The sequence below is a fragment of the Theropithecus gelada genome, chromosome 5 (genome assembly GCF_003255815.1).
Source record: "Theropithecus gelada isolate Dixy chromosome 5, Tgel_1.0, whole genome shotgun sequence".
Lineage (NCBI taxonomy): Eukaryota > Metazoa > Chordata > Mammalia > Primates > Cercopithecidae > Theropithecus > Theropithecus gelada.
Genome location: NC_037672.1, coordinates 67,229,640 through 67,373,818, shown reverse-complemented (window position 1 = coordinate 67,373,818; position 144,179 = coordinate 67,229,640). Strand labels below are relative to the sequence as shown.

The window sequence follows — 144,179 nt, the reverse complement described above, 5'->3', positions numbered from 1 at the left end:
GATGCCTATTTTAAAATGTCTAAACTCAAGTTGCAGAGTTTTCTGCCATGACCTACAAGATCACAATCGCAGGAGAAGCAGTTGGCAGCTATCTTTATCTGAAGGTGGTATGCTTGATTTAAAAGATTAGCAACTGACACATCAAGAATACAATTAAAGCATTCTATAATAATACCAAATAATTATAAAGATATAAAGTTAAAAGTTAAACATCTCATTCAAATACTATTAAACGTAGCATACAAAAATAGTCCGATCATCCTAATGTGTTAACATCTCTAGATCAGATGTTACCTACAAAGGAAATAACAAAGCTCCTATGAAGTGTTTTGTGAATTCTCTTTGTCAAGTTAAATCTTTCCTCATCCAGAATCATTCAAGCAGTAGGTATTCTTATGCACATATGCTAAATAATAGGGAATTGAATGGCATTGTTTTATGGTAAAAGGAGATTACATTTTTCTTGGGTAAGAAGGTCAATTGACATAAAGAGTGAATAGTTAATAAAAAAGCAATTATTAATACAGTTAGAAACTGCAATATTTGCTCTATAGATTATCAGTGCTAGAATACTGATGACTTCGTAAGATACGTTTTCTTTGAAAAAGAAGATTTTATAGAATGAGTGGAATTTGAATTGGAGAGAGAAACTGGAGAGTAGATTCTAGACAAAGAAAAAGGTCAGAGGAAAGCTTCAGAGGCAGGTGCCGTCATGGTGTATATACGTGCCCAAGGGGCTGTCTAAAGCCAAGGAGACATTTGAGAAGTAGAATCTAATTGCCATGAATTGGTAGGCTGCAATGGGATAATAGATAAATTTGAAAAATAGAAGCCATGCATTTAGTTGGATACTTTAAGGACAAAATTCTTTTTTTTTTTTTTGAGACGGAGTCTCGCTCTGTCGCCCAGGCTGGAGTGCAGTAGCGCGATCTCAGCTCACTGCAAGCTCCGCCTCCCGGGTTCCTGCCATTCTCCTGCCTCAGCCTCCCGAGTAGCTGGGACTACAGGCGCCCGCCACCTCGCCCAGCTAGTTTTTTTTTGTATTTTTTAGTAGAGACGGGGTTTCACCGTGTTAGCCAGGATGGTCTCGATCTCCTGACCTCGTGATCCGCCCGTCTCGGCCTCCCAAAGTGCTGGGATTATTGAATTGGAGAACAACATTCAATGGTTAGTCTAGTAATCTTATGAAAGAAAACTAGAGAATGAAAAAAATCCACAGCCACTGGGGTCAATAGTGACACATTTCTATTTAAATGTGAATGAGTGGCAGGATCTTAGATGTGAAATAAAAAACAGGGACTGATGCCAAAGGCATTTCAAAAGAAAAAAATGAAAAAAAAAATCCCTTGAGAATACTAATTGGATAAAGTTAAGAACATAGAAGGCAAGGGAGAGTTAGAAATGCTTGAGTAGCTATGTAAATAGTGGCTTCAATTAGTGGAGGTGGAAAGAAAAATGGAGTGAGAAGGATGATAACTTTGTTTTTGTTGCTGTTGAGCTTAGGCTAATGAGGTATTTAAGTAGAAATGTTTATTTAGATGGTAAAATAAAAGCCTATAGATCAAGTGAGAGCACAGGTATGGAGTTACAGGTGACACTGTCACATGGGTATTTCTAAGGAAAATTGTAGAACAGTGATTATTTTAACCTTTTTTTTTCCAGCAGAATTTTTACTTCAAACAAACCTAAACCAAATGCCAAGTTGTTACTGCTTTTATAAACATAAAAGAGAAGGACTTTGCAGGGGTCAAGGTCCTAGAGTCTCTTTCTTCACCAAATCCTGAATTCCATGGTAACCTGGGGACTAGGAGACACAAGTAGGGGGCATTCATGGGAAGCAGTTGAACCAGCCCAGGAGAATCCTCTGCAATCAGGCATGGCTGGCGATAATGGAGACAGGGTGGAAACCACCCTGAGTGAGCCGAGCCAGAGCTGAGTGAGCAGTGCAGAGAGTCAGAACAGGAACCCAGGCAAGGGCTGGCCTGTCCCCAAATGGAGCTACGATTCAGAGCTCATGAGCAGTCAGCCTGAGTCACAGAGCACAGGTAGGTCAGACAAGGCAGTGGGTCAGGACCAGGTGGGCAGTTCAGAAACCAGGAGCTCAACCCTGACGAAAGGACAGAGAGGCAGTTTGGAATCAGGAAACCCAGGCTTAGCCAGCTGGGTAGTGTTGGCATTAGGGATTAGCCTCCAGGTCACCAGGGCACTCATTTATTCATTCATGGGAAAAATATATTTTAGCATCCATGATGGGCCAGGCACTCTGTTAGGCCCTAGGATATTATGGTAAGGAAAGAAAAAGACACATTTCCTCTTCATGCTATGTACTATATACAAGGGACTTGTCAGATTCCAACAAATTCTGTTCTTTTATTACTCTCATTTCCCAAATACTTCCCACACCAGTGTCTATTCAGCTTCACTCTTGTGAGTCTACTTCATTTGTTCTTATCATGTTAAGCCATCTTGTTATATTCTAGTTTTATTTTCACTCCTAGGTTTGCTTGCATTCATCAACTGAAAGTCTTTGGATTGCATAAATATTATGGCTTCTAGTAACTTTTAGTATTGGGTTCAGACAGTGAAAAGGGCAACAAAACAGGTTGGAAAGCATTACAGAGGAAGTTTATGAGATTTACGAATATATGGTTTTACTTGATTGTAAAAGTAGGTATTTATCATGGAAAACTTCTATTAAAAATGTATATAATGGAAAAAAGTCATTCTTAATACTATCATCTAGAATTAGCATCTATTACTTATTTGGAGGTATTTCCCTCCTTTTATGCATAGCATCATAGTTAAAAGCACAGAATGTAAACATGAGTGTTGGGTTCAAAATCTAACTCTGCTATAGATCCAAGACAAAGAAAAACATATGTCCACACTAAAACTTACACATAAATATTCAGAGCACCATTACTTATAATAGAAAGAAAGTGAAAACAACACAAATGTCCATTAGCTGATGAATGAACAAAATGACAAAATGTGGTGTGTGTATAAATACATGTATATATATGGATATATATACATACACACATTTAATGTCTGTGTGTCTTACTCTCTTCATCTGTAAAGTGGGAATAATAGTAGCACCTCACTTCCCAGATTGTGTAAGAATTAAATAAATTAATAGATGGAAACTGCTTAGAAGAGTGCCTTGGGAGGCCGAGACTGGCAGATCACGAGGTCAGGAGATCGAGGCCATCCTGGCTAACACGGTGAAACCCCGTTTCCACTAAAAAACACAAAAAACTAGCTGGGCGTGGTGGCGGGCGCCTGTGGTCTCGGCTACTCGGGAGGCTGAGGCAGGAGAATGGCGGGAACCCGGGAGGCGAAGCTTGCAGTGAGCTGAGATCCGGCCACTGCACTCCAGCCTGGGCGACAGAGCGAGACTCCGTCTCAAAAAAAAAAAAAAAAAAAAAAAAAAAAAGAGTGCTTCACATACAGCAAGTGCTAGATACATTTTGGATTCTATTAGAAATATTAGAAAGAGGAGCAGCAGGAGTACCTGTTACTTAGTTGATAAGCAATAAATAACATTGTATTATTAACATTTCCCCAACAACGAAATCTTTGTCAATATTATTTTAAATGATGCATCCACATTTTCTCAATTGTTCCCCTACTGTTAAATACGGTTTTTTAAGTTTGAGACTAAGTTATGCTACAATAAGCATCTTTGTGCACCAACGAGTTTTTTTAATCATTCCCTTAAAATAGATGATCAAAAGTGGAATTACTGTTTCCAAGCACATAATATCTTAGAAACTCTGCATAAGAGCTGCCAAAGTGTTGTTGAAAAGTGTCTTTTAATTTACTCTGTTTAATCTATCTCATGTCACCTGTGTCTGAGACTGCCTGTTTTACTCTACCGTCAGCCACATGGAGTGATAATTCTTTTTATAATCTTTGCTAATTGGTATCTGACTGTTCTTTTAAATGAAACTCAATTGTTACTGAGGTGGAATATTTTTTCAAACATTCTCTTTGGAACATTTTAACCATTTATACATTGAGTCCTTAGAAAAACTAAGAACGGTAAGTTTTTTCTTAGATCTTGAAGAGCTCTTTGTACACTAAGTATATTATATATATATGTATATATAAGTATTTATTATATATTAGTATATTATATATATTTAATGAAATAGCAAGAGATATGTGCATATAAATTAAATAGAAATTGAATGGAAAATAAAACAAATGTTTGGCATAAAAGTGAGTACAGAGAAGTTATCTCTTTCACTCATGACCCAACTAGGTCTTGAGGTGTTTAGATAATTACAAGTAACTTTTTTCCTCAAATTCCAATTTCTACTTTTCTTTGTCACTACTCTTCATTAAAAAGTGGTTCTTGAAAGATCAGAAATTGTTAGTAAGAAATTCTGGCCAGCAAGAAGTAAATTTTGAGATCGTATGTGATTTCTTATTTTAATAAAAAATCTACCTGAGAAATGGAAGGATTGGAATTTTAATCCAATGCCTCCTTGACTATAAAGGGCTTTTTAAAATCTTTCAACAGGCGCCCTGCTTTCTGCTGAAGATGTTCAAGGCAACATTGAAGAACTGCCACGCTCAAAGTCTGTGCCCCCATTTCTCTGACCTCTCTCTTTTATTTTTATAGCTGTGTTCCAAGGATTACCCTAGAATATGAGGTAAATACTCTTATATTTAATCAGTCTTTAGATAAACCTAATCTGGTCTGGCAGCTGTAATTTTTAAGGAGCTTTCATGTTTTAATGACTGCTTTATCACTGCAAAACTGAGACGTGTGAACTGCAAACCCTCTGTGATACAGCGCTGCACCCTTTTTGTTGAAACACTTGCTGAGTTTTATTAACCAAGAAATGTTTGTTTAGCAAATCACGGAGTTTTATGATCTATAATACATAGTTCCATATCATGCAAGATTTCTGTGGATTTCTAAACACAAAATCATCTTCAAAGAAGCAGAGGTCCCCAGGTTTGTTTGAAAAGACCCGTAATTAACTCTTAGTACATGACAGCATTTAACAGGGGACAGGCTTTGGGAACAGGGTGTGTTTTCTGTAAATGACAGCCCTTTTCATAAAAACAAAAACACTATCTCATCGGACAAGTCCTGCTAACAGATTTCTTTTAAAATTCAAAGTTGTGTTTTTGTTTTTTGCATGCTTAGTTTGCCCTCATTGAGGATGTAGGTAGAAGTGAATGGGGATGATGAGGGTTATTGGGGCGACTGGGTGAGGTACATTGTTCTAATGACAAAAAGTAGGATTATTAGAGCAGTTGTACAGACTAAATGAAAATTCAGTGTACTTTTTTTTTACAGATGTCAGAGAGGGTACTTGAACTGAATTTGAAATTACTTAAATGCCAGTCATAGTCCTTGATATGGAGGAATAAATATTTTCATAAAACTTAGCACCTAGTAACGAAACAGTCATACATTTATGTTATGTATTTATTTGAGTTATATATTGTTACTACTACAAACCGAGCACTGCACTGCCTGAGGAGGATTCAAAGACGATAAAGAGATGAAATCCCAGTTCCTGCTTTCACGTTCAAATTGATCGTTTCTTAACTTTCTCCCTCCCTGGCTCTTTTCTTCCTTTCCTTCCTTCCCTCCCCTCTCTTTTCATACCAACAAAGTAGTGATAACAAAGAATGGACAAAGGTCTCAGAGAGGATAGGGAAACTGAAGCCCAGAAAGTCTAAGGTTTTATAGGATGTTCTATACTGTAAGTTTCCCTTACTGTAACACGAAAGTAACAACACACACCACACAGGGGGATCTGAGAAACACACAAATGTCCTCCAAGTGATCCACTCAAACCAAGCACTCAATAATACAAGGTAAAATTTTGTCTCTCATGAAAAAGGGGAGCAAAGGGAAGAAAGGTTTTCTAGACCAAGGGAGTGCCCTGCTTAAAATGTACCAACACAAGAGATTTTGTTCAGAACCATTAAAGTTTCATTAGAATCCTTGCTCAAAAGGAAGATGATATAAGATAAGATAAAGAAATAAGTAGCTTTTAAGAGCTTTGCTTTCCATGCTAAGGAGCTTGGATGTGATCCTGGAGGAGATGGAATTTAAATAGGGAAGCTGTGTGATTTTATGTACTGGAGATGAATGAGATTAAAGCCAGTGTGATCAGTTAGGAGTCTCAGAATAGTGAAAGCAGGTGAGAGACTAATCTACGACAGTATTAGAAGGGATAAAACTTATACATATTTAAGAGAAAAAGATAAATAGGCCTTGCATAAAAGAGATGCTCAGAAAGTCTCTATTTCAAACAAAAAAATTCATGGACCAACAATACAGTGCTGGCTGTCAAATACCCCTGTGACTTCAATTACTTTCAGATTCACCTCATCTTCAGGAGGAGAAAAGAATTGTAAATGTTTATTGGTGTTTTATTAATAGTTGTTTCACTAATCTAGTTAACAAAGGATGGTTCCTACAATTACACTTTTATTACAAACCTCATACACAATAAATCCCCTGTATTTCCTACAGAAGTGTTCTAGCCTTTACTGAGTTCACGAAGCCCATGAGCTAGATATTATTGCTGCCTCTTCACAGATTAGAACGCTGAAGCTCAGAGAGGTTTGGTAACTTGGCCAATGTCACACAGTGACTATGTGACAAAACTACAATTTGCAATCAAATTCGTGTGACCTCAAATGGTAAAACCTTTCCACCACAAGATATTACTGTAGTATAGTCAAAAACGTTGATTCTCAACACCATCTTGATATCAAAATTACTAAGGGATTTTTTTTTTAAGCAGAAATGTCTAAGTCCCATCTCAGATTTCCCAAGTCAGGATTTCCTGGGGAAGAATAGCGGTGATGATGCTTTTCCAAACATCCTTGAAAAGTTCTGATGTGTAGGCTGAGTTGAGGAGCTACTTCGTGGCGGTAAGAACGAAGTTCTGTCGACATCGGGAAGTTAAATGAAATGAAGGAATCCACACTCCTGCTCATCAGTTGGGAGGGTGATGGATCATACTTCCATCCAGTCCTTATATTCATCCTTATAAAAAGAACCTACAGTATTAGAAACAATGAGCTACAGCAGAGTGGACAGAATTAAATCTCATACCTTTCATTCCATATAACTTGAGAAGTAAATATGGTGCATAGTGCTCCAGTATCTCCCAACTCAAATCTGAATTGATAGATGGGAAAAGAAGTCAGAGTTTCAAGGAGAAGTACAGAAAAGAAATAGATTCTTCCTTGGGCCTTTTCAGAAGATGCTACACTAATTTTATTGTAATCCTCTGATTAAATTCCTCCATATCAAGGATCTCAACTAAAAACTATAAATTGATAGTCAAGATTTTTCCCTTCCCTCTACCCAGCTTCCTCTAACTCCTGCTCATCCTCAACAAATCAATTTAAAGGCAGCCTTACCTGACTCTCACACTGTTCTGTAAGTCCTCTCTTATGTTCTCCCACAATGTCCTGTGTCTACCACTATCACAGCCTTAAGTCTCGGTAGTGCAATCATTACATGTATTGTCTGTCTCTGTCTAGACTTTAAGGTCCCCGAGGGCAAAGAGTTTCTTAGTTCACTTTATATCCTTAAAATCTAACACAGAACCTACCACAGAATGTGTGCTCAGTAAATACTTCTGAAATGAATGAATATATGAAGAAAGGAAGAAATGAAAAAAGAAAGAGGTGGTGAGAAGGGAAGGAGAGAAAGGAAGAAGGAAGAAAATTGGCATTGTCCTTTGGAGATTACTGTCAATACAACTTCTCTCTAACCTCAATGGCTGAAAGATAAATAGTGTGATATGAAATAACTATTTCAATGGTAAAAATAGAGAATAAACGGGCATATATGTTATCTCAGATCAAGATGATTGTAACAAATTTGAAATTTCTTACAAGGTTTCTTCTGTTATTGCATATGAATTACCTTCTATTGCACCTAAGTAACCTGTTTACACATGTGGATGGGTAAAAAAGGGCAACGGTGCCCCCCAGAGGCTGAAGGCAGGAGTTTGGAAAGCAGCCATCATTTATTTCCTATTGGCAGAGCGCTCAAGGATATCTATACAGGGGGTGCCTAAAATAAAGGGCAGGTTCCCACATAAAATGGAAATTTGAAGGCTGAGGGCAGAGGGTAAAAAACAAAGTGGTGTACAAGAGGCTATTTTTTTCACATTATTTATATGCTTCCGGGGCACAAAATGCAGTTTAGTAACAAAATATAGTCTCAGTGATTTGTAAGTGAGTAGCACCACCAAAGATATTACAGAAACCTGAATTAAATTAAGTTAAAATATTCCACATCGGTTACATTAACACCTGTAGTATTTAAGCCTAATACTGGAAATCCAGCAGATGTATTGGATAAATCCCAAATCTACATCTACAAAAGTATTTACTCCTTATAGATGAGGACTGGGTTTTCTATTGCTGAATCCTCATTGGCTTCCGAGGACCTGGCACAGAGTAGATGATAAACAAGTGTGTACTGAATGAATGCATGCATATGCCCATATGTTTTAAGATGATTATGTTCACTTGCTTAGCTGACAGTTAAAACACTCCAGCTGACTAATGTGCATCCATGACTTCTTGATTGGGGCGCTATATGCTGAGCCTTCTGTTCTAAGCATCATTGTTTATTGTGCTTTCTTATTAGGAAATTAAAACAGCAAAACAGTATTAACAATAATTAGCCTTGGAAATAAGAGTAAGCCTACGCACAATATAGTGCTTACTAACAGCCCATGATCAAGACAAGACTCATCAAAAATAACTACCCCATTAGGTTGAAAGTATAATTGTCAAAAGAAACACTATCTCTTCATCAGCCAGGCATTACTGAGCCAATGGATTACAGGGGTAACATTCACATTTAGAGGCTATTCCAATGTTTAACTGCCTCAAATCTCCTGACCAAACCTTCACTCCCTTCAGCTCAGCACATGACCTTAACATTTACTGCACTAAAAAAAAGCAGGCCATTGAGAATTTCACCTCCTCACTGTGTCCTAAAAATGCCCTGAGTCTGATTCTTTTCTTTCCCCTTCCTACTATGTCTCAGAAGAAAGTGGGCTCTCCTCACCTTTTGGCGCTCCAGATCTCTGCAGATCTTCTGCAACCTCCTACCAAGAAACAAAAGCTCTCACACAGTTCCACGGCTGTAACTAATTCCAGCTCTTCCTCTGGCTCTATTGGCTTGTTTCCCAACACCACCCATGATTGTTCCATCTTTAAAGTTTCTTCCATGGCCCCTTTTCCTTATCCAGTTCTCTCCTCTCTTTCTAAAACTTTTCAGAAGAGAAGCTAATGCAACAAGTCTCCTCTTCTGCCCTTCCCAGTCACTCCTCAATTCACTATATCTGGGTCTTGTACCCAACATTTTACCAGAACCACTATGATAGCTATTGCCAAGGATTTCCAGATCAGTGGTGGAGTGGTTGTTACGCATTTATCTTTCTGGACACCACCCTTCACATCCACCACCATTCCCTCTCTTCCTCCTAGCAGTACAACACTCAAAAAAGATGCATCACACAATCTCCCTTCATTATTTTACTTGGAGCTCCTGGACAAAGTGACTCGACCTTGTATATTGAACACATTTCTGGTTTTGTACTTTTCAAATTACATTCTAATGAATATGCTTATACTTCTGTCATCCTTTTCAGATTATGAGCTTCTTGCAAGCAGAAAAAAATGTCAGAATCATCTGCCTCACAAGTATCTGGCATAGTGCTTGTCACATAAAGATGGCCCACAAAACTTTAATGACGAAAGAGGGAAAGGAAAGAAGTCTGACAGATATCTAACTATATCCAAGGAAGGCATGAAAATTCATTGATTTATAATATTTGCATATAAAATGCAAAGAAACAAAAGTAATATCCTATATCAGAGATGGCTCTGTGTTTTAGACATCATAAAATTTCTGGCTACCTTAAAGATTATCCTTCCTTAAAGAGAAGAAAGAAAGGAACAGAAAGTTAAAGTTATTCTTTTCAAATCTACACAATTAAAGAATGAAAAATTAAAAAAGCCTAAAATGTACACCCCCAAATCTAATGCTCTTTTTATTATCCTACATATTTACTTCCTCAAACATTAATTTCTCAATTATTTAATTACAAAAAAATGGTTGAATGCTTATTAAGTATGAGGAATGTTCCAGGTGTTCAAGGAACAAAACAATTGTAGTCCCTGTTCATATGGCATAGACAGACAATAAATCAACATAAATAATAAAATGTCAAGTAACTACTAAGAAGAAAAATAAAACAATATAAAAATATGGCTAATGTATGAGAAAGAGTGCATTTTTTAGAATTGCTAGTAACAAAAGATTTATCTGAGGATATGAGATTGGAACAGAAAACTAAATCTTGTTTTGAGTGATTTAAGGAGCACACCGTGAAAGATGTAACAAGGGGAAGTAAGAATGAAGGCCTTGAGATGTGAATGATCTTGGTGTGATCACAGAGTCATGAAGGATAGAATGAGAACATAATGTAAGTGATTCTGGAAAGTGTCAGATCATGGAAAGTGTTGGAGACCACTGTAGAGATTTAGATACTACATGAATATTACAGGTGTTGGAGTAGGAATTAACTCTTTTAAGATCAACCTACATGTTAGCGGATTGGATTGTAAAGGGGCAAGAGAAGGAGTACAGAGGTCTGCTAGGAGGCTATTGCAAGAGTCCATCTTAGAGATCAAAGAATGGGCCAGGATGGAGAGCTGAGTGCTGGAAAGCAGCCAGATGTGTGATGCATTTTGAAGGCTGAGATAATTGACTCTTCTCAGCCTACTTGAATGGAGGGTGTAGGAAAGGAGAGGATAAAGAAGAATTGTTAGGGATTTACCAGAGAAGCCAAATGAAGTGGGTGCCATATGCTGAGATGAGGAAGCCCAAAGGAATAACAGGTTTAGTAGGAATGGAAGGAAATCAGGAATTCTGCTGAGACATGTACAGGTTGAGATGTTTTTTGGACTTTTATGTATAGATCATCGTTCCTCTTATTTCTATTGCTGCTGAGGGTAGTTCAGTTCTGTGGGTGTTTTTAAAACTTCACTTCATGTTATTGGCCAATTGACCAGATAGATCAAAAACTCAGAAGAGACAAAGCTTATTTTCCAGAAACACTCTCTCAACCTGCCAGGTAAACAATACATAGTCCAAGCTGAGCACCAAATCAATGTTTATGAATTAGCTAAACGTCAGATTATGTCAATGTAACTCTACGATAAAAAACACATCTTAATATTTGCCTCTGCTTTCCCTTGAACTGTATTCATAGGGGTATTTCCCTGCCCCTAAATGAAGATTCAGGCAAGTTCATAACTTTTCTGGTTACTCTTAGATAGTATTTCAGACAAATTTTAGTCATACAAACCATCTCTACTTAAAAAATAAAATGTTCAAATCCATGCAATGATCAAAATTCTGAACTCAGCTTGAAATTTCTTAGCTCAGATCTGCTTCTGGCTACTTTTTTGCTCAGCACCAAGGACAAAGCAGAGGAAAGAGGAGGAGCTGTAAGGAAATGAAGAGGTCCTCACGTGACTGGAGGCTATAGACTCTCTAGGTCTGGCAGGAAGCTAAGCTCTCTCTTGCATAAGGAGAGTTTGCATGTGTTCTTCAGAAAATTTCCTCCACTTCCGTTGACCAAGGCAAATGCTTCTCTAGGTGGGCTGGGCACTCTCAACTCCTTATTTAGCTCTTGAGTATCCAGCAGCTAACCTCTTTCTCCCTCTGAACTTCCTGGTGGGTGGGAGGGAGTCAAACTCTGTCCAGAGTCTCTTAGCTTTCTAGGCATCAGTTGGGCACCAGTCCTCTATGGAGGAATCCACTGCAGAGTTCCCTGAGTAGCCTCCTGGAATCAATTACTAGACCAGGGTTTACATGAGTGGGGCTAGGGAAAGAGGATGGGAACTCACAGTTGGTCCATATGTTCTAGAAAGAATTATCTTTGCCAATATCCTAGCTATACCCCTCACCAACATCACCTCCCATCTCTAACTCTTTTTATCACCCTGTTCTAACCAAAGTGGCCAAAGGCTTTGGGCTAGTTTCTCTTTGGGATCATTTTCTTTGTAAATCTATATATAAAGCAGGGGAAGTCAATTTCACATCCAAATGGATATTTGATACCTATTCGTATTGATGCTTTCAAGTCCCTGCATATGTGTAACCTGCTGTAGGAGAAGCAACGCCACAGAAGTAAGAGAGAGATCTCCTGTCTGACTCTTCAGAGACTGAGTCCCAATCAGAACCATTTCCTTCTTGCATAGCTTCCATCTTGCTTCACCTTCCTTGATTTGCTCAGTAATTAACAATTTTCAAAAACTGATTTACAGTCATCAAAAAAACTAACCACAAATATATCCGCCAGAGAAAGCATACGGTTTAAAAAGGTTGTTTATAAAACAGTATCACTTCCACGTATCTCCCTATTCTTGTCTCAAGTTTCTGTACCTGTTCGCTTCTGCCCATGTAATAGCTGAAATCATTGCACCCTCTTGTGGTAAAGTCTAAGACCTGCAGAACTGTAGACCATGATTGTCCAGCTTTGGACCATTTCCCATCCACATTTTACTTCCTAGAGGCTGTACGGGTCTCACTTATTCATCATGGGCTTAAACGTGAGTGATATGAGTATTCTAAATGACTTTATTTAAATCTCTATACTTCAAGTAATTTTCACCAAAAGATTTTGTCTGAAATTAATATGAACGTAACATTTCAATTCCAAAGCCATTACATACATTTGCAATTTATCTCTTGCTGATGACATTGTCCCTATCTCTTGCCTCTACTGTCCCTTAAGCTTTATTCACGGGGATAGTCTTCCCCACCCCTAGATGAAGATTCAGGCAAATCCATAAGAAATAATGATGATGACACTGTAAGACATTAAAAAGTAAGTTATTCTCCATTTTCATTAAGGGATTTGTCTATTTTTTAATTAAGCTTTTTATTTTGACATAATTATAAATTAACATGTAGTTATAAGAAATAATACAGAGATCCTCTGTACCCTTTAGCCAGTTGCTACCAACTGTAATATCTTGAAAAACTATAGTATAATATCAAAACCAAGTTATTGAGATTGATGTGGTAAAGAAACATAAATTTTCCATCACCACAAGGGCCCCTCATTTTTTCCCTTATATTTTTTTCACCCCCACCACTCTCCTATCCTCAACCACTGTTTAATCTTGGGCATTAACTAGCCTTTTCTACATTTCTATAATTTTGTCATTTCAAGAATGTTATTATATAACTGAAACCATACAGTGTGTAACCCTTGGGGATTGCCTTTTCTTCACTCAGCATGATTCTCTGGAAAATCATCCAGGTTGTTGTGCACATCAGTTTGTTCCTTTTTATTGCTGTATAGTATTCCATGGTATGAATGTACCATTTTTTGTTTAATCGTTTGCCCAATAAAGAGCATCTGGTTTGTTTCCAGTTTTGACCTATTAAAAATAAAGCTGCTATAAGCATCTCTATGCAGGTTTTTTTGTGAATACAAGTTTTCATTTTTCTAGGATAAATGCTTAGGGGCACAATTGCTGGGTTGTATAGTACATGTTTACCTTTTTGAGAACTGTTTTCCAGGGTGGTTTTAGCATTTTACCTTCCCACCAGCAATGTGTGAGTGAACTAATTCCTACGCATCCATGCCATCATTTGGTGCTGTCACTATATTTCATTTTAAGTCTTCTGATGGTGGCTAGAAACGTTTCATTGTGGGTTAAATTTACAATTTGTTGATGGGTAATGGTTTGGAACATCTTTTAAAAAGTATTTGATTCTATTTTTTAAATTTTGTGGGTACATGGTAAGCAAGTATATTTATGAGGTACATGAAATCTTTTGATGCAGGCATGCCATATGTTAATAGATGTATGAGGTATATACCATGTCAAACGTTTATTCTTTCTTTGTGTTACCAAAAATCCAATTATGCTTTTAGTTATTTTAAAATGTACTATTAAATTATGTCTTACTATAATCACCCTGTTGTGCTAGCAAATCATGGGCCTTATTTATTCTTTCTCACTATTGTTTTGTACCCATTAACCATCCCCATTTCTCCCCTATGCTTCCCCCTGTCCTCCAACAAGTGTCTACCCTTTCCAACCTCTGGTAATCATCCTTCTGCTTTCTATCTCTGTGAGTTCAACTGTCATAATTTTTAGCACCCACAGAGAAGTGAGAACATGCAATGTTTATTTTTCTGTGCCTCACTTATTTCATTGAACATAATGGCCTCCATTTCCATCCGTGTTGTTGCAAATGACAGGATCTCATTCTTTTCTACAGCTGAATAGTATTTTATCCACTCATGTGTTGATGGACACCTAGGTTGTGGCCAAATCTTGGCTATTGTGAACAAAGCTGCAACAAACATGGGAATGCAACTACTTCTTCAACATACTGATTTCCTTTCTTTTGGGTATAAACCAAGGAATCAGATTTCTGGTTCATATGGTAGCTCTATTTTTAATTTTTTGAGAAACATCCAAACTGTTCTCCATAGTGGTTGTACTAATTTACGTTCCCACCCACAGTGCTCAAGGGCTCCCTTTTCTCTGCATCCTCGCCAGCACTTGTTATTGCCTGGCATTTGGATAAAAGCCATTTTAACTTGGGTGAGATGATATCTTATTGTAGTTTTGATTTGCATTTCTCTGATGATCAATTATGTTAAACACCCCTTCATATACAAGTTTGCCATTATTATGTCTTCTTCAGAGAAATGTCTATTCAGATAATTTGACCATTTTTAATTGGATTATTAGTTTTTTTCTGTAGAGTTGTTTGAGTTCCTTATATATTCTGGTTATTAATCCCTTGTCAGATGGATAGCTTGCAAATATTTTATTTCATTCTGTGGGTTGTCTCTTCACTTTGTTGATTCTTTTCTTTGCTATGCAGAACTTTTTAACTGGTTGAGATTCCATTTGTCCATTTTTGCTTTGAATACCTGTGCTAGTGGGGCATTACTCAAAAAATCTTTGCCAAATCCAATGTCCTGGGGAATTTGTCAAATGTTTTCTCATAGTAGTTTCATAGTTTGAGATCCTATATTTAGCCTTTGATCCATTTTGATTTGATTTTTGTATATGGTAAAAGATGAAGGACTAGTTTCACTCTTCTGCATATAGATATCCAGTTTTCCCAGCACCATTTATTGAACAGACTGTCTTTTCCCCAATATATGTTCCTGGCATCTTTGTAAAAAAATGAGTTCACTATAGATGTGGATTTGTTTCTGGGTTCTCTATTCTGTTCCATCAGTCTATGTTTCTGTTTCTATGCCAGTACCATATGGTTTTGGATACTAAAGGTTTGTAGTACATTTGAAGTCAAGTAATGAGATTTATCCAGTTTTATTGTTTTTGCTTAGAATAGTCTTGGCTATTTTGGGTCTTTTGTGGTTCCATATAAATTTTAGAACTGTTTTTTCCTATTTCTGTGAAGAATGTCATTCATATTTTGTTAGGGATTGCGTTAAATCTGTATATTCTTTTGGGTAATATGGACATTTTAACGCTATTGATTCCTCCAGTCCATGAACATGGAACATATTTTCTTTTTTGTTTTTCTGTGTCCCCTTCAATTTGTTGCATCAGCGTATTATAGTTTTCACTGTAGAGGTCTAGCATTTCTTGGGTTAATTCCTAGGTACTTTATTTTATCTGTAGCTATTATAAATGAGATTGCTTCTTCATTTCTTTTTCAGTTCTAACTGATTTCTGTTGAAATGGTCATATGGTTTTTGTACTTTATGTTGATATGATGTATCACATTGATTGATTTGCAAGTGATTTGCACTGATAATATGTTGAACCATCCTTGCATCCCAGGGATAAATCCCAGTTGGTCCTGATGATTTTTTTTTAATGTGTAGTTGGATTCAGCTTGCCAATATTACTTTGAGGATTTTTGCATCAATGTTCATCAGGGATATTGGCATGGAGTTTTCTTTCTTTGATGTTTCTTTGTCGAGTTTGGTAACAGGGTAATATTGGCTCCATAGAGTGAGTTTGGAAGAATTCTCTCCTCCTCTATTTTCCAGAACAGTTTTGGTAGGATTGGTATTAATTCTTCTTTAAATGTTGGGAAAAATTCAGCAGTGAAGGCATCAGTTCTTGGGCTTTTCTTTGCTGGGAGACATTTTATTACAGCTTCAATCTCATTACTTGTTATTGATCTGTTCAGGTTTTGAATTTCTTCATGGTTTAATCTTGGAAGGTTATATGTTTCTGAAAATTTACTGATTTCCTCTAGGTTTTACAACTTATTGGCATATGGTTTCTCATAGTAGCCACTAATGACCCTTTGAATTTCTGTGGTATTGGTTGTAATATCTCCTTTTTCACCTCTGATTTTATGTATTTGGGTCTTCTGTCTTTTTTTCTTAGTTTGGCTAAAGGTTTGTCAATTTTGTTTATCTTTTCAAAAAAACCAACCTTTTGGTAAGATTTGGTATTTTTCTTCATTTTTATTTCATGTATTTCTGCTCTGATCATTGTTATTTATTTTATTCTACTAAGTTTGGGCTTATTTTGCTCTTGCTTTTCTAGTTCTTTAAGATGCATTGTTATGTTGTTTATTTGAAGTTTTTCTACTTTTTTAATGCAGGCAGTTATTGCTATAGACTTTCCTGTTAGTACTGCTTTCACTGTATCTCACAGATTTTGTAATGCTTTGTTTCCATTAACATTTGTTTCAATAAATTTTTCAATCTCCTTCTTAATTCCTTCATTGATCCACTGGTCATTCAAGAGCCTATTGTTTAATTTTGATACGTTTTTATAGTTTCCAAAGTTTCTCTTGTTATTAATTTCTAGATTTATTTTATTCTTGTCAGAGAAGATACTTAATATGATTTTAATTTTCTGAATGTTTTAAGACTTGCTTCCCCATGTGTTGGGGAAAAGAAAGTGTATTTTGCAGCTGTTGAATGAAATGTTCTGTAAATATCTGTTAAGTCCATTTGGTCTACAGTGCAGACTAAGCGTGATATTTCTTTGTTGGTTTTCTGTCTGGATGATCTGTCCAATGCTGAAAGTGAGGTTTTGGGGTCTCCAGCTATTATTGTATGGGGGTTTATCTCTCTCTTTAGCTCTAATAATATTTGCTTTATATATCTGGGTGCTCCAGTGTTGGGTGCATATATATTTACAATTGTTATATTCTCTTTCTGAATTGATTCCTTTATCATTATATAATGACCTTCTTTGTTTCTTTATAGTTTTTGTTTTTTTGTTTTGAAACCTATTTTGTCTGATATAAGTATAGCTACTTTTGCTCTTTTGGGTTTCCATTTGCATGGAATATCTTTTTCCTTCCCTTTCTTTTTAATCTGTGTCTGCCTTTACAGTTGAAGTGTCTTTCTTGTAAGCAATCAATAGTTGGGTCTTTCTTTATTAAATCTATTCAGCTACTCTATGTCTTTCTTTGGAAACTTTAGTCAATTTATATTCCATGTCATTATTAATAAGAAAAGACTTACTCCTGCCATCTTGTTATTTGTTTTCTGGTTGTTTTGTTTCTTTTCTTTCTTCCTGAATTTCTTTTAGTGAAGGTGATTTTGGAATCTCTGGTAGTATGTTCCAATTTTTTGCTTTTTACATTTTGTGTATCCGTTGCATGATTTTTAATTTGTGGCTACCATTAGGCTTGCAAATAATATTTTATAACCTAGTATTTTAAACTAATGACAATACTGATTGTATAAACAAACTAATAAGCAAAGAGACAACTAAAAAGCTCTGAAATTTAGCTTCATTCCCTAGCTTTTTAACTTTTTGTTGTTTCTACTTATATCTTGTTATATTATGTCTGTCTGTGTCTTGAAAAGTTGTAGTTATTATTTCTGATCAGTTCAATTTAGTCTTTCTACTAAAGATAAGAATTGTTTATACATCACAATCATAATGTTGTAATATTAGTAATGTTTAGTAATTAGTAATATAACTTAGTGTTTTTCTGTGTGTTTAATATTACCAGTGAGTTTTGTACCTTCATATGAGTTCTTATTGCTCATTAATACCCTTTCTTTCAGACTGAAGAACACTCATTAGCATTTCTCATAGGACAGGTCTGGTGTTAATAAAATCCATCAGCTTTTATTTGTCTGGGAAAGTCTTTATTTCTCCTTCAAATCTGAAGGATATTTTCATTGGATACCCTATTCTAGTGCAAGCATTTTTGCCTCAACACTTTAAATATGGCATGTAACTCTCTCCTGGCCTATAAGATTTCAGTGGAGAAGTCTGCTGCCAGACATATTAGAGCTCCCTTGTGTGTTAATTTTTTAATGCTCTCTTGTTGCTTTTAGAATCATTTCTTTATCTTGACCTTTGCGAGTTTTATTATTAAATGCCTTGAGGTAGTCTTATTTGGATTAAATCTGCTTGATGTTCTATAACCCTCTTATACTTGAATATTGATATCTTTCTCTAGGTTTGAGAAGTTCTCTGTCATTATCTCTTTGAATAAACTTTCTACTCCGATCTCTTGTTTAAGATCCTCTTTCAAGGCCAGTACACTACAATTTGCCCTTTTGAGGCTATTTTCTAGATCATGTAGTCATCCTTCATTATTTTCTATTCTATTCTTTTTTGTTTTGTCTCCTCTGAGTCTGAATTTTCAAGTAGCCTGTCTTCAAACTGACTAATTCTTTCTTCTGCTTATCGATTCTGCTATTAAAAGATTCCGATCCATTATTTAGTATGTCAATTGCATTTTTCAGCTCCAGTATTCCTGCTTGATTCTTTTAAATTATTTCTATCTCTTTGCTAAATTTATATGATAGAATGCTGAATTCCTTCTCTGTGTCATATTTAATTTCATTGAGCTTCCTCAAATAACTATTTTGAATTCTCTGTCTGAAAGGTCACATATCTCTGCCTCTCCAGGATTAGTATCTAGTGAGCATCTTAATTCATTTGGTGAGGTCATGTTTTCCTGGATGGTCTTGATGCCTGTGGCCGTCCATTAATGTCTGGATGTTCATAGAGTCAAGTATTTATTGTAGTCTTCACAGTCTGAGCTTGTTTGTACTAATTTTTCCTGCGAAGGCTTTCCAAGTATTTGAAGGGACTTAGGTGTTATAACCTAAGTCTTTGGTCACTGCAGATATATATGCATTAGGGTGCACCCCAAACCCAGTAATGCAGTGGCTCTTGCAGACTTTTAGTCAAACTGCTTTTGCAGTTTTGGATATGATCCTGAAGGATTCCCTGGATTACCAGGCATAGACACTTTTCCTCTTTCCTTACTTTCCCCCAAACAAGTGCTCGCTCTCTCTCTCTCTCTCTCTCTCTCTCTGCTTAGCTGCCTGGAGCTGAAGGAAGAGGCTTAACACAAGCTGCCCTGTGGCCACCGCCACTGGAACTGTACGGTGTCAGTCTCGAAGGCAGCACATCACTGAGTCTCACCCAAGTCCTGCAGTGACAACTGCCTAGCACTGCCTATATTCACCCAAACCCCAAGGGTTCTACAATCAGCAGGTAGTGAATCTAATCAGGTTTGTACCCTTCTCTTCAGGGCAGTGAGTTGCCTCTGGCTCCAAGTGAGGTCTAGAGAAGCCTTCTGGGAGCCAAGGCGTGGAGTCAGGAATCTACTTGGTGCACTATTTTACTGTGGCTGACCTGGCAACCAAGCCACTAGGCCAGGCCCTTTCCACTCTTCCCTCCCCTTTCCTCAAGCAGGACTCTCTCACTGCAGCCACCACAAGTGGGAATGTGCTGGGTCACACCTGAAGTCAGCACAGTTCTGAGTCTTATCGAAGGCCCCTGGCAAGTACTGCCTGACTACCACTGCTGATTATTGAGGGCTGAAGGGCTCGTGAGTCAGCAGACCATGAATCCTACCAGGACTGGGTCCTTTCTGTCAAGGCAGCAGGTTCCCTTCTGGTCCAGAGTGTGTCCAGAAATGTTTTCTGGGAGGTAGGTCATGGAATTGGAGCCTCAGGACTCTTCCTGGTGCCCTATTATACTGTGGCTGAGCTGGTATTCAAGTTGCAAAACAGAGTCCTTCTATTCTCACCCCTCCTCTCCTCAAGGAGAGGGAGGAAGCCTCTTCTGGAGCTGCAGGCTATATTGCCTGGGGTTGAGGGAGGGGTGACACAAGGACTACATGGCCATTCAGGCTTGTATCTGATGCTCACTCCAAGTTCACTGGTTCTGAGCCTAGTACAGCACCAGAACTTGCCAAGAATTGCAGTCTTTGTGACCTAGACTGACTTTCTAGTTTATTAAGAACTCCAGAGCACTTTAGTCCATGATGGTGAGACTTGCCATAACTCACGTTCTGACAACTGGGATGGACAATTTGCCTCTGGCTAGGACTGGTCTAAATGTGCCCCTATGGTTACCAATTGAATTCTGACATGTGCTGTTTTCCACTGTGACAGGGCAACACTGAGTTCCAATGCAAAGTCCCAATATCACTGTGCCTTCCCTCCAGCAAGCACCATATTCTCTCTCTGTGTCTTGCAACTGCTGCCAGGAGGTGGGGGAAAGGTGCTGTAGGTGATTCAAGACTGTTTTTCTTGCCCTCTTCAGTGCCTCTTTCTTTAATATGATGTTAAAACCAGGTACTATGATGCCTTACCTGATTTCTGGTTCTTATGAAGGTGCTTTTTTGTGTGGATAGTTGTTCAGTTTGGTGTTCCTGTGAAGGGGATGATCACTGGAGTGTTTTATTCAGCCCTCTAGCTCTACCTCACTTGAACATGTGATTATTTGTCATCCATATATACCCTTCAGTAAAATGTCTCTTTATGTCTTTGGTTAATTTTCAAATTCAATTGTTTGTTGTTTTTCTTTAACTGTTGAGTTTTGAAAGTTGCTTGGATACTAATCCTTTGTCAGATATATGGTGTGCAAGTATGTTCCACTACTCTGTAGTTTGTCTTTCATCCTCTTAACAGGGTCTTTAACAAAACAAAGTTTTACAGTTTGATGAAATCCACTATGTCAGGTTCTCCTTTGACAGACTATGCTTTTGGTATCAAATCTAACAACTCTTTGCCTGGGGCTAGATCTGAAAAATTTTCTCTTGTTTTTTTCTAAAAGTTTTATTTTTATGTGTTACATTTATGACTGTGATACATTTTTAGTTATTTTTTGTATAAGGTGTGAGACAGGTTGAGATTCACTTTTCTTTTTTTTTCTCTATAAATGTGGAATAGCTCCAGCACCATTTGTTGAAAGGGCTATTCTTTCTCCATTGAATTGCTTTTGCATCTTTGTCAAAAATATGTTGGACAATGACACACCAGCAGAATAAAAAGGAAACCCATGAAATAGTCAAAAACATTTGCAAATCACATATCTGATAAAGGGTTAATATGCAGAATATATAAAGGGCTCCTAAAATTCAGCAACCAAAAGCAAACAACTCAAATTTTAAAAATGGGCAAGGATTTGTAAGACATTTCTCCAAAGAAGATATAAAAATGGCCAGGGAATGCATAAAAAGCTCAGCATCAATAATCATTAGGAAAATGCAAAGCAATGCTATAATGATATACTACTTTACACCTATTAGAATTGTTAGATGTTTTTTAAAAGAAAAGAAAACAAAAATGAGTGTTGGAGAGGATGTGGAAGAATTGGAACCCTCGTGTACTGTTGGTGATAAGGTGAAATAGCTACTTTGGAAAGCAGTATGGCAGCTCCTCAAAAAATTAAAAATAGAATTGCCATATAATTTATTATATTCCACTTCTGGGCATACATCTGAAAGACCTTAAAGCAAGAACTCAAGAACTCAAACGGTTAATAATGCATATTCAAAACAACATTATTTGCAATAGTCAAAAGGTGGGAAAAAATATCCATTAATACATAAATGGATAAACTTAACGTGGTATTTACAGTAGAATATTATTCAGCCTTAAAAATGAATAAAATTCTGACACATGCTATGACATGGATGAACCTTGAGAACATTATGCTAAGTAAAATATTCCAGTCACAAAAGGACAAATACTGTATGATTCTACTTATATGAGGTACCCAGAGTAGTCAAATTTATAGAGACATAAAATAGAATTGTGGTTGCCAGGGGCTGGGGGTAGGGTAAAGCATGGCGTTATTGTTAAATGGATACAGAGTTTCAGTTTTGCAGAATAAGAGGTCTGTGGCTGGATGGTGGCAATGGTTACACATTACGCCACTGAAATGTGCACTTAAAAATGAGTAAGAGGTAAATTTTGTGTTACGTATGTTTTACTCTAATAAAAAGAAGGAAAAAGTTGGACATATTGTGTGGGATTTTTCTGTTTTCTATTTTGCTCTGTTGATCTTTTTGTGTTTTCCTTGCCAATACTCCACAGTTTTGATACTGTAGCTTTGTAATACATATTTAAATAAAGTAGAATGACTTCTTTTATTCCTCCTCTTCTACATAAATTTTAGAGTAATTGTATACACACACACACATTTATGTAAATCTAAATCTTGTGAGATTTCGATGGAAGTTGCACTAAACCTGTACATCAGTTTTGGGAGAATTGACACCTTTACTGACTGAGTCTTCCAATCCATGAATCTGTTGTTTCTCCATTGATTTACATCTTCTCTGACTTATTTTATTAGCATTTTGTAATTTCCAGTATACAAGTTCTGTGAACATCTTTACCAAATTTACACAGAACTATTGCATCCTTTTGAGTGATTATTAAATTGTAGTATATTTTTAATTTTGTGTCCATATTAATGGAACAACTAGACAGAAAACCATTAAGAATATAAAAATTCAACAATGCCATCAAACAACAGGATCTAATAGACATGTGTAGAACATTCACCTGACAACAGTGGAATACATATTTTTTTCAATTCCCATGTAACATATGCCAAAATAGACTCTTCTTTTATAATTTACTTTCTGTTTAGAGTCCCTTCTTTAGCCACCCTTTTCAGGTAGATTTACTGGCAAAACATCCTTAGTTTTCATTACTTAAGAATGTTTTGATCTCTTCTTCATTCCTATGAAAGATATTTTCAATAGATATGGAATTCTGGGTTGATTTTCAGTATTTGAATGTTTTTGTGCCACTTCTTTCTGGTCTCCAGGATTTCTGATGAACAAACTGCTTGTTGTTCAAATTGTTTCTCTCCTATGGGTATGGTGCCATTTCTCTCACTGCTTTCAAGACAAAAACTGCTTTGTCTTTAGTTTTCAGAAATCTGACTATGACGTTTCTTAATGTGGACTTCTTTGGGTTTATCCAGTTTGGGGTTTACTCAGCTTCTTAAATCCGTAGACTTGTCTTTTTCCAGCTTGGGGAATTTTTAACATTATTTCTTCAAATACTTTTTCAGGCTTATCTTTTTTCTCCTCTCCTCCCAGGAATCTGAATTCACGAATGTTGGATCTTGTTTCATACTCTCCCAGGTCCCAAGTAGGAGGCTTTGGCTCTGAATTTTTTTTTTTTTTTTTGAGATAGAGTCTCACTCTGTCTCCCAGGCTGGAGTTCAGTGGTGCAATCTCGGCTCACAGCAACCTCCACCTCCAGGGTTCAAGCAATTCTCCCTGCCTTAGCCTCCCAAGTAGCTGGGATCATAGGCAAATGACACCATGCCCAGCTAATATTTGTATTTTTTAGCAGAGATGGGATTTTGCTATGCTGGCCAGGCTGGTCTTGAACTCCTGATCTCAGGTTATCTACCCACCTCTACCTCCCAAAGTGTTGGGATTACAGGCATGAGTCACCACACCTGGCTGGTTCTGATATTTTTGTTGTTGTTTTGTTTTGGGTTTTTTGTTTTCATCTATTTTCTCACTGCTCAGATTGGGTAATTCTATCATTCTATCTTCTGGTTCACTAATTCTTCCTTCTGCCCCATCCATTCTGATACTGAGCTTATGCATTGAGGTTTTTTATTTTATTTTATTTTATTTTAGTTACATATCTTATAGTTCTAAAATTTCTATTTGGTTTTTCTTTATGTCTTCTGTTTCTTTGCTGGTGGTTTTAGTTTCTTTACTATCTAGTTTTTGCTTACTTCATACATGTTCTTAATGTTTCTTGGAGAATGTTTATGACTGCTGCTTTACAGTACTTGTCAGATAATTCTAACATGCCTGTCATTTTAGTATTGATTGTATTTTTTTTTACTTTGTTTGAGATTTTCCTGGTTCTTGCCATTATGAATGCTTAATACTTGGCCATTTTGGGTATTATATTGTAAGAATCTGGATGTTATTTAAACCTTCTATTTTATCTGGATTTCTTTGATACTATCCAGCAGAGTAAGAGGGACACAGCTTTGTACCTGTCAGGGGAGGAGCCAGATGTTCAGGTTCCCCACTTGGCCTCTATTGGCAGCCAAGGGTCTTCATTACTACTGAGTGGGGGTGAGAATTCCAGGCCCCCTACTAGGCCAATGGCTCCATGGCTGGGAGAAGTAGATCTTCCTTATTGCTTTTGCCTCACATGGTCCCTATTAATACCACAGTGGGATAGTGGCCCCATTACTACTGGGCAATCAGGAAAATCGTCACTCCCACTAGGTCTTCTCTGGCAATGCCTTATCATGGAGAGTACCTCATCCCTGCTAAGTAAGTGTGGAAGTGCAATGAATTCAAACAGACGGTGAATTCTATGAAGTTCTATGAATTCAAACAGATGGTGAATTCACAGAATCAACCAACCCAGATCAAAAATACTCAAAAACAGAACAAAAATTGAAAAATAAAACGGTAAAAATAATGCAAATAAAAACAATACAGTATAACAACTATTTATACAACATTTACATTGTATTTGTCACTGTAAGTAATGTAGAGGGCTGGGCAAGGTGCCTCACACCTGTAATCCCAACATTTTTTGGAGGCCAAGGCAGACAGATCACCTGAGGTCAAGAGTTTGAGACCAGCCTGGTCAACATGATAAAACCCTGTCTCTACTAAAAGTACAAAATTAACCAGGCATGGTGGCGCATGCCTGTAATCCCAGCTACTCAGAAGGCTGAGGCTGAGAATCACTTGGACCCAGGAGGCAGAGGTTGCAGTGAGCTGAGATCGCACCACAGCACTCCAGCCTGGACAATAGAGCAAGGCTCGGTCTCAAAAAAAAAAAAAAACCGTAACGTAGAGATGATTTGAAACATATCAGAGGATGTGCATAGGTTATATGCATATGTCCTGCCATTTTATATAAATGTCTTTAGACTTTGAATTTTGGTATTTGCAAAGGGTCCTAGAACCAATTCTCTGTGGATATCAAGACATAACTGTACAAGATCCACGTACAACCACAAGTATGTGGTTTCCACTGATATTGCAGGGGTGGGACCTCATCACCACTTGGCAGGGAAAGAAGTCCTGATTTCCCTCTTGGCCTTCTCTGACACTAGCATGAAGACTGGTGAGGTTATAAGTCCAGGTTCTCTTGCTGGCATCGACAGGGTTGGGCTGAAGTAGAGTGGCTACTACCTAAAAGTATCATGTCTTCTTGCTAGGCGGCCCCTTTTCTGCTCCTTTGGTTAGGAAGAGCAGGTGCTTGATGGTTTTTTGTTTGTGTCTGTGTTCTGTCTGCACCCACTGGTTCTTCTCAGTTACCAGCTTCTTCAGCTCTGAGTCTGGGATACATGAAGCAAAAATAGAAGCCAGGCAATTCACCACCATGTAATTCCTTAGGTCCCAAAATCTATAGCCAGTGTGTTGCTTTTTGTCCATGTTTCATCTTCTTGTGTTTGTTTTATCTATAACGTACTTTTTAAGATGTACTTATGCGGAGAAATAGGAAAAAGTATGCCAACTTTCTCTTTCCAGAAACAAAATTTCCAAATGCCATGCCTTTGATTCTCTGAACAGAGACCCTAAATAAAGCAAAGTCATTTTAAATTGTTGAGGATTTTCACCAACATCTTTCTTCCCAGTTGTCTGTATTTCCATTTGTTATTAGTTTTTGTTTCTAGCCTTCTAAGGTAAATTCAGTTCACATCACTGCTTTAAAAACAAAAGCAATAAAAGCTTCTGTAACTAATTAGCAAATAATTTCCTGAACTTAATTTTTAGTTAAGGAAAAATAGAGAAGAAAGTATATCTTAGTTTTATGTTTAAATTTTTACTGCCTACGTAGACAGCTTTCAATTGGTCAGGCCAGGGGCTAAAATACTAGGTTTCAAAGTCAAGCCATCTGCATCTAAACCTAACTTCGCCACATACTAGTTAAGTGGTCTTAGGAAAGTAACATAACCTCTCCAACCTCCATTTCTTCCTTTTAAAAATGGAGAAAATATTAGTTCCCACATCTTAAAGCTATTGGGAGAATTAAGTGCCACATCCCAATCACAGACATTTCTCTCCCTTCAAAACTACCACTATTCTGAATTTGATAGTAATCCCTTCTTTATTTTTTAAAAGACTGATATCAACAAACGTGTATACGTAGGCACTATAATTTAAATGTAACCATTTCAGTTTCTTTTTTGAATAAATGGTTTATTTTGAAATAGTTTTTGATATAAGGAAAAGTTGCAAAGATAATAGAGTTCCCATATATCTCACACTCACTTTCCCCTATTGTTAACATCATACATTATTATTGTACATTTGTTGCAACTAAGCAGTGAATATTCCTGCCTTACACTTTACTGGAGTCCATAGTTTATTCAGATTTTTTTCATTTTGTTTGCTTGTTTGTTTTAGAGATGGAGTCTCCCCTCTGTTGCCCAGGCTGGGGTGCAGTGGCACAATCACAGCTCACTGCAGCCTCAACCTCCTGGTCTCAAGTGATCCTCCCGCCTTGGCCTCCCAAATGGCTGGGACTGCAGGCACATGCCACCATGCCCAGCTAATTTATTTCAGCTGTAAATATCAGGGCTTGCTATGTTGACCAGGCTGGCATATTTCCTTAGTTTTAATCTAATGTCCTTTTCTGTTCTAAGGTCGCATACCAGATACATTACATTTTGTCATCTTGTGTCATTAGGCTCCTCTTGACTGTGACAGTTTGTCAGTCTTTTCCTTTTGGTAACTTTGACAGTTTTGAGGAGTACCAGTCAGGAATTCTATAAAACATCCCTCAGTTGGGGCTTGTCTGATGTTTTTTCACTATTAGACTAGAGTTATGTGTTTTAGGGGGGAAGCGCACACAGGTAAAATGCCACTGTAATGACATCACATCTAAAGTATATGCTATCATCATGACTTAGGAAGGTTGATATTCACCTTGGTTACCTGACTGAGGCAATGTTTCGCAGGTTTCTCCCCTGCAAAGTCACTTCTCACTCTGCTTCCTGTGCTGTGCTCTTTGAAAGGAAGTCACTTTATGCAGCTCCTTCTTAATGGATAGGGAGTCATGCTCCACCTGCTTGAGGGTAAATTATCTACATAATTTATTTGGAACTTCTCTCCATGGGATTTTTATCTCATTTCTCTCATTTATTTATTCATTCAATTGTTTATTTGTATGAGCCTGGACTCACGGATATGTATTTTGTACTCTGAGTTATAAGCCAATACTACTTTATTTTGTTGCTCAAATTATCCAGATTTGATCATGGGGAACTCTTTCAGTTGCCTCTTACATCCTTTTGACATAAACTTCTCTGTGTGAGGTTTTTTGTTTTTTGTTTTTTGTTTTTTTTTTTATAGCACTTTTTTAGTTTCTTGGCATTACAAGATGCTCCAGACTCATCTTGTATATTTGTATTTTCTGCTCCAGTCCTAGTATCAGCCATTTCTCCAAGGATCCCTGGTTCATTTTACTGAAGAATGAAGAAACCAAAATCTGGATCCTGAGTATGCTCATTGTTACTGTGATGGTGTTGCTTCAAGGCCCTCTCCGTGCAGACATCAAGGTAATATATGTGTGTATATTAACCCATGTATATTCACATGCCTACAAATATTTCTATATGTATCCACCTGGATCAATATGAATCCAAACAAAAGCTCATACCAACCCCTCCAACTCTAATCCATCACCACATGGATCATTCCAGCCTTCCTCCTGGCGTGTCTATAATCTTTTACTGCAACACTGAAAAATTGCACCTTCTGGGGATTTTTTTCTAATAGATTTAGTAATAATTTTGATTGCCTACTTACATGCCTACTATTGCCTACTATCTGCTCTAGGTAAAAAGGATAGAGAAGTGAAAAAACAGACAAAATTTCTGCCCCTATGGAGCTTATGTTCTATTAGTCAATTCAAGTAAATGCAAATCCTCTCAACAGAAACATCTTAAGACCAGGCCTCATGTTCTGTATTTCTTACTTGCTTTTTAGCTCCGTGATATATTTTAAAAGATTATTTTTTATACGATTCCAGTATTGTTTTCAGCAAGAGAGTTGTTCAGAGTCTCCAGTCTTCTGTATGGCCACAAATGGAAATCAGCAAATTTTTTAAAAGTGAATTCCTTTTGAAGTTCATTTTATGAAATAATCCCTGGATTTTCACATCAACACTGCACATATATTTAAATGTATTTACCACCTAGCCTGATTTATGAACTCTTGTGCTTTTTCTTTTTCTTTTCTCACTTCTATGTGTGTGACCTTTCCACTTATTTGCTGAAGGCGTTCACAGTGCCTAAAATTGCACATTGGAGCAAAAATAATAAGAAGAAAGAGTCTGTGTATGGAGGAAGGGAGGAATGTGTAGGTTTATGCTAAAAGTCTTTTGATAATCAAAAGGGAAGGTCTTTAGGAAACTCAGAGATTATGCTATGACAAAAGAATGGAAAAAAGAATAGGAAAAGAACCAATCCACCTTGCCCTCTCTGTCCTCTTAACCCTGAAGCCCTGTCGCCTTAGCAAGGACAGGAGAGATGCCTGGGTTGTGGGGGAGATGTAAGGGAATCATTTGGAGAGGAGCAGAGGCAGCACCAGGAAGCCTCCCTGCTGGCAGCTCAGGACATGAGATCTGTGGAGACCAAGCACCTGCAGGCTTCTGATTCTTCAGGGAAGAATGAAACCTGTTTACTCCTTGCCCTGTGGTATGAGCCTGCCCTGGTCAGTTGCCTGCATGACGCCTGTGTATCATCCAGCAGAACCCAAGACTTCATTGAAGTTTATCCAAACTACCCTCTATGGATACCATCATCCTGTTTTCAACAGCACATGAAACATGAAGCAAATCAAAGGTTGGGGCCCTTGATACCTAAATAAATAGTAGGAGTGTTAGAATGAAAGCCCAAGCTGGAAACCATCGTTCTGAGCAAACTATCGCAAGAACAGAAAACCAAACACCACATGTTCTCACTCATAGGTGGGAACTGAACAATGAAATCACTTGGACACAGGAAGGGGAGCATCACACATGGGGGCCTATTGTGGGGAGGGTGAAGTGGGGAGGGATAGCATTAGGAGAAATACCTAATGTAAATGATGAGTTAATGGGTGCAACACACCAACAAAGCACATGTATACATATGTAACAAACCTGCACGTTGTGCACATGTACCCTAGAACTTAAAATATAATTAAAAAAAAAAAGAAAAGAAAAGGAATGAAAGCCCAGCATAAGTACCCAAGTGGAACTGGACATATACATATATATGCTACATCTATGCTACATACATGTGTGTGCATACATACACAAGCACAGTCTCATGAACACATACACCTTCTTCTTTATTTAGACATAGAGTAGAGATACATACCATTTGTTCATTGGTATTTATTGGGGATTTGCTGCAGGATACCAAAGGATACCAAAATCTACAGATGTTCAAGTCCTTTATGTAAAATAGTGTAGTATTTGTGTATAACCTACACACATCCTCTCACATACTTTAAATAATCTCTAGATTACCTATAATAACTACTACAATGTAAATGTCACATAAAGAGTTGTTACAGCATATTATTTAGGGAATAATGGCAAGAAAAATTCTGTACATGTTTAGTACAAACTCAACCATCTATATTTGTCAATATTTTCCATCCATGGTTGGTTGAATCCATGCAGAACCCACAGATACGAAGGGATGACTGCATATTCATTGTTTTTCTTTAAGTAAGGAAACTTTAAAACAATATTGCAGCCATTTATTATTTGGATGAGGGTGGGGATGGATCTGGCAGCTGGAAGCTAGTGTTCCTTCTATACCACACTCTGATCCTCAAAAGTCCTGTGGCAGGGACTTCCTAAGATGGACAAAAATCCACATCCTTTAGAAACACATTTAACTAAATTACTTATAATTGTAGTCTTTAAGGCTGAGTCTTACAATAGACTACACACCAAACCTTTTAAGGACTAGGAAGGCTCCTGGCAACAGTGAGGCCCACTGCACCAGATGCCAGGATTCAGGCAGCAAACCCAGCCATGGGGCCAGGAGCAGCTGCTGTAGCAGCCAATTAAAATGGATTCTCCTGAAGAAAAGGACTTTGACGGGAGAGATGGGAACTTCATGTGCAATAAAAGCAAACCCTGCCGCTGTTTCTACTTTTATTAACCATGAGCTAAAAATACCAAATGAACATCAACAAACCCACACACTTCATCCATCTCTGTCCTCAGAGGAATGCCAGCAAATCTGCATCCCTTCCAGGGAAATGTCTGACCAGAGAAGGCAGAACCTCAGAGAGCCAAGAGGAGGAAGAAGAAACTTGGAAATTGATTCTGGACAAAGATTTTCCACAGAGAAAATATTTCACCAAGAATTATTATAAAATGAGTTTTTAGGTATTAATCTACTAATGCTTATGAAATACGAGTATTTGAAAGGAGTCTCTGGAGTACCTCTCCATCAACAATAGGAGAAAATTTGTGAGCAATTTTGGAAGCATTTTATATCCAGATCTTACCATTCACCACGTGAAACAATTACTTTTTTGGGCACTCACAAAATACACATGGTTAGAGATAGCAGGAGCTTCATAAGAATTGGAGTACCTAAGAGACTCCAGAGACGCAGCACGCAAATGGCTAGTCATCCATCCTTAAGATGTTTTTCAGTGTTTACAACATGCAGTGCACTCCTTCAGTAACTATCTGTGTTGTTCTTTCTTGCTCCAAAGGGGAGGACTTAACATAAACAAGAGATGATAATACTAACAAATGAGTCCAGTAACAGACATTTATCCCCAGTGTAACCTAAGAGCAGAAGGTGTAATTCACTCTGCAGGGGGCAGAATTTGGACAGGAGGTGTCAGGTAAAGCTTCCTTTTAAACATTGGTTTCTTTTGCAGAAAAATCCAGGGCCCTTTATTTCTGCCTGATAGGAAATTCTTGATGAATTGTCCTCACCTTTTATATCCAGCTTATGTCTTGCTTTGTTAATTCCCATATGCTCCAGGCTACTTACCTTCCTGATCTAATAGATAAGCACCAAGAATGTTCTCAACCCATCATGGCTCAGTTTATTTAACCATTACCCACTTCCCAGGACTACTGTGATTAAACCAAATGTGAGCATTAGTGAATACTCCTACATTGTATTTAAAGACTTATCCCAAGTGTCAGGCATGCCCATGGCTGCCAAGCACTTCACCCTGTGAGAATTGTCTTTTTTAACATGTAAATAAAGGAAAAAATATCTCCTTATTATGTATAATGGAAAGTCCAGTGTCTCCAAAGATGAGGAGGCAGCTATGCTAAGACCTGCACAAGCAGCTGCCCGAGAGTGACCCATCAGAGCGGAAAGATGCCTTCAGAAGGAAAGATTGCTTTACAGAAATGCAGCTTTCTGTCAGTGTCCTGTGATCCCAGGCTGCAGAGTCTGTGAACACAGCATTATCCCTTCAACTGCTGGTTGTTTGGGTACATACATGGAGAAATCATATCAGGGTGAATAACAGTACCCCAATTATTCTAACCACAAGCTCAAAGAGATTCAGCTAAAGAATAACCCTAGACTTTTAAGTAATATTTTTTAAAGATAACGTGAGTATGCGTGTGTGTATGTGTGTAATATTATTCAAATTTTTATGTGATTACATTTCATAAGAATATTATTTCTGAAATCAGTTATTTTCTATTCCCCTAACTCAACAATTCCACTCCCATTTATGTACTATATTAGGGCAATTATCCTCAAGTATAATTAAGAAGCTAAAAAATGAGCACAGAAAGTCCTTGTGACCACATACAAGCAGACTGCCTTATAATTGAATTGCATGAATCAGGTAAAAAGAAAGAAAGAAGAGAAAAGTTATTCCAACTCTAAAACCTCCAACTGACTATCCTACAGTCATGGATTGTTCACAAACATGGACTCTTAGTTTTATTGTCATTTACTTTGTACATTCACATCAGTAAAGTTTAGTCATTTGATTCATGCTTCAAAATTTTTTAATTGCAAAGTTTTCATGACTTGAAAATGGAAAACTCTTGAATTAGAAAGACTGTTCACATTTATGTGTCTGTCTATTGGTGCTAAAAATGATTTCTACATTTACATTCCAATCTAGGATTGCTCTCAGAGAATTCTGAAATGCTTTCTATATTTGGTAGGACTGCATCAGAAACAAAAATATGCACATTTATTTCTTGAAGGATCACACCATGCTTAACATGTAATTCCAGCTCCCCCTTCCTTTTTTCGTGGGGAAAAAAATGCTTTCAAGGTATGGATGGCACATGCCATTTGGCCTCAGACCAAAAATCATCTGAGGATCTGTGACTTCCTAGAAAGATGGGTGTCAGTCACAGAGGTCCTGGTTCAGAGGATGAGGCACACAAAGCCTCCTTATGTCAGGAGGGTGCTAGAGTCAAGATTCTCATCCTCTCCCTTCCCATCTAATCTCTCTTCTTAAGAAGCACTTAAGGCACACAAAGTAAGTGTTGGGTGAATATTCCAGAATTAGCAAAGTGTGCTGAGACTTCTAATCATTTCACAACATTGTTCTCCCCTTCTTTCTTCATATCTGAGTATTCGTGGAGTGAATGGCTGCTCTTCTCCAGTCCACTTTTCCCAGCTAAGTGAGGTTGTGTGGTTGTGTGATTGAGTGTTGGCCAATGGTGTGTGAGCAGAAGCTATTCCCCAAAGGAAACTGCATCCCCTACGCTGCTCTTTCCCTCACTCCTTGGACTGAACAACACTGACCACCCCAAGATGAAGGCAAATCCCTAGGGAGTGATAAAGCCACAAGATAAAGGATCCAGGTTCTTTGAATGACATCATGAAACAAAGTCACCTACTTTTGAGCTGTTACATGACAGAAAAATATTAATAAACTTCTATTTTGTTTAAACAATGGTGTTTTCAGTTTGTTGATGACAGTTCCATTAGTATCCATACTAGCATCCACAGCAATTAATTGAACATATATTTGATTGTCTCCGTTCTTTGTGCTAGGTACTGTGCTACTCTCAGTGGGAAAAAAATGAGAAGATATACTTCTTGCCCTTAAGGAGGTTGAAAACTAGTAGAAAATGATATGCATAGAAGTAACTACAAAGCAAGGGAGCATGCAAGAATGCACCAGAGAAGGAAGACAGCATAAAATTCTGTCAATCTCATAAATCTGTAACCAACATCATTTCTTGAATGCCCAGTATGTGGAATGACAAGCCAGCCTCCATGAAAATGATAAGGGCAGTGAAGCTTATTTACACCCCTCTTTTTTGCCTATTTCATATTTCTTCCTCCTTTCCCAGGCACCCAGAGCCTTCCATCTTCTATAAACCTCCCTTGCAGTGTCCCAGCAGCTTTGGATGGTACCCTATGCCCATACTCCCATCAATATATGCATGTCAAGTTTCTTTGTTCTCAGGCTCTTACTGCCTCTGGTTCTTACTTAACAGGTGTTAAAGGTGTACTGTGGTGCTGCTTCTTTAGTAATAATAGCTAGCATTTCTTGAACATTTATTATGTACCAGGTACTATTCTAAGCTCTTTCTATGTAACTCATTTAATATTCACTGAAATCCCATGACAAAGCTACTGTTAGTAGGAAAACAGGCTCAGACAGGTTCAGAAATTTGTCCAAACTCACACAGCAAATAAGTGGTTTGTATTTGAACCCAGGCAGCCTGATTCCTGAGCATCCAGAATCTATCCTCTTAACTGCATACAGCACAACTTTTAGCATTTTGTCAGTCATCTTTGGAAAATAAGAGTTTTTAATGCTAAGTGTTGTGCTCACAGGAGTTAAAACTACTTTGGCAGGGCAATAAGAAAAGATAATTTGCATAAAAAGTCCTCACATCAGATCTTGTAGATAAAAATCTACCAAAGACGTGCCAAACGAAGTGCACTGTTTCTCTTCACAAGGTTAAATGAAGACTCTTGAGGAGATAAAAGATTCCCTCATCTCAAGAACTTACTACCCAAATGGCACTTGTAGTCTGTCTATTCCAGCGATGATCTGGTGCTCATTTAAGGAAGGAGTGCGCTCCTATCAATAGGAAGATGATGTGCTTGGGTCCCATTCTATAGGATGGCAATATTTCCCAAATTGGAGTATGTTTTGATTGTCTCTTCTTCACTCCATTGGTGAGGGAGGCATTCCCACACTGGACTTATAGGGATGGCAGAACACACACCACCCAGCACTGGGCAGATTATATCCCAGCAGTTTGTCAGTCACATAGATGCACAAACTGTGGAAGAACACCGCACTCCACTCTGGGCAGTGGGGGAGAGTCGCATTTGGGAACAGAGTGAACAAGCAGGGTTGTGGGAGGCAGGCTTTGTAGAACCAAGAGGGTGAGGTGACCCTTGATTCCTGCAGAATCATGTGCTTGGCTTGTTTTAATAATCTTGCAGGCAGGGAACTAAAGCCTGCTATTGAGGGATAAGCAGACACTGTGCCTGGTTCCTCTGATAAGCAGTGTTGTTTGGCTGGAGGACTTTATCCACAGGAGTAGAATGGAGGAGGGGAGAGCTTGTGATTAGGCCATTAAAAACTCTCCCAGTTTCAGATGGCAAAGAAGCACATAATGCTGAATCTTAATTTCAAGCCTGTTAGCAAAAGTTGGAGGACAGTCATGGGTGATAGCAAGATGTGTTCATGTGCTTCACAACACACACATAGGTATATTGATTATCTAGTGAGAACATTACTCCTTTTGCTAGAATTGAATGAGAATTTCATTAAATCCTCAGATTTTGTCAAGGAGGAAGTTTGGGGTTGATGCCATTGTGCATTTACCAGCTCTCAAAGACTTGCTCATCTCCATTTCAAACAATAACAAGGCAAGTCCAAAACCTTTTCCGTGGGCAGTTAATATTGTCTACCCAGAATTTAAAAATATTGTTTCCTTTTCATTGCATTAATATTTGTTGTTTACCTTCTGCTTATAGAGATGCTGATATTCTAATTACAATAGTGATATAGTTGCCTTTTAAATAAGTAGGAATTTAAAACACAGGAAATAAAAGAATATCAAGTAAATAATACTATAATAAATAGTACAGAGAAAAGTATAGTTATTAAACAAGACCCCAACATTTGGGAAATTCTTCAATATGAGATAAAGGTTTTCCTAGCTCATCCACTACGGGCACAGTGATAATGACTGTTAATATTAACTGAATACATTAAGTTTGGATATGAATGCTATCTGAGGAAGTTCTAATTCAAGACCCTCAAAGACTAAAGATTACAGAAAAAGTTTAGTTGCAAAGATCAACACTTATATAATGAAATCAATTATATATAGTCTATCAAATGTAAATAACCACACACATCTGTAGTTCAAGTAATGGTATTGACTATTGTTTCCCTATCTCAGGGAATGAGTGAAAACTAAATTGGAGTGCTAGAGGTTAAGTCTCTATTCTGATTGTAATCTTTTTGTGATTTAGGCTACAGTTTTAATTTCTTTGTCATGTGCTTTATGCATTTTTTTGAAATGATACAGCATAGTGCACACAAGATAAGTAGGGCTTTATTGCAAGACAGACCTGGGTTCAAATCCTGCCTCTGCCATCCACTTGCTGGGTGACTTTGAAAAAATTATTTAGCCTCTCTGTACCTTGCTTCTTCATCTGTAAGAAGAGATTATACTTCATTTGAAGAAATTGTCTGAGCAGTAGAACTGGTATGTAAAAAGGGCTCTGTATAGTGCCTAGCAGCACAGTAAGCTCCTGAGAGCTGGCACATGCAACAATTTGCTTAAAGTTTGAGGTTTAAAGTTTAATGCTTCTCCTTCTGAGCTGTAGTTAGCATTAAGTATTTCACTCTCTCTGTAATTCTCTTATTTGTTGCCACAGAAATATGAAATCCAAGGACTCTGTAGATAGAAGTCTCCTCCTTTGTCAATGCCTCCTAGCAATTCCCTCTGCAAATTACCTCTTAGAAAAACACCAAAGACATGGAATCAACCTAAATTCCCATCAAGGATAGACTGGAAAAAGAAAATGTGGTACATATACATCATGGAATACTATGAGGCCATAAAAAAAAAAATGGGATCATATCCTTTGAAGGGACATGGATGGAGCTGGAGGCCATTATTCTTAGAAAACTAAAACAGAAATAGAAAACCAAGTAATACATGTTCTCACTTATAAGTAGGAGCTAAATGATGAGAATACATGAACACATAGAGAGAAACAAAACACCCTGGGGACTTTCAGAGGATGGAGGGTCGCAGAAAAGAGAAGATCAGGAAAAATAACTAAGTAATTCATCACCCAAGTACTAGGATTCATACTTGAGTGATGAAATAATCTGTACAACAAACCTCCATGACACCGGTTTACCTATGTGACATACCTGCACTTGTACCCTGAAGTTAAAATAAAAGTTTTTTTTTGTTTTTTTGTTTCTTTTTAAAGAAAACACCTGCTCTAGCTATAGGTGATGTGATTTCTTACAGTCAAATTTGCTTTAAGTAGGGAGAAAGTCTCTGTCATAGCTGTTTATACATTATGAGCAAGGTGCCCAGGATAAAAGCTTCTGAATGGCTCACAGGAAAGTTTGAGACCTGAAAAAATGTATTGGTACTGGCATATGCAAATAAAAATCTTACTAAATCAAAACTGATAAAAGTTTACTTAACTACAAAGCATAACATTATGCTGTAGTGGACTGAATGAGATATCCAGCACTGACCTCCAGAATCCATAAATATTACCTATTTGGAAAAAAAAACAAAAAACAAAACAAAAACCTTTGCAGAAATAAGTTAAGGACGTTTAGATGAGGAGATAATCTTGGATTATCTGAGTCAGCCCTAAGTGCCAACACAAGGGTCCATAGAACAGGGAGACAGAGGAGGAAGTTATCACACAGAGGAGAAGGTGATGTGGAAATTGAGGCAATGAATGAAGTGATACACCTACAAACCAGAAAATGCCAACAGCCTCCAGAACCTGGGACAGTCCAGGAAAACCCTCTGCTGTAGATCCTAGAGCAGGCACAAACCTGTCAACACCTTGATTTTAAGCTGTGAAATTGATTTCTTAAATTTACTATTATACATTTAGTTCTGGAATACATGTGCAGAATGTGCAGGTTTCTTACAAAGGTATACATGTGACATGGTGGTTTTATTCACCCATCAACCTGTCATCTACATTAGGTATTTCTCCTAATGCTATCCCTCCCCTAGCCCCCCACCCCCTGATAGGCCCCAGTGTGTGATGTTCCCCTCCCTGTGTCCATGTGTTCTCATTGTTCAACTCCCAATTATGAGTGAGAAAATGTGGTGTTTGGTTTTCTGTTCTTGTGTTAGTTTGCTGAGAATGATGGTTTCCAGCTTCATCCAAGTCCCTGCAAAGGACATGAACTTACCCTTTTTTATGGCTGCGTAGTATTCCATGGTGTATATGTGCCACATTTTCTTTATCCAGTCTATCACTGACGGGCATTTGGATGGGTTCCAAGTCTTTGCTATTGTGAATAGTGCAGCAATAAACATATGTGTGCATGTGTCTTTATAGTAGAATGATTTACAATCCTTTGGGTATATACCCAGTAATGGGATTGCTGGGTCAAATGGTATTTCTTGTTCTAGATCCTTGAGGAATCACCACACTGTATTCCACAATGGTTGAACTAATTTACACTTCCACCAACAGTGTAAAAGTGTTCCTATTTCTCCCCATCTTTGCTGGCATCTGTTGTTTCCTGACTTTTTAATGATCGCCATTCTAACTGGCATGAGATGGTATCTCATTGTGGTTTTGATTTGCATTTCTCTAATGACCAGTGATGATGAGTTTTTTTTTTTTCATATTTATTGGCTGCATAAATGTCTTCTTTTGAGAAGTGTCTGTCATATCCTTCACCCACTTTTTGATGGGGTTTTTTTTTCTTGTAAATTTGTTTAAGTTCCTCGTAGATTCTGGTATTAGCCCTTTGTCAGATGGATAGATTACAAATATGTTCTCCCATTCTGTAGGTTACCTGTTTGCTCTAATGATAGTTTCTTTTTCTGGGCAGAAGACCTTTAGTTTAATTAGATTCATTTGTCAGTTTTGGTTTTCGTTGCCACTGCTTTGGTGTTTTACTCATGAAGTCTTTGCCCCTGCCTATGTCCTGAATACTACTGCCTAGGTTTTCTTCTAGGGTTTCTATGGTTTTAGATCTTACATTTAAATCTTTAATTCATCTTGAGTTAATCTTTGTATAGGGTGTATGGAAGGGGTCCATTTTCAGTTTTCTGCATATGGCTAGCCGGTTTTCCCAAAACCACTTATTAAATAGGTAATCCTTTCCCTATTGCTTGTTTTTGTCAAGTTTGTCAAAGATCGAATGGTAGTAGATATGTGGTGTTATTTCTGAGGCCTCTGTTCTGTTCCATTCATCTATATATCTGTTTTGGTACCAGTACCATGCTGTTTTTGTTACTGTAGCCCTGTAGTATAGTTTGAAGCTAGGTAGCGTGATGCCTCCAGATTTGTTCTTTTTGCTTAGGATTTCTTGGCTATGCAGGCTCTTCTTTGGTTACACGTGAAATTTAAACTAGTTTTTTCTAATTCTGTGAAGAAAGTCAATGGCAGCTTGACGGGGATAGCATTGAATCTATAAATTACTTTGGCCAGTATGGCCATTTTCACAATATTTATTCTTCCTATCCATGAGCATAAAATGTTTTTCCATTTGTGTCCTCTCTTATTTCGTTGAGCAGTGGTTTGTATTCTCCTTGAAGAGGTCCTTCCTATCCCTTGTAAGCTGGATTCCTAGGTATTTTATTCTCTTTGTAGCAATTATGAATGGGAGTTTTCTCATGATTTGGCTCTGTTTTTCTGTTATTGGTGTATAGGAATGCTTGTGGTTTTTGCACATTGATTTTGTATCCTGAGACTTTGCTGAAGTTGCTTATCAGCTTAAGAAGATTTGGGGCTGAAATGATGGAGTTTTCTAAATATACAATCATGTCATCTGCAAATAGAGACAATTTGACTTCCTCTCTTTGTATTTGAATATCTATTATTTCTTCCTCTTGCCTGATTGCCCTGGCCAGAACTTCCAATACTATGTTGAATAGGAGTGCTGAGAGAGGGTATCCTTGTCTTGTGCTGGTTTTCAAAGGGAATGCTTCTGGCTTTTGCCCATTCAGTATGATATTGGCTGTGGGTTTGTCATAAATAGCTTTTATTATTTTGAGATACGTTCCATCAATACTAGTTTATTTAGAGTTTTTTGCATGAAGGGGCATTGAATTTTGTCAAAGGCCTTTTCTGCATCTATTGAGATAATCATGTGGTTTTTGTCATTGGTTCTGTTTATGTGATGGATTATGTTTACTGATTTGCATATGTTGAACCAGCCTTGCATCCCAGGGATGAATCTGACTTGATGGTGATGGATAAGCTTTTTGATGTGCTACTGGATTCGGTTTGCCATTATTTTATTGCAGATTTTTGCATTGATATTCATCAGGAATATTGGCCTGAAATTTTGTTTTTTGTGTGTGTCTCTGCCGTTTTGGTATCGGGATGATGCTGGCCGCATAAAATGAGTTAGGGAGGAGTCCCTCCGCTTCTATTGTTTGGAATAGTTTCAGAAGGAATTGTACCAGCTCCTCTTTGTACCTCTGGGAGAATTCGGCAGTAACTCCGTATAGTCCTGGGCTTTTTGTGGTTGGTAGGCTATTAATTACTGCCTTAATTTCAGAACTTGTTATTGGTCTATTCAGGGATTTGACTTCTTTCTGGTTTAGTCTTGGGAGGGTGTATGTGTCCAGGAATTTATCCATGTCTTCTATATTTTCTAGTTTATTTGCATAGAGGTTTTTATAGTATTTTCTGATGGTAGTTTGTATTTCTGTGGGATCAGTGGTGATATCCCCTTTATCTTTTTTCATTTTTGTCTATTTGATTCTTCTTTCTTTTCTTCTTATTAATCTGGCTAGTGGTCTATTCTGTTACCATTTTCAAAAAAACAGCTCCTGGATTCCTTGATTTTTTGAAGCATTTTTTTGTGTGTCTATCTCCTTCAGTTCTGCTCTGATCTTAGTTATTTCTTGTCTTCTGCTAGCTTTTGAATTTTATTTGCTCTTGCTTCTCTAGTTATTTTAATTGTGATGTTAGGGTGTCGATTTTAGATCATTTCCCCCTTTCTCATGTGGGCATTTAGTGCTGTAAATTTCCCTCTACACACTGCTTTAGCTGTGTTCCAGAGATTCTGGTATATTGTGCCTTTGTTCTCATTGGTTTCAATGAACTTATTTATTTCTGCCTTCATTTTGTTATGTACCCAGTAGTCCTTCAGGAGCAGGTTGTTCATTTTCCATGTAGTTGTGTGTTTTTGAGTGAGTTTCTTAATCCTTGTTTTAATTTGATTGCACTATGGTCTGAGAGACTGTTAGGATTTCCATTCTTTTGCATTTGCTGAGGAGTGTTTTACTTCCAATTATGTGGTCAATTTTAGAATAACTGTGATGTGGTGCTAAGAAGAATGTATATTCTGTCAATTTGGGGCGAAGAGTTCTTTTATATCTATTAGGTCTGCTTGGTCCAGAGCTGAGTTCAAATCCTGAATATCCTTGTTAATTTTCTGTCTCATTGATCTATCTAATATTGACAGTGGGGTGTTAAAAGTCTCCCACTATTATTATGTGGGAGTCTAAGTCTCTTTGTCGGTCTCTAAGAACTTGCTTTATGAATCTGGGTGCTCCTGTATTGGATGCATATATATTTAGAATAGTTAGCTCTTCTTGTTTCATTGATCCCTTTACCATTGTGTAATGCCCTTGTCTTTTTTGCTCTTTGTTGTTTTAAAGTCTGTGTAATCAGAGACTAGGTTTGCAACCCTGTTCTTTTTTTTTTTTTTTCTTTTCATTTGCTTGGTAAATATTCCACCATTCCTTTATTTTGAACCTATGTGTGTCTTTGCACATGAGATGCGTCTCCTGAATACAGCACACCAATGGCTCTTGACTCTTTATCCAATTTACCAGTCTATGTGTTTTAATTGGGGCATTTAGCCCATTTACATTTAAGGTTAATATTGTTATGTGTGAATTTGATTCTGTCATTATGATGTTTTCTGGTTATTTTGCCTGTTAGTTGATGCGGTTTCTTCATAGTGTCAATGGTCTTTACAATTTGGTATGTTTTTGCAGTGGCTGGTACCAGTTGTTCCTTTCCATATTTAGTGCTTTCTTCAGATCTTGTAAGGCAGTCCTGGTGGTGACAAGATCTCTCGGCATCTGCTTGTCTGTGAAGGATTTTATTTCTCCTTCACTTATGAAGCTTAGTTTGGCTGGATATGAAATTCTGGGTTGAAAATTCTGTTCTTTAAGAATGTTGAATATTGCCCCCTGACTCTTTTCTGGCTTATATACTCTCTGTAAAGAGATCCATTGTTAATCTTATGGGCTTCTCTTTGTGGGTAACCCAACCTTTCTCTCCGTCTGCCCTAAACATTTTTTTTTATTTCAACCTCGGTGAATTTGATGATTATGTGTCTTGGGGTTGCTCCTCTCAAGGGGTATCTTTGTGGTGTTCTCTGTATTTTCTGAATATGAATGTTGGCCTGTCTTGCTATGTTGAGGAATTTCTCCTGGACAGTATCCTGAAGAGTGTTTTCTAACTTGGTTCCATTTGTTCCATCATTTTCACGTACACCAATAAAACGTAGGTTTGGTCTTTTCACATACTCCCATATTTCTTGGAGGATTTTTTTCATTCCTTTTCTTTCATTTTTCTCTAATCTTGTCTTCATACTCTATTTCATTAAATTGATCTTCAATCTCTGATATCCTTTCTTCCCGCTTGATCGATTTGGCTATTGATACCTGTGTATGCTTCATCAGGTTCTCATGCTGTGTTTTTAAGTTCCATCAGATCATTTATGTTCTTTTCTTATTCTAGTTAGCAATTCCTCTAACCTTTTTTCAAGGTTCTTAACTTCCTTGCATTGGGTTAGAACATGCGCCTTTAGCTTGGAGGAGTTTGTTATTACCCACCTTCTGAAGTCTACTTCTGTCAATTCATCAAACTCATTCTCCATCCAGTTTTGTTCCCTTGCTGGTGAGGAGTTGTGATCCTTTAGAGGAGAGGAGGCATTCTGGTTTTTGGAATTTTCAGCCTTTTTGCACTGGTTTTTCCTCATCTTCATGGATTTATCTACCTTTGGTCTTTGATGTTGGTGACCTTTGGATGGGGTTTCTGTGTAGACATCTCTTTTGTTGATGTTGATGGTATTCCCTTCTGTTTGTTAGTTTTCCTTTTAATAGTCAGGCCCCTCTGCTGTAGGTCTGCTGGAGTCTGCTGGAGTTTGCTCCAGACCCCATTTGCCTGAGTATCACCAGTGGAGGCTGCGGAACAGCAAAGATTGCTGCCTGTTCTTTCCTCTGGAAGCTTCATCCCAGAGGGGCACTCACTAGATGGCAGCCGGACTTCTCCTGTATGACATGTCTGTTGACCCCTGCTGGGAGCTGTCTCCCAGTCAGGAAGCACAGGGATCAGGGACCCACTTGAGGAGGCAGTCTGTCCATTAGCAGAGCTCAAGTGCTGTGCTGGGAGATCCACTGCTCTCTGCAGAACTGGCAGGCAGAAACATTTAAGTCTACTGAAGCTGCGCTCACAGCCACCCCTTCCCCCAGGTGCTCTGTCTCAGGGAGATGGGAGTTTTATCTATAAGCCCCTGACTGGCATTGCTGCCTTTCTTTCAGAGATGCCCTGCCCAGAGAGGAGAAGTCTAGAGATACAGTGTGGCTACAGCAGCTTTGTGGCACTGTGGTGGGCTCCGCCCAGTTCGAACTTCTCAGTGGCTTTGTTTACACTGTGAGGGGAAAAATGCCTACTCAAGTTTCAGTAATGGTGGATGCCCCTCCCCCCACCAAGCTGGAGCTTCCCAGTTTGACTTCAGACTACTGTGCTGGCAGCGAGAATTTCAAGCTAGTGGATCTTAGCTTGCTGGGCTCCATGGGGGTGGGATCTGCTGAGCTAGACGACTTGGCTTCCTGGCTTCAGGCCCCTTTCCAGGGGAGTGAAAGGTTCTGTCTCGCTGGCATTCCAGTAGCCACTGGAGTATGAAAAAAACCTCCTGAAGCTAGCTTGGTGACTGCCCAAATGGCTGCCCAGTTTTGTAGTTGAAACCCAGTGCCCTGGTGGCGTAGACACCGGAGGGCATCTCCTGGTCTGCAGGTTGAAAGACCATGGGAAAAATGCACTATCTGAGCCGGAATGCACTGTTACTTATGGCACAGTCCCTCAAGGCTTCCCTTGACTAGGAGAGGGAGTTCCCCAAGCCCTCGCACTTCCTGCATGAGGCGATGCCCACCCTGCTTTGGCTCGCCTTCCATGGGCTGCACCCACTGTCTAACCAGTTCCAGTGAGATGAACCGGGTACCTCAGTTGGAAATGCAGAAATTACCTGCCTTCTGCATTAATCTCGCTGGGAGTTGCAGACTGGAGCTGTTCCTATTCGGCCATCTTGCCAGCCAAAATTGATTTTGGACTTCTGGCCTCCATAATTCCAAGAGAATACGTTCGATTGTATTAAGCCACCCAACTTGTTACAGCACCTACAGGAAACTGACACAGATGCCGAATGGTCTGCATCTCAGCTATCATAGCAATAACATAATGAAGCTCACACCATAAGACTATCAACTCATAACAACTCTCAACTTTATAAAAATTCTTTCATAAATTAAATAGCCAAAAATTATACATAATATGGGAAGTGTGGTTATATTTTAATATGTCTGATACGGTGAAAAGCAAAGCCTCTAAAAATAAAAGATCTTAGGAATATAAATGTCTTAACATGTTCCTGAGTCTGTGGGTCCTGAGGTGCTCTCTAATTACTTGGAAACACTCCCAGTGTCATCTGTAGTTGGATTAATTAACTCCCAGCTTAAGTAATTGGGAGTAACAGCTATTTCATTGTTAAACCACAGACACATTGCCCTCCCTCCCACATACCAGAATAGGGAGATTAAGCACATGGCCAGAGGAAAAAATAAATGTACTTTTGATGAGAATAACTTTTTTTGGCCCAGCTTTACTATTAATTAGTATTTTCACGAGAACTCTAGCCAAGTTATGAAATGTATTTAGGTAATCCCAAGTACAACAAGTAGACAGGTAGAATGTCTAAATCTCAAAAGTAGAATGTCAAAATCTCAGAATGTCAAAATCTGTTTGACATTACAGCTGGCTTGTGGCATTGAACAATTTTTTCCTTGTCTTATACTTTTCTGTGTATCTTGAATTTTTAAACAATAAGCAATAATCCCCTCTCAAATCAGAAAAAATAGAAATAAAGATGAACACCCTAAATTTACTTAGTTTCTATTTATGCTCAAATATGGAACCTTGGACCCCAGTTACTTTGCTTCAGTGCTTACTTGCTATCAAAGAAGCCTCCTTTGTATTGACTGAGCCCCAAACCTGCTCTAAGGTTTGCTGGCCTGGTTCCTTAGACATACTGACTGCCCCACTTTACTCTATCACTTAGAGCAGGAAAGAGCACCATAGAGTATGGCTTATTAAGGTCTCTATCATGGTATAACTGAGCAAGTCAGTGCTGAGACACTTTCTAACACTTTCTAAGAAAACCTACCATTTATACAGCAACTTTTTTTTTTTTTTTTCTTGAGACAGAGTCTTTCTCTGTCACCATATTGGCCAGGCTGGTCTCAAACTCCTGACCTCAAGTGATCCACCTACCTCAGCCTCCCAAAGTGCTGGAATTACAGGTATGAGCCACCATGCCTGGCCTGCAGCAACATCCTTCTAACTGAAACAAATTTGATTCTTGGTCTCCCTTTGACTTATGAGATGGCCCGAGGAACCTTGTTTTAACTCAAAATTAATTCTAAATAACTATAAGTCTTTATTATTCTTATCAAGATCTTACATGTGGTCTTCTATTCAGGTAGAGACTAATCCACAAGGTTGGCAAGTTACACACAGAGAGAGGTAATTTACCTTCCTAACCAGTTTCAGTTTCATAAACACAGCACCATTAGTTTCACCTCTGCATATAATTAAGTGAAGACTCACCCAGCTGTAGCCATACAAACTGGGTGATCATTCAAAATCCGCATAAATAGCTTTGTGTCCTTTCTATTTCTTGCCTCTCATCTGCCTAGGTAGTTGTGAAACACAAACCCCCAAACATCTTCAAAAACTGTCATAGATTATCGCTGAAGCATAAACTACTTTTAAAGCATTTCTGCCATGGAGATAGATTCCTATCATACCTTTCCTTTCAATTAAAGCCTGACTGGAATATTTTTAGCAGGGAACAATGAAGTCTGTTTATGAAAAGTTGTTATTAATTTGTGCAAGCCCATTTCTGTGGCTTTAAAGCAACTATGAATCACACAAATCCATGTGGGCAAGAAAAAAATTTTAATTTGAGTTTCCAGATCATTTTTACAATGTGAGTTATTTCTTTCCAAAACTAATTACTAAAGGAAGCAGGGCAGGGTGAGAAGAGAAACAGCCAAGCTAAGTAAAAGGAAAAAAGAAAAGACTAAGCATTTTTCTCGAGATCAGAGAAATAGCAATCACGTAACAATGTTTTTTACCCTGCTAACACAGAAACCAATTTCACTGACTTGAAACACACTGCAGAAGAGAACTGGGTTTCTCAGTGAATCATGAACTGCCTCTGACCCTCAGTTCCTATCGCTGGAAATCAGAGCCGTGGGCCAGCTGGGCAGTTTCCATGCTGTACTCAGTGGCATTTGAAGGGTTGTAAGCATGTGCTTGAGGGCAGCCCAAGTTCCACACCCTTCAGCTTTTATCTGTTATGTACATTAACTCACATAAGATTTTTGTTTTAGAAAGAAATAAGATGTGGCTTTTTGTTGGTTTGTATAAGACAAATTGAAAAATAAGACTGGTTAATAGTAACTATAAGAAAAAAATATCTTTACATTTTATGGTGCCTGGCCCCATAAATTATATCAACAACCATTTCTCCTAGTCCTCATGTTGCAGGAGAGACAGTTATTACAGAGGAGATTGATGACCTCAAACACATGTAGTTTCTTCTTCTTCTCTTACATCCAGTTAAGAATGTCACGTGTTATAGAAAAGAATTGCAAATAATCCACCTCTATCACCAACACCTCTATTTTCTCATATAGTTTCATTTTTTTCTCAACTCTAAACTTCTCACATATTTTGCTGCTTCTCTCTCTCAACAAACTTAGGATATAATTCCCTAGGACTGGTCCAGAGAACCATTCTTTAGTGAAACTGCCCTCAATAAGTATGAATCAGAGATGCTGAATACACAGATTCTCCTTTTACTCAATATTCATTCATTCCAAAAAGATTTATGTCGCTCCTCCAATATATCAGCGATCAGAACAGGTAAAGACCCATCCTCACGGGATTTCCAATCTGTGCCCCTGCAATACAGTTCCAGTCTTTGTAACATCATATCAATGATGCCTGAATGCTGACTTCCAAGGAAAACAGGATCAATTCCAAAGTATTTCTCAAGACTTCCTCCAGTAAACCCATTGATTTTCCTTGCAAAGAGCTGAAACTTTTGTGACACTTACAGAGCCACTAATTATGTATTTTGGTTACCAAGCAGCATTGCCATTTGTATCATCCATTTTCATGCTGCTGATAAAGACAAACCCAACACTGGGCAATTCACAAAGGAAAGATGTTTAATGGAGAACTCACAGTTCCGCCTACCTGGGGAAGCCTCACAATCATGGCAGAAGACAAGGAGGAGCAAGTCACATCTTATGTGGATGGCGTCAGGCAAAGAGAGAGCTTGTGCAGCAAACTCCTGTGTTTAAAGCCATCAGATGTTGTGAGACTTATTAACTATCAGGAGAACAGCACAGGAAAGACCTCCCCACACCCCCATGATTCAGTTATCTCCCACCAGGCCCCTCCCACAACTCGTGGGAATTATGGGAGCTACAAGATGAGATTTGGGTGGGAACACAGAGCCAAAACGTATCACCACTCAAAACACACTCCAACAGCAAAAAGGAGTTCCAAAGTCATTAGATTTCTCATATTATGAGAAAGGGGTACCTGAGCCAGGATAATATTTCTTAGCACCCCCTTTTTGTTCCAGCCACTTCTCTCACATCCTTTCTACTGTGCTTCTCTTACTCAATCTCCCTGGAAAACCCCTTCACTGCCTCTAGCTAACCCCTTCCTTTTTCTCCTTGTTTCCATGTCCTCTAGACCCTTCATCACAGAAGTCCAAGCTGCCAGCTCAGCAAGAAAGGAACATCTTTGGATTGCAGGAGACGGAAAAACGTTGAGGATGCCAAGCCAAGCCAGAGGGAAGGAAAGGCCAGATACTCCGTGATTTAATCATGTTACAGCCTCACAAAGATGCAAAAGATTCCTGTCTACTTGCCGCAGTATGACTCATTCTAGAAAGAGGAGTTTCAATGAGTTGGTTTTAAATTTTCTTCTTCTGTGATACGTGTGTGTGTGTGTACAGATATATAAAGGATCTGATTTATATATAAAATTATATATCCTTGATATGTAAGTATATATTATATATTTATATTTATTAAAGATTTATATTTATTATGTATATATGCATATAGTTTACTTATATATAATTTATAAATATATTATAAATATTTTATATTTTTACAATATATAAATACATATGTATCTTTTATAAATGTGTGCTCTCAATTTCTACTTAAAGATCCCTCCTTACACACACACGCGTGCACACACGCACACACACACATGCACATACACGCATACACACAGCTCTCTGGCACGTGGCCATGATGTGAGAGACCATCTCTTTTACAGCTTAAAGGTACTGGCCAGCTTTGCTGTCCTGAGCACTTCATTTATGAAATGATCTTCAGTAGATCATAAAACAACAGAAATTCAAAAGGCCTGAAACTCTTTTCCAGTTCTAAAATGTATTCTGAAAGCCAAGGCAAAGTTCTAGAATGGAAAGAAAACTATAATGAAATAAATGAAATCACAATTTTTGTGATATTTGTTAGCAACAGCCTGGAAGTGACCAAAAATCATAATCATGGCACCTTTAAATCTGGTACGATTATTAATTATATTGAAACCAGTCCCCTCAACTTAGATATGAGAAAACCGAGAACAGTTTCCTTATCTGTCCCTGGATGCATAGGAACTTCTGCCTAGGCTCCAAAGAGACTTACTTTATCTTCAAACAGCAAAATTTGAGATCACATATGATTTTTTTATTTTCAGATCATAATGAATAAAAGAAATGGAAAGAGAAAGAAAAGAAAGAACAAAAGAGAGAATGTGTCAAGTTAAAATGTCAAAGAGACACAGATATCAACTGAAAGAACTCTCAATGGCCAAAGCTGAACAATTTGGTGAAATGAATAAATTAGTATTTATAACCCAAAGTATAAAGTAAATATTCATGAATCCATAATGATATAAATAAATTATTAAATAAACAGAGGAAAGTAGACAAATATTCCATTGAGAATAACTTCAAATAATTTATGTAGCTACTTCACCTTCAAGAAGGTGGAACACAGTTCCCCACCCCTTGTGTGTGGGATGCACACAGTAACTTCCTTCCAAACATAGGAAAAAGATGAAAATAAGAATAAATTTACCATGGAGAAATCTGACAAATATTACCACAGGCAGATGATCAAGGTTATCATCAATAATGACAAGTCATGTTGGTAACCTTGATATGAAATGGCTCTTTACCTCTATGGGTCTCCCTAGTAACCTGTGATCTCAATCGAATCATGACAAAAACATCAGACCTATACCAATGGAGGGTCACTCTACAAAAATACCCTATCTCTACTCCTCAAAACTTCTCAGGTCATCAAAAACAAAAAACAAACAAAAAACTTGAGAAATTTTCATGACCAAGAGGAGCCTAAGGAGACACGAGGACAAAATGCAGTGTTATTCTGGACAGATAAAGAACCTAGAACAGATAAAGAACACTAATGAAACATTAAGGAAATCTGTATAAAGCATAGACTTTAGATGATATAACATATCAATATTGGTTTTTCAATTATAACAATTTGTACCATACTAACATAAGAAAATAATAGGAGAAGTTAGGTGTGAGGATATATGAGAATTCTCTACAGTGTTTTCACAGTTTTTCTGTAAATCTAAAACTGTTCTGAAAATAAAGTTTATTCTAAAAAGTGATTTAGATGAATCAGACTCTAAATGCAAAAATATTAAGAATACTTTAATTATTTTTTGCCTATGTCTTCTAAGCACTTCACATAGCAAAAATGTAAGAAATCTGTATTAGAGGGAACAAAAGAAAGTTTATGAATAACTGTAATGCTATTTCAACTTAAAAATGCTATTTCAACTTGCAAAACAAGCAGGTAAAATCTTTGTTTTAGACATTATATTGTAAGTGTGTTTAAAATTAGCAAGGTGTAACATTTATTCTCTGACATGTATCTTCCGAAGAGTCACAGTGGTTGAGAGTCAATTAAGACATAATCCATGTGAAATTTTTATTAGACCAACTTTACTGTGAAATTACTGCCAAGATAATACTTAGGTCTATTTTCTTGAGTTATTTCCTAGTTATTCAGCCTTTTAGTTAGAGATTCAGATTACAGCAAATGCCTTGGAAAGCAATTTTTAAAGTTGTAACTACAATACCCTAGTAGAATCACATATTGTTTCTCTTTGCCCAGATATAGCACCTAGTAAAATGTTTGATGAATGAATAAAATTTCTTTTTATTGCTTCATTTAGTACACTTTCTGTCTCTAAATTATCTCATGGGTGTGATTGAAAGTTGGTTTGGTGCCTCAGCTTTCTTCCAATGCATTATCTCACAATATAATCCTAACTGGAAGGCCTTGATTAACGGCTGATGCAAATCTCTGTACCTTCTGGACTTGTGTAGCTGTCTGTGTGTTAGTTAAATTTGTAAGCTGGAGGGGGAAAAAGTTGCTATTGCACATACATCTCTTTGCATTATCTTAACAAATGTTATTCCATTAATGCTATTTTATTGGAAGATAGAAATGGAACTCCTTAACCTCTCATTTTCTGTCTATCTGTGCAAATCCAACCAATATCAGTTAGCTTTTGCTGCATAACAAAACACCTCAAAATATAGTGGTTTAAAACAACACTATTGTATTTAGCTCATGATCCTCTGAGTTGTCTGAGATTGATGGGGCTTTCTCCACATTGGATCTCATCTTACAGGAAGCTAGTTCCTTCTTTTCAAATGGAGAAGTCCCAGAACAAGAAAGAGTGACTCCAATGCGCAAGAACTTTTCAAACCTCTGCCTGCATCATATTTTCCAATGTGCCACGTGCCAAAGCAAGTCATATAGTTAAATCCACACTTAAGGGGTTGAGAAGTAAATTCCACCTCTTAATGAGAGAAACTGCTAAATATTGTGTCTATTTTGTTTTAATTTACCACAGTCCACTCTCTCGTTTAAAATATTTAAATTATTCACAATGCAAAATACACTGAGCATCTATGACTGCCTCAAAATCTGATCCAACATGACAGCAGTCTCAAAATCTAATATCTTGCAATTTATATCTTCTTCATATGTGGATGAGCGTCCTCACATGTTGCGTGTTGTCCCAGAGACCTCTCAAACTTAAGAAAAGATATCTGCTCTTTACATACCTAACATGCAATACTGAAACAGGGACAAAATAATCATCACAGAGATTCTCATTTGAAAAGAAAAGAAAGGAGAGACATACGGTAGTTGCTGTTTTGTAGTAATTCTGAAGTCCAGCTGGATATATACAGTCAGATTTTCCACATAGAATTACAAGGAATGATCCCTGATTAGAATGCAATTCTGTTGCCAGGGAGTGGTTTCCTCCCCCATTGTCCTTTGTTTCTTGGTTCCACTCCCTACACTTTTGTTTTCACTATCTGAGATGTCCTTCATTTTCTGTAAGAAATGACACATGTTTGAAACTGAGAAGTGTTCTCAGATTGCTTCCTTTCTACTTGTAAAAATTTGGGAACCCAGCAAAAATTTGTTTGAACCATCCCTGTCCATTTTTGTCCAAATTTACAGTGCTTTTGCCCAGCAGTTCTCTTTAAAAACATTGGTAAATTGTGATGATTCTAATTTGAGTCCACTTCATGACTCGCCACAATTCTTTTTTGACATACCTGTCTCTATTTAGGGTGTGTCTGGCTGCTGTGAGAGAATGCCTACATAGTTTTGAATTAACTCTGGGTTTTGGATTTTTTTTCCACTTAAAATGATGAGTCACTTACCTTCATCTTCCTAAAATTACATCCTTTTTCATAGTAGAGTCTTGACTTTCCCTTGAGTTCATCTCATTTCTATTTTTCTTCTCAAGACTCCTATCGTTATTATTTACAGAAATACAGCATGGAAATCTTTTTGTCCAGTTTACGTTCTAGTGTTTATCAGCATCAATCTAAGAAAGTTTAAAGTGCATTAATTTATTAAATATTTGGTGCACACCTAATACATGCTAAATGTTAGAGATACACTGGTAAGCAGAAATAGATGCAATCCCTGTCTCCATGTAACTCTGTACTTGTGGGAGAGGCAGGTATTTACCAAAGAGGGACATAAAGACAACTAAATCAAATTGTAGTGGCTACTACAAAGAAAATACACAGATTACTAAAACTACATATAAAAGGAGGTCTAGCCTAGTGTAGGACTATCAGAGGAGACAAACAAAAGAAGCAAATTTAAATTGAGACGTGAAAAATAATGAGCATTTAGCCAAAGGAGGCGGTGATATTATAAGCAAAAGAAACAATATTATAAGCAAAAGAAACATTTTCCACTTGTGAATTATAGTACCTTGGACAAGTTCCTTCAGCTCAGATTTTGAGCCTATTTCCTTATCTGCACAGCAGGAATGGAAATCATTGTACCTATACTGTGGAATGAATTAGATTTCTTTTATAAAATGCTTAACACAGTACCTGGTAAGTACTTAATAAGTATTTTCTGTTGGTGGTAACAATTTGGAGCTGGGCTTCCTGAATTTGAATTCTGCATTTGCCACTTAACTAGCTGTGTGATCCTGGGCAAGGCATTCACCCAGGTCCTTTAGCTTCCTCGAGATAACATCAGGGTAACCTTAAGTACTTCAACTCTCATAGGATTGCTGGGAGGCTTGCATGAGTTCCCATGGGAAGCATTAAAACAGTTCTTGGCACATAGTAGATGCTCCATGAATGTTAGCTGTTATTAGGAATAAAGAAATTTCACAACAGTTTGATTAGGCATTTAGAAATCATTCTATGGATGGGGCGCAGTGGCTCACGCCTGTAATCCCAGCACTTTGGGAGGCTGAGGTGGGTGGATCACGAGGTCAGGAGATCGAGACCACCCTGGCTAACATGGTGAAACCCCGTCTCTACTAAAAATACAAAAAATTAGCCGGGTGTGGTGGTGGGGGCCTGTAGTCCCAGCTACTTGGGAGGCTAAGGCAGGAGAATGGCGTGAACCCAGGAGGTGGAGCTTGCAGTGAGCAGAGATCGTGCCACTGCACTCCAGCCTGGGCAACAGAGTGAGATACCATCTCCAAAAAAAAAAGGAAATCATTCTATGACTTTTAAGAAAATTGAGACTCAAAAAGTGTAAGTACATGCTCAAGTTTACTTAGCTGACAAATTGCATGATTTGAAACTCAAACACACATTTTCTGATTTGAAGCTCTTTCCATGCGGCCTCCCCAAGCTTCGGTAAAAAATGTCATCTTGGAACTTCAAGAAAGGACCTTTGGATAATTGACATAATAATATTGCCAATGGCAATAGTGTCCCTTGTTCTTTTTCAAATCAGTAAAGACTAACATTCTGAGATAGTCCTGAGCTATGGAGAAATAAATGGGGAAATAAAAGGGGTTATATGTGAATGTGTATTTTGCGTAACTGAATTTCTTGTGTTACAATACTTTACAGCACTAAGAAAATCACGCTTATAACAATAAGTCTCAGATTTGAATATAAACAGTAAGATGAAAAGACAAAAAAAAAAAAAATGCCCTGGACCTCGAAGCCCTCTTCATTTTACAAGGCAATATTAGAGCTTTTTAACTTATAAAATAAATAGTCAAGATGCCCCAGCCACATGTGGTGGCTCACACCTGTAATCCCAGCACTTTGGGAGGCCGATGCAGGCAGATCACCTAAGGTCAAGAGTTCGAGACAAGCCTGGCCAACATAGTCTCTACTAAAAATACAAAAATTAGCCGGGAGTGGTGACAGGCGCCTGTAATCCCAGCTACTTGGGAGGCTGAGGCAGGAGAATCTCTTGAACCCAGGAGGTGGACTTTGCAGTGAGTCGAGATCACGCCATTGCACTCCAGCCTGGGTGACAGAGCGAGACTCCATCTCAAAAAAAAAAAAAAAAAAAAAAAAAAAAAAATTAAATAAATAAATAAAAAGATGCCCCTGTGTAATAAGCTGCCAGTGTCAAATGCTGACAGAAAAATATCACAGCAGAGCTGAGTCAGACCCAAGTCTGTCTAACTCCAAACTCTTGTGCTGTCCACCACAGCACTCCTATCAATTCAGGTGCCACCAGGGGTTATTTACAATGGCTCTGTTACAATCTCCTGGAAGGGAGAAAAAGAGATAGAAGGGCTGGTGAGAAAGCATTAAAATGTGTAGAAACCTGGGGTTAGGAGTGACTTTAGGATTCACCTGGTATATGCCTGAAAGGGGACTGTGGTTCACTTTTTCATAGGCCAAGAAAATTCGAATTTGGGAAAAATAAGTCATTAAGGCCTAAAAATTCCTTAATATTCGTGCTTATCTTTCTCTTCTCTTTTGGTTTGGTTTCCAAGGCAACCTATATTTTCTGAGCAGTTTTATGTGTATTTGCTGAAGGCAAGTTATTGCTTTCCCTCAGCCTGGTGGGGATGCGGGGAAGAAGCAGTCCAGAGAGAGGCCATTTAGAAGAAGGAATCTTGTTTAATGTTATGGGAAATCTTAGGCTAAAGTCTTTAAAAGTGACTGAGTTAAAGCTCTGTTGTATGCATTATCTGAAACATAAATTATTTTGAAGAAGATGAGGAGGAGAGAGAAAAAGAGAGAGAAGATGGAAGGGAATAAACACAAGTGTGTGTGGCGCTCGCCTGAGGCCCCTAAGCTAAATTCTTGCTATTTTCGGTGCTTGCCTTCACGCTCCTACGGCATTTTGTCTGCACTCACTCCTCTCTCCACCCCCTCATCCTTCTGCACTCTGACTTCCGCTTCTGCCACTGCACAGAAGTAGAAGAGGCAAGCTGACCTGTAGGGAAGCCGTATGCCGATAGTACAACAGGGGCCTGGACGTCGGTGCCACAAACCCAGAAACTCCCCTACCCCACCTCACGTTTCTCTACCTTTCTGCCTGAGGGCCTTTTCCAATACAGAGGGGCATTTCTTTACCTGTGAGCAGGAGACCCTGTAGGTGCAGGGGATTGAATGTCACCCCCAAGGGTAACCCTCAGCCATGGAGGAACAGGTGTATGTGAATAAATACTCCATCTTGACACCAGCCTTAGTGGAATATTTCTTAGGGGCAATCTCAATGGTTCCTCAGGTAGACTCAAGTGGGATTAAACTCAGCTGTCGACAGAAGTAATTATCTCATTAACATACCCTCAGTGGCTTCTCCACTTCATTTTCCCCATTTCTGCCTCATGTCATCATGTGTATCATGGAACTAGTTCCCAAATAAACAGTTTCTTCCAAGTACTCATCTCAAAACCTTCTTTTAGGTGAATTCAAACCAAGATACTAGCATATGCCTTTCTTGGCATCAGTGTGTCTGCAATATAATAATAATTAGATTATTAGTAATAATTATTAATTGTTGATTATTAAAGCAAAAGGAAGTCAATATTTTTGAGTGTCGACACTGCTCCAATGCTTCACTCTGGATTCCATCAAGGAAACAGAATCTCCTCAGGTCTCCACGTAGAAGAGTTGTACTGCAGGGCATTAGAGGCTTATGCAGCCTTTGGAAAAGCTAGGGAATCAAAGGTCAGGAAAGCTACAGCTAGAAGCATGTGATTCTCAGGCACACACCTGGGAACCACTGCAAACCATACGGCTGCCATCTGTTCAGACATCAGCTTACAACTGCAGCTGCAGAATGGCACCTTCTCTTCCACCTTCCAAATACTGTGCAGATTAGAAGATTCTAATCTAGAACTATATGAGGAAAAGGATTCTGAAAAATAGGATTCCAGGTTTCTGCCCTGCAGTGCAGAGGGAAATGCAGAAAAGAATGTGATAAATTTATGTGTATAGCAAATAACGCAGATCAACCAGGTAGAATCTCATCAGAAGAGGCCAGAAGCCTGATACATAGACAGTGCTGAAAAAACACTGACAAATTCTTGCTACCCAATGTCTTCTTTTCTAAACTCTACGAGGACCATTATCTATCATACTGTTTGACATGATCATGCAGAGAGGTTCTCGTTTGGCCATCAAAGATGTCTATAACAACAAGGCTGTCCAAAATTACATACCCAGTTCCCTTGACTAGTCAGCTATCCCTACACAGGCTTTGCAGCCAAGCATTTACAAAACATGTTAGTATACGCAAATCTTACATCATTTTCACCACTTCATCCCACTATGGCTGCTATCACTCCTAAATCCTTCTCCTCCTCCCGGAGGAGTTCTCTAAGTTATATCAGTCTAGTAAGCATGTACTTGTTCATACACTTTAAGGCACCTATTGAGAACTGACTCTTTCACACTTTACTCCAAGTGGGACCATCTGCAGACTGATGGAAAACTGAATATTTTCATATTTTCTACAGAACTGATCATTGCTTCTGACTGGTATAAACCTCCAACTTTTTTTCAGTGTCATGTGCTACCACAGATCACCTTGTCCTGCTCATTTCCTTCCTTTTTTGCTTTGATTTTCCTTACATTGAACTTCGTTTGTTCTATTCCCAACTCCAGCCTTTCCTTCTCTTTCATCCCCTCTTTCTTCCTTCCAGGTTTACCTGCACTTTTCTGCCTCTATCTCTATGGAGGTCCTTAACACTTGAAAGCATAACTCTTTGAGAACTGATCACTTCAAGATTCTGAGAAACCTACAGACTTTCAATTCACAGAAAAATTCACATGAGCATGTATTGGAAAGAGGCAGGGAAGGGAGTTAATTCCACATTTTCATCTTCTTCTTTTGCCTCACTGAGCGTACAGCCCTGTGCCAGTCTCCCTTGGTCACAACAGTCAGCTATTGCCAACAAGGAAGCATAGTTACCCTGCATGCCTCAGTTCTTAAGTGGTATGGATGTTAGGTTGAGAGCTAAACACCCTGCCATGTGACCAGCCCTGCCACAAAAAGCCAAATGGCAAAGTGAGCAAACACCACAGAGGCTGTGATAGACAGAGGCTGGATGAAGGATGATCTGACAACCAGTGAGATATGAGAGAAGTCAAGTCAGCAAGGGCAGGATGCACTGCTCCCTAGAATCATATCTTTACCTCAGAGTTCAGCATTCAAGGCCGACAGAACTGCACAGCAGTCAGGTGGGCCAAGGACCATGTCCTTGAATAACAATGGATACCTGCCATAACAATCCGAAGACCCACGTGAGGCCCTTTCCTCATCCCCTCCGTACCACGGTAGTGAAAGAAATAGGAGATGCAGATTCTCTGAGAGCCCATGCTTTGGATTCCTGGCAAGTTAGGAAATTGCTGAAAGGGACTTTTCATATTTCTCAAATAGGCTAAATTTAAACCAGATTGGACATTTAATTGGTTTCATTTTCCCCCTACTAGCAGATGAGCATTCAGGAGAGAAAAACTGATCAGTAATGGACTAAATTAATTTATTGAACTTCCTTTTCCTGCACAACCAATTTAGAACGTGAGCTGCATTTTTTACATCAAAACATACACAAAAATTGGCATTTTTTTCAGGCATTCACACAGCACCTCTGATGGTTAAGGTTCCTATTGTATATTCACACCTTCAAAACACCATTTACTCAACATAGTTACACTCCTTTTCAAAGTCTATATTTTCAACCCAAATGTATAATTTATACTAGCAAGATATCTTAACTTTGACATTTCATAGGCAAGCTGAAACTCAGTGGATGCTCAGTGTAAAGTCAGCTCCATCTTACCTTGTTCTTGTTGTCATGAGTGCGGCTTTTCTATGTCCCAGTTTCTGTTGCCCACAGCTTCAAGGGCACCTATATCTCCTTCTTTTCTGCTTTATTTCCAACCATACCTAATGTCAAATCCTGATGCTTTTTTAATTTTGGCATATATCTAGGTATTACCCCCTATCTCACCATTTTCACATTCACATTACTCTGCACATCAAGACACTGCAAATCCTCTCAGCTTCTCCTCATGACCTCAGTGTCTGGTCCCATTAGTCCATCTCCACTATTTTCAGGTAATTCTTCTTGAAGTTGTGATTTCTTTATTATATCTTTCCCTGCCCAAGATAGTTTTTTTTTTTTCTTTATCAAGACTTTTTCAAGAACTTCGGGGCTACATTGCCAATTGCTTGTTGGATGTCTCTACAGAGATGTCCCCAGTGTACTCAAATCTATTTTTTTTAAAACCAAAGTCATTTTCTTTACTATGGCACCCAAGCGCCCACTCCCAGTCAGCTCCTCCTCCTGTAATCCATATCTCAGATAATCACACCAAGAACTTGCTGGTCACCAGTGTGGAGCTAACAGTCTTCTCAAGGAGTCTTGCCTTCCTCACATCTCCAAATTCAACATATCACAAAATCATGTTGATTCTCTGACCAAAACATCTAGAGCATATTACAGCCTTTCCATTTCTACCTCTCAATTCCAGCTCCTATCATTTCCCCTGCCTTCCATCTCTCAGCTTTTCATTTTACCCTTTATAATGCCTGCAGAATTATTTTTCCTAAACCAGGCATCTTATCACGTCACTAGCCTGCTCAAAACCTTGTCTTTCCCATTCAGTAAAGTGCAAGAAAACTTGCCATGACATATCAGGTGCCAGACAGCCTCATTTTAAGCATATGCCCCTTTGCATCCCATAATCCACTATTCCACGTGAGATTGTCAGATTTAGCAAATAAAAATATAGGATGCCCAGATAAGCAGCAATATTTGGAACATACTTACACTGCAATTTTTTTTATCTGAAATTCAAATTTAACTGGATGTCTTTCTTTTATCTGGCAGCACTATTCCATGTAGCACATTTCAAATGTGCCATACATTTACAAACCCATGTGTTCTTGTTTGTAATGGCTGTTCTCTACAAATGGAAGTCTTCACCCTACTCTCTCACCTATTAATTTCTCATCTGTTTTATAGATTTTTTTTACCAATAGACAAGATCCATCTCCTCTTTCCTCCTGGGATGGACCTTGTCTAAAGCCTTGTAGTGGAATACAATTAAGACTTGACTTTCGCTTTCCTAAGGTGGCCTTTATTAAATATAAAATGATCTATAATATAACTCAAGAGGAGGGGGATGGGAGGCCGGAATGCTTACCTAACATAATAATGCCAAGGTACTGGTTTTCAAAAAATAGACTTAAAAATTCACTAATAAAGAGAATAAATCCCTCTAATGGCAAGATTTGCTTGATCAGATACTTAATAGGGGTATAGTCGAAGGCCTCCGTGTTTGCCTAGGGAGTGGGTAGGGAAAAAACCAGCAGACCCCAGGACAAAGCCATCTCTTTCTGTGAAAACACATAGGCATCCTGACACAGGTATGGCTAAAGCCACTAAGCTTGTGAGACACCAGAAGAACCTAAGGAATTTGAGCTTTGATTAGGAAAGAACCCAGGGAACAGGGAAGGGAGAGGGTACTCACCAGTGTCTCCATTTTCTCCTTCCATTCCATTGTGGTTTCCCTTTACAGAAGGCAAGGACCATAACTAATGCAATGATTTCTTTAAACTCCAGGTTCTCATGTGCTGAGAACAGGGAAAATATTCATAAACATGTGTCCACAAATCAACCACAATACAGCTGGTCCCACTAGGGTTTCCTGAGTGCACAGTGTATCTCAGGCACTCTGCCATGGCCAGGCCTAGCTACATAATTTGGGGGATCCAGTACTAGATGAAAATTCTAGGAATCTTGTTCAAAAATTATTGAGAATTTCAATTACAGTGTCATCCCTATATAGAGCCTGTGGGCTACACAGGTCACAGGCCCATGAAGCTCATAAAAACCCTGGCAACCAACCCATGGGAGGATATTATATCAAGTTACAGATTAAGGAACAGAGGCTGGGTAAATTTATGTTATTTACTAGAACTCATATCACTAGCAAGGACTAGAGTTTACGCTAAAATCCAATCCAAATCTCTAGAGTGTGGGAATCATTGAAACGTTAATTTTTTTAGATTTTAGTGGATATTTTGTTTGTCGTTGTTTGTTTATGGAAAACTGCATATACAGCCTGCTCGTTTTACTCTCCTGTGCTGCTTTTTGTCAACAACCGGGGCTGGAATCAGAGTATGAAGAGTGAGGTACCCACTTGCTCTGGCCCAAAATTTAAGGGTTTAAAAAAACTCAGGAATCAAAGTTAACAATATGCAATGTGATATCTTCTACAAAATCTAAATTATTTTTAAAAATTCACAGTGAACAAAATATCAAACTTGTAGATAAAGGCAGGCAATAGTTATTTATTTTACAATCTTGCATTATTATGAAATGCGAACATATCAGGTGCCAGACAGCCTCATTTTAAGCATATGCCCCTGTGAATCTCAGGGGCTTAAAATCAGCCTGCAGTTCCCTGGCCTGTGGCTATCAGGTCCCCAGAAGCTTGTGAGATACCAAGGTTTATGAGGGTTGACAAAAGTATGCGAACAGGGTGGACAATGAAAGGCTTTATGCATAGTCATGTTTTCTGATTATAGAATGCTTACTAACATTTTTTAGTTGGTTCAAAATATAGGAGAATATTTTGATGTGTATATTTAAGAGGAACATATTTTTTCCTTTTTGCTTCAGGCTCCAATATGGCTTGGCGTGACACTGTTGACAACTAATTGTATTCTTGAGTATCAATTTACATAAGGCCTATGATTCACGGTATGCTCCATATGTTGTGAAATTGATGATACACACCTACTCTGTCCATAGAAGTCCCAAAGAATATTTTGTTCAATAGGCAAAATTCACTGTATGTGGAAACAGACACTCATTTGGATAACAAAATGAGCACTTGTTACATTCATCATTATCTGTATGAACATTGCATCAGGACATTTCTTGGGCTGTCTTAGGCACCTGATTTATACCAGCAGTATTCGCCACTTCTCAATTAATTGAACATTCCTCTGTTCTTTATCCACACTGACCCAGACTTGAACGTCTCCTCACTTGTACTTGCCTATCACATTCCATTTATTCTTTCAGGTCTAGGTATATACCACCTCTTCAGAGAAGTGTTCTCTAATCCCTTCAGTCTCTAATCTATACTAGCAAGTATTGTTTGTTCACATAAAACTCTCATCGTTAATGGAGAACAAAGTACTCGGCAGAATGAACTAAGCCTCATTCATCTTTTTCCCTTTAGCACTTTGCACAATGCATACAATAGATGCTAAATATTCACTGGATGAATGAATGAACCATTTGGCCTTTTATTATAGCTATTTGTGTATATATCTTTCTCCCACTTGGAAAAAAAAAATGCACTGTCTCTTAATCTCCTTTAACTCTCCCGCTGCACTTAGAACACCTTTGTGTATGTGCCCATTGTCAGTGTTCAGTCATATTTAAATAATTAAATTAGAACCTGAAGGTAGTTTACAAAAATAATGAGTCTGATTTTAACACGTTACAGATGTCATGTAAGGTGATTTTATTACCACACCAAAATTGAAAAGACTCTGCTGCTGCTGAAGTATAACTTTCAATGTATTGGAAACGTTTATAACAATAATGTCTCCCCCGTGAGTTTTTAAAGATTACTACATCTTAATTATCATGAAGGTAAACATCAAACTAGTTAGTGCCTTAGTGGTGACAACTTACAGACTGAGGGGTCTAAATTAATGAAGTGACATTGAATTCAAGAGACTCAAGCACTATGGGGTGGATTTTGATTATCAATAAACATATATTTAAAATTACATCTATTTGTATAAAACTTTTTAAGTTATATCTATTTGTATAAAACTTTACTATTTGCAAAAGCTTTAGGAACATCCAGATACTTTCCTAGAGGTCAGCTTCTTCATATCATGTGTTGATTGAGAAAAATATTTTGATCCCATCAAGTTGTGTTACTCTTCAGTAAGAGCGTCCCTTGGCGAGGGTGTAAACTCTACTGTTCAGTCTCTATGCTGTACTCAATGTTCTTTTCTCATATTTACTAAGCCTGTTAAATCTGATTGAGAGGTTTAATTCTTTAAATACAAAAACAATCATCTGACTGATACAAAATTCTCAGATTATTCTGTTCTTGTACAGTTTTTCAATATTTAAAATGTTTTAAAGATTTGTCAAATACATAGTTTCAGTAATCATTTATTTAGCCGATTGGCAGGGTCCAGAACAATAAGTTTCTTTTTCTTTCAATCTAGAAGATAGATAATTTCAGTGTACTTTCATTTCAAGATGGAGATTTCAAAGTTAAGAGGCAGATGAGCATGATTTACAAGTAGTATGATCCTTGGCAGGGTACTTACGCTTCCTGAGCATAAGGTTTATCACCCAGAAGATGGTATCGTAATACTTACTGTGTAGGTCAATTGTGAGTAACAAATAGCAGAGGTTATTCCCAGTCCCTGCCCAAGTTATTTTTAAAATCTCCCTTAATGTTGAACATACAAGTAATACAGAGTATAACTCCACCTTCAAAAATATCTATCATATCTCTGTCTCAGTATAATTTTGAAAATTATTGGGCTTTCAGTTATTTTCAATAGCCTTAGAGTGATTATTCCTTATTTTTTCTCATTGGGTGCTTTTAAGGAAGGAGTTGGGAAGGGAGAAAGGAAGAATGTAGAGAGAAAAAATGAAGCAATTTCATAGGACTAGTCACTGAGCTGGAATTCTTCACCTAAACATAACTTGTTCTAATAGGAATAGAAAGACATTCTTTTCCACAGGAATGGTGATTTCTTAAAACTACAGAAACTTTGCAATGTATCAGTGCAGTGACTCAACTTCAGAAAATAATTTCTTGTTTTCCACAGGAGTAATTAGAGAATATCATTATCATCATCACTATCACCGTGATTATTATTAATCTCAGTAATAATAATTAACATCAGTTGAGCCCATACCTAGAGAATATTTAAAATATTCCAGGTGCTGAGCTGAGCATTTTACTGACATTATCTCATTCAAGTTTCTCAACCCACCTTATTTATTATTTATTTTGACTTTGCTGACAAAAAACATTAGTAAGGTTAAATAACTTGCCCAGGGTCTCACAGTAAATGGCAGACCTAGAATTGAAGCCCACATCTGTCTGAATAAAGATCCTATGTTCATAACTTTTGTATTATGATAGTTCAGTAGCAAATTTCTCCTATCCCTATTGCAGTTACAGAATTATCAGGAGCACTGGCTGAGCTAAGAGCTCAGATATTTTGAAGTCCACTTAAAGTTAGGAGGCAGAGGGATGGTGATACAATACCTGAGACCAGATTATCTTTAAAAGTAAAACAGACAAAAAAAACAGCAGTCAACCAAACGCAAAACACTGTGTAAATGATTTTTTAGAATTGCTAGCTCTGGTTCATTGAGTAAACGAAACGTTCTTAGGGTGTTAAAAAAGAATGTGCTAGCAACAAGTTTATTTTAATTAATTTACATATTGTAGCATTTCAAAAATGGTATTAGAGAACAAGTCAGAGATACAAGTTTTTCTATCACTTCTTACTAAAGCCCAAAATACTGTACATCATTATTTAGCTTGGTTCACAGAGTTTCAGAATATTTTATTATTCTGCATATATCTTGGAAGAATAATTATACTTGCTAGAGAAAGCAACACTAAAGAGTTCTGTGTTTGTGAAGAATTTTGTTTGACATGTTTTTAATAAATTTATTAGAAAAAATAAAGAAAACAAACCTTGAGTATCTCTGTTGCATATTTTTTCTTGTAATTTAAACTTAAATAAAAATAATAAAATATAAAAGGAAAGTTCTTTAAAAACATGTTTTGTTAACACTTCTATTTGAGTACAATTACTGACTATAATTTTTGATTAAACCTACCTTGAAGTCCACATTTTGAAATTTCCAAAAACAATAATTCGGCTCTTGAAAATAACTACTAGTACAGTTTCTGTAGTTGTACAGTTTATACAGTTTCCTCATATAAAATTTCAGACTACTTCAAACGCTAATAGCTGACACATCCTGGGGAAGAATAAGGAGCTTATAGAAGTTCCAATTAGATATACAGAAGCTTATATAGGAGCTTATAGAAGTTCCAATAAGATACACATTCCTAGGCTCCGACAATATTAGCAAACAAGCAAGAGTACACTATTTGCACATTATGTTCTGGCATTAACATTTAGTTAACAAAGATGATCACATGGGAACAGGTTCCTTTGTAGAAAAATGCTTTGAAGCATAGAAGATCTTTTGAAGAAGAGCAGATGCCCAAATGTAGCACCAATATTAATCAAGCATAGCAAAAATAAACATTTGACAGCAAAAACATAGTTATACTTTTTTGTTCTACATAATCATTATTAAAATATGAAAATTACTCAGTCAAGGAAAACCTGTCAAACCTATGATGTACTGAGATCTTTCATGAGTTCATCTTGAGTTTTATGCTCTAAGACACTTGTTTAAGTTAAAGTCTAGAGTCAATGTCCTCAGTATAAGATAACTTCTTGCATAAGTTTTGTTTAAATTCCATGCTATGAAAGATTAAATCCACTAGAAGATAAGCTTCATGAGGTCGGAGGGTTTTTTAAATTGTTTTATGCAAGTGGTATACCCCCTAGCACCTGAGGTACTTGGCATTTAGTAGAAACCTAATAATTATTTTTGTGTGAATTAATTAACGACAGCAGTGCCCCAATATGTTTAGGCATAACGAAGTACATCCACAATATACTCAAATGAAGATTTCGTTAAAGCTATAGCTGGGTCTTAAAGCCATGGGCTTTGAAATATGTTCTGGACTTCATTTACAAAATATTGCACAAACAAGATCTTATCTAAATAAGGTTATTTGACCTGGAACATTTTACTCCACTCTCAATGTGACTTGCTTAAACCATGGGCAATAAAATAAAGTGGAAAATGGGAAAGCCCTAAATGACAAACTGTAGGAAACTATAAAAATCTCTCCCTGCCACGTCAGGAAATCACTTAATCAGATAGCATTATTGGGACCAGAAACATCTATTCTCACAGCTCACACGCCCACATGCTCTACCCTGCTATACCCAGGACAGCCTGGAACAAGGGATGAAGCCTTGATTCTTTCTCTTCACTTGTTCCCTTGAAGCACCACCTCCTGGTCCCTCCACTTCCGGTGCTTTCAGAGGAACTTGGTAGAATTTGACAAAGACTTAAGAAATATTTGATAAGCCCAGGAGTTCAAGACTAGCCTATGCAACATAGGAAGACCCCGTCTCAAGGAAAAAAAAAAAAAAAAAAAAAGCCAGGCATAGTGGTACGTGCCTGTGGTCCCAGCTTCTCGGGAGGCTGAGTGGAAGGATTGCTCGAGCCTGGGAGGTTGAGGCTATGATGGTGCCACTGCACTCCAGCATGGGTGACAGCCAGACTCTGTCTTGAAAGAAAAAGAAAGGAAGACAGACGAGAGAGAGAGAGAGAGAGAGAGAGAGAGAGAGAGAGAGAGATAGAGAGAGAGAGAGAGAGAGAGAGGAAGAAAGAAAGAAAGGAAGAAAGAAAGAAAGAAAGAAGAAAGAAAGAAAGAAAGAAAGAAAGAAAGAAAGAAAGAAAGAAAGAAAGAAAAAGAGAGAGAGAAAGAAACAGAGAAAGAAAGAGAGAGAAAAGAAAAAGAAAAATAAAAGAAAGATTTGAGCTTACCAAAGATTTGGGACTGAGGCCTTTATTTCTCAGAGCCAATCATCAGCTCAGGTGTAATTTCCTACAGGAGCTTTCCCTGATTCTTACTAAGCAAGGCTAAGTGACATTCCTCTCTGTTCCTTAATACCTTGAGCTTCTCTCAGAGCAACAAATTGCATTGAAATGTTCAGTGAGTAGCTGTTTCCCCTACTTAGAAACTCTAAACTTCTAAGAGTCTTTCCTCCTTAGCATTTGTCACAGTGGGTGAAACAGTACCTGAAATACAGTGGTACCCAATCAATGCTTGCTGAAATCCCTGCTCCCTCTCCACGCTCCCATGAATGTCTGTGTGGTGCAAACACAATGCTGTTGCTGGAAATGTTCGTTTAATATGATAAAAGGCACTATTTGAAAATAATAATTTGATATTTTGTTTTACAGAAGATGTCATTTCCTCTTTAAGAAACCATTGTCCACAATCTCAGGATGCACCTGAGTTGGTCAGGATCTTGGTTCCAGGTTACAGAAACCCAAACGGAACTAGCTTAAGACAAATGAAGAATTTATTATGAAGATACTAACATGTCTCATGGCGCCCATAGACAGCAACTGTGCTAAACTTCTAGAATGCCTGTAACCAGGACTCACGTTCTGTCGGGAAATTTGTGCCTTGTCTCTGTTTTTCACTCAGCGTTTGCTTAAAGCTTCACTTGCTGTAGGCTGACCAGATTCCTTTGTTTTTCTGTTCCACATGAAGCAAAAGGTAACTGCCAATAGCTTCAAAATGCACATTTTTATACCCCAAGAACCTTAAGAAGACTAACTTCAGTTCAAGTTTCCAATTTCTCTGGGAATGACTCTAATTGGCCCAAGTTCATTAAGTGCCCACCTCAGACCAATCAAATGCAGCTGGAGGTGGAGTTCAAAAATATGGCCAGGGTATTGGGAAGACAGTCCCATAGATGTCAAACACACTCCCAAATGTTTTAGTTCCTAAAGAAAACACATGGTCAGGATGGATTATTTCAAGAACATTAATGGATAGGGTTTACAAAGCATAAGGTGTTTAAAAGCAATAGTGTTCAAATTTATTTTCATTAGTAATTCATGGTAAAATAAAAAATTCCCAAGTAACCACGTTTACTTTGTTTTAAAAATAAATTTATTTTATTACATGATAATATTGACAGTTTACATAACAAAGTTATTTAGTGTATGCAAAGCAACCATAAAACACATTTTGAAAAGATATAAAAATCTTTGAAATTCTTTCTTGATACCAGATCTACCAAATTTTGAGAGCCACCATTGACATTTTAGGATCAAAACAAAATGGCTTGAGAGATTTTATTGGTCAGCCAAACTCAGTCCAGGAAAAAAGAAACATTTAGAGCATTGTTTTGTGTTTTTAAAAACTCTAATGGATATTTATTCCAAGCTCCTTTTGTATCAAAGAAGACTACATAAGAGAAAGGGCATGAATGAGCTTTTGAAAATAAAGCACATACAACATGGATCAGTTGGATATAATTGTGTTTCAAGTATGATCATTAAATCAGGAGAAAAAATAGATTTTGAAAATTATCAGTTGCTTGACTTAGCTCTTACTGACAGGGAAGCTATTTCCGTATTACATATAAGTACAGCTCCAGCTTCACTCAAAACACCACGGATGCTAGAAGGTGATATATGATTTCAGCATTTGTCTGAATTCTCCACTTCACTATGGAATCTACATTGCAAAGTAAAATTTGCAAAGATTCTAAAAAAGAAGCTGCTTGGCTGACACACACAATTTGGGGGGCATCTTCCATTGATTTTTGTAAGTGAACCACCTAATCAATGTAAAAAGTTAAATATTCCACGAACTATTGACTAAATGTAGATTGTGCTTTTCCAGGTTTAAAGCAGTGTTTATTAAATATACCATGGAGTAAAGGAGCACTTGGCAAGATGGTCTCAAGTAATAGATGTTATGGTCATGAATTTACTGCATCAAAATTTACCTGAGGGCAACCATATATGCTGTCATCAAGAAGAACGCAAATGAGGATATGGTCACAACCAGTCCCTACCTGGTCTCTCCAGTGTTGTCCCTGACCATTACTCCCGCATAAACAGCCTCTTTCAGTAACATTATTTATGTTTTATTGAGCATAAACACTTACCCAGGGCTTAAGGAATGCCAAGCATTTACTTTTCCATCTCTATTCATTTCCTTAGTTATGGGGCCAATCTGTTTGCTTTAATAATGTAAAAATGTAGTCACGTCATTGAGAACTTATAAAGGAGCAAAGAAACATAATAAAAGTCAATTCTGTAGAAAGCATTATGGTAACAGCAATCTAGGCCAGGATTTCTCAGTCTGTGTGCCTGTAGGAAGATGGCCTTGACATCTCACGATCATACCAAAACACAATTCAGTATAAAACCTTGGGTTTTGTTATTGAGTTAGGTTGCACCGATTCAGATGAACAAAACTGATGGTTAAAAGCACAGATTTTGATTTAGATAAACCTTGATTTCTATTCTGTCTCCAACAATCTCCAACTGTCTAAATCTGGATTAGATTATTTGACTTGAGTTCTTTGGCCCTGTTTCCATATGTAGGAAACGAGGATTATAATATCTATCTCATGGATTGCTGAAAGGATTAAATGAAATAATATATTTCAAACTTATTAGCACATGGTAAATGCTTGATAAATGGTAGCTTTATTATTAATTCAATTCCTAAGACCTAACCTCCTTTCTACTTTTCTTTTTTGTTTGACTAGTAATCCTGGTGACAATACTTAAATGAAAGTTTATTGAAATTTCCCTTCTGTTGTTGCTATGTAACCAGTTGCTGTTTTTCGAATTACTAGACAATAATCATATAATTAACGTTCTTATTATTAAAAAAAAATAACACAAACTAAAGTTTCAAATAAAAAGTAAATACATTATTTAAAATTCATGTCTACTAGCTGTTTTCCTGAGACACATTCTGTCCATTTTCAAATGAGCAAGGCATTTTGCAGCTTGCCACCAGCCTGAAGGTAACTTCATAGCCTCTGAGAATGAAGAAAATAACAACACGTCACTTTAAAAAAATGGACTATGCAATAATAATAATAATTTAAAAATCCAGAGCCAGTGATTTTGTTTTCAATTCAGTAATGTTGTTTTTGGAATAAGTTAGGAGCACATATAATTTTCATCAAGCATTTACCAACCCCATTAAGCTGCTAGGATTGTCTGGGAGTGATGCTTTGTACAACTGAGCTGTGGAAAGACACTACTCTCTCATACTGGATGTCAACAAGGAAGCTTGTAGGTCTAATTGCTACTGACCTTCCTTATAACCTAAGAGAAACTGACCAAGGATGAAAGCCAACTCAGAACAGTGAGCAGAAAGAAAGAAATAATGTGTTTCCTTATGTGTGAGCCTCTGGTTTGACAAGTGTGAAGCCCACCTTACCTCTGGACTGCCATTCATGTGAGCCAATACGTTGCCTTCACTTTATGCCAGTTTGAGTTGGATTTTATGTTATTACAAACTATCCTGCTCTGTTGTGCTAGTTATGCATCATGTGCCTTCTTGGAGCCTTTCTCTGCCCTGCTCTGTCTCCAGGAGACTGACCACTTCAGATTCCATCACCAGGGCTCCATTGCCCTCTGGTTTCTGGTGGGTTTGACTAGTAGGAGGCACCTGCTGAAGATCCGAAGGCAAAAGGAGAGAAACTTTGGAATACTTCTTTCCCTATTTCCTCCCTCTGTCCTTGTTTATATCTGACAGTGGCTATGCCCTCCACAACCACAGTTCCTGCCTAGGGGACCCTCCTGCAACATGCCTCTGAATGCTAAGATAATATTTACCTTGGCCCTTCCTATAGGAAGGGCAACAGTTCCCAACCATTCCCAAGCTCAGGGAGCCTCAATGTACTTTTCCTTAACCTTGATCCATGGTTCTTTCATTAAAATCTCTCTATTGGATCATCTGAGAATATTTGTGATTCCTGCACAATCCTTACAGATGTTACATTTAAAGAGCTTATAACAGTGCTTGGCATTGTGGTAAATGCTCAATATATGTAGTTATTATTGCTATTGTTATTTCCTTTCAATGTGAGGTGTCTATATTAAAATACCTCTTTCCTGTGCCCAAAACTTAGAAAGAAAAATTATATAAATATCCCCACAACCATGCAGTATTAGAATGCCTATCTCTGTGGTAACATGCAGAAAAAGATACGAGAAAGTATTTTATTTGGTTTCAGATTCTATGAAAAAAAAAATTTATTTTTAGATGTTTTTAAATAAAAGCAAACTCTAGTGAATGATTTATTAAATGCAAGTAAGCCAGCCCAGTCTCACCAGTTAAATGTCACCTGAATAGTTTTCTATCAGCAAGTTTATCTCACTTACATTAAGAAATATTTGTCTCTTCAATATCTTCGTTGATAGGAGTTATATCTTTACCCAGAGTTTGCATTTCTTCTTCTTTCTTCTTTCTTTTACGACGTTTCCGAAGAGGACTTAGAAAATACATGTTAGAAATTAGTATGGGCCTAGTAGTTCATGTGAACACAAAATTATCCATCAAAAGATCCTATGATCTTATTTACAGACTGTTAAAAATGCATAGGTTTCTTTTAAAAATATATATTTAGGGTTCTCTCTTAACCCATCTCCTTCTCTAGGTTCAGATGATAGGTATAATAGGCAACAGTGTGGGTAGAAAATAGTTATCAAAACAGAAAGAATATGTCACTTATATTGTTGGAGTTTAGTTAGCAGAAGAGAATTTTTCAGGCCAAGTTATTTTACAAAATAGACTAATGAGTATTACATAGTGTACATGTGGTGTACAAGAAACAGTACAAATTGGAAACAGGCATAAGGAAAACAAGAGTGACGTAGCCTTTGGATATATTAACTAGGCTTCTAGATACATTAAAAAATGTGTTAGATATTCCAGACTGCATTCCTGTTTTCCTAAAGTACAGCTCCAAGTTGATATAACAAAATAGGCTGTTTCCCAGCTTTGCCCAACTGATTCTCTGCCCCAAACCTGGCATAGTATTTCTTCCTACCTTAAGTAGGTAAAATAAAAATATATCTTTCAATTTTATAGTTAGAAAGTATCTTACAGATTATTTGGTTTAACAGTCTTGTTTTACAGAAAATAAAAGTTCAAAGATGTTGAGAAATTTGCCCAAAGTCTCAAAGATACAGAATGGAGGAGTTGAGACAAAAATTAAATACTCTGGCCGGGGACAGTGGCTCATGCCTGTAATCCCAGCACTTTGGGAGGCCAAGGTAGGTAGATCAGCTTGAGGTCAGGAGTTACCAGCCTGGTGTACATGGTGAAATCCCATCTCTACTAAAAATACATAAATTAGCTGGGTGTGGTGGCGGACACCTGTAATTGCTACTCGGGAAGCTGAGGTAGGAGAATTGCTTGAACCCAGGAGGCAGAGGTTGCAGTGAGCCAAGAGCAAGCCATTGCACTCCAGCCTGGGCAACAGAGCAAGACTCTGTCTCCAAATAAATAAATAAATAAATAAATAAATAAATAAATAAATAAATAATCAAAGACTCCCTCTACGGTAGTGTTTTTTTCCCTAGCACATTGCAAAGAAAGGAATCATAAAGAGCACCCTCTTTATGTATGGTCCACAGTGAAGGGTAGATCCAAGAGTTTAGGAATCTGGGCAAGCTTCTTAAGACAAAAAGATACCACTTCAATAAGATACTTTTTTTGTTGTTTTGGTAGCATACTTGGTGGTAGTCCTGTTCTGCAAAAAAATAATAAAAATAAAAAATAAAGTTTACAAAAAGAAACTAATTTAATTAAGAATTGTCCCAGAACCAGGTACCACGGCTCACACCTGTAATCCTGCTACTCAAGAGGCTGAGGCAGGAGGATCACTTGAGGCTAGGAGTTCAAGACCAGCCTGGACAACATAGTGAGAGCCAGTCTCTAAAAAAAAAAAAAAAAGCCTGGCGTGGTGGCACACACTTGTATTCCCTACTACTCAGGAAGCTGAGGTGTGAGGATCGCTTAAGCCCAGCAGTTTGAGGCTGCAGTGAGCTATGTTCGCACCACCGCCCTCCAGCCTGGGCAAAAGAGTGAGACTCTGTCACAAAATAAATAAATAAATAAATAAATAAATAAATAAATAAATAAATACAAATAAAAGTTGTGCAAAGCCGCTCTGTCTCAGAGAAAAAACAAGATGTTTCCTGATTTTCAAAGTTCTGATATATAATAGAAAGCAAAAGGAAAAACAAAGTAATGTGGTTTGCACATAAAGTTTATTATTTTAATGTGGCAAAGCAAAAAAAAAATTTGTTTTTATCTTTCAATGTTATTGTGTTATGGTACAATTTTAGAAAATAAAAGTCTTATGTAATCTACTAACAAACATAAAATATAGGCTTTAAGACTAAATAATTGTCTTTTTTCACTAGAAAATTTATACAGATTTTATTTTAAATTATAACAATTTTATTCAGTAAATGATAAAAATCATGTATTATGTGTTTTATTATGAGTACTTCTATATCAACAATGGCAAAGCTCAAAAAGTAGATTTATTTGAATCAAAGAAAAAGCAAAAGAGAATGTAGGAAGGAAGAAAAGAAGAAAAACTATGAGCAATACTATTTCTCAGATTTACTTAAAATTAAGTTTAAAAATACTTACTGACAGCATGTGCAGACGCCGATGACCAAAATAATAAAAACTACCATAACTGCTATCAAACAAATCACCAGAATCTGTCCTCTGTCTCCTTTTAGGTAAAACAAGTCAACTCTCTCACACCTTGCTCCAATGTAGCCTTCATCACAGCTATAAAACAAGAAGAGGGCAAGGAAGTAAAAGATGCAAGACTTAAGAATCTCTACTTCTTTTCTGAAGAAATTAACAGTTTTAATTACTTGAAATTAATAAAGAACACAGTTCCTTTTTTAAAAAAAGGTACACTACTTTGTTGACTAGTGACTTCAATTTTTTTGCTTTGCTGAAAACCTGTCACCACTTGATCATTAGACATTATTAATATGTCTAATATAAATACACAAGGATGATGACAATTAACTAAAATGTATTTTAAACTTTTAGTCTCTGAATTCAAAAAGGAAAGGAGGATAAAATTTCCTCCACAGCATTCCCAGTGCTTAAATACCTCCATGATAAGGAACTCAAAAATCCCCAGGACTTCCCATTTCATCACAGGATAACGCAAATAGTTTTGATGTGTTCAAGCTGTCTTATAAATTAGATAAAAATTGTATGGTTTTATATGATCAAACGTGCTAACGCAGGTGAAAGTTCATAATACAATGTTCCATAAATGTTAGATAGAGAGAATGTTCTATAAATGTTGTTTCTACAGAATTTCTTTCCTCCTTCCTCCACTGTAAGTGCTATCCATTGATTCTAGTTCTACTGCTTGAAGGCATCACAGATTAGGTCATGCCTTCTATTACTCTTCTATTCACTGCCTCCTTCATTACATCCCCGCAAACACATAGTTCTTGTCCTCTTTAGCTCCTTTATCTGATTCCTAAAACCACATTTGCAGATCTGTTCACCATTCTCTTCACTCTCCTCTAAATGGCTTCCCTTTTTTCCATGGCCCTCTTCAAGGGAATGACCAGAAATCAACAATCTCTCTTCATTTCCCTCATTCTCTCAGCTTTCTATCAATCTGCCTTAGGATATATCTAACATAAACAGATGTCCTAAATCTGAGATTACAGTTATGTATCCACTTGACCAAGCTGGGGCTTGTCTGAGTAACGCCCAGGGCTAACAACTCAGTGATTTGAGTACTCCTCATAGAATTATCTGAACTGCATCAGAGAATTAAGGTACTTTAAAAGTTTGGAGACATTTTACCCAAAATTATGTGTTGTAACCTCAGTATCTTACTATTAATAAACAATTTCCTTTATTAATATTAGGGAAATAGTAATAGAAAATATTAATAAATATTTTGCTTAAAAGAATATTTCAAATGAAGTCAAAACACAAAGTGATACTTGGTCCTATACATAATTATTTAAATGTCAAAAAGATTAAATTCTTCTCCTTAGAAAACTTCTGTGCACCCCCATTTTCCTTTAAGAAAGGATTTACTGCTGGGCTGTTCTATACTTTATGCTCGACAAAAGCCAACGCAGTCAATCCTCACAAAGCCTGTATTTCTCAAGTGAAGAGATCCCTTAATGCCAATATTGTAGCTGAGACAGTGCTTCAAAACAAATAAACAAAAAACAAGCTCAGTAACAGCCATCAGTTGAAAGGTGAGGCATAATGCAAGCAAAGGAGAAAAGACACCTAAAGGCATCTATAAAAGGACGCAAGGATGAATGAAAGAAAATTGTTTCCTGCATGAGATATCAAAAATCTGTCATACATAAGACTAAAACTAGGGAGGGGGAGAATCATTTTTTTTTTTTTTTTTTTTTTGAGATGGTGTCTCACTCTGTCACCAGGCTGGAGTGCAGTGGCGTGATTTTGGTTCACTGCAACCTCCGCCTCATGGGTTCAAGCGATTCTCCTGCCTCAGCCTCCAGAGTAACTGGGATGAAACCGCGCGTGCCACCGTGCCCAGTTAATTCTTGTATTTTTAGTAGAGACAAGGTTTCACCATGCTAGCCAGGATGGTCTCAATCTCTCTCTCTCTCTCTTTTTTTTTTTTTTTCTAGTTGTTCTTCTTTTTTTTAATATCATACTTTAAGTTCTAGGGTACATGTGCATAACGTGCAGGTTTGTTACATATGTATACTTGTGCCATGTTGGTGTGCTGTACCCATCAACTCGTCAGCACCCACCAACTCGTCATCTACATCAGGTATAACTCCCAGTGCAATCCCTCCCCCCTCCCCCCTCCCCATAAAAGGCCCTGGTGTGTGATGTTCCCCTTCCCGAGACCAAGTGATCTCATTGTTCAGTTCCCACCTATGAGTGAGAACATGTGGTGTTTGGTTTTCTGTTCTTGCAATAGTTTGCTTGACCTCATGGTCCGCCCCTGTCGGCCTCCCAAAGTGCTGGGATTAGAGGTGTGAGCCAACCCAACTGGCCGGGAATCACTTTTAATTGCATGTATAGGAGAAAGATTTGTCAGAGTTTTTATAAGGTTGGAATTAAATCTTACAAATATAATCTTTCCCAACTAGCTTAAATATTCCTCTAACAAATTTACTAAATGTGATATTTGTAAACAATAGCTTTGCCCATAAAATGCACGGCAATTACTTTCTACTCTTCTAGAATGTTTTCCTAATTATATGCTGTGGGATTGGTGGCTTAACAATGCTTTAACTGAATTCCTCATTAAGCAGTACTTCCTGTAAGTTGTACCCCAATGAATCCATGCTAAAAGGTCAAACCTTAACATAGCTGGTTATAGTGGTTCTTATGATATTTATGCTCTTCAGCAAACCAATAACATATCAGCTGATGTTTATTTTCAGTGAGTGTATCTCTTATGTAAGAGAAGAGGCAAAGAGAGCAGATTCTAACTTTTTTTTAATTAAATGGTGATTAAGTGGGTTTTTATTTAATAAGCATCTTATACTATTTAAAATCAGAAATAATTTTAAAAGATGTTCATGATCCTTAAGGGTACTGCAAAATTGGGCGTTGGGATCACTATTCTGAAATAACCACCAGAAACTGTTGTAAAAGATCTATAAACATTAACCTGATCCTTATTACCACCTTTGAGGTATGTGCTATCATTAACACCATTTTATAGATGAAGAAACTGATGCACAGAGAAGATAAGGTAATGGGGATTCAAAAAGGCAGTCTGGCTCCCAAGTTCATGCTCTTAACTGCATAGCAGATGTGCTGTGCTGCATGTATAAATAAAAATTATGTATCTGGAAACAAATTGTTCCTTTTCAAAGGAAGTACTGAGAAGATTACTAGGAGAAGATGTGCATTATTTGAAACACACTTTGGTTTTTCATGTAAAAACAAGAGTCTACAAACTCCCATGTTTGTGGGATCCCATGATCCCAAGAAAAGGAGATATTTCTGGTTTCTCAAGACAGCGTTATCACCAATGGCAAGAGAGTTTTGCCTGAATCTGTGCTATATCACCTGAAACATCAGTCCTAGGTTGATTTTCTACTACCCATTTCATAGCTATCTTGGGAGGATGAGGCAGAAGAAGCACATTAGCCTAGGAGTTTGAGTCTAGCTTGGGCAATATAGCGAGACCCTATCTAAAAAAAAAAAAAAAAATTGTTTTTAAAAAGTTGGGGCCGGGCGCGGTGGCTCATGCCTGTAATCCCAGCACTTGAGGATCACGAAGTCAGGAGATTGAGACCATCCTGGCTAACACGATGAAACCCCGTCTCTACTAAAATTACAAAAAATTAGCTGGGCGTGGTGGCGGGCTCCTGTAGTCCCAGCTAGTCTGGAGCCTGAGGCAGGAGAATGGTGTGAACCTGGGAGGTGGAGCTTGCACTGAGCCGAGATCACCCCACTGCACTGCAGCCTGGGCGACAGTGTGAGACTCTGTCAAAAAAAAAAAAAAAAAAAAAAAGTGGAACTTTTTATTAATGGCATACTTAAATATGTTCTTAAAAAGTTGGAACTTTAAAAATTATTAAACTCTTGCTCTGTGCTGGGTACCACAATTAGTGTTTTTTGCATTTATTATTTTGCTTTCTTTACCACTTGACAGGACAGTATTACTACTCCTTGTAGATGATAAAACTGAGGCTCAGAAAAGGTAACTGACCCACTGTTAACACTGCTTATAATTGGGGAAAACAAAATCTTACTTTAGGTATATCTGACTCCAAAATCTGTGCCCCGTCTGTTATGATCTTCTGCTTCCCATTGACTGTGTATTATTCCTCTACTAAGAAGATGTTCCATTCAGATTAAGGCCTTGGTCTGGAAATTTAGTGTAGTATTAGATGGACTGTAATAGAGGCACTATTTGTTCATGCATCAGTCATTTCTTGTGCACCTAGTAAATTCTGAGGGCTGTGTTTGACACTGAAATACAAAAATGAATAAACCATGAGCCCTGCCCTATAGGAGCTCACAGTCTCAGAAGGCACATTGAAAGAAACCACCAGTTATGCTCCAGTGGATAAGAGCTTTCATAGAGGTGTGGCTAGATCACAGGGGAAGGCCATCTAAGTCAGACCTGGGTGTATGCCTGAGAAGGAGGAAGTCAGTGAAGGGGTGCACAAGGAGATGATGAGTGCAGTGCATCTTAAACCATAGCAAGAATAAGCTTTCTAGGCTACGAGAAGAGCATATAATAAATCATGAAATGAAATGTAGAATTTTAGAAGAGCATTTAGGAATATGGTGAGATATAGCTAAAAAATTAAGCCAGGATCAGGTGATCTAGGAAGGCTAAGAAATCGAGTGTAAACTTTACATTGAAGGGAACAATCTGTGTGTTGATCCTAGGCAGGTAGATTACACATTGTGATTTTCATTTTAGACGGCAGCAATATCAAAGAACAATAAATCTGCAGACATAGGAACCAATCACGAAAATGTATTAAGTTAAAGATCATTAATATTTTTAAAATTCAATATATGCTTCCAAACCAGGGAGCAATTAAATGAATTTTTTTAAAAATTGGATCTATCCCTCTCAACACACACACACACACACACACACACACACACTTCCTTATTTTCTTACATTAGCAATTGTTATCTGCCTCCAAGTATTATCCACGCATATTTCTTTTTAAAATTAAATATATTTAAGTTTTTAAAAAGTTTATGACCCTTAAAGTTTCCAAAAAATTATGATTTGGAATCATTTTTCTGAGAAACTTATGAGAAGAACACTTATATACTGGGGCAACTATGCAGAAGAACATTCTATGAACTTTAAGTGAAAATTGCACTTGGAGAATCACCTTCCACTTCTCTAAGGAAAGGTCCCAGGAAGCACATTAGTGGGACATCCTTTTAGAAGAAAACACATATTTAAAAGATGCAAAAAGAAAGTTGTGTATGCCTGAGTAAAACTGAACGAGGCTCAAATACAAAGAGTTGAAAAGAAAACTCTTCTCCCAATTCCCCACTGTACTAAACAGGCTTCGCTAATCTCTTATTTATAAATAAGACTAATTCCTTGCACTTAACTGACACCTTCAAAAGTAGCTCTTAATTTGGCAGGAATTTCCTCGTATTTACACTAACTATAAACCACCTAACACTTGCCAGAATAATTCATTTCCATTTGAACCACCCAGGAGATTATTTGAGCTGAAAAGAATCAGTTCTGCTGGCGCAAGAAATCAGAGGACACTGCCCAGCCCGGAAGTGAAGCTGAACTCTCACATACTCATATTTCAGGAGGAAAGTGTGCGTCAGTTTCTCCATAAGTAGTTGCTGAGTGGGCCCCTAAACAAGTGGCTGGGGGCAGAACCAGGCAGAACTGTGTTCGGACAGATGGCATGGTTAGCTCACACTTTCCAGTCCTGGCAAGCCCCAGGCGGGCACCATTCTGCACCCTTTTGCTTGCTGGCTGAGGACACTCCACTTACACACAGGAGGGCGTCTGCTCGGTCACCACGAAGCGGCATCTCCCTTTGATGCAGTAATGCTTGTATTGCTTGGGGCACCTAGAGAAGTGGCCTTTCCGCTTTGATTGTGTGGTGGTAGCTGGAAAATGAGAAAAAGTTCAATAAATCAACTCTTTTTAAATATTCGCTTGTAAATAGAATCATATTCCTATCTTGCTGCCAGTTTCTCTGTAGAATATATTTGAATCTCTCATTTTTCTTTCTCTCTGCATTGGGATAGAATTCAGACTTTTGTGACTCCAAAATAGCTCTGGAGATTGGACAATGGGGATCATGGTGAGAATGTTACCTACTTTAATTAAGAATTGACTTCAACCTACCTTTCAGAAACTTTAGTGTCATTTAAAGGGTAAAACACAAGTATAAGAAGAAGAAGGCTTTCATTCCATGAACGCTATCAGAGCCATGCTAGAGAAGAGAGGTTTTTTGTTTGGTTGGTTTTGGGGTTTGGTTGTGGTTGTTTAACTTAAACACTTCCATAGTATTTCCTGGGTGCTAGATGCTGGTCTGTTTGCTTTTTGTATATTGTGCATTTAATGTTCATAATAGCCTTGTGAGGTAAGCACCATTTTAATCTCCAATTTACGGATGTACAAAGCACAACACATGGAGGTTAAGTCACCTTCCAAGATCACACAGATAGAAAGTGGCAGAACTGGGACTCAAACCCAGGGAGTGTGCCACTGAGTCCACGATCTTGACTGCCACATACACTCTGGCATTTTGTTGAGCCAGCCGCTCACCAGGTGTCTGTCACTGACTCTCAGCCTGATGCATGCAGAAGTCACACCTGCCTCCGTGGGCAATTGTGTCTCTCATTTGGCCCATGAATTCTTTCTGCTGTTCTGAAGGAGGAGGAAAATACTGAAAGCTTCATGCTCTGGATTTCACTCCTGAACTGACTTCCTTGCCTTACCCTTTTAGGGGTTTGATTGCCTAATTTTTCAACTGAGGGTAGTAACATGTAGCATTTCCCCATCACTGACATGTAAAATTTCAGTAAATAACAATCATCAAGAGAAACAGAACAGAAATACTAACTAGCTGTTTCGTCTGTTAATTTACAAGGGACGTATGCCCACACCCACAGAAAACAACTAATGAGCCAGCTCCAGCCCAGGGTCAAACTTTCCATGTTCATGGTATAACCAACAGCTTGCAGGATCCAGGCGCCTGTGGAGCCAGGAGGACCATAGTGTGTTCATGTCAGAAGGGCATGTCACACTAGGTTTGGTATGGCACCTGTCATCCCAATGACATTGAATAATCATTTTATGAATAGCAATGACTACTAAACATCTTAATTAATATTATGAAAAGGGTACATATAATTGCCCCAGGCCACCAGAGAGAGGAATCTCAAAGGACTTAGGATGATCTATACACTGCAAATTCCTGTGATTCCAGGTCACAGTGCAGAGTTTCAGGGGATGGCAGAATCTCACTGAGGAACTGGCTAACCTGGTTTGATTGGTGACTTGATAACCACCTATGCTGGCTGCTTGAACTACATGCCAGGTATTTGCTTGATACATGTCAACCAATGAGACTCATCAGAAGGACTGAAATTTCTTCCAGAAATAACTACAAAATGTATCAAAGACAAAGACCTGTGTATTTTGACAAATAAATTGATGTCAGCTTCCATTTGTTGAGTGTTTCCATTTCCAGAGCTCTGTAATAGGCAGTAGAAAACATCAAAGAAATAAAGGATACCCTATCTTATTATTTAAATTGGTAGATTAGAACAAACAAAAAACAAGAATAAGCAATTAACTGGCAAAAACAACCATCATAACCAGATAATAGTTTTAGTACACTGAAAACAGTGGAAGAAACACTGGATTCAGAGAAAGAAAATTTGTGTTTAATTTTCAACTCCGCCTTTCATTAGCTGCATGAGTCTGGGCAAGCTAATTAGGCTGTCTGAACCTTTGTTTCCTCATCTGTAAGATAGACATGATAACATCTACATTGAAGGGCTGTTGAGAGACGCAATAAATAAAGATATGTAGAAGTTCATAGCAGAATTCCTGGGACAGCAATCCCCTCAGCAAATGAGTTAATCCAAGAATCTTAAAATCTTGGCAATTCTAACAGCAATCTCGTATGAGTGTGAAGAATGTTGACCTAATCAAAGAGAAATGAATGGAAAATGTAGATTTTTTAGAGGAGGTGAACAAGCAATTGATTTATGGAGAATGTCAATAGCAAAGGCACAGAGTCAAGAATATGCAGGTCTAGTGCAGGTAGTGGGAGGCACATTTCACTGAAATGGAAGGATCCTGAAGGAGAATAGCAAAGAATGGCTGTGAATGAAAGTTAGAAACCTCAGATGTCAGTAGGCTGAAGTGTTTACACTTGAAACACAAAGCAAGAGAGTAAGATGATTCCTATGGATAAAATTAAATGGTATATATAAAAATACTTTAAACTGTGGAGCATTTTGTCGCCATATTATATAGGAGAGTATAGACTGGGCTCTTAGTGGGGGCAAAGAGACACATGCGATAAGAGTCTGGGCTAGGGAGATGGAGGGGAAGGAGATTAACTCAAGAGGCAGCAGACTTAATGACAGATCTTGTATGAACCAGAAAGACCTTTCCAGATTTGCAAAGCATACCTATCTTTAAATATCAAAGTCATTTGGCTATATATCCTAATCTTTACTTATTTATCTAGTTGCTGTGCCCCTTTAAATGCACCCAGGCTTTTGATAAACACCATGCAGAGTATGATACCAAAAAGCAAATTAACCAGCAGCTGCTGAATGCAGTGATTTGATCAGCCTTCGTTCATCCAAGCAGCACAAATCTATGCCAAGGAAATGTTTGCCAGGTCTTGTTTTGATCGCTCACAGAGCTCTCTCCTTTGCCAAGTAAGCATGCTCTTAAATATTCTCAACATTATTTAGATTTTAAAACATTTCCATGCCACCAGGCAGAAAATGTCCAGTGATTTCTTTATGGAACTTTAAAACCTGAAAGCAAAATAAATCACACATACTGCCACACATACACATAAATACACATACACACACACATACACATACAAACCCAGATGGGATCATCCTGTCCTTGTCAAAATGAGAAAGCTTATCAGCATTCTTTTTTTTTTTTTTTTTGAACGGCACCTAAAATTTCAGTTCCTTATAATCCAGTATTCATCAAGTTCATGTTATCTAAAAATTGAACTATGGAACCCAATGTTTTCTGCCTGTCATGAGACCTGATGATATAGGGCACAGGAGGGTGAATATACCCTTCCATTCCAGAGATATTTATCAAGAAGAAGGAAAAGTTAATCCTATGACAAAAGAGGGATATGTCCTAAGTGTTGTGTTTCTCTGTTGTAAAGTGAATGACATAGTCTTGAAAATGTAGCAAGGTAGCAACCAGAAATATCCCTCTGATCCTAGAGGTGGTGGAATGCAATTGATCTTTTTTCCTCCCACATTACGCTTTTGCAACTCAAATTCCAAAAACAAAACATACCCCTGTCCCAGAGAATTTCACTGGAAAAGTACATCCACTAGTGGGTCAGGCTGCAACACAATCTCATAAGTGGATGGGCACCACAAGTAATACATATCGATCTCCTCATAAGACTCTATATTCCAAAGATGCTAAACACCAATTAAATAAGAAACGATTAGGATTACTGCAGGTCAGTGGATGTAAAAACCTAACTCTAAGGTTTGCAAAAGGAATTGGAAGCAGGGACATCTTTCTTAGATCACACAGCATTAAACAAGAAGTAGTCATCCTCCTTGGGTCATATGGGTAGTTAGATGAGATGTACTAGATTCCCCTGGGCTAAGCCAAAGTGGAGGAATACAGTAGACACCTAAATGACTTAGTTTCCATATGGAATTTTCCTCAATTTGATGACATTTTGATTAAACATAGGATAGTTCCTTAGTCTCTATATGATTCTAGTTCTCAAGACAAAAGAGGCTTTGTGATGCCTTTGTGACTAAAACTCTCAGGAGTAGATCCATTACGTGTATCTTTCATAAAACCTTTGCTTATTTATTCTAACAGTGTTCATTCAAATGTATTTAATAATTTTGTAGATGACATTAATATCAGCAACTGTATTCTGAAGTCAACTCAAAGGTCAATCAGTACTACAACTGTTATTACAGTGCTTTTTCGTAATACCTATTATAATGGTTATAGTCTTATAGTGTCTCTAGCTCCGTTGTTAGATGCATAGTTAAATCTGTATGTACAAATGTAAAGGGAAAGACTAAACTTTGAAATAGATGTCTCACAGGTGTTAACAAGGAGACTGAGGAAGAAAAACAACTATAAATTCATACTCCCACACAGATAGGAAGTAGAGCCTAGGGCTTTATTATTTTACTCCTTGGCTTCCAGGCATCTTCCCAATAGGGATTTCCTCCTTTTACAAACCTCTTAGGCCAAAATGTGAAGAAGAAAGTTTTATATATTTAAAGTTAATTTTCTTTTTTGTCTTGCCAGCTATCTCTGGTCAGGGAAATGTAAATTCACAGTGTCCTTGAAGAAATACAAACTTTGAAAATTTATTTTAATTGAGGATTCCCATTTGTCTTACATCCAATGACATTTCCTCCAGAAAAGTGAAAGGGGACGTTACATCTCACAGAGGTACATGTTAACTTTTTTTGAGCCACTAGAATTTGCTTATATAGGAGTTCAGTGGTGCGATATGGACAGAATAGCATGTCTTTTAACTAAGAAGGCTCTGGCAACCATTTCTGAGCTTATAGGAATGGGCCTTCACCCAGAGCTGCCCTTTTTCATTTAATCCCTTTGGTGGAAAAAAAAAAAGAATCAGTGTTGAAGCATGTGTATCTTTGCATATGTTTAAAAATATTCATGGCTAGAGGCAAATAAAGATGAAGGGACAGGAAGAAAACTTATCTTTCCCTTGTTTTTCAAGAATGCATGCTATAGACTTCTTGTGTGCATGATGAATCCTTTGCTCATTCTTCTTTACAGGTTCCTCCTCGCCTCCCTCAACCTCTAAAATTTTGCAGATACAGCAGGGCTGGATACTCTTTCATCTCTTCTCCTTCCTGGGTAAGCTCATGAAGTCTCCTGTCCTAAACACAACTTTATGATAACAATTTCTAAATTTAGTTTACATCTTAGATATCATCCTTCAATCCCAACTGTCCCACTAACATCTTCACTTGGAGATCTAACTGACATTTCAACTTAACACTTTCAAAATAGAATATTTGATTTTCCCGTTGAAACTTGGTCTTTCCTTATCTCAGTAAATAATATCCATTCTTACATTATTTCAGCCAAAAATCTTGGAATTATCTTGACTTATTTCTCTCTTACCCTACATCCAATGCATCAACAAACCCTATTGGCTGCATTCAAAATATATGCAGAATATTCCCATGATCTCCACTACCCTGGTCTGAGCCCAGTAGCGTCTCAGGCTGGAAATCACTTCTATGACAACACCTTTAGCTAGTCTCTTTCCTTCTGCCTTTGCCCACTTGACTATCAAATCTGCATACAAAAACCAGAGTAATGCCATTAAAACTCACTCAGAGAAAAAGCTGAAGGCCTTATACTCCTTGGCAAGGCTCTGTTATACAGTACTCATTACCTCTCTTTCTCCATTACCTTTCTGACTTCATATTTGACCACTGTTCATTTTTGCATCCCTGACACCTGGACGACAGCCTGCTGCATAGTAGGTGCTCATAAATATTAGTAAGATGAATGAATGCAACACTCAAGTTAGAAAATGATACAGTCAGTACAGAAGATCTGTTCCGGCATCCTATTCATTTATTTTTCAAGAACCTACTGTTCTCGTTTGCACTTTACCTTCAGGAAATGATTGCTATTCTTATTATTTTTAGCATTTTTCTCACACGTTCCACATTTTGATCTTCCCACATGATTCTAAGCAGTTTAGCATGGTGATTAACAACACACTTTCTAGAGAGATGATGTCTCTGAATTCATGTCAGGCTACTTTGTCTACTGTGTGATCTTGAACAAATTACTTTATCTCTCTGTGCCGCAGTGTCTTCTTTTGAAAAAGGGAGTAATGTAGGTACCCCATAGGATTAAATGAATTTATATACATAAAACACTCAGAACAGTCCTTGGCACATAGTAGGAGACAAATAGATGATGGATGCTATCTTTTTGTTAAAAGTGTAATTGTTGATGATGATGCTATACCCCAAAGGAATAAAGTATAATAAAATAAATCACCAAATAAAGGAACGAAAGGAGGGCTGAAGGAAGGAAGGAAACAAAAAAGTAAAGAGGGAAGGAGAATGAGAAGGAGGGTGGAAAGGGGAAGAAAATTGATTTAAATAAGTTAATTAATGCTATCGTGACCATCACATAAGAGTAGGCCCATCTACCTTAGATTCTGAGAGATCAAGCTCAAAGATATTTAGCATAGTCTACCTATTAATTTTACCCGATATTTTAAGGTAATACAGTTATTTTAGCCTGATAATGTGAAAGGACAGTAGTAACATAAATAACGCTACTCAATGCCACAAAAATTTCAAGAAGCTCCATCCTTGATTAAAATTTTCAAAATCAAATCAATTGATTTTCAACACCTCTAGAATTGTGTTCTTGAGATGTTTTTTGTTTGTCTTCTGTTTTCTAATAGGCTACTAGGAGAAGAAGAGTAAACCAAAGAAATAATTAAGCATTTTTGCTCTGTATTTCTGGTTTCTCATTGATTTCTCAACATACAGCCATGTTGAAGTCTGTCTTCTCTCCATCTCTAGATAATATTCCCCAAATAGTAAAATGTGTAACTATATTTTTAAGCCCATTTGCAAGAAAAAATTCTATATCCTATATAGGAAAATACAAAATAATTTTTCTGACATTATATTATTATTGTGATATTTAAGCAAAGTGATCTTCCACCAAATCACTACTGTATTTGTATCTTAATTATGCCAATAACTTTACTAAAATAATTTACAAATAATATTTTCTTAAAATTATTGTAAGTCAGTGACAAGTTGCATCCTGCATGGTCTTAGCGTGCCACAGGCCTAATCACTCATGGTGTAAAAGAAAGTTTCCCCATGTAGAGATTACAGTATATGGTCTCTATTTTAAATTTTTTTAAGTCAAAAACTCATTTTTGCCTTATTTGCATAGTTTTCAGCTTTTACATTTATTTGTAAATAATACGTTTATATTTAATATTTGTAAAATAGTTTACAAAATTTACAATAATTGTACTAAAATATTTATAAGATCTATAAATGCAGGCTTAACCTCCTGAATGGGAGGGAAAGGGAACATACAAGCAATAGTGATAAAAAAGAATCAGAGATTAATAAATTTCGCTTTTCATGGATGCTGAGGGGGTGGGGAGATAGCCAGAGATTGGTTGCAGGATACAAAATTATAGTTAGATAGGAGGAATAAAGTTCTAATGTTCTCTAACACTGTGGGATAACTATAATTAACAATAATTTACTGCATATTTTGAAATAACTGAAAGAGAAGACTTTGAATATTTTCAACACATAAAAATGATAAATGCTTGAGGTGATAGATACGTGCTAATTACCCTGATTTGATCATTGCACATTGTATACATGTGTTGAAATAGCTCACTGTATCCTATAAATATGTATAATTATTTTGTCAATTAAAAATAATCATAATAAATTTTAAAGAAAACAGAAAATATACCAAAAAATAATTATTTGGACATGTCCCCAGACTATGTCTCAGAAAAGAAATTACAACTAATTCAGAGAAAATTATGGATTTGAGTGGGTGAACAAAAATAACTACTTCCTCAGTGATCCTCCAGAGAAAAAATTAGAGATAAATTTAAAAGCTAAAACTATGCAAATAATGCAAAAACAAGTAATTAAATTTTAAAAAATTAAAAATAAAGATCTTATACTGTAGCCTCTACACTGTGGGAAACCGGCTTTTACACAGTGAATGATTAGACCTGTGGCACGCTAAGACCATGCAGGCTGTAACTTGTCACTGAGTTACTATGGAAGACGTGTGATGGGAAGGTCTGCATTGATGGGCATAGACTTCGAAAATGAAAATTTTGGTGCTGGAAGCAGAAAGCTGCCTAAGACAACAAAATGGCTTAGAGTGAGAGATTGGGGATTATTCTGTTCAAGGATTTTCTTAGACCCCTCTTTTTGTTAAAGGGTATTAGAGAGACATATAAAAACTACATCCATTTGTAGTACATAAAGAATTAGAAAACAGCGCCCATCAACCAATGAATGGATAAAGAAAATGTGATTTATATACACCATGAAATACTACCTGACCATAAAAAGGAACAAAATAATGTCTTTTGTAGCAACTTCAATGGAGCTGGAGGCCATTATTTTAAGAGAAGTAATGCAGGAATGGGAAACCAAATAGTGTATGTTCTCATTTATAAGTGGGAGATAAGCTATGAAGATGCTCTATTAATCTGTCCTCATGCTGCTAATAAAGACATACCCAACACTGGGTAACTTATAAAGGAAAGAAGTTTAATTGACTTACAGTTCCACATGGTTGGGGAGGCCTCACAATCATGGTAGACAGTGATTGAGGAGCAAAGTCATGTCTTACATGGCAGCAGGCAAGAGAGCTTGTGCAGGGGAACTCCCATTTATAAAAACATCAGGACTCGTGAGACTTATTCAATACTATGAGAACAGTATGGGGGAAATCACCCCCATGAATCAATTATTTCCACCTGGCCCTGCTGCCTTTGACACCTGGGGATTATTACAATTCAATGTGAGATTTGGGTGGGGACACAGTCAAACAATATCAGATGCAAAGGCACAAGAAAGCTATAATAAACTTTGGGGACTGAGAGGGGAAGATTGGGAGCAGGGTGAGGGATAAAAGACTGCATAGTGGATATAGTGTACACTGCTTGGGTGATGGGTGAACTAAAATCTTAGAAATCACCACTGAAGAACTTATCCATGCAACCAAAACCACCTGTACCTCCAAAACTATTTTTTTAATTTCACTTTAAGTTCTGGGATACATGTGCAGAATGTGCAGGTTTGTTACATAGGTATACACATGCCACGGTGGTTTCCTGCATCTATCAACCAGTCATCTAGGTTTTAAGCCCCCCATGCATTAGGTATTTGTCCTAATGCTCTCCCTCCCCTTGCCACCCGTCCCCCAACAGGCCCTAATGTGTGATGTTTCCCTCCCTGTGTCCATTCCCACTTATGAGTGAGAACATGTGGTGTTTGGTTTTCTGTTACTGTGTTGGTTTTCTGTTACTGTGTTAGTTTTCTGAGAAAGATGGTTTCCAGCTTCATCCATGTCCCTGCAAAGGACATGAACTCATTCTTTTTTAAGGCTGCATAGTATTCCATGGTGTATATGTGCCACATTTTCTTTATCTAGTCTATCATTGATGGGCATTCCTCCAAAACTATTGAAATAAAAACTGTTTTAAAGAAAAGAAAAAAGAGGAGTAACATCATCAAGATGGCAGAATAGAAAGCCTCCAACTATCCTACCCTCCACAAACACACTGAGTCAACATTACAAAATAAAGACAAATTCTTTTGTAAGAAATTCAGAAAATAGTTGAGAAGCTCCTGTCCTCTAAGCGAATGCAAAAGTAGCCACATTGAAGAAGGTAAAAAAATCTGAGACAGTCTCTCATCATAATCCCTACCCCTAACACAGCATCGCATGATCAGAAGAAAAGTTCCTAGATCTCAGAACAAAGAGAGTTGGACTAGCACAAAGCCTCGAAGGGCCCCCAAGTCTTCAACCAGACTGATTAATGAGAGTCTCCTTCATAAGGCCAGTCCATGAAGAGAGGAGAGGTAGCTGTTTTCTCTAATGCACAGACACCAACACAGCAAGTTAAGAAAAATGAAGGAACAGGTAAATATATCCTAAAGAAAAAAAAAAAAACACTAATGAAATGAAGATGTATAATTTATTTGACAGAGAATTTAAAATAACTATCATAAAGATGCTCAATGAAGACAGGAGAACAATACATGAACAAAGTGAAATTTTCAAGAAAGAGGTAGAAAATATTTTTTTTAATCAAACATAAATTTTCAAGCTGGGTAATTCAGTAACTAAGCTGGAAAATTCAATAGATGGGTTCAACAGCAGACTGTGTCAAGCAAAAGACAGGATTAGCAAACTTCAAGACAGATAATTGGAAATTATACAATCATAGGAGCAAAAATTAAAAAAGAATTTTAAAAAGTGAAAAAGCTTAAAGGACTTATGAAACACCATAACTACAGGCAGACCAATATATATCTGATAGTAGTCTAAGAGGAAAAATAGAAAGGGGCAGAAAGCTTATTCAAAGAAATAATGCCCCAAACTTACCAAATCTAAGGAAAGAAATATACATACATAATCAGAAGACCAACAAATTTCAAAAACATAAACCCAAAGAAATCCACACCAAGACACCTCACAATCAAATTGTCAAAAGTTCAAAATAAACAGACAATTTTGAGAGGAGTCAGATGAAAATTACTTTTCATGCACAAAGGAACCTCCATCACACTCAGTGGATTTCTCAGCAGAAATCTTGTAGGCCAGAAAGGACTAGGATGATATATAGTTATCCATCACTTAATGACAGAAATATGTTTGGAGAAATGCATTATTAGGCAGTTTTTTCATTGAGCAAACATCATAGAGTGTACTTACACAAACCTAGATGGTGTAGCCTATACACACCTTAGTTATATGGTATAGTTTATTGCTCTGAGGCTACAAACCTATATAGCATGTTACTGTACTGAATACTGTAGACTATCATAACATAATGGTGAGTATTTTTGTATCTAAACACAGAAAAGGTACAGTAAAAGTATGATATAAAAGTTTGCAAATAGTATATCTATATAAGGCACTTACTATGAAAGGAGCTTGAGAGGCTAGAAGCTGCTCTAGGTAAGTCAGTGAGTAAGTGGTGAGTGAACATGATGGCCTAGGACATTATCATAAACCACCGTAGACTTTATAAACATTGTACTCTTAGGCTACAATACATTTGCATTATAAAAAAATTCTTTCTTCAATAATTAACTTTAATTTACTATAACTTTTTATTGCATAAACTTTTTTATTAATTTCTCCTTTGACTCTTGTAATAACAGCTGAAAACACAAACACACTGTACAGCTCTACAAAAATATTTTCTTTATATCTTATTCTATAAGCTTTTTCTATTATTTTGTGCTTTTTGAACTGATGTCACAGAAATAAAAAGGATTATATTAGACTACTATGAAAATTGAATAACCAAGAAGAAGGAGATAAATACCTAGAATCAACCAACCAACCATGATTGAATCGTAAAGAAACAGAAAATATGAACAGACCTATGACTAATAAGGAAATTGGTCATAATCCAAAGCCTCCACAAATAAAGGCCCGGGTCCAGATGCCTCCACTAGTGAATTCTATCAAACATTTAAATATATAATTCCAATCCTTAAACTCTTTCAAAAAATTGAAGAGGAAGAAACACTTCCAAAAACATTTTACGAAGCCAGGATTGCCCTGATACCAAAGTTAAACAAAGACATTATAAGAAAAGAAAACTACAGGGCAATGTCCTTAATGAATATAGACTCATTCATAATTCATTTTGACAAAATTCAACACCCTTTCATAATAACTTTTAACAAACTAGTAATAGAAGGAAATTACCACAACATAAGAAAGGCCTTATATGTAAACCCCCAACTAACATGGTACTTAATGGTAAAAAAGTACAAAGCTTTTCCTCTAAGATCAGGAGCAAGACAAGAATGTCCAGTCTAACTGCTTCCATTCAACATAGTGCAGGAAGTCCTAGTCAGAGCAATTAGGAAAAAATAAAATAAAAGGAATCTAAATTGGAAAAAAAGAATTTTATCTCTACTTGAAGATGACATGATCTTAAACATATAAAATTCTAAAGACTACACACAGACACACACACATATACAAATACACACAAACTGTAAGAACTAATTTACAAATTCACAAAGTTGTAGGATACAAAATAAACATGAAAAAACAGTTGTATTTGTATACACTAATCACAAACTGTTCAAAAAGCAAAGTAAAAAATAAACTAACTTACGATAGCATCTAAAAGAATAAAACACCTAGGAATAAACTTAACTAAATAAATGAAAGACTTGTACACTGAAAACTATAAAATATTAATTAAAGAATTTTAGAAAGACAAAAGTATATAAAAAGACATCCTGTTTTTGTGGCCTAAAAGATTTAATATTGTTAAAATGTCCATACTACCCAAAGTGATCTATAGATTGACTCTCAAAATTCCAATGACTTTTTTTTACAGAAATGGAAAGTCAAATTTAAATTTCAAAGGAAACTGCAAAGGACCCTGGATAGCCAAAACAATCTTGAGCAAGAACAAAGTTGGAGGTATCGTTCTTCCTGGTTTTAAAACATATTACAAAGCTACAATAATTAAAACAGCATGGTACTGGTATAAAGACATACATAAAGACCAATAGAACAGAGTAGACAGCCAAACAATAAACCCATGAATATATGAACAACTGATCTTCAGAAAGGGTACTAAGAATACACAAAGAGGAAAGGGTAGTCTCTTAAATAAATGATGTTTGAAAACTAGATATACACATGCAAAAGAATGAAATTGGACTCACTTGTTACATTACACAAAAATCAACTCAAAATGGACTGAAGACTTATATTAAGACCTGAAACAGTACAATTCCTTCAAGGAAACATACGATAACACTTCTTGACATTGGTCTTGGCAATGATTTCTTAGATGTGACACCAAAAGCACAAGTGACAAAAGTGAAATAAACAAGTGGGACTATGTCAAATGAAAAAGCTTCTTCACAGAAAAAGAAACAACAGAGTTTGGGCTGTGCAGAGACAGGGTTAGAAGTTATAACAGTTAAGAGAAATGGGAACTCAAATCCATTGTGATGGGTAAATTAGTATTGTTTTTCTTGAGGAAAATTTAGCACTATACAAAACATATTGATTACACATATCCAAAATACATAAAGAATTCTTACAACTCAATAACAAGAAAACAAATGACCTAATAAAAATCAGGATCTCAATGAGATACTTGTATTCCCATGTTTATTGTGGCATTATTTCATAAAAGTCAAAAGGTGGAAGCAACCTAAGAGTCTACTGATAGATTAATGGATGAAGAAAGTACAGTACATACATAGAATATTATTCAGCCTTACAAAAGAGAAAAATACTGCCATCGTGACAACATGGATGAACCTGAAAGAAATTTTGCTAAGTGAAATAAGACAGTCACAGAAAGACAAATATAATATGAATGCTTCTACTTATATGAGGCATCTAAAATAGCCAAATTTATGGAAGCAGATAGTAGTATGGTGGTTGCTGGAGGCTTGGGGAGTTGCTATTCAATGGGTACAAAGTTTCAGTTAGTGCAAAATTAATAAATTTGAAGAGATCTGCTAATCTGTAGTTAACAATATTGTATTGCCCACTTTAAGTTTGTTAAAAGGGTAGGTTTCATGTTAAATGTTCTTACTACAATAAAAATAAAATTAGAAAACACATTTAGGATGATGATGAGGAAGATTTTGGAACATTGTCTGTCATCAAATTATGGAATGATTTCCCAAGGGAAATGTGAAAAAATGCCATCATTGAAGACATTTGAAATCAGACTGAAGAAAAACACATGAACACATAAAGTTGGCCTTGTTCTTCTGCCTACAAGGATGACAAGACCCAAACATGACCTAAGACACCATTAGATTCTACAGCCGATGAGCACCCTCTGACCACCCACTACTGTGAGGGATGAAAGGGGAAAATTGGGCTGGAACTGATGACTCACATCAGGAAGACTTGCTCAGTGTGTTCCTGGCTCTGTTACAACTTCCCAAGAGTGCTAGGAAAGGAGAAGTTTACATCAAGTCACCATACTCCCAGTTCATAGAAGTTTTTTTAAGTCAGAAATAACCCCTGTAGAAGACTAGACCATACAATCTATACAGAACAAACATAACCTTAGACCAGGGGTCAGCAAAGTGTAGTCCAAGCATCAGATCTGGCCCACAGCCTGTTTCTCTAACTAAAGTTTTATTGGAACAGAGCCCAACCTATTCATTTGCATAGTGTCTATGACTGCTTTCACAGTACAATGGCAGTGTTGAGTAGTTGTGACAAAGACATCATGACCCACAAAGCCTAAAACTCTTATTACCTAACCCTTTACTAAGGCCAACTCCTGCCTTAGACTGATAAGTTTCAGAACACTAATTCAAGCATCTCCAAGGTAAAATATGTAAAATCCTTGCCTTCTTCCCTTCTTTTAACTAAGAAATAGAAAAGAAAAAAAGGAATTTAACTTTGAGTAGAATATGTCAGCTTTTCATGAATCCAGACTAAGATATCACATGCTAGAGTCTGGAACATGCATCTGTGACCCAAAATACAGTGGCTGACCAGAGGCACTAGAATCAGAAAGACCTGCGTTTGAATTGCAGATTTGCTATTTTCCAGCTGTATGACCTTTGGCAAGTTACTTAATCTTTGTAGGTTTTTCCTTGAAATAAAATAAAAAATATTATCTAGCTCAGAGGGCTCTTGTGAGTAGTGATGAATTACTGTATATAAAGCACTTTGGCACAGTGGCTGGTACTTCAATATGTACTCAATTACGTAGTATTATGAGTACTATTATTATCAGAAAACTAAAACTCAGATTTGAATATAAAGTTTGTGAAACATTACCTGCACAGTTTTCATCAGGGTCTCCACAGAGAAGGCCATTAGTTTCAGGACTTCTGGTGGAATTCCCATCTGCCACCACACAGTGGAGGATCACTAGACCTTCAAGTTCAAAACACAACCAAAACCAGACATGAAAATTTGCTTATTGTGAAACAGTCTATCAAAGTCGTCACCCATTTCACCCATTTATGAAAATAACAACCTACAGTTTCCATTTCCAAGTCATTCACTCCCAGAAGGGATACAGAGGCCAACATGCTGCACATTTTCAGCTCATTGCTAAAGAATGAATTTTCAAGTCACCATCACTTACATCTAACTATGGATCTTAAGGAGGAAACTTGGCCATAGCTTGTGAAAGAGCCTTATAACAAAAGCAGAAGTAAGAGCAGCTGAATTCCCAGTCCCTGAGTGGATATACTGATGAATTTCCAGGGAAAGTGGATGGTGAACCTCCATGGCAAGCAAAGTGCCTTCTCCATTCCACACAGACCCAGCGTTTCTCAGGTGTTAACAACTGAGTGTGCTTCTTTCTGGGGAGATACTTGATCCATGGGAATTCTTTAAAAATTTTAGATCCCTTCAGCTAAGAATCTCTGTTTCTGAGAAGGACAGGCCACATGTTTTACAAGGTAGAGAAGAATGCCATGCTGTGGTTAGAATGGTTCAGAATACAATGTGCAGTACTTGTGTAGATACTGATTCAAACAAACCAAGCAGAAAAGGTCACTTATGAGATAATCAGGGAAATTTGACACTGACTGGACACTAGATAATATTAAAATATGTTATAGATATTTTAAAGTATGATAATGATATTGTGGTTTAGGTTAAAAAACAGGTTCTATATCGTGTGTGTGTGTGTGTGTGTGTGATTATGGATAAAATTGATGTATCTGATGTTTGCTTTGAAATAATCCAACATGAGAAGGAGGATACAAAGAAGTGATGAAAAGGCATGGATGAAATAAGGTTGGCTACATATTGATAATTGCTGAAGCTGATGGTGGGTATATCAAGGTTCATTATGTTGTCCTCTCTAGTTCGTATATGTTTAAACATGTCCATAATAATAGGAGGAAAGAATAGAAAAAGAAAGAAGAGAGGAGGGAGGAAAGTCAAGAAAGAGAAAGATGGCTTAGAAATTAGCTGGTCTTGAGTTTAAGAGCTGTTTTGGCCAGATAACTATGAAAAGCACTTAACACGGTGCTGGTATGTAAGCAATGTGCAATAAAAATTACTTATTATGATGCAACTGACAAGAATAAAATAGCCTCTCCACCAGTTGTATTGAAATTTATACGTCTAATGATTTCTAAACATATGGATGTTCTCCAATTCAATTTCATTCAACAAACATTCATGGACATACAGGAACACACAGGTGAATACGATGTGCTAGATCGCAAAATCCTCAAGTTGCCCCCAAGCTGTGGAGCCAATTAACCATAACAGAAAGTGCTACTACTGTACCAGAAAGCAACAGTGGCTAGCAAATTCAAAGGTCAAGAGTTTTCAAAAGGGTCTTTTAAAAGAGAGACTCTTTTTTACCTATCTAATTGGAACATTTTTTTAAAGAAAGAAATTGTACCTAGCATGGGTAACAGTAAAGAGAAACGGAAACTCAAATCCATTGGTGATGGGTAAATTAGTATTGCTTTCCTTGAGGACAATTTAGCACTACACAAAACACAAAAGCAAATGAAAACACAATGTATAAATCTTAAATTCAGTAATTACATTGCTAATGGTTTTTCTTAAGGAAATAATTCACGTTAAATAAAGACATTTAGCTACAAAATGGGATGAGCTTAAAAAAAATATAGATTACCTAAATAACTGACAATAGATTAATTAAGTATATTGAACTATCTTCATGCAACAAAATACTATCCAGCCATTAAAAGATGATATTCAAACATATGTAAAAACCTATCCATATAGTCAAAAGGTGAATGAGTAAATAGAGAGTAGCTCACAATTTCCTTAAGGCAACACTTTTCTTAATTTTTGCTTATTTGTATTTTCGAAGCTTTCTAAAAGCACATTTTATCTGTTGCAACAAGAAAAAAGAGTGACTCATGTATTTCTTTTGTAAATTGTAATTTGGCTACCAAATTTCTAGATTATTTACACGTTTTCTCCCAGCACCTGCCCTTTCCTTCACACTTGAAACAAATAGAAACAAACAATCATTTAGGGCTTCTGAAGCACAGTAATTTTATATCATTCATCTTTGTAATCCTGGTGCCTAATACAGAATTTAACGACTATTCAACAAATGCTAAAAGACTGAATGAATCACTCTATAAATGAACAAGAAAAAAACTCTTTATATTCAAAAATCCCAGGAGCAATTTCTAGTGGAAAATAATAAAATATGTTTAATTCATTTCTAAAATCCCATCCATGGGTTTTCTTCATGGGCAGTAATAGGCCTTAATCTCTTCTAATGATGGGAACTAAAAAAATAAAAATAAAAATAAAAAAATCTCTAAATCTCATAGAGATTCTGCATCTGCAATCTGAGGATGGTAGTATGTCCTTCTCAGGGTTATTGTAAAACTTAAGTTTATTTTTAAAAAGAGCACATGACTTGGCACATGCTATACAATGTGCAGTCCAATTGTACGCCTTCTCACTGTCACTTATAATTTAACCCATTATTCTCCAATTCCACTCACAGAGGGAGTTCCAATTCCTTTGAAACCCTGCTGAGGCCTTCAAACATCCCCATAGGCTGGGGGCTACAGCCCAGGCTCCTTCTGCTAAGCCTCATTTCACATGCTGGTGTCAGTTGGCAAAAGGAGGTTACTGTCCTCACAGGTGGAGGCAAAGCATGGGGAGGAGGAATCCTCAGCCAAGCCAGCCCCCAAACCAAGCAGAGCATACATTGCTCCTCTTCCTGCCCACCCCAGCAACCTACAGGTCACAGGTTGGTGGGTGTGAACCAAAGTGAGCCTGAAGAAGCATTTGCCTGACCTTCACAGTTTTTAATAATTGAATCAAGGCAGTTCATATTAAACCTGAATTTTCTTCTTCCATTGAAAGAGTGGAAGATCTGGCAAGACAGACCTAAAATACTTTCCTAGCAACAACTGGCTGAAACTAAGAAGCAGGTGACCCCTTTAAGTGCCCCAGAACCCATGAGGCTTCCTGCACTTATCTATTTTAACTACTCAGGCCCTAACAGGTATTTGAGTTTGTGATCTGTAAAAAGAGACTCAGAAACCAGATAAATGCTCACAAAATTATCTACTAAACAATAAAGGCTGCTATAAAGAAAAAGGACACTCCTGTTCATTCATAATACAATGAATATTTATTAAGACTGTGTATTTGATACAGGTACAAGACTCAAGACACTGAAGGCTCTAAGATAACAGACACAGGTATTATCATTAACCTCAAGGAGATCACATTCTGGGAAGATAGACACACACTTTTCTTTTCTTTTTCTTTTTTCTTTTCTTTTTCTTTTTTTTTTTTTTTTTTTTTTTTTTTTTTTTTTTTTGGAGACAGAGCCTCACTCTATTTCCCAGGCTAGAGGGCAGTGGCGCAATCTAGGCTCACTGCAGCCTCCACCCCCCAGGTTCAAGCGATTCTCATGCCTCAGCCTCCCGAGTAGCTGGGATTATAGGTGCCTGCCACCATGCCTGGCTAATTTTTGCATTTTTAGTAGAGATGGGGTTTCACTGTGTTGACCAGGCTGGTCTTGAACTCCTGACCTCAAGTGATACACCCGTCTCAGCCTCCCCAACTGCCAGGATTACAGGCACGTGCCACCAAGCCTGGCCTGACACACAAATCTTTAAGGTACAGCATAATATGTACAACAACGATGATAATGCAGAAGTAATAGGATAGAGAATCAACTCTGCCTAGTGGCAAAGACTTCATGGAGAAATTGAGATTTGCCATGAGTTCTTAATGAGGAATAAATGATTTTTAAAAGCATCAGTTAATAACTTTTATAAAAAACAAAAAAAAGTGTAAACAAGATAATAATCATAATATGTTAATTGTTTCAACAGTGGATAATATTTATGTGGTTATAATAATGTCAATATTGATAATTTAACAAAATATGTTCATAAATTCAGGGCAAGTAATTAGCCCACATATACCATATGGGATAACTGGTTGTGACTAATCAGTGTGTGCTGTGCCAGTTCTTGAATGTTTTGAGTATCGGTCCTGGAATTATGAGAGAAGATAAGGTCAGCAGATAAAGTCTAAACCTGACAAGTCAAGAAGTAGCATTACAAGGAAATGATTTGCAGTAAACAGTTGAATACCAGAAGAAACATCAAAAAGAGTCAAAAGTGGTTAGTAGAGAGGCAGAAAAGTATGGTGCAAAGATCTGCTATTTATTGTTATAAGCCTCTTAGTACTGATTTTTTGAATTAAAAAATGTATATTTATCATTTTATTAAAAATATAATTAATTTTTAAGAAAAGGATAAATAAAGTCATAGTTAACCAGGGCATTCTCAAAAAAAAAAAAAAAAAAAAGAGGAAGAACTTGTAGTAAGCAAAAGGAATAACTTGTTAAAAGACATGGCATGAAACAACACAACTTTTCCCGCTTGTTTGGTGGGTGGGTAGGGATTGTGATGGAAGAGGAGGCTGGCAAGCAAGTAGGCAACAAAAGGCCTAAATGCCATGTGGATTAGTTGGGATTCTGTTATGCAGTTAAGTTGAGACCACTGAAAAGTTTTAAGTTAGAAGCAACAGAATCATCTTTTTATTTTTCCCATTTTGAAAAGGCTACTTTAATATCAGCATGGGTGATTCAGACACACCTAAACCAAGATTGTAGCTCCGGGTATGCAGAAAAGAAGAAAGGCCTATAGGGGATAGCCATAAATGAAATATGAAAGACCTGGTGACTGGAAGTGGGAAAAAGGAGTCTGGGATGACCCCAGAGTCTGCTGCTTGAATAACTGTCTGGATTGTGGTACCAATCACAAAGATACAAGGTACACAGAAGGGAAACAGGTTGGGTATAGAGAGGAATTCAGTTTGGGTCACTGACTTTGAGATGACTGTGGCTCATCTAGAAGACAGTAGATGAGGTGTACATCCAGAACTTTGGAGCAAAGCCAAGCTACAGGTTCTATTTTAGGGAATCATGGAAAATAAACTGGAATTTAATTCCATGAGAATAGACTTCTCAAAAAAATAAAGGCAATGTGAAAAGAAAAGGCTGATTAAGAGCAGAATTCTGAAAATCCAGTGAAATAAGAACGTTTAAAGGAACGTACATTATTAAAATAATCATCTTTATCAGGGAAAGTATGAATTGTATTTTAAAGAAAATGAAGGAAAATATGATACTCAGCTGTAGAAAACATAGTAAGATTTCCACTCAAAAAGATCATAGGTTATGTTAAAATTTAGAATTAGTAAAAACTATAAGTTTAAAATTTCCCACCAATTAACTCTCAACTCCCCAGAAATCATCCTCTGGGAAAGTTCATCAAGTCTGTATTTAAAATTTCAGCACAGAAATTACAATCTCTTCCAAAATATGCCATTTCAAGGAGACAATTCATCAATTCTTTCAATCATGATCATTCATTCATTCAAAAAAATTAACCACCTACTTCTAAAGCTCTAAATGTTTCTTTATATTGAGCTGGTTTTTTGCCTTCCTGTTATTTTATTCTGCTCCTTGGAGTCACCTAAAATAAGTCTAAGCTTTCTTTTCCTTGACAGATTCTCATATACTTGAAGCCAGCTATCAAGTCTTCCTGAAAGAATTTCACTTCTTCAGGCTAAACATCCTGGTTCCTTCAATCATATTTTATGGTATCATCAAGACCCCTCACAAGCCTTGTCATCCTGTTCTAAATGCAAAGTCAAAATAAAGTGCCATCCCACATGGTCTGATAAAGATAGAATAAAGTGGGGCTTTCAGACCCCACACTGGGAGCTCCCCATAACATAGCAGCCCTTTTTGCCTGTCACATTAATACCGGGGTTTTATTCTCCTTACCATAAAATGAAGCTCCTCTATCTTTCATAATGCTGGAAAGCAATGTATTTATGGTTTTCTTTTTTCATTGCTGTAGTTCTGTTTTGTTGCATTTTTTTTACCTTAAGAAAATGGTTTTTACACTTTTTCCTTTTAAATTTTTTTGGTCAGATTTCACCTATCATTCAAATATTTCACAGTCTTTTTGCTGTCTGATTCTTTCATTCAACCTATTGTCCATACCTCCCTGCTTTGCATGACCTGAAGAATTTCTCAAGTGCATTAAAGCAATAAAAACAAAATAAAATAATGTTAACTGCATTTGCTAAGTGACTAGAAATTAGTCCCTATTTCTGGGGATAGTTTTAAAACATCAACTCCACTCATAAAATTAAAGACAAAAGGAAAATAAACCCAATTCTACTTCAGTGAATCATGGCTGTATTTACTTTTATGCATTTTGAGATTCTCAAGTTAAATATTACAGAATGTATTAAAAGTATTATCCCCATCAGTCAGCATGGGAAATGAAGTCAGCGTAAACAATACGAGCATTCAAAAAGAGGCAGCCTGACAAGGAGCATGACACGCTGTCTCAAAGTCACTGCTAATGCTGAGGTAAGTAGTACACCAGCTGGGTCAACTATTTAAAAAGATCATATATGACCAACTTAAACAGTCATGTATGTTGTATTTGCCTCATCTCTGAGCCAAATTTTCCATTTTTAGAGCCAAGTGCATTTTGTATTTTAAAAATAAATATAATATCACAAAATGTCCATTCATTTATATTCTCATGATTTAGGACATCTTCCTAGATACACTCCAAACTTCTACTTATGTATACTAAATCCAGTGATTCCTTGTCATATCGTATCATTTAAGATTAGAATCACATTCCATGTCTCATTAGAAAATCTAGCTTTAAGTCAAAGAAGAATTTATCAACCTATGAACATAAACAGAAATTAGAAGAATATTTCATAGTCACGCCACTATAATTTTATTTATATTAAAGAGAAGCAGTGCAGAGTAATGGAGAAAAGGCAACTTTGGGGTCCAATGGAGCTGTTTTTGAATCCTAGGACCTTTTAAGCATCACATTTATAATTAGGATTGAGTTTCTCAACCACTGAGCTTCAGGGTCCTCTTCTGTAAACTGAGGCCCATAATACCTAACTTACATGGCCTGGTAAAAATTTAGCTGTGTGCTTAAAACGAGGTGGAGGGTAGAAATTATGAATTTTGAACCTAGGTAATGCCTTGCACAGGGTAAGCGCTCAAAAAATAGTAGCTGTAAGTGACCAGAAGTAAAAGAACAAAAATTTAAATTACCCTGGTAGGAAACTAGATTCGCAGCCTCGTAAGTGGATATTGACAAATTTCTACACTTATAGTGTGATTTCACTGTGTATAAAATATGTTTCTGATATACACTATGAAAGATGAATACACATACATATGCATACATTCAACAGTATGCTTTTTCCTATGTACTTAATGAGACAAAACTATATCTTTTCTATCTGCATGTCCTTTCTAATTTGTGAAAAAAATTTGAAGTTAATATGCCTCAGCTAATTAATAGAAATATGACATCTTCTATATGCATAGTTCTTTGTGTTTTCAGAATAGTTCGGCCAGTGACTCAGCATACCATTTATGTCAGTTGGGATTACTGATTCAGTTGGTTGGTTAAATGATTCAATAATACAAATATAGCTGATAAAGTCAGATCATAGAGAGTAATAACTAAAAATCAAGTGAATCATAAATCATATCTCTAATTTGTAAAAAATAAAGTTTTTAAGTTTAAATCAACACTAGGAGTAAAAGCAATAAGCATTTGGGGAACTTTCTTATTACATCTTCACTGTTAGGAAGAAAACAGAATTTTAAATAAGCATACTATACACGGAGTAATTTCCAAGTCCAAAAAGAGACCCTATCTAATGTGGAGTTGGAAAAAAAATAGGGAGTGAAAACATTGTTTAACACTGGGTTTGTGGTTAGCTGAGATGAAAACTGTGAAATGGGCGAAACGTGACAGTGTTCTTCTCCTTTTTTGTTAACTCCTTTTCTACTTTTTCTTCTTCTTGTCTTTCGCCTACCTATAAACCATTGTCCTCACTCTGCTTTAACATGGCCCCAAGGAGAACATAATTCTTGGACAGATTTTTCTTTCTAAATGTATTTGCTTTCAAAGCAGACCTGCAAAGAGAGAAATTATTTAACTCAAAAAAACACTCTACAATCTAGAGTGTCTCAACCTGGGTTTCCTTGAAAGCAGAACCGGATATACAGACTAAGGGATTACCACTTTATTTGAGAGTTACAAGCTTGGGGTAGTGAGAATAAGGAAGAAAGGAAATGAAGGAAAAAAAAAAAAAGAGGGACAATAAAACGTGTGCATCTATCATGCAGTGTGTAGTTCCAAAGCGAGATGCAGAGAAACACAGAAATTTGCTCAGACAGCAAGTTCACTAGTACGTAGGCCACATGAATGGTTCAAGAAAAAGACTCACACCTTGAAGCAGTTCACTGGAAAAAAAAAAATGAAAGAAGGAAGAATGTATCAGACCCAATCACTTTCATCACCAATTTCCTACTGGACAAAATACACCCCACTGAGTATTAACTCTCTCAATTCTGACCCCTTAGTGACTGAGAGGCCAGAACTCATGCCCTGGGACATGGTGGGACATCCAAGTTTCAAAGTGGAGCAACCTGGCATGGGGAGGAGCTGACAAAGAGGCAATGAAGATGGTTGAAAGACTCTTAGGAAGTGCACAATATTTGTGTCCCAACACAGTGAGCAATTTGGGTATCAGTACATCTCCTGGGAAACAGTTTTCCAGGACAAAGAGGGATTTTCCAAGTTCTCTTAAATCATGTCTTCTGGAGAACTGCCTATTCTCTAAAACTGAAAGACAGGCTTCGGGGTTTCCAGGGCCAACATGGGAAGCAGAGACAGGAGCAAAGAAAAAAAAAAGAAGAGGGTCTTTACAAATAGTGTATGTGCATTCAAATTCAGAAAAATAAAATATGAACTCCTTCTTCCTCCAACGTAAAACTCTATTCTGAATTGGTAGAAATAATATCTTGGTGTTTAGGAAAGGCTAAAAGTGATTGATAATATGGTTTTTAACTCATAAAAGTACTTCACAATCTTGTATTTTTACAACCCAGACGGGAAAGTAATTTAACAACCTGTCATATACAAACTAATTCAGGTATCTGAAAACTGTCAACATGACAATGCCTTTGCCAGTAAATCACCACTTTTTTTTACTATTACCATTATTAAATTTGTGACAAATTGATTGAACGACTACATTTAATAGGAACTCCAAAATAACCTGAAGCTAGTTTCTCAGAAACCATCAGTTGTCAAAATTTGACTTTTTGATTCCCATTCCTTTATAGTAAGGCCAAACCAGGCAGTTAGACATTGTGACAATTTGAATGAAAAGTTTTGGGCTCACCGAATTTCCACAGTAATTCAAAGAGAGGAGGTGAAAGAACCAAGGAAAAAGGACAATTTGTTTTCAAGGAGGATTATCCAAGTGCAAAGTGAGGTGAAACTGTGGCATTGGTTTCTGGATCTAGTGATAACACGGTCTCTGACCCATGAGGAAATAGTCATCAAACTTTAATAATGGTAAAGAAAAGAACACAAGATTTCAGAATAGATGTTCACCCAACCTGAAAAAGCCCCAGTACTTAAACCCTTTGAATGAGTTAAAGTAAGCCAACACAACTTAGCATTGAATCTGTTATCATCTTTATCAATAAAACCATTTGCAGAGACTAGGAATATAAAGAAACAAAGATTAGGCAGAATATTTTAGGCATCAGGTATTTAGAACATAAATTATATTGGAATTCCAAAAAGTGGCAATGTGTTAAGTTGGAGAAATCAGAAAGAAAAGTTTCACAGAAGAACTTAAAAACTGAGGACCAAAGGAAATGACATTGAAATGAGCTTGGTGTCTTTGGGAGACAATGAGTAAAGCTGTTCAGCTGGAGTGACGAATTATACAAAAAAGTATTAAGAAACAATGGCCTTCTTGGTGTGTTTGGTGTGACTATGAAATAATTCAATTGATTTTGTTGTGTGGCCTATGAAAAGAAGACTCATTAAGAAATAGTCACAACACATATTGCCAGTTGAAGCTTCTCAAGGCCTGCCCACCACATCCTGAAAGACAGATTCCCAATTAAGAATCTGACTAGTATAGAAAACCACTCACTAAGTATTTGATAGTGAAGACAACTGCTGTGTGGAAATCACTGAGTGACGTGTGTATTCTTTGTTATGTTTCTGCAAAGGCAAATGGAAGTGAAGTTTATTATTTTGTGTGTAGTCTCATCTCATATCTCAACCAAACTTCCAATCACTCTTCTGACCCTCCATTACCTGATGATTGTCTTTTACCTAAAAATGAACAGGGATTTTCCTCACAGAAGTCTTCCATCACAGGATGGCAATGTTACAGATAACTATCTCCTGATGTAACAGTATTTGAAATTTTTGTCAATGTCATTTACCTATTGTAGTTGTGCTTTATTTTTCCCCTTCATAGTAAGCTATTAGTCTGTCATTCTTATTTTAATAGATGGTAAGATCTGAAATATGCAATGTCTTTAATGCAAAAACTAAGCCTGGGGCATAGAATTGGTGCTGTATTCCAAGATGAGGACCATAAGAGAACACAGTTACTGAATTCAATTTTGGGGGAAAAACTCAATTGTCTTTTTAAAAATTCTTCATTATTGGTTTCCCAGGTTCCAAGTGGCCTGTGTCTTCTGTCCTTCCCAGGGAAATCTACTGAGAGTTTCTTATTCTGAAATTTTATCTTTCAATCTCAAAAACATTGCCAAAGTGCAGTAATATCATGTTGTACTCATAAGAACCTAAGAAAACTTGATGATCACAGCCCACTCCCTACCCACCTTAAGAATCACCTTTACACAACTCCATTTATGTACCATCCAGACCACACATGTGTACAGGCAGGGGGAGCTCACCACATCCCAAGGCAGTTGGCTCCACTTTTTTCAAAGCTCCATTTGGGAAAAAATTTCTTCCAAATGAAGGTAAGTGCTGCCTTCCTGGAATTTTAGTTCACTAATGTAAGCTGTATTCTTCATTATTCTCTGAACTATACAGGGGAAACCCTTGGTTGAAATGACTTTTCGCATATTTGAAGTCGATTCTCATAAGCCAAATCTTGTCTCTTTTCCATCCACAACCCCAATTTCTATTCTCTCAGTCACGTGTGTGTGTGTGTGTGTGTGTGTGTGTGTGTGGCTTCAGTTACCAATAATCTCTTGTCCCTTGTCTTTCAAGAGCACCAATCATTTCCTCATAGCTCACTCAAGAGTGGCCTCTTCTTTAGCCTCATCCTCCTTCACATCCACATTAGAGTATTTGATATGGTTGACTTTCCCAAATCTTCCATCTAAAATCCACCCCCATTCTTGGCTTCCTACTTATCCTCTCCTTTTTACTCAACTTCACCAGCTCTTTTGCTGACTCCCACACCATAAATATGTGTGCCACAAATAATCTACCTCTGTCTTTTTTTTTCCACTTTTTTGTCATGGTAAAATACATATAACAAAAAATTTATTATCCTAACCTTTTTAAAGTTATCATTAAATACATCCACACTGTGCAACCATCACCACCATGTAGCTCCAGAATTCTTTTCATCTTGTAAAACTAAAACTCTATGCCCATTAAATAATAACTCCCTACTTGCCCCTCCTCCGAGCTCCCATTCTGCTTTCCGTCTTTATGACTTTGTCTCCGTCACAGACATGACCAAAAAAGTCAAAGTCATTTTCATTTTTGTAATGTCGCATAGTCTCACAAAACATGCATGGAATCAATATTTGATCAAACATTTACTGAAGATTTATTGCATGCATGCACTGTGCTAGACCCTGAAATTATAATCAGTAAAATGATTCAGGTGTATTTCCAGCCCTATTTTCTTTCTTTCATTTTAGATTCACGGGTACATGTGCAGGATATGCAGGTTTGTTACATAGGTAAACATGTACCACAGTGGTTTGCTACACACATCATCCCATCACCTAGATATTAAGCTCAACATCCATTATCTATTCTTCCTGATGCTCTCCCTATCTCCCAACAGACCCCGGTGTGCGTTGTTACTCACCATGTGTCCTTGTGTTCACATCATTCAGCCCCCGCTTATAAGTGGGAATGATGGTGTTTGGTCTTCTTTTCCTGCATTAGTTTGCTGAAGATAATGGCTTCCAACTTTTTCATGTCTATGCGAAGGACATGATCTCATTCCTTTTTATGGCTGCATAGTATTCCATGGTGTATATGTACCACATTTTATTTATCCAGTCTATCATTGATGGGCATTTAGGCTGATTCCATATCTTTGCTATTGTGAATACTGCTGCACTGAACATATGCACGCATGTATCTTTATAGTAGAATAATTTATATTCCTTCGGGTATATAACCAGTAATGGGATTGCTGGGTTAAATGATAGTTCTGCCTCTAGGTCTTTGAGGGAGAGCCAGACTGTCTTCCACAATGGTTAAACTAGTTTACACTCCCAACAACAGTGTGAAAGCATTCCTTTTTCTCTGAAACTCCACCAACATCTGTAGTTTTTTGACTTCTTAATAATAGCCAATCTGACTGGTGTGAAAATGGTATCTCATCATGGTTTTGATTCGCATTTCTCTAATGATCAGTGATGTTGAGCTTTTTTTCATGTGTTTCTTGGCCACGTGTATGTCTTTTGAGAAGGGCCTGTTCATGTCCTTTTCCCATTTTTAATAGAGTTGTTTGTTTTCTTCTTGTAAATTTGCTTAAGTTCCTTGTAGATTCTGGATATTGGACCTTTGTCAGATTGATAGATTGCAAAATTTTTCTCCCATTCTGCAGGTTGTCTGTTCAGTCTGATAATAGTTTCTATTGCTGTGCAGAAGTTCTTTAGTTTAATTAGATCCCATTTGTCAATTTTTGCTTTCGTTGCAATTGCTTTTGGTGTTTTTGTCACGAAATCTTTGTCCATGCCAATGTCCTGAATGGTATTGCCTAGATTTTCTTCTAGGGTTTTTATAGTTTTGGGTTTCACATTTAAGTATTTAATCCATCTTGAGTTATTTTTTGTATATAGTGTAAAGAAGGGGTCCAGTTTCAATTTTCTACATATGACTAGCCAGTTCTCCCAGCACCATTTATTAAATAAGAAATCCATTCTCCATTGCTTGTTTTTGTCAGGTTTGTTGAGGATCAGATGGTTGTATCTGTGCAGTTTTATCTCTGAGCTCCCTATTCTCTTCCATTGGTCTCTGTGTCTGTTCTTGTACCAGTACCATACTGTTTGGGTTACTGTAGCCTTGCAGTATAGTTTGAAGTTGGGTAGAATGATGCCTCCAGCTTTGTACTTTTTGTTTAGGAATATCTTGGGGCTATTTGGCTCTCTCTCTTTTTTTTTTTTTTTTTTTTTGGTACCATACGAATTTTAAAATAGTTTTTTCTAATTCTGTGAAGAATGTCAATGGTAGTTTAATGGGAATAGCATTTAATCTATAAATTACATTGGGCAGTATGACCATTGTCATGATACTGATTCCTCCTGTCCATGAGCATGCAATTTTTTCCCATTTGTGTCCTCTCTGACTTCTTTGAGCAGTGATTTGCAGTTCCACCTAAAGAGGTCCTTCACTTCCCTTGTTAGTTATATTTCCAGGTATTTTATTCTTTTTGTAGCAATTGTGAATGGGAGTTCATTCCTGATTTGGCTCTTGGCTTCACTCTTATCGGTGTATATGATGAATGCTAGGGATTAGGCTGGCGTGGTGGCTCACTCCTGTAATCCCTGCACTTGGGGAGGCCAAGGCACATGGATCACTTGAGGTCAGGAGTTCAAGACCAGCCTGGCCAACATGATGAAAACCTGTCTCTACTAAAATACAAAAATTAGCTGGGTATGGTGGCGGGCACCTACAATCCCAGCTACTCTGGAGGCTGAGGCAGGAGAATTGCTTGAACCTGGGAGGTAGAGGTTGCAGTGAGCCGAGATAGTGCCACTGCACTCCAGCCTGGTTGTTGACACAGTGAGATTCCCTCTCAAAAAAAAAAAAAGAATCCTAGGAATTTTTGCACATTGATTTTGTAACCTGAGCCTGCTGAATTTGCTTATCAGCTTAATAAGCTTTTGGTCTGAGATGATGGGGTTTTCTACATATAGGATCTTGTCATCTGCAAACAAAGATAATTCAACTTTCTCTCTTCCTACTTGCATATGCTTTATTTCTTTCTCTGGCCAGAATATCCAATGCTATGTTGAGTAGGAGTGGTGAGAGATGGCATCCTTGTCTTGTGCTGCTTTCTGAGGGGAATGCTTGCAGCTTTTGCCCATTCAGTATGATACTGGCTGTGGGTTTGTCGTATATGGCTCTTACTATTTTGACGTATGTTCTTTCAATACATAGTTTATTGAGTTTTTAACACGAAGGGATGTTGAATTTTATCAAAGGCCTTTTCTGCATCTATTGAGATAAGCATGTGATTTTTGTCTTTAGTTCTGTTTATATGATGAATCACGTTTATTGATTTGCATATGTTGAACCAACCTTGCATCCCAGAGTTGAAGCCAACTTGGTTGTCGTGGATAAGCTTTTTGATGTGCTGCTGGATTTGGTTTGCCAGTTTTTTGTTGATTTTTGCATAGATGTTCATCAAAGATATTGGCCTGAAGTTTTCTTTTTTTGTTTTTGTATCTCTGCCACATTTTGGTATCAGGATGATACTGGCTTCATAGAATGAGTTAGGAAGTAATCCCTCCTTTTTAATTTTTTGGAATAGTTTCAGTTGAAATGATACCAAGTCGTCTTTGTACGTCTGGTAGAATTCAGCCATGAATCTGTCAGGTCCTGGGCTTTTTTTGGTTGGTAGGCTATTTATTACTTCTTCAGTTTCAGAATTCATTATTGGTCTGTTCAGGGATTCAATTTCTTCCTGATTTAGTCTTGGGAAGGTGTATGTTTCCAGGAATTTATCCATTTATCTTAGATTTTCTAGTTTATGTTCATAGAGGTGTTTATAGTATTCTCTGATGTTTGTGTGTATTTCTGTAGGTCAGTGATGATATCCCCCTTATCATTTCTGATTGTGTTTATTTGATTCTTCTCTCTTTTCTTCTTTATTAGTCTAGCTAGCTATTTTATTAATTTTTTCAAAAAACAGTTTCTGGATGTATTGATTTCTTGAAGGGTTTTGCATGTCTCTATCTCCTTCAGCTCAGCTCTGATCTTGAGTATTTTTTGTCTTCTGCTAGCTTTGGGGTTTGTTTGCTCTTGGTTCTCTAGTTTTTCTAGTTGTAATGTTAGGGTGTTAACTTGAGATCTTTCTAGATTTTTTGATGTATCAAGTCCTATTTTCTAAGCAGGTGAATAGCTAAACTGGCTAGTAATTGGAATTTCCTGCAGTATCTTTTTTTTGGAATAAACTTTTTATTTTGGAACAATTTTATACTTACAGAAAAGTTGCAAAGTGCAGGGAATTCACACACACCCTTTACCCACTTTCAGCTTCCTCTAATGTTATCATCTCATATCACTGTGGTAAATTTATCAGGACTAAGAAAAAACTATCACCTCACACACATAGTTCTCCTAGAGCCAGAACCTTGGCAAGTTGCTTAATCCCTTTGTGTTTCATATCCTACTCTATAAATTGGAATAATAATGATATCAACCTAGCTCCTGTGTTAGATAAATGTTATGTGGATGAAATGAATTATTATGCTCTTAGAACAGTGCCTCTCACATAATACACAACTGTTCTGCTATTATTTTTATTGTGAAGATCAAATGAGATAATGGGTAGCAAAATGCTTTTACAATTATAAACTTCCCCAAAATGTAAGTAACTACATTGATACTCTATAGAGAAGGTCAAGGAGATACCTGAATATGTAGTAACATCCTGTGTCTGTCACCCTAAGAGATGAGACCAGTTGAGTGTCAGAAACCCAGATGGCATTTCAGTAGGAAAGTGATCGTGAACAAGTCAAGTGTAAGTGTCCTGAAAGTGCTTAATTCAGCTCTGATGACAATTTCCTGGTGGTGCTACAGGCTTTCTGCACTAGAAGACAGAGGGAAGTGGTCCTCACCTATTCTAGGATGGCCTGGACTTTGCAGCTCACTCCAAAGAGTAGAGAACAAAGATCCGTGTGTAATGTGCCTAAATTTAACTACTAAAAAATTCAGACATTTGATTGTTATGAAATCTTTATATATAATACTAAATAAGTTAGGGATTCTCAACACTAACAATTCAGGCTGCAGTCAGCCTCCAAAGCAAAGCTATTTCTATTTCTATAGGAGCCACCAGAAGTTTGTTTTTCTGTTTAAAGCTAAACATAAACCCATGAATACAACAACTTGATTATTCACCATTCATGAAAACCATTTCTGTTCAAAACAATTGTAATCACACAAGAGAGAAATATCATCTGACATCTTACAGAATTCAAGAGTAATTTTAAATAAACCACTGGAGAGTGCCCTGAGTCCATTGCCCTTCCCTCCCCAACTTAGACACTTATTTTTAAAGTTTACATTTTGACCAGTAAAATCTGCCCTGAACCAAACATGTAGCAGTCTGAATCCTCAATACAAAACATAAGAAATAGAAGAAATGCTACATGAAAAAGAAAAGTCCTTTTGTGAAAGAATCTCTAGCACTGCTAGCAGCAAGTCCCATATAACAAGGGATGGATAAACCTGTCCTTCTACCACATCTCTGAATCTGGGGTCAGTGTTTTGCCAACAAGAAATACAAATTTTTTTTTTTACTTAACCTGTTGTCATTTTACTGACTGGGCATCTTCTACCAATAGCCACTTACATTCATTCATTCATTTAATTAATACGTTTTGAGGTCCTACTATGGGTCAGGCACTCCTTATGTAACTCTTCAAAACTAAATAGTTAAACAAGTGAATAAATCCACAGTCTTGCAAAGAGGAAAATGTTATATTAGTAATTCATCCTGTTATGCAACTAGCTCATCACTTTGAAACAAGGCAACTGAATATGAATACTGTTAAACTTCCCATACCCATTTTGTAATTAATACCTCTAGTCTATGAGTCAGGTAAGTAATATACTACATATCCTCAGGAAAGAAAATGTAGAGAATAAATGAAAGTATTTCATGGTTATTTGACCTTGTTTAATTGATGTGAATTAAGATTAAATATTGCATCTCCCTCCAACCATCTAAAAAAGTATTTCACTGTTTCTTTAAATTATAACAATTAGATATACCGTTGAAATACTAAGATTTCTTTTTTTAAGGTATAAATATGCCTGGAAAGGCTAGCCATCTTGAGCAATATAAAACATATGAATTTTAATCAAATTACTTTCCTCTTAAATTTGACTTGAGAGCATTCTTGACCAACTTTTGTATCATTCTTTGCAGATCCAGTATCAGCTGGGGTCTGGCACAGCCTAAGATCAATAAGCATAAAAGCAGGACACGGTAGGGTTGAAAGCACATGCGGAGTCATGAAGATCAGAATTTGAGTTCTAAGCATATACTATGTTTTAGGGAAGCTACTTAATCTTTCACAGTGTTAGTTCCCACATCTGTAAAGTCTTTTTTTTCCCAGGTGCTGTTGTTACCCTAAGATGAACTTGGAGGACCTCCTGATTATGAGCTATCTTCAACCTAAGAAAGCCTAGCAATACATGATTAGGGAACACACAAAAAGAAACATGAAGCAAACCAGCAAACCAGTAAACCACTCATCTGGACCTTACACAAAAGGTGGGGCCAGCTTGTCCCCAAGCTGTAGGGAATAAGGTAAAAGGAAGTCTAGGTATTTCCAGAGTATTTTAACAAATTCCCCAGATAAGAGACCACGTAATATTTTAAGTCTAACTTGTAACAAAAAGCATGAATTTGTCTAAATTATAAAATCCCCTGCCTCCAATTCCCAGGATATCCTACAGAGATAGAACTGTACCAAGAATTCAGGATTCTGACTAATGCCCTCATTTCGGAGATCGTGCTTTCTTAACCAGACATTATTTCCTTCAAAACTGCACAAAGTTAATTTTGGTTTGAGATGTTTGGGTCTACTTACTGCTACACAAAAAAATGATAACTAGTAATTTGTTAATTTGTCCACCTTTTAATTTTTCTCCCATTTTTTCCTTCACCACTTCCAAGAAAGAATTGTCACTATTAGTGAATTTTCCCCTAATCTCTGCAGCCCGTAATAAATTCTCCTTTTCTGAGATAATATTTAATCCGTACTATGTAATTTAAACTTCCTTAAGGATTGAACTATTATACAATGTTTCATTTGGAATGAACATTTCTATCCTATGTAAGTCTTTCTAGAAAGACAAGAGCTTACACTTAGACTTTTCTCATTAATGTTTAATACAGTTTAGACACACTGTAAACAATATTAGACATACTTTAAAATAGTAAAATTAAAATAGTAAAAACTTTTAGGTCTGTCTTCCTCAGTATCACATGTTTAGAAATAATGATAGTACTTTTCATCAACCTGCCAAGTACTGTGCCATGAGCAAAAGAGTTATACATTTAGTTAAGTTAATGTTTTGCTAATGGCGATAGTCAGTAACCACCTTTCATGAACAAAACTCATACCAGGTCAGCCTATTTGGCAAAACCAGAGTCAGCTGCCATCTCAGCAAGGAGCTATGTATCAAAACCAAATCATCGTTAGCAAATCTGAAGACATTAAAGATAGGATACAAAGAGTTCTGGGAGAAAGCGAAAGGTTCTTACATTCTGATTATCAAAACTAGGAATGTGTGTGTCGGGGAGAGAGGGAGTGGATGTGACTGTGTATGTGAGGAAACAGAAGAGTTCACATCAACATCTTCGTGATACACTCTGAGAAGCCACTGACCTAGAAGGACTTCCTGGACTATCTCCACTGAGATTCATTCATTCAACCAGTATTTATTGAGCACCTACTATATACATAGGGACTGGGCTCTAACTGTAAACAACCCCTGCTGTCATGGAGCTTACATTCTAAGGAAACAATTCAAAGCACTTTTGAAAGCGTGGCCATGGTGGGCAAATTCCTGCCCTATTTTCCTTTGCTTGCCTCCAGTGTTGACTATTATGGCAGTTTTCTTTGATCAAAGTACAAACTCTAACACTCCAATTGGCTTAATAAACACTGATTCCAGTTCTTTTTAGACAAATACCCATGAAATAATTGAAAAGTTATCTGAATATTCACAAAGGTAAAATAGTAATAATACAGTGAATATCACCTGCCAATTATTCTTCTAAAATCTTTTCCTGCATTTTCTCATTTTATCCTCAAAATAATTCTGTGTCTCTAAATGATAGTTACCTTTATTAAAATTCTATAGGTGAGAGAATTACACAAAAGGAGTTTAAGCAACTTTCTCAATGTTACAAGGCAACCATTATAGAATAACAACATTTATGCACGGCTATCTGTTCTTAAGCATCTGAAGAAATTATTTTGTCCTAAGAAAACTTTGCTAAATTAATGTATTTTTCTTACATATGGAAACAACTTTTGGCATTGCATCATCATCTATTCTTCTAAAATGACAGTTTTATTTCTCTTTAATTAAGGCAATTACTTATATAATTCAAATAAATCTGACAACCCAATTTTGATGAGATTTCCTAAAATATTAAAATTACCTTCTAAATATTTTATTTTACTCTGCTAATGCAGTCTAACTTTTTTGTCTGATATCAATGCTAGGCAAGTGCAGTAAAGCTCTTCACTGCATAAAATTAGGATCAAAATTGGCAGGGGAAGAAGAATCTGTAGAGGCATTTATTTTTTCAAGAGTAGATATGCATTTTCCTTTTGCAGCTTTATTTTTTACATTTGTTCCTTTTTAACAAAACCAGTCAAAATAAAACTTTTTTTGAGGATTTTTATCTATTACCTATTTCATAACTAGTGGGAGCAGGAATTTGAGAAATGAAGGCAACAAAAAGTCTTCCCATTAATTAGTAGAACCTGATGACATTCAGGAAGTATCCAGAATCAAAATGTCAAAAAATTTTAAGAGGTATTGATAACAATTAATGATTTCCTACTGTCTATTATAACAACTCATGCTTATTCTATGTTTTGGGCACATTTTAAGTGCTTTACATAGTAATGCATTTACTTCACATAATTGCATTGGTCCTATTACTATTAGGTTTTACAGGTGAGGAAACTGGGCCAAGTAGGTTTAAGAGACTTACCCGAAGTTTCAGAGCCAGCAAGTCACAGCACCAGGGGGCCATGCCCCAAAGGTCTGGTTGAAAGTCTACAGGTTTGACCACTACATGACCCTGCCTCAAGATATGCTCTTTTTACCAATTTTCAGTAATTACCATGTGGGTTCTATCAGGGAGACTATGAAGCAATGTCACCGCTTCTCCATCTGCCCAAAGGAGTATCCCCTAGGTGTTGGTGCTCTAAGCAGACTAGAGAATATACAGGAGTCACCCACATGTTCAAGGATAGAATTAGACTAGGATGTCCAGACTGACACAGGCCAGACACAGTCCAAAATAAAGCACCTGGTCTGACCAATACCAACTGAACATTATCAGCCAGGCTAGCCTGGCCCTGGGCTAGGAGAAGCAGGGTTTCCTGGAAGCAAGGAAGAGCCAGGAGGCCAAGAATCTGCCAGAGAATAGCCAGAGCCAGGGATGGCACAGATGTGTGGGTAGGCAATAGGGGAAGCAAAGGTGTAGGAGACAGCTAGGATGAGCTTACGTGCTTTTTAAATAAGTCAAAAGAACTGGTTTCCAGTATTGGTTTTTCCTGTTATAAGCAATGTGACATCTCTGCACTTGAGTGTCCTATGTCTCCCTAGATAGGACATTCTGCACTTGAATGTCCTATCTCTCCCTACCTAATTCAGCAACAAATATTTATCTGCTAAGATCTCTTGAGACCAGGAGTTTAAGACCAGCCTGGCCAACATGGCAAAATCCCATCTCTTCAAAAAATACAAAAATTAGCCGGGTGTGGTGGCGAGTGCCTGTTGTCCCAGCTACTGGAGAGACTGAGACAGGAGGTTGCAGTGAGCTGAGAGATCATGCCACTGTACCTGAGCCTGAGCAAAAGAGTGAGACTCTGTCTCAAAAAAAAAAAAGAAAAAGAAAAAGAAAAAAGAAAAAGAAAAAGAAAAAGAAAGAAAGAAAGAGAAAATACAGTAGAGAAACATGAGCCCTTTTTGGAAAATCTCATTTTTTGAGAAAGTAAGATTAAATGGCTCAGGATCTCTACTGACTTAGAAAACACCTTTAAATGGTTTTAGAAAATAAAACCAAATTAATGCATATAAAGAATATCAATAACACATAAACATATAATTTATATTTATATTAAATGTATTTGTACCATATAATCTGCTTATAGTGTACCTTCTTTTTATATCTCCAAACTCACTTCTGTCTTTATAAAATTTCCTAAAGAAAGTAGTATACAATTTGCATATGTTAGAATGGAAGTTATCCTGTAAAGATCCATCTACTAAATGCCAGATGTATTTAAGGAGCATCTACATTTATAATAAACATAAGCCATATCTAATTTACATCACATGTTGTTTTGTTTACTTTTTGAAAAGAATGTAACATGGAAAGGGCAACACCATCTAACGAAACCTCTTCATTTTACAAATGAGAAAAACAATGCCCAGAAAGCTGTAACTTACAGACATCTTAGAGTCATGAAATGGCAGAACTGGAACCAGGGCTCATGTCTGCTCAATGCCCACTCTCATCGCATTTCCACCATCTCTCTCTCTCACACACACACACACACACACATACACACCAGTGCCTCATGCATCTTATTGCTCACATTGTTTTCAAAAAGTCAATGGAACAACACGTGACATAATTTAGGAAAGGGACTTCAAAGTAAAGTGTGTGTGACAGAAATAGGACCACTTAATGGAAACAGTGATGCCAAAAAATTACATCCTTTGGCATTCTGCAAGAAGTAGAGCTTTAAGGGGATCTAGAGACCAAATTCAATTTCCCAAGCCAATCATTTAACAGGAGGGTTGTACATTTAGGTTACCCTGAGTGTACAATAGCACTAAATTAGAGTTTTGCTTTTTGTTTTTCATTTCTGTCTTTTGACAAGTTTTGAGAAGAAAATATTGTGTGATAGTAAAGGGGAAAGAATGTCCATCGACTTTAAATAGTCATTTCTACTATGACACTTCTGCTAAAACATCACCCTAATTTAGGCCCCAGTTAGCTCATGCCCATATTACACCTATGAGACAATCAGGTCCTCTGGCCCACAGGCACCACCCCCTTCCTATACTGCACCTCACTGCCAGATTTATCACCTTTAAATCATTGTTTGCATCATATCACTCCCTAGTCAAGCCCTGTGATGGTGTGTGTGTGTAACAGCTTATTGATTCTTTTCCAAATATTCTAATCTGGCTTTTTCAGTTCTTCATAATGTGTCTGCCTCTCAGAAATTCTACTCTTTCTAGTAAAGCATGCTCATTCACATCACCAACCCTTCACTAATGCTTTCTTCCTGGTCTCTGTTCCCTCTTTCCTCTCTACTATTGCAAACTCTACCCAAGCCTCAAGGCACGCATTGGTGCCCTCCATTCAGCCTTTCCCCACTATTTCAGGCCCCACTGCTGACCTCTCTCTCCCTTTTCTGATTTCATGAATTTTTCCACAGGTTACACTGCTGGGCTTGCATTTCCAAATTCAGTGTAAGTTCTAGGGCAGGAATCATGTTTTATTTTAGGAATCTCATGAGCCCGTTCCCCACCTCCATTCCTACATACCTCAGCACCTTGCTGACTATGACAGATTCTCAGGGAATACTTTGATTGTTGTACAGTTTAGACATGGTGGAGGAAGAGAATGTCAGCTACATGCAAGCAATGCTGGCAAAAGCATCAGGACGATTTCTGCGGTTAAGTTTCAGCCCCATTGCTCTTCTTCATGAATGTACACATTCACTCTACCACTAAATTGCTACTGACTCCTTCCCCTTCAGGGTTTGTTAAATAAGTTTATTTTCTCTAACCTTGGTCCTAAGTCTGATCCACCTCCAACCAAGTTCACTGTACCTTTTTAGCCACCTCTCTTACTCTAAGGACACAGTCAAATGAAAGTTTTCATTTAGGCTCCCCCTCTTTTTCCTCCATAAGAGGAATTCCCATTCTTTTTCATTTGTGGTGTCCCCTTCCCAGGCTTGAGGGTAGGAGTGATATCGTGGTGACACTTCAGCTGTGGAGACTCTCCTCCTACCACATAAATGCTCCAAACCCAGATATGTCTACAGCCCAGCTAAGATTAGAAAATGTCACTGGGTTCCCTTCCCTGCCCCGCAAAATGACCATGATGCAGAGAGTATACTTTGAGAAGTTGGGATTTTTCCTACCTAGAAGCCTTCTCATTACCTTTCCTCGGGGGAGGGGAAGGGGAGGCCTGCTTCCAGCGGCATCTGAAGTTCTAGCTCTGCTCTGTCAGTTCTGACTCCTAAGGAGGCAGGAGAGACCCTCTGGAGGGCTCCAGGCATCCTGCCAGTTCTCCTCCTGCTGGCACTGTTCCCTAACGCCAGGTGATCACACCTCCAGTCAAAGAGTTCCCGTTCTTCTGCCTCCTGCAGGATATGCTTCTTGGTCTATACTCCCACGTGAGCTTCTTTAGTGGGTTTCCCTGCTCGCCCCCACCCCGCCCTCACTCGCGGGCACAGCGCCTCCCCGCGGTGAATACCTCGCCGGCGCCGCCAGGCCCTCTGCTGTGTGCACAAGGCAACAGCTGGCGGCCTACTTGCAGCACTGGCAGCGAGGACCTCGGAATCGCTTCCGCCCTCGGGCCTCCTCACGCGTCTAGGGACTGCCTCCAACAGGTGCAGCCCCAGGTGCCCAATTGCCAGATCTTTAACCTCACGCTCTCCCAGCCTTCAAAGTTCTCCAACCCGCGCCTGCCAGCCCGAGCGCGCCCTCTTGTCCAGATGCCAGCTCGGTTCAGGGTTCACCCTCCCCGCGACTCCAGCCCCAGACTTTCCTGATGGTTTCCAGTGCCCAGCACGGCCACTTACCCAGGGCAAGGGCCAGGAGCAGTGGCAGGGAGCTGGCGCCGCTGCCCGGGGCGGCCCGGTCCATCAAACCCGCTCTGCGGGGCCGGGCAGTCCCTAGACAAGTCTCCCTCCTTCTTCGCCCCCTTCCCGGGCCTCGGGCGCCTGAGAGGGTGCCTGGAAACTAATCCCGGAGCCAGAAGGAAACGAAACTACTTCCCAGGCTGGCACCCTGGCTACAGGGCAGGGAAACACCCAGGGCGGGCGGCCGGCCGGCTCCGTGAATGTCGTCGGGAGGAGGGAGCCTCCTATTTATCCCCGCTCCTCCTGCACACACCCCGCCAAAGAGGCGCAGGACTTGGTCCTGGGAGCCTCCACGCTGCTCCCACCCAAATTGCCCCACACCCATACCCACACCCAGGGACATATTCGGGCTGCCCTCGGACCAGCTCACCACTCCCCCTGCTGGGTCTCACCTGACTGACTGTTCATTTCCCTCCCCCTTAGAGCGTAAACAAGGTAGGGAGGGAGATGTAAAGAATCCGTGTGGAGGGGTGTCGGGGGTGCCCGTCGGGCCTGCAGGCTGACCTAAACTCCTGGAAGCCACTGAGGAAGAGTCAGAGACCCAGAGGTGTTCTGGAATTCTAACTTCCTTTATTTCAGAGGATTGCTAGTGTCATGGAGAAACCATAGTCACCATTCATTGTGGTTGACTTCAGGCATTTGATAATGCAGGCAATTTCAAAAGAGTCATTGTTGCCTTTTAAAGTCTTGAAGCCATAGCGAAACCTCGTCTCTACAAAAAAAACAAAGGTAAATTAATAGCCGGGCATGGTGATGTGCACCCGCAGTCCCATCTATTCCCTGAGGCTGAGGCGGGAGGATCGCTTAAGCCTGGGAGATGGAGGCTGCAATGAGCGGAGATCGAGCCACTTCACTCCAGCCTAGGCGCAAGGGTGAGACACTGTCTCAAAACAATGACAACCAAAAAAAGAAAAAAGAAAAAAAAAAAAAAGGTAACAAAATAGAAAGAAAAGAAAAGAAATGAAAAAAGTCTTCAAGCTAGTGTCTTAGTTTCTAGGTGCATTGTCTTCTAATAATTTGTAAAATTTGGGCTCACCAGGACCTACGTTAGAAATTTTATTTGTATTTCTATTTATGAATTTACTCATGTATTCAGTATATTTTCATTTAATTGCACTAAGCACTTTCTGGAACAGAAAGATATTCTCACAGCTGTTTGAGAAAGCAAACAGCATCCAATTTTACCTTATGTGGTTAGATATTGCCTCCAAGATAACCAAAAGGTACAGCTGTTTTTGTACTGATCTGTGTTCCTCATATAAGATTTATGTGGATAATTATGCCCCTCAGTACAGAAATTTTATTTCTACAGCATCCAAAAGTCACATAAGTCTTATTTTACATATGAAATGTAGCTTGGGTGTCTGCTTCTTCCTCGCCAACCTGTTGTTTAAATTAAATAAATTGTTGTGTATTTTTCTCCCACGAATGACATTTCATTTCAAAACTAATTCAAATCATTTTACTGCCCCAGGCAACTGATATATCCAGTGGAATAAAAAGCAGCTCTTAATTTTCAGAATCCTATTCTAGTCCCACATGACAGCTCACAAAACATTGGTAGAGAAGGCAGGCAAGAAGTTTAGAGAAACCCAAAGTTGTAAGATGGAAGGTTACTGCACCCCAGCTAAAATGAGCAGAAACACTGGAAGCCAATGGATTTTGACATCATCTCCCTCCCTCCCAACACTTCCACCCTGCCTTTATCCTTTCTGATATTCTCTCCATCTCCCAGCATCAGTGCCCTAAGTTAAAGTATTTCTTACTCCAAGATGACATTTAGCCTAGCCAACAGCTGCCCTGTTAGCCCCAACAGAATGTTACAATTTTATTTTCCTTTTTCATAGACACCAATAAAAACAAAAAAGTGAGACCTAAACAAAAACTACTAAATGTTTGTTGAGCATTGGAAAATTCCAGGACTTGGTGTAAGTATTCATCATTCATGCCATTCAAGTGGTAAATTAACTTTTTCAGGCCACTAGAATGTGAAGTAGTATAATTTAATATACTAAATAGGACAGATAAATTAATAACCTTCCCTGAGGGCTTTATTTACCACCATAAATAAAATAAGTACTCCCAAGACTATGCCTTCCAAATTTTCTGACACTGGATATCCAATCTCTTCAAGGTTAGGAGACTTCCTGTCTTTTTTGCTTGCTTGTTTCTTTTTTTCTCTCTCTCTTTCTCTCTGTTCTTCCTCCCCTTCTTCCCTCTCCTTCTCCTCCTTCTTTTTCTCCCCCCACCCCCCCTCCCCCACCCTCCAACCACCTGTCTCTCTCCAGTCATTTGCTTATGAGGCATCTGGAATACAACCATTAAGTTTGGAAGAGTGGAAGGTAACAATCGATTTTCCTGGGGCCTCCATGATGTAACTGAGTTGTGTCTCAATGTTTTAGTTTGCAAGCTGAGCTGTTGCTAAGAGAAAAATAGACCAAAGTTACACCAGAGTCACAAGGTAAAACTTGTATTCCTAGTAACCCCAAGCTAGGAATTGCTTGAGTGCTGTTTTTCCTGTGCCGGGTTTAGGCAGGTATAACCAGTCCTCCCAAATCTGGTATGAGGCTTAAGTAGATTCCTTTGGAGGGCCTTTAAGCATCAGCCTTTTCTCTTCCCACACAGAACAGCCTGCAGCTGGGACAGTCCTCCCTGTCTTCTGTACAGGACAAAATAAACTTGTAGTTACTTATCTGGCACAACACATAAAAAGACACATGCTGTGATGGAAAGGACAATTTTGGAATGCATTCCTTCTAGGTCAACATGTATTCTCCAAATTAAGACTTTAAGGCATTCAGTAGTATAGGAAGATTTCCTGATGACCATTAACTTTATTTAATTTAATAAGAGTGGGCGAATGAAAATGAAGAAAGACATTTTTAAAATTGTAATTTTTATAGTAATGATAAGCATCATGCATTGTAGATTATTAGTGATACAGTTATATAGAGACAACTTTCAAATATTTTATTTAAAATTACTAAATTGGTCTCTAGGAAAATATCAACGAAAAATCACTGCTCAAATGTTGTATTCAGGTAATTTTATTTTGTAATCTAGTTGTTCTGAGGGAGGTTTTTTTTTTTTTTCCTGCCTACTTTCTTGTGTCTTCCTCTTCAGTCTAGGGGATCCATTTTTATATGTATTTCTCAATGTGTTTGACTTGTATCTCTTTTTTTGTTGGTTTTTTTTTTTTTTTTGAGACAAAGTCTCACTCTTTTCCCCCAGGTTGGAGTGCATTGGCAGGATCTTGGCTCACTACAACCTCCACCTCCAGGTTCAAGCGATTCTCCTGCCTCAGCCTCCCAAGTAGCTGGGGATTACAGGCACCTGCCACCACACCTGGCTAATTTTTTGTGTTTTTTTTAGTAGAGACGGAGTTTCGCCACGTTGGCTAGACTGGTCACAAACTCCTGACCTCAGGTGATCCACCTCAGCCTCCCAAAATGCTGGGATTACAGGCAATAGCCACCGCACCCAGTCAACTTGCTATCTCTTTTAAATGGCAGCTTAACATGAGTTGATAAACCTCAAAAATAATAGTCTCTGTGATATTATACCTGTTAGTTTCAGTTCACCATGATGATCCTTTTCTTTGACCATATTGAAACATACTTCAAAAAGTAATTTCTGATTTAAAAAAATCTGGGCTTTTGTGCTGACCCTTGTTGTAGGCTAAGTGAGAAAACACCTATGTGGCCCTAGACATCTCTTCCTAATGTACTTGCCACAGTGGCTTCATCTCTTCCTACTTGGTCCCAGACTCTCATCAAGGTAGACACTCCTCTAGGTAGGACAACAGAGCTGGAATATTATGTACAGTTGGTTTTGGAATCTGTTCAGTCTGTTCAATTTGGATCTGTGTCACCCAGTGACCGAATGACAAACTACTTACCTCTCTGAACCTCAGTTTCCTCATTGACAAAATGTGATGGTAATGACTTACACAGTTTTTATGATCCCCAATAATATACATCTTCAAGAAAAAAATCTGGTACATTAGAAACTGTTCAGTGAATTATAGTTGATAGTAGCAGGAGTAGGAGTCATAGTAGTAGTAGTATTGGTAGAGATGGGTGTCTCACTATGTGGCTAGTCTCGAACTCCTGGCCTCAAGTAATCTTTCCTCCTCAGCCTCCCAAAATGCTAGTATTACAAGCATGAGCCACCATGTTCCACTAATAGTTGTTGTCATTATAAAATTATACATTATAAAATTTTACATGGTACATAGAACCAGTAGAAACAGGCACCTTACTAACCCTCTCTTACTAATAGTTGAGGTAGAGAGAAGGAAAAGCACAGAGCAAGGCTCTGCTGGGAAAGTAACACTGAGCTAAAATTCCATGGATTTCGATACAATTTTGCCTCTTCATATGCCCTTAAACCTCTCTGACCACATTCTCCATCCTTTGTATTTCTCCTTCCTCCTTCAACTCTCTTTAGAGACCAAGATAACATGTAATCCAGGATACAAAAACGTGTTGAATATAAACAAAGTACTGTGATTTGAAGGCCTAAATAAATGAGTTACCTAGTTTCCCAGAATGCAAAGAAATAAATTCAACAATTAAGTCAAAAAATGAATGTTTGTTGTTGTTGTTGTTGTTGTTTTTGAGACAGAGTCTCACTCTGTCACCCAGGCTGGAGTGCAATGGTGCAACTTGGCTCACTGCAAACTCTGCCTCCCGGGTTCAAGTGATCCTCCTGCCTCAGTCTCCCAAGTAAGTGGGATTGCAGACATTCATCACTACGCCAAGCTAATTTTTGTATTTTTAGTAGATGCACGGTTTCCCCATGTTGGCCATGCTGGTCTCGAACTCCCGACCTCTGGTGATCTACCCACCTGGGCCTCCCAAAGTGCTGGGATTACAGGCATGAGCCACCATGCCCAGCTAAATAATGAATGTTTAATGAGTTTACAGTAAACTAACAAGGCTTTACGTGGTCATTTTCCCTTTTTCCCCGAACTTCTTGGTAAGGGGAAATGGTGACAGGAAAGAGTAAGAAATGAGAAGCAGCAAACCTGGAGAAGAGAGGGAGGTTGAGTTTAAAATAATTCTTCAAAAAATCTTTCATAGATGCAGAATGATATCTTAAAGGACTTTAAAAAAAAAAAAAAGCTGAAATCTACCTTTGTGTCATCTTCCTCACCCTTCCTTTGTTTTAAGGTGACATCGATATACATATTATTAACCTCAGAATAATTTAATCGTCCTTATGACTCCCCCAAACAATTCAGTTATATCTTTAATCTAACAATCCTCGGAACTTAAGATTTTTTCAGAGATAACTACATGTCTTCCTTTAATGATACATTTAAATTACTTTTGTATTTCTCATAGTGTAAATTTTTCAGAAGTATTTCTTTAGCCCTATAATATATACCTGCCATTTGTCCATAAATACAGTATTTTTAAAATGCTAAAGCTAATGTAAATGCTTCAGAAATGACTTAGCAGAAAATATGATATCATGTTTACAAAATATTCTGAAGTTACTGTCCTTTGTCTTTAAGGTATATTGAAAGTTCTTATTATTGTCCCTATTAATCTCTATAAGATACTTTTAATAATTTTGTCCCCAGGATTACCACCTAATAACTAGTTAGTTTTGAGATCAAAGGAGTATGATCCACAAATGTAAATAAGTTTAAACCATAGAAAATAAAACCAGCATTACTCTCTAAATTTACTATGTTTAGGCTTTTGGGAGGTAAGAAAAACTAGTATCTATTTAATTTAATAAGAATTAATTATCTACATTTGTACAATACTTTCCCATATATTAACCATTTGAATTTAAAGTAGCTGCTGAGATAGGCAGGCTGTATTATAATTCTCATCTTAAAATGAGAGGAAATAGACATCTGTAGAGTCAAGTGATTGGTCCAACTTTCAAAGTAACTCCTAGAATCAAGGTCAAAAGGCAGTAAGGCTCAAGCTATCATAACAAAATGCCATAGACTGGGTGGCATAAACAACAGAAATTTATTTTCTCACAGTTCTGGATGCTGGGAAGTATGAGATCAGGTGATTCAGTCCTGGTGAGGGCTCTTTTCCTGGCTTGCAGATGGCCACCTTCTCACTGTGAGCTCACATGGCCTTTTTTCATCATGTGCACATGAAAACAGATAGGGAGATCTCGCTCTTTCTCTTCTTATGAGGTCACCAATCCTATAAAGTTAGGACTCCATTATTATAATCTCATTTAACTTTAATTACCTCCTAAAAATCCTATCCCCAAGTCACCCTGGGGGTTAGGGCTTCGGTGTATGAATTTTGAGGAAATACAAACATTCAGTTCAAAACATAGAGTTTGGGTTTGGGAATTAGGTTTAGCTCTGCCACTTTTTCTTTTTAATAAAGCTTTTTATGTTTAAAACATTTAGATTTAAAGAAAAATTCAAAAATATTACAGAGAATTTCTGTACATCTTGCATGTAGTTTCTCCTATTGTTAATAGCTTACCTTAGTATGGTTCATTTGTTGAAACTAAGGAACAAACATTAGTGCATTGCTATTAACTAAAGTCCATATTTTGCTTACATTTTCTTAGTTTTTGTCTAATTTTTTTTTCTATTCCAGTGTCCCATCTTGGATACTACATTACCTTTAGTCGTCATTTGTCCTAAGGATCCTTCTGGCTGTGACAGTTTTTCAGACTTTGTTTTTGCTGGCTTTGAAAGTTCTGAAGAGTACTCATCAGGTATGTTATGGTATGTTCTACAATTATGTCTTTTCTGATGTTTTTCTCATGGTTAGGTTTTTCTGGTTTGGGGGAAGAAGACCACAATTATAAAGTATCATTTCTACTGATTTTATGAAGGGTGAATAATGTCAACATGATAACTATTCTTGATATTAACCTTGGCCACCTGATCAAGTTCACTTTGTCAAGTTTCTCCATAGCAGGTTATTCTTTACCTCCTCCCACTCGCCATACTGTATTCTGGAGGGAAATCACTAAGTCCAGCCCACACTTACTGGTGGAGAGTTATGCTCTACCTTTCTGAGGGAGGAGTATCAACATAAATTTTGTGGCATTTTTTGCAGATTTTTCTCTTCTCTTATATTTATTTATTCAATCATTCATTTATATTGTTGTGAATTAATTGAATTATTTTATATTTGCTCTATAATACAAAACAACTTGTATCTCTGTTACCACCTGCTGAATGCACATTTTAATAGAGCACAAGTTATTTTTCCTTTGCTCTTCATTGCAGTCGTGTATGGAATACAGGTTACATTGGAGGAAAACATGCAACTGGATCTATGATAAGACAGGACATAGGCTCTGGTAAAGATTTTATGACAACGAAAACACAAATTGACAAATTGGACCTAATTAAACTAAAGAGCTTCTGTACAACAAAAGAAACTACCAACAGAGTAAATAGACAACCTACAGAATGGGACAAAATATTTGCAAACTATGCATTTGACAAATGTCTAATGTATAGAATCTATAAGGAGCTTAAACAAATTAACAAGCAAAAAACCACCAACCCATTAAAAAGTGGGCAAAGGACATGAACAGACACTTTTCAAGAGAAGACTTACAAGCAGCCAACAAGCATATAAAAAGATGCTCAATGTCACTAGTAATTAGAGAAATGCAAATCAAAACCACAATGAGATACCATCTTATACCAGTCATAATTGCTATTATTAAAAGGTCAAAAAATAACAGATGCTGGCAAGGTTGTGGAGAAAAGGGAACACATATACTGCTGATGGGAATGTAAATTAGTTCAGTCATTGTGGAAAGCAGCTTGGAGATTTCTCAAAGAACTTAAAAGAGAACTACCACTCGACCCAGCAATCCCATTACCGGGTGTATACCCAGAAGAATATAAATCATTCTACCATAAAGACACATGCACACGTATGTTCATTGCAGCACTACTCACTATAGCAAAGACATCAATGCCTATCAGTGGTAGACTAAATGCCCATCAATGGTAGACTGGATAAAGGAAATGTGGTACATATACAGCATCGAATACCACACAGCCATAATAAAGAATGAGATTATGTCCTTTGCAGCAACATGATGGAGCTGGAAGTCATTAACCTAAGCAAACTAACACAGAAACAGAAAACCAAATCCTGCATGTTGTCACTTATAAGTGGGAGCTAAACATTGAGTACACATGGACACAAAGAAGAGAACAATAGACACCAGGGCCTAATTGAGGGTGGAAGGTGGGAGGAGGGTGAGGATCAAAAAACTACATATTGGGAAATATGCTTACTACGTGGGTGATAAAATAATCTGTACTCTAAACCCCCATGACATGCAATTTACCTCTATAACAAACCTGCATATGTACTCCTGAACCTAAAATAAAAGTTGTAAAAAATTTAGTTAAAAAACGTAAGCTAAGATATGATTACATATAAATTTCAGAATTCAGTGGTTTAAAGAACAATGTTTATTACTTTTTTACATATCTGCTTAGGGTGGGGATAACAGGAACTACAGAGTCATTTAAAGACCTAGAGTGATGGAGCTATACCATCTTCACATTTGTCTCCCAGTAAAATGTCTCCATTGTTTAAATGGAGGAGACAGCATGTACTGAATAATTGTATGGGCCAGGCCTTAAAGTAGTGCATACCTTGTATGTTCACATTCCATTGACTAGAACGCAGTCACACAGCCACCACTTTTCAGGGGAAGCTGGAAAATACAGTCTAGTTGTACCAGGAAAAAAGGGAGAATGGATTTTGGTGGACACCGCAGTCTGCCACAACTAGTAAATGAAATGAAAAGAAGTGTGTGAAAACATATTTGCAAAATAATATCATTGACATGGTTTTAAAAATGTCATCTACTACCAGAGATAATGATGCTGCTGCTCGTGTTGGTTCTAGGCTGAAATTTTAATCAGATAATGTGTAGGGAAATGCTTTGGAGGCTGTAAAGTTGTAAACAAGTGTGAAGTGTTATAATTATTTTTCATTTTAGCTTCAAGCATTGAAAAAAATACGTATTGAAAATGTGTTAGCCCCAACAATCATAACTAACTTAGAATTTATTCATTCTAAGATGCACACTTTTTGATGCTTTACCATCATTGACATCTGTATGCATCTCTCCATGTTGTCAGGCAGCAGTTACAATAAAGTTGTTATTGCTTGAGCATACTCTCAAAGGCTTAGAAGACAATCCTGCAGACCAAAATGGAACATCCTTTTAAGTAATGGTATATCACCATTACCTTTAAAAGCATAAAAAAAATTGTGTGAAATAACAAAAATAGCAATAATTCAAAGTTAAAAGTGGTTAGGAAAAGTAAAACTTGGTATTTAATATTTGCCTATTTATTTCCTTTTATGCACACATAATACCAATATATAATAATCTATGTATTAATCTAAAACATTTCTTTCAATTAGGATAAAATTAAAATTCCAAGTAATAAGAAAGTATTGGTCATTGTTTAATTTTTTCATTAAAAAATTGTTTCCTTAGCATTCATAATGTAATGATACATCATAAAAAATAGTATTTTATATTAGACAAAGTATGGCATTTGGCACTCAAAATTATAAACTCCTTGACATTCTCTAGTCTGGGCTGGCACTCTTGGTATTGCTGGCTGATGCCTCAGTTATGTTATTTCAAGAGCAACACAAGCTGTGGCCCAAAATATATGCTTAAATCCCCTTCTTTGGTTTGCTAAAATTCTCACTAAAATTCTTTTCTCCCTTGAGTACATTTCCTAGAGAAGCTCATAAAAAATGTAAAGTTGTTATCCAAGAGAGCTAACTCATTAAGACATTAACATCCTTTAAATAGTAGATGAACTAATTTAGTATAAGAGATAGGCAGTCACTTAGTGAGACATGACAGGAAATTTCTGACTGCTGCATAAAGTATCATTAAAGACTACAGGCTGGGATATCAAACTCCAAGCTGGGTCTGCTTACCATAGGCAAATGTACGGAGTAGGAAGAAGGGGAAAAAAATCACGGCAAAAGGCAAAGGAGGGAAAAGTGAGACAACTTTTGCTTAACCTCCATTGTGCTTATAGTCTACTTTGGCCTTCATTATAGTATTTCTTTCTGCTCCTCTATTCTTGCAGAAAGATCTGTAGAATTTCATTAGAAATACAAATCTCGATGATATAACACTGGTCTGAGGACCTGGGTAGAAGTGAACCTCAAGAAAGCAAACCCTGCCTTTCTTCTCTGCCTCATATTTGTGAAGGCAAAATCTGATTAGCATTGCAAGTGTGCTTGTATCTTCTACTAAACAATTTCACAAAGCACCTCTGTGGAAATAATATGCAAAACGTCTATTTCTGTATTTTCTTATCTAATTTTCATCATAACCCTGTGAAATGTTATTTCTCCCATCTTAAAGATAAAAAACTAAAGCTAAAGTAAGTTAAATTACTTGCTTAAGGACAGATAGAGAGTACATGATATAACTTGGTCTCACTCTCAAATCCTATGATTTAGAACTGTAGAATTTTCTAACATAATGCCAGGTTTCTCTTTTGAGATGTTAAGCTGTGCAGGTCAAATAAAATTGTAGGGGAGGTATTATAGGTAACCACATACGTGCAATAACCAGTTTTGCATTCTGGAAGGGGGTGACAAACATTGTGACAATGGAATCCTCCAGGCCCATGATATGTTTTGCTTACTCACCTGAGCCTGAGTGCAGGAGGTCTACATTGGTGATATGGCATCCTACCACTGCAATCATGATAGAAAAATATTTAACCTTCTTGGAAATCTTAGACCAACTTTACAGACTACAACAAAAAGGGTAGGACTCTACAAAACTGGAGGCGTCTGTGCTTGGGATATTCTAAATCAAGACAACTGAAATCTAGAGAACCTACCAAGAATAATCTCAATGACTGATTCTTCTTCCATTAAGAACCAAAATTTCTGAAAAACCTATAAAAAAATAGAAAGTTTATTACCCATCCCAGCTTCTAGATTCATTATCAAGAAAAAGAAGAGTACTTTGAACACATAGACACAGAAGTAAAACACTGAGTATCACTAAACTCCTGTTCACCTGAATTTTCAGAACAATTAGTTCATCATTTCATTATTCTATTTGGCAAATTTTCCTGGAGAACCTACAATGAGCCAAGCAGAGTGACACTAAAAAATGGCATACCTGCCCCTGGTGCCTTTCCTCCAGGTCACATCCTGATCCTGTTCTCTGGATTTTATCAGGTTTTGAGAGGAGGTAAGAAGACAAAGCCCAGGGACAAGAGAGCCACATTCTCTAGACATAGGGCAAAGCTAGCCTATCCTGTCTGCCTCATTTATCCCATATCATATTCTGGTTCTGTAATCCCTCAGAGCCTTCTCCAAGCAAATACACAGTACTATGAAGAAAATATTGCCCTATTTGCTCCTCTGAACATTGCCCTATTCGCTCCTCTCCTTAGCACAGTGGCCCAACTGTGGATCTCTGAGGATTCCATTACAACCTTGACTCATGTTAGCATTCCTCCTTTGGAATGATGTAAGAAAGAATGCACAGAGCACCCCCTAGAGAGTAATGTAAGTGACCAACAATTGATTCATAAGCATTATAATAAATCCCATGAGGAAAAAAATAATTGGGAGGAGTTTTTAGAAAATACTACTTTATATGTGCTAATATCATAAGAAAAGTAAGCTAACAAGTTAAACAAGGAGGACAGTATAGTCTTAAAATTTAAATCTTAAGTAAGGACACAACCTTGGTTCAAAACTTAGCATTGTTCTTTGCCAGCTATGTGACCTTAAGCAAGTTACTTAGGTTTTTCAAACCCAAATTTTCACAGCTCTAAATTGAAAATTATAGCAGAACTACTCATAGGGTTCTTGTAAGATTCAAATGGGAAATTAAAGACTTGTAGCATGGTGCCTGTTACATAACAAACATTCACTATTCATTATTATAATGATGCTCAAGATAGCCTCAAAGTTATCCCAAGATTTGGTGCAATTATAGCAATCACTGGAATAGTATATTAGAAAGAAGCAGTCTTGTTAGAAGCTGTAGAGATTTACAGCTGTATGAGACTCTCAGGTCCTGAAAGCAGACCTTATGAAGGCTAGTGGAAAGCATCAGTGTGAAGACAAAAAAAAAGCTGGGCTGGGAGAGGTGGTGGGGGATAGAAATCAGAAGTAACACTGTTGTGAAAATATCTTGCAAATTATTGGCCAGATAAAAAATAGTTTCCTAACCTATATAATGGCAAAGTTGTTAGAAAGAAACTTTTCTACTTTTCCCCTATTCCAGCTCATCAAATATATACTGAGTACCTACCTTGTACTAGGCTTTATGTTAGGAAGTTCTGTTATTACTCAAATGAAAACATCATATATGAGGGCCCTCTGCCTGTAGCATCTTTCACTAGACTGTAGACACACTTATTCTGAACAAACAGGATGCTCCTGCCTACCTAGCTATTCCACAGAATGTCACTTTAACAGGTAGGGGAGGAATTCTTTCAGTTAAGAGTATGTGAGTGCCTTATTCCTCTGCTAGAATAATAACAACAATGAACACTTACTGTGTACCAGGCACTGTTCTAAGCACATTATGTACATTAACTTTTTTAAATGTTCACCATGTATATTGTGAATTATATACTATTGTTATCCTCATTTAACCATTGAGAAAACTAAAACAGAAGTTGAATAACTCGCTCAAGATTACGTGGGTAAAATGTGGTAGAGCTTTGCTATATGTGCTACATATGTGCAAGTTCTGAACCCTGAACACACACTTCAAATCCAATGACCTAGTAGTAAATCACTGACTCTGGCTTTGAAGACCTCAAATAATAGTGTGGGGTGAGGTCAGTCTTCTGACGACCCACTGGAAGCCTCATTTGGGAACAATAGTGTATCTAATGAATTCTTCACTTTCCTTCCTGAAAAATCATATCTCTTCAAAATATAGAGAAGAGATGGGACAATTACTGCTTTGGATGTAATTCTAACTCACAAGAGGAACTGGTTGTACAGTGAAGGTGAAATAAATCATAGAAGAAAAATGACTATACAATCCTAGAATTAGTGATGGCCACTTAGGGTAAAGCTGGAGTCCACTCTGCAGCTTCAGTTGAAACAAGGCAGATTTTCAAAAGCATATCAGGGAAAAACAGGCATGTTAAATTAATAGGGCACACAAAGCTAAAAGAGGCAAATGAATGTTTCAAGAGTTAAAAATGCTCAAGAAAACATGATTCCAATTATGTAATTATTAACAATTTCAGTTACAGGCTGTCACAGACCTCTAAAAATAGCATCGAAAGGGGCTGAGGTGTGTGAAAATGATTTAGGACCAGAGAAAGGTTGTCCTAATTATGTTCATAATGAAAAAATCCAAAAAAGGCCTAACGCTACTGTTTTATGCCAATGGCACAACATACGTGAATCACATACATTTTTTAACTTTTCACCTGTATTGTGATTTTATTTTTTCTACCAAGGAGAAAAAAAGGGGCAGGGAAAAACCACCTGAAGTGGTATGAAACATCACGATGCATGTAGAGATTTTAAAATTGTTCTCAACTCCCTTAATGAATTCAAGTATTTTTTGTTCCTGTGGATACATTCCAAAGACACTTGGGGAAGGGGGTGCTGGTGAGAAGCTCTTAGTAATCTATGTGAAATCAGTTCCAAAAGACTGAAGATAAGGAAATATATTTTTAGTGATCCCAAAAGGGAAGAACATGTATCTTATAAATGATAGGTTGCTAAACTTAACCAGACTGGAGTGGATTCTTGCCCCTGTTTCACAAGTAACAGCTCTTTCTGGGTTGTTTAGCCTTAAGCAGAGAGGACAGGGGCAAGGAGCGGGGGAAAGTGGCTTGCATGACAGATGTCTTCAAATATTTGAAGAGTTGTCACATGGAAAATGAATTATATTCGTAACTGCTGAGTCCCAGTGGTTATAACAAGGACCTAGCGCTTAGAGGCAGATGAGTTTGGATTCAATATAAGAAAGTTGTCTAAAATTTTAATGAAAGAATAGACTCCCTTGGGAAATAGTAAGTTCCCTGGCACTGGAAGTGCACATGCTGTGTGTTGTAAAGGAAATTCAAATAATTTCATCTCCCTCCTAAACTGGACATTAGGATGCTCCAAGACTACAGGACCTCAAACAGCCTTTTCAGTCCTAAAATGCTAATGCATGTCAAGATTTCTTCCTTCAACATAGTTTTAAACTGACCAAATGGTCATTAATAAATTATTTCTGCTTAAATAGCCCATGAACCAGCCATTGAAAAAATAATTTTGGGGACTGGGGGAATGAATGATGAGAAATTACTTAATGGGTGTAATGTACATTATTCAGGTGACAGACATACTAAAAGCCCAGACTTCACCAGTATACACCAGATAACCATGTGACAAAATTGCACTTGAACACCTTAAACTTACACAAATTTTAAAAATAAAGGGAAATAATAATAATTTTTCAAATTCATTGACATACTAATGGCTGATAATTTCCTATATTCTAAACTATTTTCTAACTGCAACTTTTTTAAAAACTAGCACTTATGATTATGGTCTGTAATATTCTGTAATATTCATATGCTCATCTGCTCCTAAAGGAATATAAAATAAATTCTAAAGTGTTTTTATTACAAATTGTGGTCTATTGGTCTCATAAAGGACACAATTTAACAATTTCTGCATTCTGTAACCTATCAACAATTACAGGCTAATATCAATTATTAAAGCACTTAAATGTGAGTTAGATCACATTAAATTTTGATGCAGTCCATATCAACATCTTTAAGCCATCTAGAATATATTTTTAAATGTATGACTGAGGGCACAACATGGAGATTTGAAACCATAATAAGAACAATGAGATCACTTGGACTCGGGAAGGGGGACATCACACACCGGGGCCTATTATGGGGAGGGGGGAGGGATTGCATAGGATTTATACCTGATGTAAATGACGAGTTGATGGGTGCAGCACAGCAACATGGCACAAGTATACATATGTAACAAACGTGCACGTTATGCACATGTACCCTAGAACTTAAAGTATTTAAAAAAAAAAAAAAAGAACATACGACTGCATTTAAGCAGAGTAAATATTGCCATGAACAAAAGAATCTAAAGGAAGGATTCTTTCTATAATAACTTCAATCAATGCCCTAGGAAGATGAAGGATGAGATTTTAAATGTAGTCTACACTGAAAAGCTGTTATTGAGAGAGACTTCCAGCTGTGATGACAAATGGCATTTATAGATCTCAGTAACTTCTAACTGCTATATCCCTTTTTTCTAAATAACTTCTAACTGCTATATCCCTTGTCAAAATGGTAAATTCAGCAGAATATACACGAGTGACTAAATAACCTTAATTCTCTACCTTCAAATATTTATAATTTGAGTTTTTAATTTTTCATTATGTACCTTTTATTCATTTCACATCTTCTTCATCCTCAATAAGCCTTGGGAAGCATTCATCTCTATTGCTGTCTTTGGCTTTTGCTTTATAAATAAGACGCAAATAAGTTTTATAACCAAAATCTCAGTATTAGAACCAGAATCAAGGTCTTTTGTGACCAAACCCAATATATAATGTAGCACACTATAATCTTCTCCTACCTTAGGCTGACAACTTCATTAATAAAACCCTTCAAGTCAATCCAGACTTGCAAATTGTCATTGCCTAACATCTCAGGGATAAGAAAAAAATTATGCCCTTCTTTAGAAATTTACTTAGCAGAAGATAGTGCCGTAAAGAAATTAAATCATTTATTATTAAAAAAACTTCCCTCAACTCTCTCAATTTTTATACTTCCATCATTTCTCTCAGTTTAAGGGTATTATTTACACTGCAGTTATTTTCAACTATCTCCTTTATTAACAGCTAAAATACTTTCCCTTATGAATCAAAATGATAGCTCTGCCAACAATAAATATCTCTCATGACTTTTCAGAAAAAATGTTTCCAAAAGCCCTTCTGTCTGGGGAAGAGATTCAAGCTGTCTGCACCATCTTAATAGGGGCTTATGAAATGTCCTGCTCAGGAAGAAAGAAATAACTAAAGATGGAAAAGATGATGTCCCCCGCCCCGACCCCTTCGCAGCCTGACTTCCCGCTTCATTTCCAATGCTATTGCAATAACTCAGACCCTTATCATCTCATGCATGGAATAGTCTGCTAGCTGATTTTCCTGACTCCAATATTATTTCTCTGCTTCATTTCCTTTGTATGTGAAGTAGAGAATAATAATGGCACCTTCTTTTATAAATTGCTATGAAAAATAAATGAGTGACTACATAGAAACTGTTTAGACTAGTGTCTGGCACATAGTAAGCACTCAATAAATGTTAACCCTATATGAAATTTTATCTTCTATGCTTCTCCAAGGCTGAACATTCTACAGTGAAAATCTGGATGCATCCAGAATCCACCATTTCCAATCTCTTCTACTGCTACTATTCTTGTCCAAGCCACCATTATCACCTGCCCTGGATTATTACAACAGACTCCAAATTGGTCTGTTAACCCAGTGGCCAAGTGATCCTTTTGAATTTCAAGTTGGATTATGTCACTCCTCTGTGCTCTCTTTCCCTCTTTCTCTCAACTGTTCGTGTCATCACAAGTACATGTTAAAGTCCTTACAGTGGTCTCCAAGGCTCTGAACAGTCCATGACCTTTTTTCCCTTACTTTCCTGACATCACCTCTGCCTCCACTTCTTGCAGGTTACTTAACTCAGCCTCTCAAGCCTCTTCAGGATACTCCACACATGCCAAGTCTGTTCCTACTGTAGATCCTTTGGACCGGCAGTTCCCTCTTCCTGTGACATCTTCTCCCCTCTCCCCTACAATTTCCATCATTTACTCCTTTATCTCTTTCCAATCTTTGGCTGCCCTGTTTCGAACTGCCACTCTTCCTCTACCCCAGTAGGGCTGATACCCCTTAACCTGCTCTATATTTTTCCATAGCACATATGGCCTTTTGACGTGCTATATAATTTACTTGTTGATAACATATATCCCCCATCCCCGGTAAAAAAGTAAGCTCCACAGGGGCAGAGATTGTTATCTGTTTGTTTATTGATGTATCCTTAATGCTTAGAAGAATCCTGGGCATGTGACATATTTAATATACATTTATCCTATAAAGCAATGAATAAACAAGTTAATGAACATGTTGCCATTCTGCTGAATACCCTTCAGTATCTCCCCACTGCCAAATTAAGTCCAGACTTCTTAGCCAGCTACATCTAATGATCCAGCCCTTGCCCATCCCTTACTCCTGATCTCTAGTGGTGACTCACACACAGTGCACTCTCAAAACACACTGAACTATTTGAGCTACTTGAAGTTTCCCGGCCATGCAGCCAAACATCTCCTGCTGACCTGAATGCCTGTGCTCTCCTTTTCAGCTGGTAAACAACTCCCAGTTTTCAGAATGTCACCTCACTTGAGAAGATTTTCTTAACCTTCCAATTCCTTGTAGAAGGTATTTCTCCCTCCTCTGTGGCCCTGGTATATCCCAAAGAGATTTCTAGCTCAGCAATAAAGTCACTGTATTGATTTCATTTGTTTCCATGCCTATCTCTCTTGACTACATTGTGGGCGACATGTGAGCAGAGAACTTACTCATATACCCAGCACTATGTTCTGTGCAAAATAGGCCAAATGGATCATAGACACGCAATCTGTATTGTTGAATAGTCATAGGAATGCCTGAAAGATGTCTATTGGATATGCTGATTCCCATACTACCTAATAACAGCAGAAAGTTTAGAAAGTCAAAGCTCTTCCAGGTCAAATATTCTGCCTATGTGGTTCAAATGAACCCAAGACTACTGATGATGCTCTTAAGGAAGATAACAGAGGTAAGGCAGAAAGAGACAGGTAGAGAAAGGTCAGGGATCTAGCTAGGAACACACAGAGCCCAGCGGTACTGTCTTCCTGTTCATTGATGGGAACATGGAAGTCGAAGGAGGGTCATATCTGGACCACCCAGATTTCTGGATATTTCCTGAATTACAATAACTTCAGCAAGTCTCTCTTGACTCATGCCAGCAGAGGTGTAGAAGCCAGGGAAGGGTGATCACGCATAAGAGGATGACTCCACAGAGCTTCCAATATTGTATGCTAGATAAAATATTCAAGCTGGAACAAGCAGAAAAACCAGAGAGAGGAAAGAAAAAGAAGAAGAGAAGAAAAAAAAGAATTATTGGGTTTGAAGTTGGGGGTTGGGGCATGGTTTTTCTACCAGAACTGCCCTTGCAATGCTCTGGTTGTCATTAGCTCAAATTTCAAACCACTTCCTTTCAATGGGAACAGTTGCTGAGTACTAATCCCATAAGGCTTTTTCTCTATCAGTGCCCTTTTAGCATGGTTTTCAAGTATCTCTTTTTTTTCTGCTGATCATAAACTAAGTTCTTGGCTCAGGCACTTTTCCTTGTTTTGTTATCTGTTCCTTGGGCCAGGGACATATAACATGCTGACTAAGGTTAATTACTTCATTAATTTTCTTACTTTCCTGATGCACAGTATTACTTTTATCACCTTCTGTTCAAAAGTGAGTTGAATTCTTTACTAGGATTTTGTGTGTGAAGGTCAATTAACTTCAAACTGTATGCCAAGAGACAAGGAATAATAAAAGTACTATGAGTACTACTGCTGAAAAATTTCTCCCAAATGTGATCCAGTTGTACCCTCAGTTTATCTTGCCAGACATGTTATAACACACCTAACCGAGCTCTGCTTCCTCTGCCCAAACTCTTCTAGCAAAATACACATCTGGAGCAAACGGTCCAGAAGAGGCCTCTGACCTCTCATCCCATGGTACCTCCTTCACACCTGGATACATTCAATTAAATTACTCAACAGTCAGAGGAAGGCATCCACTATGTGCCACTATATTGAAAGGTTCTGGGCATCTTGTATTAAATAAGACTAGCCTCTGCTCTCAGAAAGGCAGTGTAATGAAAGAACAGAAAAGTAAATCAAAGGTTTTCATAAGATCTGACAAACAGAATGATAGTAATAATAACAAGAATGATTAGAGTCACTAAAATTTTTTGAATTTTTACTACATAGTAGTCAGGCATTCTGTTTTATGTATTAACTCAAGCCCTGATTTGAACCCAGACAATCTTACTCATATCCTGGGCATTTAAATTAGACTGAGTGACCCAGGACCCCATTCCTTAACTCTACCCTAGATTGATAGATCTATCCGGCAACCTCTGCTCTAGACTTGTTGGCAATCACTTCTGTGGCACACAAACTACTCACTGTGTGCCACACACAAAGCCTGCCTAAAACATTCACAGTTGAAGGGGAGTAGAGAGTCATGTAAAGACATAATACTGAAATGGTTCACTTTGTCCATAAAGAAAGGTATAAATAAGGTAGAAAAGAGGCAGAGGGCAGCGAGTAGACATGTATCTGTGATCAGGATTACAGAGGACATCACAAGGGAGGAGTTTGCCTAACCACAAGCAGGAAGGACTTCTGGGAAGACACTCAGGGCAGACATAATTCCTTGCCACTTAAAAAAAAAAAATCAAGTTTTATTTTAGATTCAGGGGTACGCATGCAGGTTTGTTATCTGGGCATATTGCATCCTCATTACTTTTCTTTAAACAATTTTCTTCTCTTTCAAAATCATCCTCAAAATTTTTCTCAAGAAGTCTCCCCCTTAATCTGTGTGATGGCTAATCTTACATGTCAATTTGACTGGGACACAGGGTGCCCAAATTTGGTTCAACATTATTCTGAGTGCGCCTATGAGGGTATTTCCGGATGAGATTAACATTGGAATCAATAGACTGGGTAAAGGAGACTGTATGGGTGAGCCTCCTCCAATCCCTAATCTGTTGGAGGCATGAATAGAATAAAAAGTGGGGTAAGGAAGAAACCCCTCTTTCTCCCTGACTGTTTTTGAGCTGAGACATTGCACTGGAACCTATACCATTGATTCTGCTGGTTCTCAGGCCTGCAGACTCAGATTGGAGCTACAACAATGGTTTTCCTGGGTTTCCAGCTTGCAAACAATGGATTGTGATACTCCTCAGCCTCCATAATTATGTGAACAAATTCCTTGTAATAAAGCTCTCTCTCTCCCTTTGTCTCTCTGTCTACACCCACAAACACACACACACACAACTAGGCATATGTCAAATATATTGTGGGTTTTGTTCCAGACTACCACGATGAAGCTAAATCACAATAAAACAAGTGACACATTTTATTTAGTTTTCTGGTGAATATGAGAGTTATGTTTATACTGTATTGCGTACACTGTGAAGTATTCAATAGAATTGTGTCTTTCCTTTCACGTTCTTTATTTTATTTTATTTTATTTTATTTTATTTTATTTTATTTTACTTTAAGTTCTGGGATACATGAGCAGAACATGCAGGTTTATTACATAGGTATACATGTGCCATGGTGGTTTGCTGCACCTATCAACCCGTCATCTAGGTTTTAAGCCCTGCATGCATTAGGTATTTCTCCTAATGTTCTCCCTCCCCTTGCCCCTGGCCCCTCGACAGGCCCTGGTGTCTGATGTTCCCCTCCCCGGGTCAATGTGTTCTCATTGTTCAACTCCCACTTATGAGTGAGAACATGCAGTGTTTGGTTTTCTGTTCCTGTGTTAGTTTGCTGAGAATGATGGCTTCCAGCTTCATCCATGTCTCTGCAAAGGACATGAACTCATTCTTTATTATGGCCACATAGTATTCCATGGTGTATTTGTGCCACATTTTCTTTATCTAATCTATCATTGATGAGCATTTGGGTTGGTTCCAAGTCTTTGCTATTGTCAATAGTGCTGCAATAAACATAAGTGTGCATGTGTCTTTACAGTAGAATGATTTATAATCCTTTAGGTATATACCCATTAGTGGCATTGCTGGGCCAAATGATATTTCTGGTTCTAGATCTTGAGGAATCACCACACTGTCTTCCACAATGGTTGAACTAATTTATGCTCCCACCAGCAGTGTAAAAGCTTTCCTATTTCTTCATAGTCTTGCCAGCATCTGTTGTTTTCTGACCTTTAAAAATGTACATACCTTCATTTAAAAGTACTTAAATGCTTTAAAATGCTAGGATTCATCTAAGCCTGCAGGGAGTTGTAAATTTTTTTGTGGGTGGAGGGTCTTGCTTTGATGTTAATGGGTGCTGACTGATCACGGTTGCTGATGACTGAAGTATCTGTGGCAATTCTTAAAGTAATATGATGAAGTTTGTCACATCAACTGACTTTTCCTTTCATAAAAGATTTCTCTACAGAATGTGATAACATTTAAAAACATTTTACTCACAATAGGACTTCTTTCGAAATTGGAGTCAATCCTCTCACCTTGCTGCAGCTTTATCAACTAAGTTTAGGTAATATTTTAAATCCTTTGTTGTCATTTCAGCAATGTCCACTGCATCTTCACCAATAATAGATTCAATCACAAGAAATCACTTTCTCTACTCCTCCATATGAAGCAACTTCTCATCCATTCAAGTATGATCATGAGATTGCAGCAGTTTAGTTACACCTTCAGGGTCCACTTCTAATTCTAGTCCTTTTTCAGTTTCCAAATCTGCAGTTACTTCCTCAGCAGAAGCCTTGAACCCCTTGATGTCATCCATAAGGATGGAATCAACTTCTTCCAAACTCCTGTTAATGTCAATAGTTTGACCTCCTCCCATGTATCACAAATGTTCTTAAAGGTACATAGAGTGATGAATCCTTTCCAGAAGGTTTTCAATTTATTTTGCTCAGATTCATCAGATAATTCACTATCTAGGGAGCTATAGTCATAGTCTTCCAAAATGTATTTCTTTTTCTTTTCTTTCTGTTTTTTTTGTTTCATTTTGTTTTTTGTTTTTTTGAGACAGAGTCTTGCTCTGTCGCTCAGGCTGGAGTACCGTGGTGCAGTCTCAGCTCACTGCAACCTCCGCCTCCCGGTTCAAGCGATTCTTCTGCCTCAGCCTCCTGAGTAGCTGGGATTACAGGCATGTAATCCCGGGCTAATTTTTGTATTTTTACTAGAGATGGGGTTTCACCATGTTCGTCAGGCTGGTCTTGAACTCCTGACTTTGTGATCTGCCTGCCTCAGCCTCCCAAAGTGCTGGGATTATAGGCATGAGCCACTGCGGCTGACCTCAGAATGTATTTCTTAAATAATAACATTTGAAAGTCAAAATTACTCCTTGATCTATGGACTAAGAATGGATGTTATGTCAGCAGTCATGAAAACAACATCAAGCTCCTTGTACATCTCCATCAGAGCTCTTGAGTGACCAGGTGCATTTTCAATAAACAGTAATAATATGAAATGAATTTTTTTTTCGAGCAATAGGTCTCAACTGCAGGGTTAAAATATTCAGCAACCCATGCTGTAAACAGATGTGCTGTCATCCATGCTTTTTGTTCCACTTATAGAGCACAGGCACAGTAGATTTAGCATCATTCTTCAGAGTCAAATGGTTTTGAAAATGGTAAATGAAGTCATCAGCTGAATTATTCCTTAACAAGAGAGTCAGCCTGTCCTTTAAAGCTTTGACGCCAGGCATTGACTTCTCCTCTCTACCTGTGAAAGTCCTAGATGGAGTCTTCTTTCAATAGAAGGTTGTTTTTCTACATTGAAAATCTGTTTTTTGGTGTAGTTACCTTCATCAGTGATTTTAATTGGATCTTCTGGATTATTTGCTACAGATTTTGCATCCAGATTTGCTGCTTCACCTTGCACTTCTGAGTTATAGAGATGGCTTCTTTCCTTAAATCTCTGAAGCTTCCTCACCTCTCTGCCTTCATAGAATTGAAGAGTTAAGGCCTTGCTCTAGATTAGGCTTTGGATTAAGAAAATGTTGTGGCTGGCTGGATTTTCTATCCAGATCACTTAAGTTTTCTTGATATCAGCAATAAGTCTATTTTGTTTTCTTATCATTTGTGTGTTCATCAAAGTAGCACTTTTAATTTCCTTCAAGAACTTTTCCTTTGCATTCACAACTTTGCTGTTTGGCACAAGAGCCTAGCTTTGGGCCTGTGTCAGCTTTTGAAATGCCTTCCTCAGTAAACTTAATCATTTCTAGCTTTTGATTTAAAGTGAGAAACATGCAGCAATTCCTTTCCCTTGAACACTTCAAGCTCACTGTAGGATTATTAATTTGTCTGATGCCTCTACTGTTGTGTCTCAGGGAACAGGGAGACCTGAGTATAGAGACAGAAGAAGATGGGGGATGGGCCAGTCAGTGGAGCAGTCAGAACACACACAGATTATCAGGTTAACTGTCTTCTATGAGTGCAGTTCATTGTGCCCCAAAACAATTACCACAGTAACACCAAAGATCACTGACCACAGGTCATCATAACAAATATGGTAATAATGACAAAGTTTGAAATATTGCAATAATTTCCAAATTGTGAGAGAGACAGTGAGCACATGCTGTTGGAAAAAAATGACACTAATAGGCCGGGCGCGGTGGCTCACGCCTGTAATCCCAGCACTTTGGGAGGCCGAGGCGGGCGGATCACAAGGTCAGGAGATCGAGACCACGGTGAAACCTCGTCTCTACTAAAAATACAAAAAAATTAGCCGTGCGCGGTTGTGGGCGCCTGTAGTCCCAGCTACTCGGGAGGCTGAGGCAGGAGAATGGCGGGAACCCGGGAGGCGGAGCTTGCAGTGAGCTGAGATCCGGCCACTGCACTCCAGCCTGGGTGACACAGCGAGACTCCTTCTCAAAAAAAAAAAAAAAAAAAAAAAAAAAAAAAAAAAAAAAAAAAAAAAATGACACTAATAGACACTCGATTCAGGTTTGCCATAAACTTTCAATTTGTAAAAAATGCAGTATTTGCAAAGTGCAATAAAGTGGGGCACAATAAAATAAGATATGCCTATATCCATGTACATAGACTATATATACACACATATACACACATATATAATATATAATATATATTATATAATTGTATTATATACATAATTAAATACAATTATATATTATGTATTATAATGTATATAATATATACATTATATAATATATACAATGTATATTATATATTATATGTATCTCTCTCCTCCAATGGGTTTTATTTCTTTGGAGCACCCTCACTAATACATTATTTTGATCACTGTTTTTACTCTGTGTCCTCAGCATATACATGTTCTTTATTAGTAGACCATTAATGCAGATGCTAGGATACAGATGTGTCTCCATAGCAACATGGCAAATCTTCACAGGGAGAAATCGCTTAACTCACTACTCTTTACCTTTGCTATCCCCAGTAGCCAATCAGTAGATGTAGGTAACTTGCAGTCTGGACTAGGATTTTTCAGCATCTTGCAGCAACAGGAAAGAGGCTCCTTCTTGTGTGGTCAGGTGCCCTTCTGGTATCATCACTGAGATCTGGATGTTATAGGTAAATTGCTGTCAAACTCATTGCCTGCCAGCAGGTGCTTACAGAATGACCAGACTCTACAGGTTTAGGTGGTGAGAATGTAAACAGAAGGGTCTTCTCTCTAGAACAGCCTCTTCAGGTCTGGATGACCACTGAGTCACACTCTGGTCCCAAGTGCAGCAGATAAATTCTGAGCCCACTAGAAGTGTTTGGCCTCCATCGTGGTCCTGAGATGGCCCAGAGAACTTGGCTCTTTGACAGGGAGAATCTGTGCGCTTATAGATTATAAACTCCGTGAGAAAGGAGGCTGAGCCTCACTCAGTTTTAAATGCTTATTGTTAGAATGCCCAAGTTCCGTGCTCTATTCACACTAACCTCTAGGCACCTCTAATTTAATAATCAACTGGGAAAAATTAAAGAAGTCTTTCATTATAGTGAAATCTATGCAGTGAAGGCTACTGGATAGGAAGTCTACCATATTAATGGAAAGTCTCCATCTTAGAATGTATTTAAGACTTGTATTTGTTTATTTCACAAATTTGTTTGACCATTTTTTGTGTACTGGAGTTTCAAATCAAGTGCCAATAGAGCATTAAAAAAGACAAGGTCACTACTTCATGGAAGAGTGAGGGAGTGTCATGGTTAATACCGAGTGTCAACTTGATTGGATTGAAGGATACAAAGTATTGATTCTACGTGTATCTGTGAGGGTGTTGCCAAAGGAGATTAACATTTGAGTCAGCTGGCTGGAAAAGGCAGACTCACCCTTAATCTGGGTGAGCACAATCTAATCAGCTGCCAGTGCAGCCAGAATAAAAAGCAGGCAGAAGAACGTGAAAAGACTAGACTGGCTTAGCCTTCTAGCCTGCATCTTTCTCCCGTGCTGGATACTTTCTGCCTTTGAATATCGGATTCCAAGTTCTTCAGCTTTGGGACTCAGACTGGCTTCCTTGCTCCTCAGCTTGCAGACAGCCTACTATGGGACCTTGTAATTGTGTGAGTCAAAACTCCTTAATAAACTCCCCTTTTTATATGCATCTATCCTATTAGTTCTGTCCCGCTGGAGAACACTGACCAATACAGGGATGCACGCAATGAACTTGAATTAATGCACTCTTAGACCATGTTAAATGCCATGAAGGTACTAAAGCAGCACTGGTGAGTAGAGACTGAGATCAGGCAACGGGGTGAGCAGTGGCTGGACCTATAGGAAAAATGCTCAGGGGAGGCCTTTCTGAGAAGCTGAAATTGTCACCAGTAAACTGAGTTCTTCCTCTACTTTCTATCCGTTGCAAAGCAAGAATACCCTATTGGGAACAAAAGGCAAGCAAGTTTATTCCTGGCCAGTAGCGGAGAAGGAGAGAGCTCCTGCTCTCACCTTCTTCCCAGGTGTGGGAAGCTAGTGAATTTTAAGGAGTTAGATGTGGGGCAAGGAGGTATGTAAACACAGGCAGGGAGGAACTCCAGACACGCAGGCACAGATAACAAGTGTTCCTCTTCATACAACGTATGTTCAGAAAGGTGGTGATTTTCTTTATGGGCAGGGATTTTAACATTATGATGATATGTTAATGATCTAAAGGTAACAAGGGGTCCCCAGTTCTGGTTTGCGCCTGTTTCACACTGGCATTTTCTTCTTCTGGTAATTGTTGAAGTGTCCTGAAACTCCAGTGGCCTCTCGGGCCATCTAGAGTTCTTCTAAGCAAGCACACTTATAGATAAAGAGACTAGAAAAAACTGCTTAAGAAGAAATATGAGCTTTCTCAGCTACTTACTGTTTAAGAAAATAGTGAACTTTCTCAACTGTATCTCCAGGGCTGCCCTGATAACCAAATCTGGAATTCAAACTTTGAGACAATCCAAGAGAAGGATATTCCAGGCAGAGGAAACAGCAAATGCAAAGGCCGTGGGGGTGAAAATGGGCTTGGTGTGTTTGAGGGACAACAAGAATGCCAGCGTGGCAGGAGCACAGTGAGTAAGGGAGAGAATGACGGGAGATGAGGTCAGAAAATAGCCAGGGACCAAGTCACACAAAACCACTTAAGGCATAGGAAAGACTCTGGGTTGTCTTCAAAGTTTGATAAGAATCCACTGGAGGAGAGAAATTATATGAGTATCTAATGTATGTTTTTACAAGATAGCTCTGACTATTGAACATGCAAAAGGGGGCAAAGGTGGACTCAGGAGGCAAGTCAGAGGTGGCCACACAGTCCAGGAGAGGCATGGGGGTAGGTCTGCTTGAGAGTTAGTGAGATATTATCATGTAATGGGATTTTGGATGTATTTTGAAAGTAAAGCCCACGGGCCTTGCTGATGGTTTAGTGATGGGGTGCAGCAGAGAGAAGCTGACTTCCAGAAAGAGGTGGATCTACTGTGCTCTGAAGCTACAGAAGCTCAAACTTCAAGGCCACTCACTTGAAAGGACACTTTTCAAGCATTTCAGAGGGATGCTGGCAATTTTGTACTTGTAATTTCATAACCTTTATTTTTAAAAAAAGATCTCTAAGACTTCAAGCTCTACAAAACCTAAATCCTCCTTAGTTCTAATGTCTCAGCCTGACTAATCAAATTAAAAGGCTAACACTAACAGTGAAAAAGTTGTTCAAACTACACTTGAAGCACAAAACTTCTAGAGCTACACTAACCAAATACAACCACTGCACCAATCAAGAGCATCTCAGGAGATGCAATTACAAAGCTACTTTATTTTTTTTCTTGTCTTTTACGGTCCTTGCTTTTGTTTGTTTTCTTTTGTTGTTCTTGTTCCTGGATGATAAATCGAAATCTTTTTTATATTCCTGTAGGTCTCTTAAAATAATTTGAAATCTGATGATTACTTAAAGTTACAAAGCAAAGTTCTGGTTCAAATCCAGGATGTCTGATCCTCATTCAAAGGTGCGGCTTCTCCCTTCACCTGTAGCCAGATCTTGCTGCCAGAAGCAGGGCTGAAGCTGGGGAAGGAGAGTGTGGTTGGC

General features: G+C 37.6%; 1 protein-coding gene across 3 annotated transcripts; it reads right to left on the bottom strand.

Annotated features, from left to right (window-relative positions):
• Nucleotides 1–66,421: 66,421 nt before the first annotated feature.
• Nucleotides 66,422–117,188, bottom strand: BTC (betacellulin). 3 transcript variants are annotated; one of them, XM_025386039.1, is made up of 6 exons: nucleotides 116,764–117,188; nucleotides 92,637–92,735; nucleotides 77,818–77,935; nucleotides 71,972–72,118; nucleotides 69,688–69,797; nucleotides 66,422–68,333 (listed from the first exon to the last, which is right to left on the bottom strand). In XM_025386039.1, the coding sequence occupies exons 1-5, from the start codon at nucleotides 116,825–116,827 to the stop codon at nucleotides 69,689–69,691; spliced, it is 537 nt and encodes a 178-aa protein (XP_025241824.1). In that variant the 5' UTR covers nucleotides 116,828–117,188; the 3' UTR covers nucleotides 66,422–68,333; nucleotide 69,688. The 3 variants fall into 3 exon arrangements, with proteins under 3 accessions (XP_025241824.1, XP_025241827.1, XP_025241826.1); XM_025386041.1 differs by having other exon boundaries at nucleotides 68,255–68,333; nucleotides 69,684–69,797; nucleotides 116,764–117,168; XM_025386042.1 differs by lacking the exon at nucleotides 71,972–72,118.
• Nucleotides 117,189–144,179: the final 26,991 nt, after the last annotated feature.

What these genes read in the sequence shown, in the direction of transcription:
- BTC (XM_025386039.1), bottom strand. Translation starts at nt 116,827, where the DNA reads ATGGACCGGGCCGCCCCGGGCAGCGGCGCCAGCTCCCTGCCACTGCTC. An exon ending in GCTCCTGGCCCTTGCCCTGG is followed by an intron (nt 92,736 to 116,763) that starts GTAAGTGGCCGT and finishes TTGAACTTGAAG; the next exon opens with GTCTAGTGATCCTCCACTGT. An exon ending in GGCGTCTGCACATGCTGTCA is followed by an intron (nt 69,798 to 71,971) that starts GTAAGTATTTTT and finishes GTATTTTCTAAG; the next exon opens with TCCTCTTCGGAAACGTCGTA.